Source organism: Scatophagus argus, chromosome 15 (assembly GCF_020382885.2).
Source record: "Scatophagus argus isolate fScaArg1 chromosome 15, fScaArg1.pri, whole genome shotgun sequence".
Lineage (NCBI taxonomy): Eukaryota > Metazoa > Chordata > Actinopteri > Scatophagidae > Scatophagus > Scatophagus argus.
Genome location: NC_058507.1, coordinates 15,807,425 through 15,933,654, shown reverse-complemented (window position 1 = coordinate 15,933,654; position 126,230 = coordinate 15,807,425). Strand labels below are relative to the sequence as shown.

Genomic DNA, 126,230 nt, shown 5'->3' with positions numbered 1-126,230 from the left:
GAAGCCGAGCCACAGTATTAAACACTTGAGATGCTACCTTGTGGGGTGGTCTGATTTCAGATGTCTCATGTGGTTAACCTGAAACACAATACCCACAATTCCTCATTTTTAAACTAATGCCACCTGTTGATGTACCATGAAAGGGCTTTCACTTCTAAATGCTTTTTTTTCTTCAAATTATTATCTTATTTTCTTTGTTAAAACTCTCCTGTATCTTTTCTCACCTTTTTTTTTTTTAAATCCTTTCTTTTCCTTCACTTCTATCCTTTCTTTCCTTCTGTGTGGCTGCTGCTGTGGCTGCATCAGGCCTTCTATGGGGGCAGTGTTGGCAGCACAACAAAGCCTCAGGACGCACACACGCGGCCTTGATACACACTGTATTCAATTAACTCACTCAAAGCATTTCCACACATGCACAAGAATCTCACACACACACACGATCCTCTGCTGACAGATCTCACACCAGTCTCCACCCAGACAGCCTGAGCTCCACTTCACAGTGTGAGCGTATGACAGATCTGCACCATCTTAAACATTCCCAACTATTTCCTCCAGGTCTCATCACAGAGTTGCTCTCTGTGACGCGCTTCGCTAACCCCCCCCCACCCCCCACCCACCGCTCAGGAAGCACAAAGAGAAGATGATAAGCTTTCAATTAGACTGGGCTCAGGGGAATTTTCCAGCTGTCTTCACATACTCTGTGAGACCCGACTCTCTCGTCCACATGTGGGGAGCAGAGGAGCTCTCATCTGGCTCTGTCTTTGTCATGGACGTACATGAGCTGAGCTGCTTTTTTCATCTCCTCCCTGTTCCCGCTATGCTGTTCTTCTTCCGAAAATTGTAACTCTCCAGGAAAGAGGGGAAACGTTTTCCTGGACGAGGCCGCTCGTCTGGATGTAATTGTAGTCAAAGGCATGATGAATTGGTTTATAAGACGACATAGAAAATTGCATTTTAAGTGGATGTAATATAAAGAGAACTGGAGGCACGATTATGAATGTCAAAGGGGAAAAAGGAATGAGAAAAGATGAGAAAATACTTTGTCAAGTCAATTATTTGTTCTGCAGCAGTGTCTTTTCTTGTAGCAAAACAGAGCCTTGTCCCTCACACAACTTTATCTTCAATTAATCAGAAAGATGAGAAAGATTAAGGCACTATTTATAAATTTAAATGAGAGGCAGACACAGAGAAAAACAGAGAGAGAGGGGGAGAGAGAGAGGGAGAGAGGGAGTGTTTTGGAAAGAACACAGAATCGTTAAAACCCTCTTATTTCTCATGAGCACAGTATCCTGTGTCGCCTCTGCGGTACCTGCATACGAAACCCATTATGGCCTCTTTTGCAGCCGCTGACCTCTCCTCCCCCAAACCCGTGAGAAGGAGCGGGCTAGAACCGGCTCGGTTTGGGTGCCTGGTACATGACCAGAAGTCTATTTTCTAACCAGACTGGTGGTGGGAACAGAGGCTGCTGTCCAAAATCAGGGTTCCCACAGATTGACCGAGAAACACAGGGGCCAGGGGCTAAGAAACCGCGAGAGCTGTGATGCAATCATTCTCACACTGACGACTAGCGCTGCCTCGCTGACAGGGAGCGGGATATGGAGGGAGAGATGAAGAAAGAGAAAGAGGGCTCTCCCAGTTCAGAGGGATCCCAGTGAAGGTAGTTTCTCATCCATGTTGGGTCTACAGAGACCACTCTGCTGTGATACGCCAGGCATCTCCCAGTTCCCACAGTGGAGCACCTCTCCATGGGGCTAGGACTCAGTTCCCACTTAGACCCAGAGGAACACTGAAAGCTTACAAGGACTCTTGCTGAAACAGCGTCACTATCAGGTCGATCTTTTGAGCTGCCCACCATTGTGGGCGAGTCAGAGTAACAACTACAAAACTGAAAGACTGCATGCGAGATGATCTGAAAAGGGCAACATTACCGAACATTAGGACTGTTTATTTCAACAGCGCTGCAAGATACACATCGTTAAAGGTTTCAAGATTAGTAGATTATTTCATTAATTAGTAATATCATTTTTCAAGAGAGATTAAAACAAAAAAAATCAAACTACAACAAAAAAATAATAATAATTGGTGATTATGAAGTGATTTTTTTTCTTTTAATCTCTCTATTTTGGAATGCTGTTTTTAGCTTGTAAGATGTTTTTGCAGTAACAGCAGCAGCCATTCAAGTAATGAACAAGGTAGCAGTCAAAGATACTTCCTGATAGCTAACAAGTAGGGCAACACTCACAGTCTTATGCTGAACTGAGTCATCCTTCCTTATTCATCTCGTCATCGGAAACCAAGACATGTAAATGAGTCAAAACCAGAAGAGGGCCTTTTTACATTTATTTGTGAAATCCAACAAACCACTGGTGGACCAGTGGTGCACACAATGGTTAGAGGGTATTCTGACTAAGACCACAGCAGCTAACTTTCATTTAGATGCCCTAATGCCTCAGATTTAGATTCTTATAATTGCATAATGACCGCAGCTTTCTGTGTCTAACCAATCTGGCCTTAATTTGATTAGTCGGTTAAGGAAACAAAGTAGAACATTTGATATGAGAGAACAATAACTCGTAGTGTTTTAGAATTTTGTGTTGGCTTTGATAAGGTATTGTATTTTGCACTTTACAAGTGGAGCAAGATGAGAGAGTAGGGCAGCTTTCCAGAAACAATGATAGTTTTTTTTTCCCATACAGATTCATGAGAATTGACACGCTCTTTTTTTCTCACAGAGAAAATCTGAACGATTTCTACATGCAAACACAGCTTCCTCTATAAAACAGGAAATTAACACACACACTAACTCATACACACACAACACAAACACCACACACTATAGCTCTCTGCCAGTCGCCCCCCCCCCCAATCGCGGTGGGGTCCTGAGTGGGGGAGCAAGATGGGGAAACAGGGATCCCTGTGGACCAGGTCTCCGTTCACTTCCTGCTCGAGCAGGGGAACACACTAAATTGCCAGTTCACATCCACACTTTCCATCTTTCTATCTCCCAAACATTTTTTATCTGTATACGCAAGTAGTCAGTAAAACGAGGATGATTGCTCAAGTCTGTTTTGGATCACGTGGGAACATGAACAGCCATTACAAGCTTGTGTCGTCCTGTCCTTTCTTGTTCCCACTATCTACTCTGAAAGCAGCAAATAGTAAATATCATTCTGGGACTGACCACCAAGCTAGACAACTAACACCCTTACACCAGCAGGGACTCATGTGGCTGTAAAGAAATCAGTAAACCACTGCACACACACACACCAAGTGTCAGTAAGCAGCTTCACAAAAATATGTCTATCGTCATTTTTCTTATACCACTGCTCTTTCTGCAACAGTCTGTTTTATTGTTGTTGCTATTTTGGCACTTTGATCGTGAACATCAAGACAATCAAAGGCGAGTCTGATGAAATCAGGCTGCTGCCAACACCCAATTAAGTGTCAGCTATTGTTATTGTTAGACAGGTGAGATGGCTAAAAGCCATTGCTTTGGTGTTTGTGCCTCCTGCCTGCAGTGTGTCTGTGTGTGTGTGTGTGAGAGTGTGTGTGGGTATTACACACCCCCGTGTCTGGCAGTGGCTGCCCCGCAGGCTTCTGCTAACCAGTTCCCATGGTTCCACTATAGTGACTGTGGACTTCCTCAGGGGACACCTCCCACTCGCTGGTTTGTTTTCATCCTTAATGGGAGATCAGCTTACACTCTTTATGGTCAGTGCATGTGAAGTAAACAGTTTGTGTGTGCAATTTCTGTGCATGCACCTGCGCAGACAAAGGCTTATCATCGGGTATGAGTGCGTATGTGTGCAGGTTTACACACATCCATGCAGAAAAGATCTGATCTACACACACCAGACACACTGATTTCACCTCCTTTTGTTTTTGCCAATGAGACAGAGGAGATGAAGGAAGAAATCTTTGGAGTGTCTGGAGACGTCTGTTATGGAGCATTCATATTTAGGAATAATTGCTTTTAAGTGCTGAAATATAACAACCAAATGGCCCATGGAACAAAGAGGGCCTGTGGGGGGATGGAAAATGAAGCATTTACGTTCAGGGCCTGGTAATGAGGGGGTTTTCCTGAGAGATGACAGCGAGGAGGAGGATCAGAGAGAGAGAGAGAGAGAGAGAGAGAGAGAGAGAGAGAGGTAAACCTGAGAGACTATATCAGATCAAGGGGTGGCAATTACGACACTGATCCTAGAGAAGCTTTTGGCTGTAAAGATGGTCTCAGACTCTGGGACTGTGCACACACACACACAAATTTGAAGCCTACAGGTGTTTGTGCTTTATGAGAAGCCCTATACTGTACCTCAGCAGGAGCTGCAGCAGTGGAGCGAGCCAAGGAGGATTTGGGTTCTGAGATGTCTTGGCGTATTCAGCCACGTTATGAGGTGCGGCCTTCTGGCAGGCCACTTGCAGCGGGGCACGGCAGACCCGAACATAAACACAGCCAGTCCTTAAAAACCATCCATCAAACAAGTCCACCAGGGAGCATAAGCCATCCATCTCACTCACTGAGAGAGACACAGAAACAGATTACTGAAGACACCAAAAGGACTTATAAAGCTTTTTTGGTGGACATTTAGTTGTTATACAACTGCCTCTAGGTGTGTTATTTAGAAAAATATGATATTTATTATTTATAGGCTAAATCAAACGAGAGACTTCCCCGTGTGTTTTCTGAGACATGCTCTTCTTCTCCACAGTCACTCTATATTTTGCCAAAGAGTGGCCCTGCAGTTTTCTTTTTGTGGTTTTTGGAAATGCCCCCACTTTTCCGGCCCTGCTCCAATTTTCTTTAAATACAACCGTAATTGGTTTGATTTCCTACCTCCGGCCTGGCGATGAGGGTTGGGGTGGCGGGGTGAGATGGGGGGGTGACAAGCAGTGGTGGGAGCTAGTGAGGGCCAGGCAAAGGGAACCCAGCCCACAGCAGGCGATCTGCACGCTTGGGTGGCAATACAGTTTGGACTTCAGAGCCAGCACTCCTATTCCCTCGTTTAAAGGCTGTTTATAGGCAGATCCTGGAAGGCCATCAGTGGAAACTGACATAAATCAGCAGAGAAAAGCACCCTAACACACTAAACCACACAATTTTCAAATATGTAGTTTCTGATACCTGAATGGGTCTGAATCATGCGCTTACACATATCATAACCCCCCTTGCCCATAAAAAAACCTTTCCCCTTTTGTCTCACACACATCTATCACACCCCTGCCAAAAAATCTTGCGACATTATCACAAAGGCATTCCAGCCTCCAAATCAAAACCAGTCTCCTACAAAAAGTCTTTTCTTTGTGATTTCTCTCACGGGCAGGCAGACAGAGAGGAGTGCGAGTGTGCCGCTCATCAGGCAGGCGTGAGTAATCAAAAAGGAAATAAAACGTAGCGTCTGGGAGAGGCAAAGCGAACCCCTACTGATCTGCAGCCAGCTCATTGTTCTGGCCTTCTATTGTTTCCTGCTTGGCTGGCAGACCAAGTAGCAGCCAGCCAATAAGGAGTCAGTCTAGATCCGTACTGGTCTTGGAGCTGCTTTAAAATATTCAGAAAGTGGCACTGATGGTGAAGGGGTAATCCTGGAAAAACACTGCCAACGAATGCAGAGGTATAACGACAGAATAAAGATGGAAGTAGCCAAGGTGACAAAACGTTATGACATTTAATTTATTGTTGTATAATGTCAAACTGGATCTGGTCTACAATGCAAGCTAGTGAGACTGAAACATACAGATTTCAAGTTAATTAAATGCTTGTGGTTTGAGGCCCTTGAAGGTGAGAGAGTTGAGCATTGCACACACACACACACACACACACACATATATATATATATACACCCCTCTGACTGAGCACACAAAGTACACATGGGGGAAACTGGATCTACACATTGAAAAGTCTTAGTCTGGAGTAGAGAAGGTGTTGATTTTTACTGTAACCAGCGGCAACCCAGAGCAGACTTGTGATGGTGAGTTCAGGGCCAAACACAGCCTGTTAATATAGGATGGGGAGACAGTAGAGGAGTTTGTCGTGTTTATGATGGCTGGGAAAAAAAACAGATATGTTTCCAACCAAAGCAAGATTCTGGGGTATGTGGTCCAGCCGCAGGAGAAACAGACCCGGGAGGCTTCCGTAGCTCGAGCGCTGGTGCAGAGAGAACACAGGGACGCTTCCAAAAATGGCACAAGTGTAAGCACGCACGTACACACAACGTGCAGTCTTCCCAGCAAGCGACAGTCAACCCGGTGGAAAAATATGGTAACTGATGCATTAAGGCCCAGGACTTTGAGGCCTTGCAGGGACACAGTGGCACTAAACACAGACAGACCGGGGGGAAACACATCACACAGTATCCAGAAAGCAGAGGAGTTTGTTGGGCAAAATGGGTCAGTCCAGCAGTATACACTGGCAGACTGGTGAAAAAGAATCAAACAAATGTGATTTGGACTCGTATGTGAAGTACAGCCAGTGTGTATGTGCATGTCTTTGGGCATATGTGTTAACCTATACATATATTAGAAATGTGCATCCTGTCTGCATATCGAAAAGCCAGTGTGTGCTGCATCAAAGCCAGATCTACCCAATAATTACAGCGATTTGAAACAGTGTAGGCCACAGCGCCTTTTTCCACAAAAGAGAGAGACCTTCCTCCTAATAAACAACTTTTATAAAAACAAGATGGCTTTAGAAGCAGAACCAGAAAACAGTTTAACAACAAAAAAAGTCGAGAATAAAAAAAAAAAACCCTCACAGACTCTGCCTTTCATGCCAGTTGAGGTCTGCGGCTCTGTTGCCAAACGATGCACTTCTAAACCCATTCCTATTGAACCCCTTTCTCAGTATTGAGCCATAGGTCTCTCCTCGTTAAATGAATTGTACAAATGTTCAAGACTCCTGGCACTTCTTCATGTTTGTCAGCGTGAGACTGGGACTTTTACTGCGCAGGAGCCCAGGGACACTGCAAGTTTACAGGGTGAGTGAGCCACAGCTTTCACAGCTCAATTGAACAAATTCCCCAAAGTCTGCAAACTAATCCGGCTAAGGGCTTACCAAAAACAGCGCAGCCAGAGAAATGCTCAAAATGACGACAGTAAACCACCCTTTTGGCTTTGTGATTTCGACTTGTGCATTTCTGAAGAGCTGACAGGCTGCAGAACTAACACTGACTGTCTTATTAATGCTTAAAGCGTTCTGACAGAGCCTTTTGTTACTTACTTAAACCAAGCTGCCTGCAACGACCTAATGGAAGTCTAAAAGCCATTAGGCTGGAGGGCTTAGCCAACACAAACCATGCACACAGGCTATGAAGGAGCAGCTAAGGGCAATCAATATATCTCCCCTCATTTTCTTCCTCCTCCAGTGTTAAACCTGAATGTCATAGCATCCTCTATGGCTTCTGGCGAGTAAAGGAGACACCTTGGTTTAGATCAGAGAGAAAACCAGGGACAGAGAGCCAGCACCTGCAGCGTGGGCAGATCAGATACATCAATTAATGTCGGCCGCAAGTTAATTGCCTTTTGCTTCTATGCTTCTCTGCTCAGTTGTTTCTACTGCACTCTGGGTTCTTGCATGTAGGCTGTGCACTTCAGTTGCTGTTTTGAGACAGCACAGGCGGAACAAAAGCCAAAATCAAAACAGAGAGGAGCTTTACTGTCAGTGGGGGCACGTTGACTGTTGTCATTTTACCATGACAACATGGCAGGGAGGAGCCAGTTGGGGCGTTTCTCTTTAACAGGCCTGGCCTCCGCAGCGGCTGGCATGAAAAGAAAGGCAGTGGGCCGGAGACGGATGGCAGAACCAACACTTCAAAGACCTCCTCTCACTCCTCCTAGATGTGCTATATGGCTCTGAAAGGGAACCTGCTAGTTCACTTTCACACAAAGACATTTGTGCACACCGTCTCCTGTGCACACACACACACCTGGGATTATGAGCAAACCCAACAGACGTTTCCTGATTCCTTTTAAAAAGGAACAACAAGAGTATGGTTCAGTTACGAGAATACATATAGACATGTAGTATGACACATGCACAAGCACAGCAGTTCTTCACCACATACCAGACAGATTTTCACCACAGGCTTTGACACACTAATGTAACATAAACTGCAAGGTAAATCTTCCTCTGTATGGAGCTAAGGTGTGGCTGCTGACAGAGCAAGTCTTTTATGTCTAATAGTTTTGTTTTTTTTTTCTTGTCAAAGACAAAATAAAACAGACCACATTGTAGTCTTATAAAGAGACTAAACAACCTGGACAAAGGCCCCTGCAGGCATGAAATACCTGACGTCACAAGGCGTCTTTCAAGTACACAGCTGACAAAGGCCCACAGTTGCCCTTTTTCTCTGTAAAACCACTTACATTAAGATCCACATCTCTCCTTATCCCTCCCACTCACACACACAGCCTCCCTCAGGCTTCCTGTGAAAAAGTGCTGACCGTGTAAAGGAGATAAGAACAAACCCCCTGGGAGCATAGTCAATGCCAGCTTCCAGTCCCCCCCCTCCTCTTTCAGCTCTCTGTGGCTGAGTACCCTCTAGTGGTAATAATGGTGAATGGCAGTTTTCCTACTTGAACGTGTATCCTTGAATCCTCACTGTGCCTCTTTACCAGCCAGCTGCCGCAGTTAACCGCAGCTCTGCCACAGGGTGTGACTGCGGGACCCAGATGGGGCGAGCGGCAAGCAGGGGAAGGGGGTGAGGCAGCTTTTTGTGGGCCGCCCAAGGGGGTCCACCACAGACCCCTATCTCCTCACCACAGTAGCCACCGAGCCCTGGAGAGAGAAAGCCACCCCACCACATTTTAATGAGGGCTAAAATAAACAATGCAAGCACACAAAACCCATCCTGACTGGTTGACTGCGGGCACTGGAGCGGGGCAGATAATCTGGGCTGTTTCTCAGTGGTCTGGGAGTTGACAGGGTGGCTGATGCCACAATGAACTCCACTATGAACTCATCGCGTATGGTACAGTTACACACTTAGAGTGTTCAAATAATCAGTGACCGTGAAGGATACATAGTGAAAGAGCAGCCTGTAGCCTTCCCTTTAATTGAAACTGAGGTCAGTTCACCCACATTACAAACTAACATATCCTCTCACTTACCTGTGGGGATATATCACTGTGCAGATGCTGTAGTATTGTTTTTCTTTGCCCAGGCTTTGAGACCTCCATCTGAGAGTTCAGCTTTTACCCAAATAGAAAGAAAGACAGTAAGACATTTTATTTTTTGCATGTTTTGTTTTTTCACCCTACTGTTGGGGTGAAAAAACTTACTGGCAACATTTTAATTGGAGCTACTTTCTCAAAGTAAATAATAATGATCATGAAATTTACCTTACAATTACCTAAAATTTAATGTAGTGTTATTTAACAAACTACCTAACAGTAAAGCAGTTTAGATTACTTCTACATGGACCAACTACAACAATAAAATGCTGCTGACACATTTTAGTATCAGTATTAAATACACACACACACACACACACACACACACACACACACACACAATAGGCCTGGCAGCCGACAACTCTCACAGGAGTCTGTGTCCCTCAATCACTACTCGCTTTTCAAATTCTGCTTTAGTATTAAATATTTGCTTAGTTTGAGCATTGAACTAAATGCAGGACTTTTGGATCAAATGCACTCAGAAAATGAACCTTGAAAGCTCACCTCTTAACCCGTGAACCATTCATTGTGGTCTTGACACCGGGTAAATTGCCCAACTACTGGGATTCATCGCATTTGGAACCCATTTGGACACGCCACATACAGCCTATAGGCCTGATATTCCTGAGTTTCATGCTTTCCTTCAGTTCGCCACTCTGTGTGGACCATATGGGCTTATTCATGATATGCCACCAGACAAAAAAAAACCGCGCTGATGCCAAAACGACATACAGAATGATGGGCCAATGACAGCCTGTACGACTCGAAGACGCTTGGCAAGACAAACACCTTGCTGGAGGGTCAACATACCCACGGCGCTCCCGCTAACTGGTCGCAGACGACGAGTATTTAGAAACGAGCTGATGCCAACATATTTTCTGAGTAAAGACCAACGTTGCTGAAGATGTAAGGGGCAGATAAAGGGCATGGAAAGCATTATAGAGACTGGGAGACCTTACAGGACCGTAGCCTGACTGAAATGTCTGAACTTCAACGGGCTCCAACACCAACAACAGCACGCCGCGTGGCCTGAGCCAAGCTCGCGACTGCAGTGTTTTTATTTCTGCTGCTTGCTTCTGATTGGCTCATTAGCTGTGGTTAAATACCCACCTGTGGCCACATAACAGGTAATTCTGAATGTTAAATGAAAGGAACCTGCTGCTCAGTGACAGTATCCAGTTATGACAGTGTCATATTAATTGTTTTAAAATCTTCTGTAGGCATTTTTGTCTCGTTATGGCAGAGAAAGCACAGGTGGAACTAATAACATTAATTATGGTTTGGTTCCATTAATGCGTGCCAGTATCCTGCCACTGAGCCGGCATGTACAATGCTAAAGCTCTTACCTGGCACACTGGAGTGGAATACAGCCATTATTAATGTTATTACTTCATTTACAAGTTACACAAGTGTACATTTTTACACTGTGTTTAGACAGCTCGGTGTTTTTGGCCAGCTGACATCAGATATTTGTTTCCTCATTTTAATTTCAATTGGCTGTAACAGAAAAAACAGGAAATGAACACTTCTATGACCACAGAATTATCATTATGGTAATCACCACATGTGCTCAGTGTCCTGTGACCTTTGGTTCCTAACCTGGGGGTGTGGACCCCACAAGTTGTCCCAAGATAAATCCCAGGATGATCACGAGGATAGAAGATTAGAAAAGAAATGTGCTTCACAAAAGTTTATTTGCTTTTTCAGATGTTTTCTTTGTGTTTTTTATGAATTAATGAATAAAATGATCTGTTGAGGTCTCTAAGTAGGGGAAAAATATCCTTTGATTCAGCTGGCCATACCACAGCATTCAGATGATTCTTTTAGCCCTCAAGAAACTTTTTTTCCTTGAAGAATATAACAAATTAAAAATTAAACATTTATGTATTTGCACACCTTGAAAATGTAGTTTGCAGCCTCCTGTGCAGCTCCTCGAAAACCACTATAAGGCCCAGCTTCAAGGCTCCTTGAGGCTTATATCTTAAATTGTTCATGGCAGGCCTTGCCTATCAGCCACAGTGAACTTTGAAAACCGGCAGTGAAAAAAGGATTTCTCCTTTCCTTTAATTTAATCCTGTCATAATCAAGGTTAGATAATATGCATGAATGGAATTTCATGGGCAAATTAAAAATGAAAAGATATTTCACAGCATTCTTCATTCTTTTCAAATTGGAACAACCACAATAATCATTCAGCCTTGAATTTTCTACATATAAGCCTGTGTGCTGTCAATCAGCAGGTTAAACCAAATACAAAGCGCCCTGTATGTAGCCACATCAAATATCAGGTGCACGGAGTCCATATGCAAAGGAGGTTTTTCACACATTGTAGGTCCAAAACCCAGCTGGGATATCACTGTGTACCCTTGAGCGAGCTACTTTACCAGAGTAAATATTTAGCCAGCTGTATAAATGGGTGTTGTGTAAAACCTGCAAACTGAACTGGCACTGCAGAGAAAGAGTCGATGCCAAACAGAAAAGACTCCACTGAGATATTTAGTAGTGAAAAACACACCGCTGATTGATTTAACCGTTAAAGTAGAAGAATGATGGCAAACGTGTAACAATTGTGAAGGCAGGACACACGATTTTTCTCATTCTAACAAAGAAACATCCGACTGTGGCTGTGCTCTGTATGTTCACAGCTGAGCTGAGTTGTTGGCTCCCTCTCATGTTATGTGATAGCTTGGTCTTTCACACACACACACACTCGGTCAACATGTTTGAGTAACAATACTCAGCCACTCTTGGCCTCACCTTCATTACCCAATTACACTAATACACTCACCCTGCTTGTAATGAGTGTGTGGTCTGAATGATAGCCAGCCTTGTTGTGTCTTCTCTTACCACACACACACGCACACACACACAGATACACATATATCTGTCTGTTTGTGTCTGGGTGGATTTCTTCGCTGTGAATTACAAGTGGAGACTGTGTCTGTTTTCCAAGAAAGGGAGTGGAGAATGTGTGGGGTTGAAACATGACACTTTAATGATCTGGAGATCACCCAAATACTGTACACCCCCCACACCTTTTTTTTTCTTCTCTTGCAAAACTTTGACTGCAACCAGCCCTGCAGAATAAACTTGTTTGTGCTTCAGAACAGTAGGGAACTGGCTGAAAAACATCATCAAGCTGACAGCCAGAGGGTGTCTTCAGGGGGAGGTGGAGCCCACAGTGTGGACACCCACATGAGACATTCCATGAGGAATGGAGCGCTGTAAACAAACATGATTTGCCCCAGGGGTTCGTTCCCAAACCAAAAGAGCAAGCAACTCAGTATGAGATGTTTTTAATGCAGATGATAGTACAGGAATGCAAAGCTTCCCAGAGACATTCCCCATATAATTTTTTTTTCTGTTGGGTGTATTAAAAGTTACATTTCCTCTCATTCTGTTTGCTGGGGAGCACATGGAGATCCCTCAAAATCTCTGCTCCGTGTACTGGCTGAAAACTATTCCAAGATAGTAAATACAATTATGCCGTTGTTACAATATTATTTTATTATATATTCAAGACTCAATTAAAAACAGATTTGAAATAAAGTTTTTTAAAAGCTGTGTTTTTAGAAAAGATAATCGCTGCATATCTTCACAAAGTAGCACATCACAATATGAAATGGGGGAAAACTACCTGTAATGTGTTTATTTCAGTCTTTAAAATAATATCTTTTCTACTTTCATTTACTTTTATTTTTGTACATTTTTATGTGTTATGTGTATTACTTTCCTGTGTCTCCTCTCTGGGATAGACTGTGTTTACACTGCATGTAAACACTGTCCTAAACATGCATTTTCCCCCATAATAATATATATATATATATATATATAACTTTTATGTCACTGCATGACATTTTGACATGTCACAGTAAGAAAAGCACAGGTTATGACTGGCTGAATTCCATTTAGCAGTCATGGTCGTGGCATTGTGTGTGCAGAGTCTCTATCACACACACCCATGGTTCAGTGGGACACTTAAATACAACAGAGCCATCATTCATATTGTTTGCAACACCAAATCTAAACGTCTGCTGTGAAAAAGGCCTGATGGGATGTTCAGTGGTTAACGACAGTCTGGGAATTTGCTGGGAAATGAACAGTGATCTATATGAGCAGCAGACAGAACTGAGAACCAGAGCTAAGACAGATGCATAACACTGGAGGTTTATTAAAAACACAAGTTAGAGTGCCAATAAGAATTTTATTTCAATTCAGTCAATCGTGTTAAAAAAAAAAAAAAAAGAAAAAAAAAGAAAGAAAGCCATGACATAGCTTGGATATTTTCTTTGTAAAACATCGCACTCATGTTGAAATGAAACGATCTCTGAAAAACCTTCCTGCAAAACATCTGCGGAGAAAACAAGTAAGGCAAAGAGGAGATGGTCTGTCTACAATTAGAATCCAAGCGGGTGAGTAACGGCCCATTTTCCTCAACCACCAGATGAAATGTATAAAATTTACACATTGAATTCTGAACAATCAAAACAAATATTTACAATTCCTTTTTCTAAATCAAGGTTTTTTTTTCCATAACAAAAGGTTTTGAGAAACATGGCAAACGGGAGAAAACAAAACTGGTTTTGCTTTATCCGCTCTAAAGCACTTTTGGAGCTACTGTATCATCATGTACATTCACTACCTTAGAGATCAATCTACATACTGAAGAGAAAGTGAAATTCAACCAGGATTTCATTTCACTGCTACTCTCCTCCAATGGATTTGTCATAAATATCTTTAGTGTCACCTTTTCTGGTGCCTGACTGTAAGTTAATGTCCTTCATTCCAGTGAGCTACGGTAAAGGAAACAGTGAGAGTTTGTGGTTTGTTTTTTTTTTTCTCTTTGACTTCACTAGTTTACAAAGTTGGAGTCATCCTATCCACAGTGAGATCAGAATAATATGCCTCTTTTTGGTCCGCCACGTGTAACGCAAACTACTGCTACAGTCAGCACGACCAAAGTGAAGACTTTCCTTCATGCTTCAGAAAAGAAAAGAGTCTGCGAGCCTGTGTGTGCTGCTCAGTGTCTAAATGAACACTTTATATGGCAATGTGGTGATAAACAGAAGGCCGGTCTACACTTCTTCTGTAAGCTACATATGGTTAAATATTTCTTACACCTCAGGTTGTATTTTTCCTGAGTTGTGCAGCTGGTACAGGAAATTCTCTACACTTCTACTGAGCCGAGCTACGAGGCGTTTGCCTAATTGAGGCAATGAGGAAACTAGAGCACGGATACCAGGTAGCTTTACCTGCACTTACAATTATCTTGAGTTATTTTAAAACAGCTCAAAGTTAAAAGAAAGCATCTCTCACTTCATATGTCGACCACTCGGGTTTGGAATAGCGTCGGCTTCTACTTCAACTTGTCAAATACTTGAGCCACTGAAGCTTCAACACTGTTTACAATGCCTCTTAGTAAGCCAAAAGACAGGAAAAATGCTTCTCAGTGTTCGTTTTATAGCATTTCTGCGAAGAGCTATTTCAATATTAAACAGAGGATTAACAAAAGCTTGTGACCTTCCCTGTGCATGCAGCAAGAAGGTCAGCTTGAAGGTCACTTATCAGGGAGTGCTTGACGAGGCTCCCAGCACTGATAAGCACTGATACACGTCTGGCTGCTTCTCCGACGCCTCACAATATTCATTGGAAAAAAAACAAAAAAAAAAAGCAATTTGTGATGAAAAATGGAACAATGGTGACCTTTTTGCTGAATCAACTAAAGAGGTCTCCTAAAAATCAGAGAATGGGAGGAGGGGGAGAGGGGGGGAATGATCGAGAAGGGTTCATGCATTGGGATTTGCCCTAGATGAGGAGAGAAGAAAAAGAAGTCCAGAGTTTTTTCTTTCTCGTGAATGAGCACATCAGTCCTGGTGCCTGGGACGGGGAGGAGTAAGGGGTGTGTAGAGGGGGAGGTTATGGGGAGAGGGATGTCAGGACAGGAGAGCTTATTTGACCAGCCTCTTGGCGACGTCTGCGTAGGCAATCTCGATCTCCTTGTCACTGGGGCAGGTGTTGGTGAACTCTTCGCGCGTGTAAGCATTGTTCAGGTACTTCCAGATGGCCGTCATCTCTTTGGGGATGTCAAAACCTCTGTACTTCTTGGCCACCACCTGGAGGAAGGCATCACAAATTTTAATTATTAATAGTTAACCAAACTGAGACACAAACTTTTCAGGGCATAGACAGGATAGGTCAAATATTCAGTCCTTGTGAAGAACTTTGATGTTCATATTGTCATTTCTCTTCATTATTTCAGAACTAATTTAATCAGACAAAAAAAAAAATCACTAATTTCTGGCCACATGAAATAATGACTGAACAGTTTTTTAGTGCCTTAAAATCAATGTACAGTGAGTACACTGTCTTGAGGAACTGACTAAAATGTGATCATGAAAGGCCATCACCACCCAAAGATCAATTTACATCATAATCATTTCAAACAATTTTAAAAGCTGAATTGTTGACTTGTTTAAGCCAATTATGGAAAGAAATGCTAAAAGATTCACTAGTTACAGTTCAGTTTTAATGCAAATAGTTGCTGCTTTTCTTTGTCATATTTGATGGTAAACTGAAAATCCTTGGGTCTTAGACTGTAAGTATGTATTTAATGTAATGTATTTGAAGGGATCAAATACATTACATTAATTTTTTTTTTAAATAATTATTAGTATAAACTAAGTGATTAATAAATTTTTTCTTTTTTCAATCTGTAATGGAAATCATTAGTTACACCCTACAGAGGTGTTTTAACACGTTTGCAACAACAGAAAATGTAGCTCATGGGCAAAGTGGGTAATTACAGTTTTTTAGAAACATAAGCACCCACAATTTGTTTGCAGTGATGGTTCAAATGGGTGTGTCCTGTTACACCAGGATACCACATCTAACAAGACAACTGAAAGAGCCTTTTATCCATTCGTTTGCTGTTATGCTTAGGTTGGTGTAATACACTTTTTTGTACACTGGGTGGCAGTTACCCATGATGGAACTGCACTTACACTGCAGGGCTAATGCAGGGTGTCTGCAAGACGTGGAACAGTGGCTCAAGTTTGGTTAAGTTTCAGAACTGGGTGGCAGATGACACTGTACCTGAATGCAAGAAGCTTTGTAGATATCTGTAAGCAACAAATGCAGCTGTAAAAAACAAAGTAAACGTCTGGACTTTGTACCTGGTTTGTATGTTACGTAACTACGTAGGCCTGCAGTATGTGTCAGGGGTTTTTTTTTTGTGTTTTTTTTGCAATGATTCTGATCAATGATTCTGTTTAAAATACCACCTTGCTCACCTTGACTATATGCAGCTTGGGCAGCAGGTTGCAGTCAGCCAGGGTCATTTCATCGCCATCTAAGAAGTTGCGTTTGGAAACCTTGACGTCCTCGATGCTGTTGTGGTCGATCTCATCGGGCAGTGGTGAGTGGAGGTACTCATCAAGTTTCTGCAGGGTCTTCAGAAGTCCGCGCTCCAGACCTGCAAAGACACACAAGAAGTCTTTAAGTTTTATTGTATATATATTTGGTATTAGCAGATAATCTACTTCTAACAGTGTTAAATAGTAACAGCTTTTCCAGGTGCCTCCTACTACAGCTGCAACACCCTTATGCTGATCAACCACATGGGGGCAGCATTTCATCAGTATACAAGCCCTTGTATAGATCTTAAATACACTGACTTTTAAAATAGCAGCATATGTGATACAGTTGGCTGCCACTGTAATACACATCATCTTTCAGAAGTCTGTTAACCACCACACATCTCAGTGGACAGCATCTGGTTGCACAGGTGTAATACTTCCTCACCGCATATCCTTCCATCTGGAGGTTATTCATTAATAATTAATTCTATTGTTGGAAAATATGATAGCAATGCTCAATACAGCAGTTCCACAGTAGATTTGATCCATTTCTTTGGTGAGCACTTATCACTGAACCATGAGATTCAGCCTCAAACTCTGTTGACACAGCCTTGGCTTTCACATCAAGCTCACTATGGTTCAATATTTTCACAGGGTGGAGAACAGCCAACTATAATATGATGCAAAATCTTGATATTTTGTGAATACCATACATCTTTCTAGGTAAACAATCCCACAGATGGTTTCACCCAGGATGCTAAAGGATCTCTGAGACAATGGGCTACATATTTTTCATATTATTCTGATAATCTTATCTGTTAAAATTTGTGATATGACGTCTCTATTACAACAGGAACTAAAAACAAGAGCAGGACAGATGTGATACTGAGCACTAATTTGTTCTCTGGATAGCTGCCCTGTGGTTTTAAAGAAAGCTCCACCAGGTGAGACAGGGAGCACAAAGACAGGAAGAGGCAACAGAACAAAAGCTCTGTGTTCCCGACTGAGGCTGGAATCCACCAATCAGGACAGGCCTTCCAATGTTGCCTACCAATCAGAGACATCACACTTACACAATTGGGAGGTTTCTGGATCTCTGCTATTGACCAGTATACTCGTGTAGCGCAGAGCGTGAATGTGCTTGAGTGTGTGCGGCAAGACAAAGAGTTAACTTACCCTCATTTGCATCTGGTTTGGAGTTCTTAATGTATGCTGAAAACTTGGCGAAGATGTCCATACCAGCTGTGTTTGACTCTGGGTGTCTTGCACCGAGCTTGATGTACCTGTACGCAGGTTAGCACAAATATGTATTGTTATTGGCTTAGTGTTTTTCTCTGTGCCATATAGCTACAAAAACTGAACTGTATAGATTTAATAGCACAAATGTATATTATTTAGCCTCTGACAACAGTGGCTGAAACAGATCCTAACTTTTTATGATAATTATGTATTTGTGATCCACTTTTTGTAGATCATGTCATTATTAGGAGCAAATGGGCACACACAGGGAGTCAGAAACTATCAAGAGATAGACTGACACATTATTGGGTTTTGTCTTTCATTTGTAGACAGCAAAAAAATATGGAAAAATTGCAAGCCTCATCTTTTAAGGGCAACCTTTGTCTCAATCCCAATCCATATAAAGCCACTACCCTTCATTACATGCTAGCGATGCATTTCAAAGCTCACTGTGTGCTCATGATGTGGCTGTGCACTCAGAGTTGAGGTGTGTAAAAGTGTTGCCACAAGGGTGAGAAAGCACTCACTTGGGTGGGCAGAGGACATCTTCAAGGAACTCCTCGATCTTGTTGACATCAGTTTTGACTTCGCCGTTGAAGGTGATGAAGGGCGGGTGTGTACCTGGGGCCAGGTTCTGGAGGTCTGCAGGCTTCCTGGAGGAGAAGTGGAGCAATTTTAGTGCACAGAAGCAAACAGAAACAAGCCATACAATCTATTAAAATGTTTTTACAGCGCACATTAGATCTAAACCAGTAAAAGTAGCCTTAATCCACCCATTTTTTAGAGCCATCCAGCCTTCCTTTTTCCCCAAACAACAGCTGCTCGGTGTGTGTGTGTGTTGTCTGTCTCCATGAGCATGTTTGTGTGTCCCCTTCTCCCTGTGGCCTTCAAACCAGCACATTTTGTACCAGATGTCTCTGGCAGGCAGATGACACTGACACACACACAAAAACAATAGCATGTATATATACACCATCTGAACTCTGAGTTCTGAGATCAGTTGCACCCATAAGCATATTTGTGTAAGCCAGCAGACTGCGCAAATCCTCTTTGATATAATGTAACTAATAGCAACATCCATCCACAGCAACTGTTAAATGGCCCAGCTTTTTTTGGTATGATGACATTCACAATGGTGGCTCAAGTTCTGGGATAAGCTACCCAAGGTAACCCCACCCCACCAAATTAAAAAAAAAAAAAAAAAAAAAAAGGAAATGACTTCAGTTCTTTGGCATGTGAAGGGGAAGTGGCACCCTTGCCCAATGATATCACTGAGGAGTGGGTAAGGAACTGTCTTGAGAGTCACAGGCATTCATCGCAGAAACAAATATTAATACAACAGCCTTGACCTGAGAGAGGACATAAATGCGGGGACTTATTGCAGGGACATGTGACATTCATTTCCACCGGGTCTAACAACATGCACTCTTCTTCCATTTAAATACTACAATAAAACAGCCATAAATGTGGTACACACGCACCTTCTTTTGCAACAGTCGATTCATGTTGACTCAGGATTACAGGCATTATAGCACAGAAAACAATACCAGCATCACCTGTTCCTCTAGAAAAAAATAAAAAATAAATAAATAAATAAATGAAAGCACCAAGCAGTGACTCCAGCTGAACAAAGAGTTGTTTGAGGAGTGAAGGGTAAATTGACACTGCTAAGTAGGCGGACATCCACCACTGCCATTTACAGGATATCGGCAAGCTTTTTTCTGCCAGGGAAAATATATGCAAATATAACTAAGCCTGTGCACTTGTCTTGAGCATGCGCGAAAAACAAATGACTAGTCCTACAGACACTGTTTTCCGCCTTTTAACTGCAGTAAAAAAAAAAAGGCAAAGTATTTATCACATTAATCTCCGTGGCTGTCAGCAAGCAGCAGTCTCCATGTCCCAGAGGAGAAGACGCCTGTCAGAAATGCAGAACCTCTGAGTCAAACACCATGATGAAGAAAGACCATATAAACCAGACGTCCATCTGACCTTGCTTGGAAATAATGTGGCACTTGCCTCTCCTGCCTTACAAAGTGGAAAAACATTTAGGGAGCATTTAGATGAATCATACACAGTGAAAACACCGTGGATTTGGTTAAGAGCTTCGGGTACTGGAATCCACATGTGAAAGTACAACCTCTTGCAGCTGGGAGGAAAAGTAAAATCACAGACAAAATTGCAGGGCATAACCGTTTTCTGATCCCAGCGGTGAAAAATAACATGTCGCCCATCAAAATCTAGCCAGGAAGTACGCAGAGTGAAGAACCTTAAATAGCCTCTACAGAGTCTGTATGTTTATTTTTCTCAGATTTTCTCCATCCTGGGAAAGGGTCATGGGAAAACCAAATAAGCAGTGGGGAAGCAGCAAGCGCGCTAGAGGTGGGGCTACATCAAAGAGCTACGAAACCGCCGAGGCCTTCGTGGAAACACCCAGAAAATCTGAGGGAGACTATCACGAGAAGAAAGAGACAGAGATGATTTTTTCCCTTGGTTTAACAGCCAACGAAAGGCGGACAACAACAACAAAAAAAGACGAGGACAGGACTCACCTCTTAAGGTCCACTGTGGTGACATTGAAGACGACTCCTTTGAGCCACAGGATCATGAAGAGCCTCTGAGAAAAGGGGCAGTTCCCAATGCTCTCTCCATCACTTCCCGCCTTAAATAAACAGACAGACAGGAATTTAGAATAAAACTACCATAGATTAACTATCAGGAGTATGTTGCAGGTACATTCCTGAAGACTGAGTACACAAATGATGGCACCTGTTTTTATCTTGAAGAGACCATTAAGGATAAGAGTGGAAAGGTCCCACACTGAGTGATTACAAGTATGAAACACGAGACATCATACAAAGATCCTAAAAACAACTGTAAAAGGTTTCCAACACTGACAGAACTTGGCTTATAGCTGACAACAAAACAGTAAAAAGTGCGAGATATCACATCCCAGTGCACTTACCCCGGGAGGGCCCATTTCACACAATGACTCTTTCACACAAATTACAGGCTGCCATTAAAAAAAGAAAAAAAAAGACTTAAGTAGGAGGAAAAGAGTGGCGAGTCGACCCCCTTGCCTTAAATGCTTCAGCACACTTCCCCTCCATTAATCTGCAGAACTACTCTCTAAGAGTAAGAAGAGACTTCTGGAGTGATCAGGACAGCCTCTTGTCTCTTTTTTTGCCAGACTGCACAAAGACAAGACTGAGCAGTGATGCCAGGAATGGCTTGATGGAAATGACACGTCCTCTAAATTAACGAGCTTAAGTACTGACCGAACTGATCAATTAACGGACGATGAGGAAAAATTAACAACAGCAATAATAACTCACAGCAATAAACACAAAGGTTATGGGAGGGTGCTGCATTGTCAGCGACATGTCCCATCTTCCCAACAGCCACTCATTTGCTACCACTCTGCTTTCCTTCTCCAACTTTCTAAATGATCTTTCACTTCAGCTCCATGTATGGAGTGAGGAGCGTGTAACAGAACAAATATGGTTTGGATTCTACATCAAAAGGCACAATGAGCATTTGGGCAGTATCTTAATGAAATCTGCAGTGCTGGCTGGCATGCACTACACTGCTCCAAGAAAACCGATTTAATTTCTAGTCATTTGTTCCTTTTTATTCATGGTGCATAAAAATGCAGTTTTACTACTTAAATACACCATCAGATATAAATCACAACTTATATCAAAGATTTTTAGCTCCTCAGTTCTGTGGATACAAAGCCTGTCATGCTATGCCACTCTCCAGGCAAGGCAGGGCAAAAATGAATGCACTGTATTCATCTATTCACAAGGACGAGCATGGAGGTCATTCAAGTATCGGCACTCTGGAATGCACCTCTTCATTCAGCAAACTACTGTAGCAAAGCCTCTGTGAAATGGCTGAATATCGTTTCGCATTTGTCCGCTTCTCATCATTCACTCCTCATTCTCCATTCAGTGCTGCTCTCGCCTCTGCATCTGTCCTGCAGAAGGTGAGAGGCAAAGTATGGCTGTATGTGACCAATACAAATCAAGTGCATTTTCACACAATTGCTGTTGCAAACAGATTTGTAAAAGGTGCTGTATAACATTAACATTCAAACTAGTGTTTAGCTCGACAACTGTCTTATAAAATATGTCTATTATCAGTTCTGCATCATCTTCAATAGTGGACTTTGTTCTGCAGTGTCCAGTCAGGCCAGCAGCTCTGTGCCGGTGTGGACAGGCTGGCCGCTGTTGTCCTCTGTGTGACGCCCAGTGGGATGGCTCTGTTTGATCTGCCTGCTGGCTCCCATTGTACTGCTGCTCCCCCCTCTGAATTCAATATGTGAAAAGCTCGGATTAGATCATTGCTTTTGTTCAGCAAATCAAAGTCCCCCTTTCACCTGACATGATTCAATGCCAAAATAAAGCTTTGGCCATTAAATGTTGAGGGTATCATGGTTCATGGCCATTACTTGGCTAGACTAGCATTAGCCAATTCTTAGTGAAGACACTAAGACATCAGTGGGATGATTACTCCATCTTCCCCACAGCGCCACACCTACAGAGAACCATTCACTACTGGATCAAGGGTGGCGATGCAGCACAGCAACTGTTCCCATGGCAATGGCCAGACACGTATGACACGCAAAGCAGAGCACACAGTGTGGAGAGGATTACCAATTCACAGGTGATCTGTCTGAGCTCTCTTTCTGCAGAGATAAAAATGCAAACCACACAATGCGATATATGAATCTAAAAGGTGTATACTGTATTTGAACAGTTGTACACAATGTGCTGCTTTTAAGCTGAGCTCATCTTCAAGGCCTGTGTCTCAAGTGGCCAGCAGCTGAGAGGGACATTTCACACTGCTCTTTCCCTCTCAGTCTGGTCTGGTCTGGTCTGTTCTGGAAGCCATGGCAGCGTTCCTAACCTCTGCAGTCTGCAGTAGAGTAGACTCTCTGCAGCTTTCTACAAGTGACACTGACACAGGGATCTGCTGCAGAGAAAGACAGACACCTCTGGAGGAAGATACAACAGGAAACAAGGAGGTAATTAGAGATCACAAGCAGTGCTAATGGACATGAAGGAAAACGGGAGGTAATAGATGCTTTAAGTGGGAGAAAGCTTCAGAGGCTGTGTGCTGTTTGGCACATTGCTTGTGTCTTCCTTTCTCTCTCCTTTATCCCTCTCCCCTTATCCTGGGCCCCTCTGTGGAGTCAGAAGAGAGGGGGGTTGGGCATTTGGGGAGGAGGGAGAAACTATTCCAGAAATGTGCCGTTACTCTCGCCGAAGAGGATGCTTTGTTTAGTTTAAGTGATGATGCTGGCTGAAGCTGCATTTCCGCATGTCTTTGACATATAAACCACTGCGCTGTGGAGGAACAGCTGCTCTACATTTCACTACATGAACCTGTGCGGTCTTCAGCAATAACATTTCAAAGCAGCACTTAAGAAGTGACCTCAGTGGATTGATAAAAAATAGAAGCAGATCTTTATGTGAAGTTTGGGGTGTAAAACAAGTTTGAAGATTAGGACACCCTTCCACCTACTACCACTTTCCAGAGTGCCACTGGTTTACTATGACATTCAGAAAGGGCTTTGGAGAACCTTCTATACAGCTGCAACACAAAGCACTTTTTGTTTATAGAACTTTAGGCACGTCACCAGGGGTGGGGTGAGGGGGTAACACCCCCATAAAAACACATAAGCAAGGCAAAAAATGATTTCAAACACAGCTTTTATAAAGGCAGGGCACATTGGTTGAAAAAGACATTTTCCATGAGGAAAACCAGCAATATGATTCCAACGTTGACAGGAACACTTAGTGCCGCCCAGTGTGTAGCCTACCATTTTGCCTCCTGTGTCAAAAATGACTCACATCTTGCACATGTTTACACTATCTTCCACAGAGACTCGAACAGAGATTTCCCCTGATGTGAAGGGCCTATAATAACGTCTGGACAACAGAAGCAGCAACAGCTGACTGCTGCCAACAGACTCTCAAGCTTTATTTAGGCTCCGCGGATGGGCCATGAGTCAACAGATGCCTGTTTACTTAATGCCAAGCACACACAGCTGCCTGGTGGAGGGTGTGAGTCATTCTCAAGTCGGATGTTATCTCAGAGTTGGTGTCCTGGACAGCACGGCCCCACAGCAGAACAATGAGACCTCAGTCGGCCAGGGGGCCAGTGGCGTCTTTAGAGCACTTTTTCTTCTCACACAAACACAAGGTGAGGTCATACCTCTTTATCACTCACCCTGTGACTGTGCTCATGTGGACACTGATGTAATGACCAACTATGACCAATGACTATTACTGAGATGTATCACTTAATATATGGCCATCTATGCACTTAAAAGGTATGCGAGTACTTTTAACAAGCAAAAAAGGTATCCTCTTCACAAGTCACAGTCCTGTAACATTTTATGAGCAGGCACATAAAACTCAAGAGCTGTTCAGCTCAGCCTCCACCTCTTTAACTCTCCTGCCTTCTCAATTGTTTACTAGAATTTCTGCCAATGTAAAGCATTTTGCTTGAGAGTTCTTCTGTCATTATTTAAGACAAATTTCCCTTTTCTAGGCATATGATGTTAGATCACTGTTTCAGCAGTCAACATTCAAGAACAATGGCTCCTGTTCAGACTGGGCTGGTCCTCCCAGTCTCTGCTCACAGCCTAATTTTAGTAACACAGAGGACTGAGCCTTCACCTCCCCAACTTCATATTCTAAATTGGGTGGGCTGCTCAGCAAGTTCAAGGCACACTTTGACCGAATAAGGAAACTGACGATGTAACAAGCACCAGAGCTTTCCTCCTCCTGCTCCGGCACACAGCAGGAATGTCCGTTTGAGAGCGGGCAGCCATGGTAACGTCATAGCAGCAACGCCTCTCCTTGTCTGCTGGGCAAGTATGCAGGAGGACTGTGGGAGGAACTATGACTGCACTGAGTGGCTGACCCTAAAAGCGGTTGGATAGTTAGCATGTGGTGGTCAATGTCCTGAACAAGGTTTTGAGTTATGCTTCTGACTCATATATAGTTTTTGTTCTATATCTAATTGAAAATGCTGATCAGAGGTAAAGGGCAGCTACGAAACAGCAGCCCTACACCTGGACTGATTTTACGCCTCGCTTAAGGATCCCAGTCTGAACCCAGGCCATCGGCAACAATAACAGATTACAACCATAACAGTAGTTTTAGACTCAAGTTGCAATATATTTTCAGTGTTTACTTGTCTGAAAAAAACAAGACAGAATTCTCTGACAGACAGAGAAAGCAGTCAGATAGATGAACTGCTTCAACATGTTAAAGTAAAGAGCTGAAATGACCATTTAATTTGAAGACAATATTTTTAAATATCTAATCAATAATCAATCACTTGTTTAAGTCAATAATAGACTGCGAAGAGGGGTCCCAAAAAGACAATGAGTGACTTTAAAAGGTTCGCTAGTCATTCACTATGAGGTATTAAACTGACTGACGTTGGACTGTTGGTGAGAGAAGGGACTTGATGACATGTCCTCTCGGGTTATTTCTAGGACTGACACCTAGATGGCTGATCGATATCTGATCAAATTCTCATTGGTCAAACAATAGCTGGTGTTAAGGAGAGTATGGTTTCTTGATCCAGTAATGTCTGTACATTCAGATTAATAGCAGATGGAGTTGGTGACATTGGGTGAAGCTTCTCCCCATTAAAAGAGAAGAAAAACAGCTTAATTTTGTTGTTATTATATTATTATTTACATAACATGTTTAACTATTTCCCTTTCCTAAGACCAATGTCGTAAATGCATAAGTTATTTATACAATTCATTTAGTGCAAGTAAAAAAATTAGAACTTCATTAATTATAGATCTATGTTAAAAAATGTTCTGTGACATTACTGCGCACAATGAAAGGTTTACACTTACTGAAGGCACTTTCTCTGTAAATCATTAAAGAAAATACTCATACATCAATACAACAAGCAAAGAAATCCCCTGTAATACATGGCTCCACATAATTTAGAAAGCGTTAAAGCCTACAGGGACCAGTATCCATACAGGTGCAAATCTATAAATCTGAGAAAATAATCTGTTGCATTGGGTAGAGGGTGGGTGATTTATGAGTAGGATTTTGTAGATTTCAGCCATGACCAACAAGGTACTGACTGGCCCAGTGTCTGACTGGCTGGAACGGGTGAGCAATGAGAGCCGAATCCCCCGGTCTGACCACAGACAGAGATATGAACGTACAGAGGAGTCAGATGCTGTCACAACATGGAAACGCCATCAGATCCTTGGTGTGGCTCTGACTCAGACCGACGTCACTCAGTGGAAACCTCAGGACGACTTCCAGTCAGACAGGCCTACAGTGCCGGAGCACTTGGGTGCTGTTTAAGAGCCACCAGATTCTGTGGAAAGTCAGAGGCTAACATCATAGAAGAGCTAACACAAACATCAAGTTCAGGTTTCTATAGGAATGCGATGGGTGTGTGATGAGTAAAAAGATCCAAAATGATGGAAAAACAGACAGACCGCCATGTGGGAAATCAGCATGAACCAATAATCACCCAATAACAACCACCTCCAACTCTACACCCACTTACACATTCAGACCTCAGGCAGTGACTAGGGCAGACTCATGCACTCACAGCCGCACACACACATACACAAAAACTCACGCCTTTTTCATCCTTCCTGTTTTCCCTCACATTTGCATAGGAAATAATGTGGAAAACTAGAATACACCTAATAAAATCAAATCTAAAACTTCTTCATTCATTTTCAGCCTAGATGAACCCTAGCAATCCCTTCAGAACAAATGTCTAGACAGCTGTGAACCACCCTTTGGCACCAGCACAGCAACCAAACGCCAGCATGCTGCTACCACACATGCATGGCAACAAACGCCTGCACCGTGGCACAAACATTGGCCTCATCAGTAATCCTGAGCAGACAGTGCGTCTCTTTCTCTCTCTTTTTCTGGCTGCTTGCATCCACACTGACCTGCAATTGAGCTGCGTCTCGGTACCAGCCTGGGACATGCTGCCTGGCTTTTCATATCATAAAAATCAAGCATGCAAAAACACCCGAGGAACAGCTCACGCACATCCATTTAAGTTTGCAGACTGTATATTTATGCATCACACTAACATTGTGGCATATCAAACCAGTATTGAAACATTTCCACTGGCATTTCTGCTGTAACTGAAAGAGTCCCAGTGTTAACACGGTAGACTATATGACACATTTCAATTATTTTAAAGAGTCCATCTGCAAGATTAATTTCATCCACAATCATTAAATACATCAATTTCAACCCTGAACAAAGAGCTGTGATTGGGGTGTTAATAATGACAAGTGAAGTGAGTCATTATTTTTAATTCTGTCACGGTTTCAAAGGCAGTTTAGAAGGACATTTAGGACACTTTGGTCAACCATGCACCTTGACGGTAATGCGGATGAGTGATGAAAGACGCTCCTGTCATTCTATCCCCACCATGTCCGAGAACTACACTCCGGGTTACGTACACCTCTGAAGGCTCTGCTATGAAGAGCACAGCACATGAAACACAAGCACACTGGATCACATTGAGACTGATTGAGTTACATGTGCAGCGAGCGGGACAGATTCTCCTCAGTTAAGGGGTCAAATACTTCTTCTACCAGTGAAGATGATGCGAACTGAAAGGCAGAGGTAGAGTCAAGGGCTCGCTTTTCCTCTGTATCCTGATCTGGTAGGTCTGAATTCCCGCAGCAGCCTGTGCAGCTCCATTAGTTAACAAGGAAAACACACTAGTCGATGAACTCACAAGACTCTGTTTAAGGGTCAAATTTTTAAAGTCTCTGCAGCTCTGGTGTGGCCTCACTTCCTGTTTCTGAGCTCACAGGAGAAATGCCTCATTAGCCATTGGCTTCCTGGTTGGGCAGCACAAATAAGACAAGCTCTTCCTTCTCCTAAGCTTTTTCACTGGATATACTGGCACAATGTGATTTTACACAGCGCGTGTTTAGTAAGGGTCCAGCCTGTATGCTGCCAAAAAGAACAAGAAATGGACTTGTGAACATGCCGTACCCTAAAAAAGACAAAGGTTCATCGGAAAGCTCCTCTTCAAAACTGGTGTAATAACAACCTGTCAGATCGACTTGGCCTGTGACCAGAGTCAGTCAACCAGACAGCAATAATGACTGAAACAGTGACCAGGGCAGGTGCTGCAAAAGCAAATTCACAGCTTACAGCACTCTACAAAGGACACAAGCCATTAATTCTTGCCCCCTAACTCATGATGCTGACAGCAGCATTGCTATACTCGCAAAACATTAACTGCTCTATTGATTTTACCATTAAAAACACACACACACAAAAAGAAAAAAAAAGTACTCAATCTAAAAAGCAACATGCCAGCAGTAAACAAATTATTGAAATGAAATTGTCTTGAATTATTAACACTATCTGTACACTAGTTAAGAAGAAAGTCACACTTGATCTTGCATGCAACTCCTGAAAATCTATCATTGTGTTTCCATAAAACAGAACATCACAAGGTACAAGTCTGACTGTCACATGTTAACTGATAGCACAATACGACATGAGCGGCTGTTCTCAAGGCTCTTTCAATAAATTCTGAAATAAGTAAAGATCAGTGTCAAGCTTAAGTTTATGGTGTAACGCACGTCCAGGGAAGAGACACTTAAACATGAGTGGGCATTATGTGCTTTGGTCCAACAATGCACACCCTGATCAGCCTTAAAGAAGTGCTGCTTTGTTGAGAGCTTGCTCACAACACAGTCCATCTCCATGGTTTCCCATGGGATTGTGCTGAGGAAAATACACAAACACAGACAGGCTCTTGTGCCATCCAGACCTAAAAGCACTTCTCCACCGTGTTTGCTGGCCCTGCTGCTACTGCTGGCAAGAGTGTGGAAGTCTGGAGGCAGCAGAAGGCTTTGCAACCAGTGGTGTGACCCTGGCACACTTGCAGCCAAGAGAAGCATACACATAGAGATAAAGCCAGTCTGTTCTTCTTGACTCATCTATATTTTGTTCATCTTACAGTCAGGTCATATGCTGGTGGAGAATGACTCACTGAAAAGCTTTAATTAATTGAAAGCTGTGAAGACCTGAATGAAAACATGCCAAAACTTAATGGTTTAATTATCAGTCTCAGAGTAGTAAGACAAGTTTAAGTGATGTACATTTTCAAGAAAAATCAAGAGTTCAACTCTGGTTTAATCAGGTAGTGCTGGAGTGAATAGACATGAAAGGACGGATCTCAAATTCGGTGGAGTTAAATACAATACCAGTACATCTGGACATCAGATTTAGGCATTTGTGTCACAACTTTATTCAGCGACCACCCTCACCCTGTACAACACACAAGCCGTCTACTAGCACTCATGTGTGCAAAACAATATCTAATCTGCTGTACTGTGATGAGGTCAAGGGTTGATCCTCCCTCTTACAAAGCCTTTATATGAAGCTCATTTGTAAGAGAGCCATATAAGCTGACAAGGCAAACCCATGAAAGATGAGCACAATGGAAAATGTTCCCATAGCAATATGACAACTGTTGCTGTAAACACTGCAGGCAGAAAAGTTGCAAGATCAAAGGATCTCTAAACTGGGACAGTCAGCTACTTTTAATGGGTAAACAGTGTTGTCACTGCTATACAGGTACAGTGTCATCCCGTGTTCAGAAACTGTAGTTAGACAGCCCAGACATGTGGCAGTGTGCCCTGCAGTTTGTGGAAAACACACACAATTTGTTATCAGCTGTTCCCAGCTAGACACGGTGCACCTATGGCAACCTGCATGTCTGCCATTGTCTCCTATGACTGTGTTTAACGCAGCACAACAAGAACAACAACATCAATTTTAGATGTGGACATGTCAGATGCTGGTAGATAACACAGAGCCATGCGAGGGGCCATAGAGACCAAAGGCCACAAGAGAAAAGACAGAGGGGAGGAAACTTCTTTACACAGTCCAAGGAGGGAGGAGCTGAGGGGGAGGAGATGGCCACATGTGTAAACCTTCCAGGCCTGGGGATGATGTAACCTCTCCTGTAGGCTGTGAGAGGTGGTTAAGAGAAATGGTGCTGGCCAGTTCATTTTCCATCAATTCTGCCTTTGCACTGAGGGGCCTGCTGCTAAACGTCAGCTGTGCCTTACTCTAAAGGACTTCTCTTTAAGGAGTCAGCAGTTAGAATGCAAGTCGGACAGAATAGTTTTTGGTCTGTATTTTTTTTAAAAAAATGTATTTCTGCTGAATCTGGAAACCTGGAAGACTGATAGTAGTCACCCTACTCCACAGCTGCCTCAACTAAAGACTACAACTGTTAGAGGCCTGAGCCCCAGAACCTTAGCCGAACAGTGGGTACACGGTTACAAAATCATTATTTATTATATCAAGTAGATTTGCATCTAATCCTCTCTTTCAAGTAATTACTCTCAAGTGTAGCATTTACATTTTTTTCCAAGGCTGCAAACACCCACCATCATCATTACTATAAAGTGTTTGCCGTTCTGGTCAGTGGCATCCCTCTACACCATCACCCACACTCTTTCCCAGTCTATTCAGGAACTGATGACTCCCTCCCAGTCCCCCTGTTCCAACCCCACACTCCCCCTTTTTCTTTCCCCTGCCATTTTCCCGCCCTGCAAAGCAGCAGGCTGAAGAAAGGAAAACGGCCATTCACCAGCTTCCACCATCACAACCATCACCACTGCAGAGGCGCCTGATGCGTGATGAAAGTTGTAAGGAAGGCAGATGCACTGTAAATCTGATATCATGAAAAATAAATATCTGAAGACCACCCTGATCAATCACCATATAGAACCATCACCACAGATCAATCGATCATCATATATGATGAATTGTGATTTCAAGAAAGCAATGTTGACAGTAATACAACATTAAATAACAGACAGATGGCTGTAACATACAGCAGTAATATCCCACAGTTCTCTTTCATACTGTTGCAAACTGAAAACTGCCTCAAAACAGTAACAGCAAACTCTTTCAGAGACCTCCGATTGCAGTCTGGGTGATGAAAATGTGACCCACACACCAAACTTGAATATTCAAGTGGCTGATTTTGAGTCTATTCCAGTATCCATGGAAAACTGAATGGAAAGAACGAATGCGCTTCCAACATAATCAGAGAGTTTCTTACAACCATGTAAATGGACCTGCAGCAAGTGAGCAAATAATTAGTGTTGAATCGGCTGATGTGGACCACAACTACGGAGTTTTTCGTTAACAAATTAGCTCCCAGTTTTTCAGCATGGCAGGCCCTTCTTTCCCCTGGGGAGGGGGCTGCATCCGCCCTGCCAGTGACACTGCAGGCTCCACATGGTCACAGCGGTACAGACGGTTACGGATCTCAAACCTAAAAATGAAACTTAGTGCGACAAGAAATCCTCTAGCGTTTCTATCAAATGTAGAAACCCCCCTCGAGTGAAATGTATAGCTTAAGTGGTCTTAGCCGTAAAAAACAACCCTATTTTTTTTTTTTTAGAAAGAATAGGTAACATTACATCCCCTTCCAAGGCAAAAATAAAGCATTCACCATCACAACGCACTGGGAGTGGGTTTATCCAAGGGTGAGTTACTCGAAATGAAAAACTTCTCCCATGCGACTTGTGCTGCGGTCTTACCTTGACAAACAGCTCGATAACGGGCTCGTTATCCGTCTTTACTCCGTTCTGCGGCACCGACAGTGACATTATGGGTGCTACTATTGGAAGTTTTGCTAACAAAAATTAGTTTTATTTTTCCTTGCTACCACGCCCGACTTAGCTCGGTCTTCTTCTCCAGCACTCTTCTTTTTTTTCCCGCACTGAAGCCCAGTAGGCGCTTTTTCTCCCCAAGGAGGAGGACCCGGAGCTGGCAGCACAAAATTCTGTTTAACAAAGAGGAGAAGGACGCAGCGGTGTCTGCCGGACAGAAGTGCTTCAACGTCGCTAACTAACTTACACCCAGCTAAGCTAACGTTACTAAAACATCGTCTGACCGTGAGGCTCTTTCTCCTGGACGAGTGGCGGTGATGATGACGGGTGGGAAGAAGCAACGGGAATATTTAAAGCCGTGATGTCATCTGAAGCGCAAAATGTGGGTGGGTTTCAGGAGGGGGAGCCTTCTTATTGGGAGATGGACGAGGACTCCTGAGATGGAGAAATAGTACTGAAAAATGCTTTTGAATAGTCGGATATGTTCAGCTTTTTGTATAGAAATCAAACCATTATGACTCACCACACAGCTCTGTCGCTTCCATTAATAAACCTGACGAAAACACCATTGTGGGTTTCCATTCGTTATTTTTTTATTCATACACTGATCTACGGTCATCCTTACTTCCACTAGTACTTCGGCTTTTTTTCTTCTGCTTACGCCTACTTACTATGTACAGTGCATTGTGGTTTGTATGGTTCTCCAGTTTTACCTGCTATTTATAATAAAAAATGAGACATAATGGGTTTTGTTTAGCTTCAGCGCACAACATCACCTGCAGCATGTTGTGTCAGAGTGGACTCTGCAGGTGAGTGGGTCACTTGGGCTACATCATATATTATACACGCCCAACTCATGATGTTGCTCTTCTCTTAACAGCAGACCAATGACTACCAACTGCTTTTATCCCTTAATGGCCCATTTTATTCACCTGAATTAAGTCCTGCGTTAGTTTTGAGGGTTCACATCCAAAATGAAATTACAAAAATCCTATTAAGGAAAACACACATCCTATAAAAAGGTTTTAATTCTGAAAGGATGACAGTATGACAAGAGCCAAGGGTACTAAATACAAATCATATAGCAGTCCCACAGAGATTAGCTTGGTGCAATGGTGTCAACGTAAAATTGCATATCAATCCTTTTGGAATAATTTAAAGCAAACTGTGTCATATCAGATTGTTTGAGTCTTGAGACACAAGAACATGTCTCAGTCAGAAGACAGCAGGTTAAACAATGCCAAACACCTCTACTCAGTCATAATATGGAACAAGACATTCTGTTACAACCTCTAACAGTTCACACAGCTGTTAAAGTGTTTCCACTAATAAAAGGCATTAGTAACAGTACAGTTCTGTGTGTTGGTTTTTCTCTGCACTCTATAAGGTCAGTGGCTCATGCACATTAGAGACAATCACTGCACATGCAATCATTTCTCAAAAAAATCTATTGTAGCCTGTGGAAAATATTATAAGCCTGCCCAACTCAAACCTCTGACACCTAACTGCTCTCCTGCTGAACATTTTAAAATTATGGACAACACAAGCTTCTTTACAGTTTAGATAATACACTAACTGACAAATCAAGTTCTTAATGAAACACACACTTGAGAATATACCAAACCAGTAAAAAGAAAACAAAAGACTCAGGATTTAACAATTTGTACATTCTAAAGCTGAACCAGGTTGATGACAAACATCAAGAGTGAGTGGAAAATTCAAAACGCCCTCATTTTCAGGACATCTGCGATGGAGACATCTGGGCCTTCCTCATGGAGCGCAGTGCCTTCTCTCTTAGGTGCTTCTCCAGGTCATCCAAGCTGTCCTCAACATCGCTGTCTGATTCCTAACACAAAAACAGCATAAAATATTAATTTCTCAACATGTTACAAGGCAGACAACTAACTAACACCCACTATCCCTTTTCAGCAGAAATCCTTGGTAGCTGAAAATCTCAGAAACAGATCTAACCTTTCTGGACTCCCCATCCTCCTCCACACCTTGGTTTTCCTGTCCATCTACAGTCGCAGTGCCACCACTCTTCTCCTTCTTATGCTTCTTGTGCTTCTTGTGTTTCTTCTCTTTCTTGTGTTTCTTTTCCTTCTTCTTTTTCTTCTTCTTTCCACCGCCGTCAACATCTGAATTCTGTGAAAAAAATGATTTTTATGGAGGACAGCATTAAAAAGTGTTAATAACAACAACAGGGAAAATAGGCATGCCTATTCCATGCCAATGACAGTTTGTATTAAGCGTTGAGACTTAAGTCATCAATCAGCATACATGTAACTGGCATCCATATTAGCAAAATATCGAACCTTGCTTGGGGACTGACTGCCAGAAGCACTGCTGGCCTTTTTGGGTGGTGGTGGAGACCCACTGGCTGAGCGAGATGGTGAGGGTGAAGCAGATGCAGGGGCTGGTCGTTTCTGAGTTGTGGGCTGAGGGGAAACTGATCTGGATCTGGAGGATGCTCTCCTCATAGGCTGGGGACTTGGAGACGGTCTGTGGAAAGGACAAAGGTGACATTCAAAAGGCTGATGGCACATGTACAAAACAGATGACTGCCTATTACATACACATAAACACAATGTTTACACACATACATATACACAAACACACACACACAAAGCTGCATTATTCTGCCATGCTAGCTGTCTTGATTACCTCTGGCTGTTTCGTGGCTCTGGGGTACGGGACACTCTGCGGATGGGTTTGCCACTGTGTAAAGGGGACTGCTGTCTCCGCTGGTTAGATGGAGATGTACTGGACGTTTCAAAGCGCCTATGAGGACTGGTGGATCCCCTAACAGCGCGACTGCGGTTTGCAGGGGACGGGGAGAGGCGGCTGGCTGCTGGACCAGGTGATCGCGCATCCCTGCTTGGCCTGACAGAAGGCAACATGGGGCTCCTCCTGTGTCTGGGTGGAGAAGCGGAGGATGGCGGGGTGCGTCTCCTTGGAGCAGGAGAGCTTCTGCGCTTGGGGGACCTGGAGGGGCGTCGCTTGGCCACTGGAGAAGAGCGTTTTGGGGGAGAACTGGACATCCTCCTCTTGTGTGGAGGCAGAGGTGAGGGGCTGTAACGACGCTGGATAGGAGGAGAATATCGTCTTGGGGATGGAGAACGACGACGGGGAGGTGGGGAAGGAGACCTGGGAAGCATCAAATTCAATGATCAGAATTTTTTTTTTTTCTTAAATTAAATAATGACCCAAGAGATAAGATGACCTTGTTTAGTGAAATTTCCCAGGCTGGGATTAATAAAGAATGTCTATCTATGTCTATACCTTCGTCGAGGAGGAGAGGGAGATCTGCGACGTCTTGGGGGAGAGGGGGTGCGACGTCTGCGTCCAGGAGATGGCGAACGCCTTTTCCTGAAGGGACATAAACACAAAAACTACGCATTACATCAGGTTGGACTTCAATCAAACATCAAATTATATAATCAAGATATAATGTGCATGTACTATGGGAAACGTCTAACCTTGGAGAGATATCCCTGTGTCGCCTTCGCGGGGAAGGGGTACGACTACGTCTCCTTCTCACTTCACCATTTCTGGCACCGGGCCCTGCTGTTGGCCTCTTGGGACCCTCATCTTCTGAGGAGGAAGATCCTGTATCTGCAACCAAAAAGACAAAGGCCATCATTAATTGTTTTTATTGTAGCCTTAACTGTATGCGGTGAGGGGGAAAAAAACACCAAGGTTGGGGTTAGGGCACAGCTTCAAAAGTCCATGAGACGATGAGTACAAGATGACATGGACAGAGACTTGGTTAAAGAGAGAGAGGGTTGGGTATGGGAGAGGACAGAACAGGGATTAAAAACGCTTTTAACCTGAAGACGACTGTCGATTCTGTCTGCGATACTGACGTCGCTGCTGCACCGAATCTGCTGTTGCCCCTTTCTCATTTTTATCCTCCTCTGAAATGTAGAGCATTGAGTGTCCCGTCAGTGTTAAGAGAACGAGTGAAACAGAGTGCCATGGATAAGGTACATGTAAAACAGAAAAAGACTTATATTTACGTGACGTGAGATTTCATCAGTCTATTTAAACTCCCATTTTGCCTTAAAGTGTGTTTTGACATGTTTTTCCCTCCACTGTTTGTAGTGATACCCTAACAGGTACCGTTACACAATTATCACACAGGTTTATCAACATAGACCCCATCTCCAATGGTTTTAGAAAAATGTTTGCAAAACTCTGGTACAAAGTCAAATCCTAAACGTTCATTACTGAGGTCTCAATTGTTACTGCACAGGTAGCCCTAGCTTCTACTGTGAGGCTAAAGCTAAGCTGCAATTAATCGACACAGGTGGCCCTTCGCTGAACACCAGGGCAAACCGACTGGACAAACAGTGGCCATTTCCGATGAGCAGAAGTGGCTAAGGACTCCCCACGACCAGTCGTCCCAAAGTCTGTTGTGAAAGGTCATTATAGTTCTTTAAACAGAGACAGTTTTACACTTACCCGACTCAGACCCTTCAGAAGGTCTGGGCTTGGCATTATCAGATGGAGAATCTCCCCTTCCTGGTTTTCGCTTTAAATCTGAAATTGATATTTTGGATAACAGCTTAGTCCTGAAACCATGCACACCATAAATGCATACTGATTTCTCTGCAACACCATAAGGATCACAAGATTTGAAATAATAAAATGTAATTTCTAAGATAAAGAAGAAGCCAACGAGCAGAATGTGTCATGTGGCTGTCAGAACAAGGTGTAGCAATTTCTGAGTGCAATAAAAGACGCAATGAAAAATTATAAACATCATACCAGATGATCTAGTTGGTGATGCAGAGCCTCTGCCCCGCCTGGCCCGTGGCGACGGTGATCGTCTGTTCTTGCCTGCGGGGCTCACAGAGGTGTCAGGATGAAGGGCCTTTTTTCGGGGTGGTGTGCTAGATATTCTTTTCATTGCTTTTTTAGGTGAGCGAGAGCCAGAGGAGCTGCTGCCAGAGGATGAAGCCGAGCGAGAGCGCCTCCTGCAGGAAGCAAACATAATAAGAGTTTATTTTCTCAAAGTAAAAAAGCTGGTCCCTCAGCTGTAAGGCCAGAATCTACTGTACACAGATTGTTTGGTGGCCAGTAAAATATTAAAATAATAGACATTAAGAAGAGGGTATACAGTGATTAAGCATGTAAGACTTCATTCCTCCTCTCCTCTATCCAGTGAGCTGCAGTCACTGACCTGCGGACAGGAGAGCGCCTATGTCTGTGTCTGGTGCTGGTTGGGCCACGTCGTGGGGGGCTCCTTCGACGAGGTGACATTCTCCTCCTTGGACTTTGTCTTCTACGAGGGGAGTAAGATCTGAAACACGGTAAAGAAGAAGAGCTTATTAAACTTTAAACCTTTTGTACATGTTTAGGAACTTTAAAGTTTTTAGTTTTACAAGAGATGATTGCCGCATAAAACCTCTGATGAACAAGACGACACCATAGTAAGTCATATTAACTTATTATCACGAATGCGAGAAATAACCTGGAACGAGAGCGACGTCTGCGAGAGCGGGAATGAGAACGAGAGCGGTGGTGAGGTCGTTCCCTCCTGCTTTCCTTCTCCCTTTCCCGGGACCTGGGCCTTTCCTCTTTCTTTTGAGTCTTCTCTGGTGAAGGTTCCTTTACTTCAGCTACTGAGTCTGCTTTCACCACCTCCACAACAGTATCACTATAGGACAGAGAAACAGTTTGAAATTCCAAATGTTACACATCAGATCATTTGTTTTTCATCCGAAAACAAAACTCTGATCCTATCCTATACTATTCTCTTGACAGCATCACAAACTAACCAAACGGCAATACAAAGGAACTAAAAATAATATACAAATAAAACACTTTCATACTAAAATCAGTGGATTCTCCAATAAAATTGGTCAAACAAATAACTACTGACTTGGAATACAAGACAAAACGTAAAATTTAACATGATGGAAATATTCCACAAACCAGGTGGCTTCTTGGATGACTGGTTCTGGCACCGTTCTTCCTGATATTTCTGGCTCCACAATCTGCTCCAAAGGTTTTGTGGGCAACTGCATCAGGGGTGGTGGGGGTGAACTGCCACCAGGTGGACTGGGTTTGCGTCTTGGGGAGTGTGACGCACTACGTTTCCTTTCCCGCTTCACAGGCGACCTTCGCCGTGGTGATGGAGACCTTGTCTTTCGTCTGGACAGAGAAGAAGTAAACAAAGAATGAGTTTTCATGTTTTGTAATGAATAAACAAATTCAACTTCAATATTGAAGATATTTTCTCTTACCTCCTTGGGCTCTTTGACTGAGCCCTCTCCTTCTTATTCTCATCAACCTTCTTCAGAGAAGCTAGTTTCTCCTGTTCAATCTATCGGGAATATAATAATGGGGGAGTAAACACATCAGTATCTGTTCGACTTTATTGTCTCTATATAGTGTTTCTAATAGAGGAGAGAGAGGAGACTTAAGTATTTGACAAAGAATCTTTACAAAAATATCTCTCCACCAAGATGTCAGACTTCTGCCGAGAAACTACAACTTCCATCAAGTTCCACTGATCCACAACCCTCCTATAACCAAGAGAATTTATCTCAGGAAGAAGCTCACCTGTCTCTGTTTAATTTCCTCTTTCTTCTGTTCCAGAAAAGCAGAGGGGATGCCAGCAATGTTCTCCTGGGCACTGAGCAGCAGGGGCCACAGATCCTTCATGAACTCCCGGGCATTCTTCCCATTCAGGAAACCCGTCAGGTTGATCTGCATCATCTTGCTATCCGGGTGCTGTAACACACACACGAAGGGGGGAGAGAAAAGACCATATGGCCATTGAAACAATGTAATGCAAATTATCAGTGGGAGGTTAAGATCCCACAAAAGGGACTGCCTACCTTCTAGTCTTCACTAAACTATACCTGCGACTATGTAGTTAACTGTAATCAAAACATGTAAGACTAGAATATTTAACATAGATAGGTCCAATACTTGACTAAAAAAAAAAAACTAATCAAAATGAAGTGACTGATTTAAAATCATACTCACAAACTCATCAAACTGAGAATGCGAGCTATCAGAGGGGAGACATATCTAGAGACTGCATGCAATACTGCTGTTATGCCCATTTCTGATAGCATTGCCCATATAAACAAGCAATTTATCAAAAATCTCCCATAACACAAAGTATGTCATTATTTGATTTCCTGAGTGCTACCCCCACTACTTTACACTTCTGTGTCCCTACCCACCCCTTGTTCTCCGGTCTCCCCACAGTCTACACTTCAGGAGTTAAACAAATAGCCACAATACAGAGTGCATTAAAACCCAACACTGCAAGTACAGTTCCGGTGTCTTCAGTGAGTCCCGTGGGATCAGTGGGCACGGAGCTCCCTTGGCTTGCTTCCGCCTCCCTACTGCTTGAGACTCAACCACCTTGAGCTTAATGTTATATCATTTATCTAAATTGCAAGAGACGAACAAGCAATAATGAGTACACAGTTACACAAAAAGGAGCTTTATTTCAACAACTGACAGAATTATTGTGAGATATCGTAATCTCGATTCAAGCACCCTTTCTTACCATTATGTAAAAGTACCCTTTAAACTTAGCTTTAACAGCCCACTACACCACCCCCTCCCCAAAATCTATGGCAAGAAAAAACTCAAATGAGAAAAAAATATATATATTTTATGTGCAGTGCTGGTGTCACATACATCAAACAAATAAATAGATGTGTGGTTTTAAGCATCTTTTGAAAATGAAGGTAATTTGTTATACGTACATATAGCATAACTTGCATTCAATAACACTTGGATGGGATTCTAATTATGGTCTAATGAAGGATAACGTAGACTCTCAGCATTCCAGACACTTAGCAGTAATAGTCCCATAAGAGACGAATGCATGGAAAAATAAGCTTAACCACATATCTACTGTCAGAACAATGGCCATATGGTCTCTTCAACGCATAGCAAAGTTTGAACGACATATTTTGGGCCAATCATTTGGGAGTGCCTATATTGGACAAAGTGGCCGTGTAAATAAGTGGATCCTTTCTAATGTCAAAATACTTGCAAAAAGCCACTCTATTCTGAGACCTTAAGAACATTTTTGTCTTGTCAACATTTTCATAGTGGAAGATATTGTTCTAAAACTGGTACACTGCAAATATGCATGTCACCACTATGTAGCAACCTACCAGAACAGCTCACCCCTCTGCTCTTTTATGAATGATCACTGGTGCACAATGGAAAGTCACTACGATTTTATTGTCCAGAATACCGGGATGTCCAGAATACCGTGAGTCTACGATCCTGCATGTTAATGTTTTTAAATAAATGTTTTTTTCCTATTCCAAAAGTAAACCAGCACAACAGAAATTACCCATTACTCAGATATCTCAAGTAGTCTGAAATATTAGTGATTGCGACTTAAAAAAAAAAAAAAAAAAGAAAAAAACTTAACAAACTAAATCAGTCAATAGCCTATGTGATGAAAAACATGCACAATTTAGTTTTCAAAAATGAAATGTATACCATCACTGGGGATCAGTGTTACAGCTCCACTGGCAAGAATGATTTCTTAAAAGGTCAAAAGCATGACTATCATGAATATTTCAATGACCTTACATTTTTTAAAGAGTAACTTAATGCCAAACTGAAAGAAGATTGTTATGGCCACACAACTGAGATGCTGATGTGGTTAAATGGACCTGTTACAGAATCAAGTTCAAGTTCAAAACTTTTATTGTCATATGCAAAGTAAAGAAACATGTTCCCTGCCCAATGAAATTCTTCCTTCGCTTTCTACTATGAATGCTGTTAGAGTTAGAGAATTGAAGAAGAAAAGAAAATTTAATTAATCTCAAAATGAGCTAAAAATCTTGTTTCGGCTGACCTGCAGTGGCTGAAGTTCTCAATGTGTTGCAGTGATGTGGAGTAGCAGGTCACTGTTAGGTGTGATCACAAGAGTTTCAACTAGAGTTGTCTCTTCCACTTCTTCTGACCACACCCAGAAGAGGTTCAAAAGACTTTACAGTTTCAGGCCAGAAAAGAAATGATGTCAACAATATTTTTCAGTTTGGTGTTAAAATACTCTTTAAGTTATTTGTTAAAGGATGTGAAGAAGAAGCTCTACTACTCTTAATAATAGGGATGGGCATGAGTACTAGATAATAATTAACGCAAGTACTTGAATATGGAAATTACTTAAAAAACAGACTGTAGCAAATTGTTGAAATCTCCCTCTTTTCAGCCTATCAATCCATTTATATCTAAAAGGGGATCTGGGCAGTTCAATGGTGCACTGCAAATACCTACGGAGAATATGATTATGGCATTGTTCAGGTGTGTCTTTCACTGACATGATATAGGTGAACCCTGCATAAAACTCACCTCAAACCACACACTGCATCATGAAGGGAGAGTTGGGCTCAGTGACTTTGGGCTCAGGAGAGAGCTAATTAGGTGTTGGTGCTATACTTCTGATGCAAGGTATAACATCCATATTGGTTCAGGCCTTTTAAATCATAAATCACATCATCATTAGAAGACTGCTGGATAAAGGCACTTTGTCACATAACAGCAAAACATGGTTATGTCATTATAAATCAGTTTTACACCAATTGTTACTTTACCCATTCAATTTCAATTTGACTAATTTGTGCAATCATTTTCTTATATCCCTTCTAACGGACTAAGCAATACCGTCAAATTTATGACAGTTCTGAAAGAAAAAATAACAAAAAATAAACACAAAGACATTACCTTCTCCTCAAGCTGGTTAAATATGAATTCTATGACGACGTCATCCTCGAACCCCAGAATCTCTGTCACTCGTTGAGTAATCCAAGGTTTGATGACTTCCAGGTTCACTTTGGTCATGTCCACCTAAAGGCAAAACACAGAACCAACAGTACCCAGTTAGTAAAGAACAAGACATGACATGCATGACATGAGGTTACACTGTCTACAGGGGGTGAGGGATTCAGTTATGCAATCAGAAAAATATCAAAAAAATTTAACTATGTTTTCAATGCAACAATTTGTTTGGAACAGAAATGAGTACCAACACTGTGCCAAACACATTGAAACTGTGGATGATGTTATACCTTCTTGTCCAGACATTCTGCAAATTTCAGCTGCTTCAGTAGTTTCTTCTGCTTGTTGCTGAACCGGTTGTCCTGCTCCGCACTAGTGCCCTAAAGAAACATCAATAATGAGATCAGATGACTTGTTCAAGTTGACAGCCACATATACACGTTGAAACACATCTCGGATAATTGGTCAGTTTGCGTTAACCTGTCGCACTCGCAAATACTGACGTCGAAATGAAAACAGAGTTAAAGCTAACAAGCATTATGCTACCTGTGCTAACATATGTCGTTACATTAAATGTTTACCCATTAGTCAACGGCAGTTCACTTGCCCACAGCACCACGTTGAATGTATACCGTCAACTGAGTCCTACAAGATAGCTGAGCTAAGTTAGCTTGGTTAATCTTCTAAGAGACAGGCTAATATTGGCAGTTTAGAGGCTATCTTGACCGAACTCAGTGACGCGGACATTAGATCGAAACTTAACGGTGAGACTGGTCTTGTTTTTCAACACTAACCTATGCCCACTTATCCTGGCTAACATTAGCATAGCAGCGGTCGTGACTACCTCACAGAGACAGAAACGATGAACCCCTCGGACGCCATCTTTAATCAAGGCTATAGCTAGCTAGCTAGGTGGGCAAATGTGACTAACTACTACTGAATAACGAAAGGTAGTGGTGTGTACGCAAAATAAACTTGCATAAAAATATAGGGTGGTAAACATTCATGTTGTAAAGACACGTAAAAATAGAAAAGAGTCTAGCTGATAAATGTCTAATGTTGAAATGCAATTTATTTGTCACCAGTTAATAGACGAAGCCCTAGCCATACCGTGTCTAACTGAATGGCCCTCCAACTAGTCCAACACATATTTCATATTAATCCTCTAATCAACGAATATAACTCAACACAACTCAGCAGCAGGACACAAAACAATGTGGAAATAAGTTCAAAAACTTACGCGGAAGAATCCCGCGTCCATTATCGCAGAAAATAGATGCTGAGAGGCGCTGTTCAGAAAGACGTGTGTAGCTCAAGGGAAATTAAGAGGATCGCCGTCGCAAGAAAGGTGCGCCCCTACTGGAACTAACAAAAAATGCATTCGCTGTAAGAGATATTTCGTTCTAGGGTGGCGAAGGCATGGCCCGCCCTGCTCTGTGTCTGATTGGCTAACCCGTGAGAGTCTTACGCTAAGCTTTAACCAGCTTTACTCCTCATGCTTAAGCCTAAGCAATCTAACCAATGAAGGCAATGTGCACTAGCCAATCAGAAGAAGAGTAGGAGGGCTTATTGCTTCGCCATCATAGGAAAAAATGGCTAAAATAAGAAATTAAAAAATAATAAAATAAGAGTGAAAAGTTCTGCAATGTAGTGGTTAAATTACTCATGATGCAGAAAACCATTCTGAGTGTTATAGTATTAGTCATATATCTTACATCATAGGTTTCTAATTATTGATGCATTAATGTTTGAGCAGCGTTTTAATGTGCTTGGTTGAGGTGGGGCCAGTTTTTCTACACTTCTGTATTTTTTAAATTGATGAGTTAAATCTACAGCAATGCATCATATTTGTTGATCATGTTTTGTATGTAATATCATAACTTGCAAAAAAAACTAGTATTATGGTGGTAAAATAAGTGTTATGGAGAAGGGATGCAACTAAATGATTCTAATCATAACCAATGAACTATTTGGTCTATAAAATGTCCTAAAATTGTGAAAAGGCTTGTTATAATTTTTCTTGAAAAATGACTGAAACAATAAACCAATTATCAAGAAAGTTGGCAATTTTTGATTCAGCTAATTAATTAATCAGTCAATCGTTGCAGCTCTAAAAATTGTGGAGGGAAGGATAAAATAACTGAGGTGTAATAGAGTAGAAATATTATTGGAATATGGAAATGCTGAAGTACAAGTACCTCAGAATTGTGCCTATAATTACCACTATAATCAATATAGCTGTCAGCATCATCATAATCATCATTGCCCACTCAGGAGGAAGTATTACATTACATATATTACATTACATCATTTAGAATACATGAAGTTCAAGAATCTACAATAATCAGTGCTGTTTGTTTTTATTATTCAAGGTCTAATTCAAAGTACACTACATTTTATACTTTGTTTTCAAAAGTACTACAGTAAATAAGGCTTTATTTGTTATTGATACTCGTTCACAACCAAAATCACACGGCTGGCAAAAAAATAAAATAAAGGCTTCCTATTAGATGCCACAGCAAGGGTAATAAGGTTGTATACAGTGTGTGATTTTCAGTTGATAAACTATATTATAAAAGACTGCCCTTTAAAACAGCCAGAATACATGATGAGTCATTACAATCCAGAGTTAACTGAGCCTGCGATTCCAGATGATCCTGAAATTAAAGTATAAACAGGTTTGTTACTTTCAATGTGTAACTGGTCCATATTGTATTAGACATTTTAATAGACATTGTAACAGACTGTTGTGTCCATGGATGCAATTAACATGACATGTGGAAATCTTAAAAGTATTTTTCCGTTCCATCTGAGGCAACATACCCATGTGTAAAGTGATGCTTGTACTATATGATAACAATTAAAAACAACAAAGATGAAGATAAGGTTTAACAGTGTGTGATTCCCTGAAAAAGACTGAAATGTGCGTGTTTGAGTGCATGCGTATGACATCTCACTGTCCACTGTATACTGAGAGGTTCTGACGGAGAATTTCTACTTTACAAACAGTCTCTGGCTCACTGTCGTAATGTTCCAGAGTAACGGAGGATAGTGGTTGACGACCTGTGAAAGTGAACTGAAAGGAAGCGTATTGGTGGTAAATGCAGGCTGAATAAAAAGTCAAGGGTAGGGCATTGGTCAGTCAGGTTTCGCTAGCTGACTGACAAACCCTCATTTGTCCTCATGTCTCGAATGGAGCGCAGCATGTCTGACACCAGCTCCTCAAGCCCGAAAGCTGGTGCCCAGCCCCAGTCTCTCCTGGCATTCGAGTCGTCAAACCTCACAGGCCAGCTGTCTGCTGCAAAGTGACAAGCAAGATCAACACATTACTCCATCACATCAGTTTTAATTGCAGACCAATCAATCCCATAAATATTTTTTAAATAAAACGAGATGAACTTCAGAAATGACTAAAAATTTCTTTCAGAACAACTAGCAAAACCATGAAACCTAAAAACAGGCCACCTTAATGTTTAATGTAATGTAAAGGATTTGTGTCATGTCAGTTGGACCCCCATTTTTCCAACTTCAGGAACAACTTAGCTTTTTTTTTTTTTTTTTTTTGTTAAACTGGATTAAGTCATACCGATGGTCTGTCGGACAGAGTCGGGATTGTAGGTGACCTTGAGGTGAGGGAGATGCTTGCGGATTTCTTGGGCCACCTCTTCCGGAGTGAAGCTCATGGCCGCGATGTTGTATGTACGCAGGGACAGCTGGCACTCTGGAGCCTGCATGAACTCTACTGTGGCTCGGTGGCAGTCAGAGATATGCATCATGGGAAGACGAGTGTTGGGACGCAGGTAGCATTCGTGGTGACCTGTGCTGAGAGCATCGTGGAAGATTTGAACTGCATAGTCTGTGAAGACAGAGGTCCGGAGTGCTTAGTCCATAACATGAAGCTCATTGTACTGAATCTATGCGATGTCAAAAGACATAATACCTGTTGTTCCTCCTCCAGGAGTTGTGTTGACTGAAATCACACCTGGGTAACGCAGGCAGCGAAAGTCCAGACCATATTTATGATGGAGATACTAAAGAAAAAGAGGCAAAGGACATTGAGACGTCAAAAAAATCATGCAAGCATATGTGGTGGAATAGTGGGTGCCTGTGTACATTGCATTTTCAGGTTGGCCCACCTCCCCCATCAGCTCTCCATGCACTTTGGACACGCCATAGATGGTTCGAGGCCTTTGGACACAGAGGTCAGGAGCCGGGTCACGTGGAGAAGAGGGACCAAACGCCCCGATGGTGCTGGGGACAAAGAGCCGTAGGCAGTTCTCTAGTGCCAAGTCCAGCACGTTATGAAGGCCTAGATGGACAGCAGAACCTCAAGTGGAGTTTAAACTTAATAAAAGAGTGGAACATGTAAATGGTGTGTGCATTCAGCAGACCTGTGATGTTGATCTTGCGTGCCAAAGCCACATTAGCCTCACCCACAGCACTAAGCAGAGCGCTGTAGTGGACCAGCCAAGTGATACGATTATTTACAATCAGTTCTCTGAGAAGTTTGTAGTCCAACACATCAGCATAAACAAATGGGCCTGAAGGAAAAACAGAGGAAGGTAAAGAGATCAATTAAAAGAAAAACAATGATTCATTAACGGCAAGGAAATAAGATGTGCATTCAAAGTAAAAAAATAAAAAGAAGCTGAATTTAGTTTTGCATACCACTGCTGTAAACATGAGGTGGAGGCTTCTTAATGTCTGACAGGATTACATTCTCTGTTCCATACTGTTTCCTAAACATAAATACAGATAAGATGACACTGAAGTTTAAAACATCTTGACTAACTTCAATGTCATGGGAATTTCTTCATATCTCACCTCAGTAACTGCGCAAGTCCCACACCTAACTGCCCAAGACCACCTGCATACAGAGACAAAGTTTAATATTTTATCAGTCCAGAGAAAACAGCAATGTTTGGAGTATGAAAATAAAATCCATGTTTTCGGTACACTATGCTTCAGCTTTTTGTTTGTTCCAAAGCTCTATCCTGGGACAAAAAGTGACAGCAGGGTATTATTCTGTCCTTCAGTCACTCATTGGTTCTTTTATGCCACCAGCACTGTCTGCACGCACTCTATTGTGATGAGTCAAAATGGGGTCCTGCTGTTGGTGCACAATGAAAACAGCTCGAAAAGAAAAAACAATAGCACATGTGTCTGTAGTATTCCACTCACGCCGTTGATGCCACAGTATGAATCCCTCCTAAGGACACTCATTTTATTGAATTTTTACATAGGGTCTGTTCAGAAGTCAATTACATTAATTCTCTCAGCTCCTTTGAAAGTTTCCCTTCAGCCAGGCACTCAACCCTTGTTGTAGCTTCTCTGTGGCCAACAGAACAAAACAGTGAGCACACAGTGAAAGTGGTAGAAAACAATGGCAGCTTCACAGGTTCAGTGGCAGGGTAGCTGTGGAAAAGTCCATCTTCCCCTCAATGTTTACATGTCAGGAGGAAGCAGCAATGACAGAAGAAGCTTTGTATTACCTGTGATGAGGACACGGGGGTTTTCCTGAGGAGGTGGGGGGCCGCAGGTCTCCTGGCTGCTCCACCTACTCATCTGCCTGGGAAAACAGCTAAAGCTGCGAACCGGAAAACCCGGCGCCCTGCTGAGACAACCTCGGCAAAGCAGGCCCAGCACAGTCGCAGTGGGCACACAGACCCTCACACCTGGTTGCATGTCCAGTAGCAGTCCTTAGAAAAGTTAAATTGAGCTTACCATACTGATAATAAAGAACTTAAACGTTTTGGTTATAGTCACTGGGACCTATACAAGTTATCATTAAAGGAACAAAGTGAACTTGGATAGGATACAGAAAATGTCTTACCTGTGTGCTGGCAAAATCAGAAATCCCAGACAGATGATTCTTGGTCCAAAACCAGCTGATGCAACTGTACCAAAGATAATAACAATAAAATTAAAAAAAAAACATAAAACAAAGCTATTCCTCAAAAGTAAATGATGTAAGAGCTGATGAAACAGTTTACGAGGCATTTGATATTAAAATTAATAGATTACCATCCAATCGGTCACCATTTCAGTTCATCCCGTAACCACTGGATAAATAAGCAGGCGTAGAAAGTCATTCTGGGCTATGTGGTTCTTGTCCACTTTGTATAATCACCAGGGCTTGTGGCTCTTGACTGAACAGGACTACAGTCTCCAGCTTGCAAAGCTCTGTGTGTGCAAACATGCTGACTTGCACAGGGATTTGTATTGTGAAGAGTGTTTAGCTGAGCTTAACAGGACTGAGAGGTGTGTCAGTCATACAGCCTTCCTCTATTGATCATATTTATGAGTGAATACATGTCAGAAAATAATTACCCTATTGAAATTATAATAATCTTTATTCATAGGGCACTTTTCTAAAACCACATTACAAAGTGCTTCACACCTGGCTAAAACAAGCAGATCGTAAAAACAAAAAAAAAAAAATGCAAAAAAATGGAAAAAGACTCATCAGGCAGCATACTAAAATACGGTATGAAAATACAGTGATTTAAACAGCTTCATATTACATTAACAGCAAAGCTTCTTTACAATTTTATGAAAGAGTAAAAATGACTGTACATTGAAATGCAGCAGACTGTCAAGACTTCATAAATAACAACTCCAGTGTCAAAGAGAATTTCACATTGGAAACTGTTCGAGACCAATAGCATCTTCATTTGTTCACATACTGAAAGGGCATCAGCTGAGTGTCAGCTTCCCCCATTCAATGACCATGTTCCTTATTTCCTCCTGAGCCTCTTCAAGGTGATGAGCCTGTGGGGTCCACCTCAGAAAAAAGCCTTAGGATCAGACATGGGTTTGAGTCAGTATTAACACTCCAATAAAATCTTACAAGACTAAATAATGAAAGTATTGTGATTACATTTAATCCTCCAACTGAAAGATCAAAAACATGATCAAGATTGAATACAGGTGCCAATCAGAGCTTACCTGTCCAAAGCTGCAGGGACTGAGGGTGGACTGAGGGCCAGATTGCAAGCTCAGTGGGCTCATACAGGGGGTTAGAGTAATAATCTCTCTCCCTGGGCCTCAACAGGGCCTGGAACAAACAGTGAGTGTTTTCCATCACTGCTAAAGCACACCTGAGAAGGAAGAGTGAGGTGGAAGGTAAGTTTAGCTCGAAAGAATGAAACGGTTGGGTTTTCTGTCAGCCATCCCCACGTTCAGTCACACTGAGAAGTACTCAGTGGAAGACTGACCTCTCCTGATGGCTGTTACACAGGAAGGTGCCATAGTTGGAGGCGTAAGCCTCTGTTGCCAGCCTCAGGAGCAGCGCCTCTGAGAAGCCCAGTGCCAGGGGGAACTGATGCCACAGCTGCCACACACAGTCCAGCAGCAGCAGGAAGACCGGGGACTCCTGCTGGAGACGGGCGTGGGAGTAGGCTGAGTGGGCGCAGCGCTGCCGGAAAGGGTGTCCTGCCTGGAGAGAAGAAAACAGACTCATATAAACATAAACCATTTTCTGCAGTTTTAATCTTCGATGTCTCATTTCCATTCCAGACACCGTCTTATACTATCAGGTAGGCTACTGTTATTAAAACGGGCTCATGCCAGGACACAGCTGAAACACTGCTCTTATTACTTACATTAGTGAACAATCAACTTGGCTACTCACTTCTGTATGATTTATTTTCTGTTTTAGTAAAAAACAAACAAACAAACAAACAAAAAACAGATATCAGTTAATTATTTGTTGTAATGATCTTTTTTAGGAAAGACTGCTTAAAGTAGCAGTTAAAAAGATTTACAAACAGTGATCACCAATACCAAAAACATTTTTGACTAGGACTTGTAATATCATTCAAAGACAATCAAGTTTTGTTAAATCTGTGACCTTTACGTGCAGCAGACTGAATATGATATTTTTTTTCTTTAGGCATTTCCTGTTAGGGAAACACTGCAGAGCAATTTCCTTTCAGAAAGATATTTGCTGCTTGTTAAACAGTGGACAGTTCTGCAAATATGCTTTCACTTTGGAGAAGTAGAATGCCTCCTACTGATTTAAACTCCTAACTTTACTACAAGCAGGAACCTAAACACTGTGCATTATTTAATATGATAAGCTTTTGTAGCCCAAAAATGAGCTAATCTTTCTGTATGACCCGCAGAATGTGCACGATTTATTGACACAAGTTGCAAATTAGCATTTTTTTATTTCATAATTTTCCATTCTCACTCACACACACACACCTGTACCCACTCCCTCTCCAGCAGAGCCAGGAAGCCCTCCATTGAGCGGCAGCGTGGGTCCATGATGAGCTGAGCCAGAGTGCTGACGAGCAAAGTGCTGTCTCTTCCTTCAGAGCCATGAACCAGAACCGAATGACCGTCCCTGGGCAAAAGCATCACATACTGTATATACTATGGGTTTTGTGTATATGCATGTATAAGAAAAGGAATACTAACATTTATCTATAAGCAAAGCAATTAATGAAGTCTTTCCATTGCTGCTGTCAACACATTCCACATATTCAGTTTTATTTTGTGATGCTATTCTCATATTTGCATGTCCAGCCTACACCTAAGTGGCATTTTACCCTTGACATAAAGTTTAATTATGCTTTTCTTAACTTATATATATATATTACTTTAAGAGGGAAAAGAGGTGATATGGCTGACACAAATTTTGGAACCTGATTCAATTATTATGATTAATATACTATTCACACATCATAACAGTGGATTTTCCTATCCTATATATGTAAAGTGACAAAAAAAACCTAAAAAAAGGATTACATATTATTATATTAAGTGCACACCACATGTAATCCCACCACAAATGTACACGGTGGGTGTAGCTCCTACCTCTCCACACACTCTGCCAACAGGCCAGCAGTTGACAGAGCAGTCTGGACGTGAGACAACCACTTTGAATTCTCCAGCTTACTGAGCCAGCGGTCCATATTGTGGGACTTGTCACCACAGGCCTCCACCAGTTTAGTTAAACTCTCCTGCAGTGCTTTGCCCCTGTACACACATACACAGCAACATTACTGTTCCTGTGTTAAGCAAAAGGGTTAAAATATAGAGTGACACTAATAAAAGAAGATTTAACTGTAAAGGAGTCAATCATGTAAGAGAGTTTGTGCCATTGGGTGGTATGTGTCATTGGGTGGTATTTGGGAGTCCTAATGAGTTATGAAAGTTAATTTTTGACTTTGCATAGAGTTATTTTAACACTGGATCTGAATGAATTGTTGAATTATTAACACTTTAGGAAGTGTTAAATTAACTGTGCAAAGACAAAAGAAACACCAGCACAGTGTTAGAACTGACTCTCTCTCAGAGGTGATTTAACACGATAAAGAAAGTGAAGTGAAGGAGTCTGATGGGATGAATCATAAAATACTGTATAGCATCCGCTCCCACACACACACACCTTTCCATCTGTCTGTGCAGTCTCTTCCAGTGACTATAGAACGATTTGGACTCAAACCCTCCGCCTGCCATCCGCGCCTGCTGTGCCTGCTGACTGGAGCGTGTGTCAATAATGTAACCTTTGTCTGAGCCGTCAATCACAGCCTGGAGGAGGTGTTCGTCTTCGCTGCAGCGCTTCCTATTGGCTCCTGTCAGCGGCTGACTGCTACGGATGATTACCTGGAAAGTTTAGCTTGATTAGAACTGTTTAGCTGCATGTATGCATTGTAGGCTAGTAGTGGAGATAAAGGCAGCTCACCATGCCATTCTTCCTGTGATAGTAGCAGAGGACAGGGAAGCGTCCTCCCTGTCTGAATTTGGCCACCTTCTTTAGCATGTCATCATCTATGTTCTTAGGGACGATGACAGCTGGAGGGTAAGACAAACAAACCGAGTAGTCTCTGTTCACAGTACTCAGTCGCCATCTGTCATGCTACAAGCAGAGGAGAGCAAAAAAAGATAACAAGGGACAGTCACGGTGCCAAAATTAGCTACTTTAATACAAACACACTATATAGTCAAAAATATTAGGACACCTGACCATTACATCAACAGGGACTTTAATGATATTCCATTCTAAATACATAGTTATTAATATGGAGTTGGTCCAACTCATTGCAGCTATAACAGCTTCCACTCTTCTGGGAAGGCTTTCCAAAGGATTTTGGAAAGTTTCTTTGGGAATTTTTACCCATTAATACAGTAGAGCATTTGTGAAGTCAGGCACTGATGTTGGACCAAAAGGCTTGGCTCACAATCTCTGTTCCAGTTCATCCCATCCCAGTTCTTCCACACCAAACTCATCCAACCATGTCTTTATGGACCCTGCTTTGTGCACTGGGGCACAACTGTTGCCACAAAGCTGAAAGCAGAGCATTGTCCAAAATGTCTTGATATGCTGATGCATTAAGGTTTCCCTTCACTGTTGTTCAGGGGCCGAGCCCAACCTCTGAAAAACAGCCCCATACCACACATGAATTCAATAATATAGAGATATGTCCAAATACTTTTGTCTATATAGTCTAAGTCATGCTAACCTATTTTTACCACCCTGCTTAGTGTGCAATGGCTGAACGTGAAAAGATATTTAAGTTACAGGAAACATCTCTGACGTGGTTGAGTCAAACTTCCTCTGCTGCAATTGCTCACTGCTTAACTGTTTACACTTTAAACCTTTAGAAATACACTTATGTTAAAAGGCAACAGACTGCAGGGACGTCGCTTAGCTTAGCATAAAGACAGGAAACAGAGGGAAACAGCTAACCTGGCTCTGCCCAAAAGTAACAAAATCTGACTACCACTAAAAACAAACACACACATGAACACGTGAGTAGTAGTAGTTTGTTTATTTCAAACACTAAACAGCAAATGAACGGTTGTTTTTGTTTGGATTCTCTGCTTGTTTTTTGGCTACTTCACAGTAACGACAAGACTCACTGCATTCCAAAAGATAGTCAACATAATAACTTCCTTCAAAACCAAAACTTGCTTTCACATGTTGGTTTTTGTGCTGATTAGAAAATGAGATAAAATGTGGATTTTTTTTTAAACCTCTGGACAAGGGCAGGATAGCTGTTTGGCCCCGTTTTAATTCTTTATGCTAAGCTAAGCCAACAGTCTCCTGTCTTCATACTTAGTAGAAAGAGTCTACGGTGGTATTACTCTTCCCATCTAGCTCTGTACAAGAAGACAAATAAGCGCATTTCCCAAAATTTCAAACTTCTCTGTGAAAACTCCATTTACATAAACAACCATTATGAAGCGGCAGTTTGGATGTGCAACAAGCTCCAACCAGTTCCTAACTGGCTGAAGGACAGTCACCAGGCTGGCCTGATGAAAACTACAGATATCCTTCAGATGTTCCTTAAAAACATTCACAACAGCTCTGTCTTCAGCTCACCGTAACAACATGCTACTCCCACAGGAAGGTGTCTGTCTATTAAACACGAATTCAGGCTGTGTGCAGCACATTCTGATGTTAGGGGAAAACAAAAGAAAGCTAAGCAATGGGGATATCCTGACTCCTGACCCCTACATTCAATTTCCCTGACACCTTCCTGTCACACACTCGATAAATTGTTGCATGCATGTGGGATTACACTCCTGCACAGCATAAACAAGTTTTTAAGAGTTTTACGTGCTACTTACGAGTTCCTTCATTTGACTGTAGTGCTTTTCAGGAGATGAGAGACCCCACTGGTTCTGCAGACTGACATCAGACGGTCTGTAAAAAAAAGGATACATCTCCGACACATTGTCCAGACAGGACAGGGTCTGGAGAAGGAAAGGCTTGAGTGAGACAAGTTATAAATGTTGTTAAATGTAAAGCATAGATGAGAGCAAGGAGGTGGGAGTGAGAAATGCTGTATTCGAATAAGAGACGTAAGACCCTGTTGTACAACAGAAAAATAAAAATACTGACTTCCTTATCCATTTAGCAATGTTTCAGGGTTTAGGTGGAAAATCAGATTAGTTTTTATACCTCAATAGAGTGTGCAATGTTGAGACACTGCTCCATGCCTGGGATGTCAAGCTGGAGCACACGCAGATCTTTACACTTAATGGTAATGGTTCCTGAAGATCCAGATATCCTACACACAGACACACACACACACACTTGACACCATTGGTTGATCTGTGCACATGTTCAATCTGTCCCCTAGGTTTTGACTGTAGCAGTGCAGAAACACGACTTGACCTGCAGCAGACAAGGAAGGCAAAACTTGCCATGTGGATGTGCGTGCGTGTGTGTGTGTGTGGGTGTGTGTGTGTGTGTGTGTGTGGGTGGGTGTGTGTGAGTGTGTGTGTGTGTTGGGGGGGGGGTTCTTGCTGACAAATGGGTGTGTAACCCTCAATCGCGTTTAGTGGCCAAAAACAGTCAAGTGGTTTCAGCAATGCATATGCTTTCATGACAAAGATGCTGTTAGAAACCTGTTAGTAGCAAGCAACACACAAAATGGTGTGTGTGTGTATGTGTGTGTGTGTGTGTGTGTAAGGTGATGAAAAAAACAGAGCTGCTGATTTGCTAATCTTCCTGGCAAATTTCCTATTTCAGCACTGTGGGCAATAAGAGCAGCACACAGCAGACACATGGCAACACAAATGATGTCCAACCTTTCACTTTGGCTTGCGTTAGAGAAGAGGCCCGAATAGGCCAAAAGGTTTTCCACACTGATTAAAAAAGAAGTGAGGAATAATTAGACATTAATTAGAACAGTGGAACAGTCACTGGCACAAGGGGAGACAGCTTTGGTGTTGATTAGTTCTGTTGATTAGTATGATTATTTGTTTCTAATTACAATCCTTTGAATACACAAGTGCTAATGTGGTCCATAAACTAATTATTAAATAATTAGGATTTTTAAACAATGAAACACATCATTAAGGCTATTGATCGAACTCTATTAAATCTAGTCATGTTTCTTTCGAAACAAATGGGAGTAAATGACTCTATACTACTGCTTTATGTTGTGTTTTTATGATGTAACGCTAAACCAAACTTCTAGACGACATGTTGCCGTGATGACCTCCCCTCCTTTCCAGGCCTCCTCCCTCACCTTTTCTCAATGGCATCGATGTTTCTGAGGAGCAGTAAAACCTGCCGAGAGCTGCCCTCCTCCCTGTCCGAGAAGAGCAGGTGGTGGCAGGTGATGCACAGGGTGCCTCTGCTCGGCGGGTACAGCGGCTGTCGGAGCACAACATCCTCCACGTTGGCGGTCTTGATGTGCTCAGAAAACTCCATCAGATGCCCGTTACAAACGTAAAAAAACCAGCCCCAACCCTCCAGCGCTGCTGAGCTTGTGCTGGGCACTTCAAATCACTTCCTTGCCTCTAGCTTCTGGAAAGAAAATGAAAGCAAACTCCCTCCTCTGTTCGTTTACATGCTTGGGTAGGACTGCAGCTGCGCTCTGTTTGTTTCACGATAAGGAGTCTATATATAGAGGGATTCTTTTCTGAACATAGTCAGGCTCGAGAGCAGCTACACGCGCACAGCTGTACAATGAGGCGACAGAAAACGGAAGTGCACATTTCCTGAGAGAGAGCAACACTGACATGTGTCACGCTGCAAGAAAAAGTTGTTGGACAGTGTGTGTGTGTGTGTGTGTGTGTGTGTGGGTTGGGGGGCAGCAGTGATGAGCTTTCTATATAAGAAATTACCACTAGATGGCAGCATAGTCAAAAGCAGAGAGCTGGTCGAGATCACGGCAAACTTTTTTTGACTTCATGCAGTTGTGAAAAATTGCTTAAGTATATTACTTAAGTAGAGGTAGTATTATCACAATGTATAAATATTCAATTACAAGTATAGGCTCTACATTTAATAGTTTAGTTAGTAACTGCATCCTAAAGGTACTAATATGCAGAATGCACACACACTTTCACAGTATTATGTTATTATTTATAGGCTATGTTATGTTATTAGTATGTAAGTGTGTAGTAGCAGTTTAATGTTTTAGCCTTCTTTAAAAAATATTAAAGTTTTTTAGACTGCTGGTGGTTTGTTGTCTTCAAAGTTAAACACTTTTGTATGCAACATTTATTTGCAAAATAACTACTAACAGAGTATTAAAAAAATATAGTCCTTGGACAAAATACAATATTTTCCTTTTTACAACGTTGCAATACAGTGGTGGAATGTAGCCAAGAAAAATATAAGATAATATACTTTTTATTCCACTATATTTATCTAAAGTTGTTTTTTGCGGATTTTACATTTAAAACACATGAGTGGCGTGAATGGAGGACTTGTAACAGAATATTCTACATTGTTCTAAAGTTACCTTTACCCAAATAATGAATTTGGGTAGAAGGGGAAGTAACACACATGTCAAGTGGGCCTTATCGTAAAATTGTATCGTGGGCCTAAGTTGTTTCTTAGTTACAAAATAATTTCCCAAAAAAAGAAATAAAAAGCAGACGTAATTGAGACAGAATAATCTGTGTAATCACCTGATTTAAAAATCTTAAAAGTACTTTAGGCTACTTTGAAACTCTGAATGCACAGTTAGGTTATAACTTTATTTTTTTCAATCAAAACGTGACCAAGCGATCATTTGCTTTGCTGGATCTCTCGCGTCCTTGCATAAAAACTGATCCAGCCTCTGTGTCCTCTGCGGGATGGGCGGTCACTGCTTCTTATCTCCCTATAAAGGAGGTGAGGACCTGTTGCGCTCCAATTCAGAAAGCGAACTCCCAAGGATCGCATTCATCACTGCGCCGATGGATTTTAAAGAGTTTGGAGATGAGTCCTCCGAGGGAGACACGGAGGATCTGGACAACGTGAAAGCACTTACAGAGAAGCTGAAGTTAGAGACTCGCAGACCGTCCTATCTGGAGTGGCAGGAGCGTGTGCAGAGCCGACCGTGGACTGGAGCTTATTCAGCAGACGGTCCGGACCCTGAAGAACAAGTCGTTTCCATGTCTGCAACTCAGAGAAATGAGAGCTCAGAAGTGGTCGTGCGTAACATCTGTGGCTTTGATACTATTGATGATGCTTTGGAGTTTCTCAGAAAAGAGCTGGTGAGTGGCTCCTGGGCATTTTGTTTTAGCTAGACAATTAATCTAATACTGAAAAAAGAGTGACTTTCACTGCTGATAATGTTGTAAACTTTCCACGCGTTGGAAAATGATTCCCAAAGTATCCCCCTTGCATGCGTGTGAAATAGAGCTATCTTCCTACTTCCCTTCTCAGGTAGATAATCACCTCTCCATGCGTCAGTGTTCTGCTTTGCATGATTGCCTGACTTAAATTAAGGGAAGCATTACAGACTTCATGCAGCTCTCACAGCCTAAATGTGAAACAAAATGATGTCTGTCTTTCTCACCCTGTCATGCTGCACCCTGTACATTACACACACCAGTGATTTACACACCTTGATACAAAGATAAAACTGTGACGCCAGCCCTCCAACTTCTTCCAAAACAGCTTCTGCATATTTTCTCATATCTAACTGATCACTTTCTCTTCCACGTCCCTTCTTCACCCCCCCGACCCTCTAACCCCTCATTCCTGCTTCCTCTTCAGAGAGAGATGCAGGTTCAGGACAACCGTCTGGCCCGTCAGCTGATCCGTCTGCGTGCGGAGATCCACCGGTTGAAGGTGGAGCAGGTGTGCGACCGTCACAAAGAGATGCTGGACGATGCAACGTACGAGTTGGAAGAGTGCGGTGAGGAGTCGGACCTGCTGTGTGACATCCCTATGAAGGCTGCCTTCGCTCTGTCCACCCCACTCAAACACCTGGGCCTCACCAAGATGAACATCAACTCCAGACGTTTCTCACTGTGTTAAAACCTCCACCTTTATTCATGTCAGGAGGATGTTTTCATTGCCTTCCCTGTGTTCGTGCCAATAGGGTTATTTCCTCTTCTGGATGTGTTTTGGTGATAACTTGAAGAGTGATTGCCAGTTAATGGGGCGATAGACAGAAATGAAAATGATTCCTTTGATGAGCACCTTGGCTTGACATGCATGGGGAAGCCTCAGTGTGTAATTTGTACGGGCACACACCCTTAACACTGACATACCTTCCTGGTAGATGAAGCATGGGCCGCTCCACTGTTGATTGTTCTAAAGATAGCACAGTGCTCATCAGAGCAGGTAAATGAAGCCTAAAAGCTAGACTGAAATGTGAAGGTAGGTATGGAAAGGGTATGATGTTCAGTAACTTTTACCCAGTGCTAAAAATGACAAAGACTACGTTTCACACAAAGGAGTACAAAACACTTACAGAGTAGTGCAGATTTACTCAAAGATTGTGATAGAAATAAGAAGGAGGTCACTTCATGATAGAAGGCCGTGTCTTGGGGAGTTTTTCAGACGGGTAGACAGGTCAAATTACTTATATTGGCGGTTCCCATACTAGGGGTCAGGACCCATACAAGAGACCGCAAGAAATATCTGAAAGGTCTTGAGGCATTCAGCAGGATAGGAATCGGGAAAAATCTAGTCTTTTACAAGCAAATTACTCAGTAACTTCAGCTCTGCAGCCCACCCCCTGGTTGAGCTGAGCATCGAGTGATGAAGGCTGAAGTGATGTTGATGAATGAAGTACATGTTGCTTCATTTTAAGAGGGCACAAGTCCAAAAAATTGGGAACTGCTGTTTTACATTACAAGTACCTTTTTTGTCAGATGACTGCAATAAATTTGAGGGTGACATGTCTGGTCCAGTCTGAACTGTTCTTATAAAGGAAATGTTCGGCACTTTGATACAGCAACTGATTGCATTCCCTCGTGGTTATTGTCCCTAACTGTATCCTCAAAGGAAGTTGGAGGTCACACAGCAGCATTTTTGCACCTCTTCTTCACAAACCAAAAATATCTCCAGAGCCTCACCACTGGAGCGACAGCACCCAGGAGGCTTTGCCTAATGCATTCTATTTTCCATGACCATGTCCAGATGCTGCACAGCACAGGATGGAAACTATATATGGCTGGACAGTGACCAAGCATATTTTGTTGCTTTGTGGGCATTTTAGAGCTAGTTACATGGTTTATTATCTTAGTAACAGGAAGTATGAAAAATAACATTTTTATTGGGTGATATTTGGCATTTATTGTAACCGTGTTAAATGTAAAAACAGAACAGCATTATCATTTTTTGTCACTCTGTTAAATGATGCTCCAGTAATATGAATGTATCTACGTGACAAGTGAGTACAAAAGCAAAATTTCTGTTGAATGTACAACACAATATTAAAGAGATTTTATCATATCTATATCATCTGTAAATATTATTGTATTTGCTTTTTAAATGATTACATGATTAGGAAAGGGCAAGTTCTTTGCCTCTGTTCATGCACAATTTGCTATCAGTCTTATGTAGGCTAAATGTCATCTCATGTTCCATCCAGTCCATGCCCAGCATCATCCATCCCTGGTCTTAAAGCCATCCTACACAATAGTCTCTTCTTTCCTTCCTCCAGACATTCATGGCCTGGTGTAGTATCCAAACATGTGAATGGGGCCTGGAGGGATGTGCAGAACCACAGACATTGTTGGACATAATTAGTCGAACAAGAAACCAAATATGCCTTTGCGGAGTGCGGACACTATGTGAAAGGAGAGCACAACTAGGACTGCTGAAATGAAGCATACTTCAGCACACGGATGACCTCATGCGTGACCTCAATTGTGGAAATGAATATCATATGGAAAATGCACAGAGGCCAAAGTATTGTGCCTCAAGGCCTTATCCCTGACTGAATGCTTTTATAGTAAAGTGCTGCTGACTTGTGTTTCTCATGCTACTAATCTCTGCCCTGGAGATAGTTTCCCTTGACCTTTTCCCCATATCTTACCGCATCACATTGTATGAACATAAACTGATATTTAAGCGTAAATAAAGCACACAGTGTTGTTTTAAGACATAAAAAAATCGAATGCATGCTATATGGTCTAAGTGCACATGAGAAAGCATCAGCAGCAGCAAAAAAAGAGCGATTCTCACTCACATGAAAGAGGCCAGCACCTGCATCGTGAAGGGGGCAGGGGGAGGGTTGGAAAACTTTCAGCATATTGATAGTATCTCTGTTTGATTGCGTAACAGAATGTGATTTCCAACCACATTTGGAAGTAGTGACAATTGCGGTTAAGGGGAAACTAGGAATACCCTTTAAAGTTCCGTAGATGGTGAGGATCTCTTGGGTATGTGCCGGATGAGCCACATTATTATTTCATCATATTAATGAAAAACAGGCACAGTATAACGGGCGTGCATGGACTTCTTTTTATTCTCTATTTGTCTTGCTGAAATCAGTTCAGTAAAAGTCTCTGTAACATACATCACCTCCATTGCCTACTTCACCCACCCTCCTGAATTTACACTTTCTCAGCTATGTGCTTTAACGGAAAAAGAGTGAGCTCAGGTGGTTTCATCGCAAGTGACACTAATATATTCTGTGGCAGTGTTCTAAGCACATATTTCTGTGCACTTCCTGTCATGTTTGGACTGACATCCTGTCAGTGCATGCTCTGTAGCAGCAGCAGCCGTTCACCACAAGAGAAGAGATGTGGCCAACAGCAGAGTTGTCTGAAGGGTAGAAAGCACAACAGCACAGGCTCAGAGTGGGTTAGGAATCTGTGTTGTTAATTCATTTACCCTCTCAGGCCTAAATGTGACCATGCTGTGGCTCTCAGCACTCAACCAAGAGCTTTGGTTGAGATAATGGTTTGTACTAAGGTCATTTACTGTTGGACATGTCTTTGTTGGTGTGAAGTTTTAATGACTAATGTGGCTAATTTTGTTTTTTTTCCCCACTGGATTTAAATACCAGGGCCAAAGTCTATTTTTAAATGGTTTGCTGGCCACAAACAGTACGCACACAAACCACATGCGTGATTGTTCTTTATTTGTCTTGAGGCTGATGCTTCAAACTGCTACACAAAAAACACAACTGTCTCAAATCAACAAAGTGTTTTTTGTGTGGTGTGATGAATTTTAATAAATTAGAATACTGCTAAGATAAATCTGAACTCATCTGAAATCCTCTGTCTTATCAATAACTTTCTTGCAGGGTAAGTTCTTTTGTATAACCCCAGACCACCAACTCAGACTGCCACTGATGGTGTTCGTCACTTAAAGGTCACACACTCACAGATGTTATACATAAAAGTAGCACAAAAATATCTAAATATAACCCCAGCATTGTCTCTCCTTGTCTAACTGTGTTGGAACATTCACATCTTGGCTTTGACTTTGGGAGGGATGCTGTCTTGACCCCCTTACCATGGAGTCTGTAACGTTCCCCCTGCTCACACACACAGCTGCATGGTAAAGCACCTGTTAGAAGCCTGCAGAGCAACCCTCAACCTTTCAACGACAGGAAACTCTCTGGGTTGCTCTCCTCCACTCCCCTAAAGTCTGTTTGCATGCGTGTGTATACAGACATCTATCAGCGTTCTTTGCGCTGAGTTAGTTACAATACGGGAAGCGGGTGAAAACATCTTCACACCCAAGCTCCTGTTGTGAAAATTCAAAAACTCTTTGAGAAAAGAAACTATTTAACAACAAAAAATCTTCATGGAGGCTCTTGAAATCTGATGGTGTTGGATACTTGAAGAGACATTTCACATTTCAAGAGGTAAGTTTCAAACTTGTGATTCTATCAGTGTCAAATAATAGAATACGGGGAAAGAAAAGACTGCGACCAAGGTACATAGCCAAACATTATCACGTTTCACATAAAATATACTGCGTAAGTCAGAGCTGTTTAGAGCTGATAAAAATGCCTGATCATTTGCCTTTTTTAGATACTGTACTTTAAAAACTGACGGATAGAGAACAATAATGTACATACCCAGAAATGGCCAGCTCGCTAAAATCCATATGGGTGTGTTTAATTTTCCACTTATGATTTAAAGTAAAAGCCAATAAGGCTTCTCATCATCACTGAGGATAAAAAAAAAAAAAAATACAATTAATATTACAAAAAAGCTGGGACCCCACAGAGCAATAATATTCTTTAGCTATTTAATGATGTATTTATCCATTTTCCAAGATAATTATTAAATTTGAATGAAAACTTCAATCATTTATACATTTAGAAAATCATAGTCGTACAAACATATTTGACAGATAATTGGTAGGTGATAATGACTGGATGTAAAGCACAGAACACACTTGAATGTGAAACATGAAATTGGTGCTATTAAATTCATATAACAGCATGAAAATTTCCATTAAAATGTATCATTTTTGTGTATAGATGTTGTTTCTTGGTTTATGGAGAAAATATCTCTATATAATAATAATTATAATATAAGATATAGTTTATTAGTCTAAAAGCTTCAGTCAGATTAAGCTAGATAACTTACAGACCTTGTTTACCATCTATATGGCCATAATACTTTATACAAACACAATACACAATACACACAATACAAACACTGTCAAACATCAGTATTTGTTTGCAAAGGCCTTCAGCTGCAGATCACAAAAAGAAGAGGGCAGCCCCTCAATGAAAAATGCTCACTTGGTTTATAGGACTCACTGAGTGCTGGCTAACAGGCGTAGGAGTACTGATCATTAAAAAGAAAGTGACTCGGGGTCTCAGTACAGTGGTGTGTTGTTATTGCCGGGTCAGTCCCCTCAAGATTTTTCTCATGGCTCTCAGCCCCTGGGACAGGCGGCTGCTGCGATTAGCCCACTGACCCTGTTCCATTGAGTGGTCCAATGGGAGCCAAGTGAGCTTGAGAAAGCCATTTCGTGCAGGGCACCGCCGTAAAACACAATACAGAACACGTGCAGTCCTTGGATTATACAAGATTAGCATTTGCAGACTTTTGCAGCACCTGCTATTCAAGTCTGCATTAGAATTGGGACGTGTGAAGGCCTGTGATTTGCAATGCTGAAAGTTGTAGAAACAATGTGTTTGTTTATCGCAGTTCTGGAGGAGACTGATGTGATTCCATGTGACTGTTATGTGTATGTCAGATGGTGTCAAAGGGTGTCGAAAAGTGGAAAAGTTTATTGGGTTCTTTGTTCCCAACTTGATTCACTGTAGAGCCTCCATTTTGAAGTGAGGCCCTCAGTCTCATCCGATTAAAGCAGTTTTTCAGAAATGAAAATATTTTCTGTTAGCGTTCTCCACCTACAAATCTTAAAATACAACCATGAAAAAGGTCCTTTCTGAAAAAGAAATTCATGTACGTATTGTGTTGTTCACAGCAGTTGATTTCTGTAATTCGAAATCTTGGATTTTTATGAGAGACTTTTGTCTGAGGACACCATAGCTGTCCAAGAAGCCATTAGAGAATCATTGCAATTAAAAAATAGCTAATAATTCTCTCATGACCACTTGCCCATACTACACCTTTTGATAAACACCTTGAAACTCTAAATTGCAGGAAAGATGGGATGTAACTGCAGTTCGGACTATTCAGACAGTGAATGGATCGAGAACTTGGATGAAATCTGTGAACACTGCAACTGTCCCATAGCGCCCCAGTCCTGCAACCCAGTGAGTGTCCATGTACATTTTTTTTATAATATTTATGCACATGTATACGTGACAGTAGATACACTGTAGTGCCTGTATGTGTGTAAGTGAGCCTGACATGAAAGGGCTTTGATGTTTGTGTGGTTGAATGTGATTGACCACTTGAAGGACGTACACATAAGCTGACTGTAGTGGTAGTGGCATGGGCTCCCACAATACATTTCTTGGAAAATTATTAATTATTAAGTACCATCTGCTCTGGTATAGTTAAGTTTCGAAATGTTTTATAACATACATAACTGCAAGGGAAGTTATCTTGCGTCTGTGTTTAAATGGGAGCATAATTATTTTCTCAATGTTGTTTGTTTCCTCTTCATGAGTCAGATGTGACATTAGCCCAGACATGAAGGAGAAAACCACCTGTGCTTTTGCCACAACACACTGACACATTTTATCTGTGAGAAAAACCAAAACTGTAGATGATCTATCAACCAGATTTGCACCATAAACCAAAAATGTACCTAACTTTTACCATGCATGTGACATGTGATATTGTTTCACTACATGAATCTTTTCTTGTTCTTCAAGAAGCTTAATTTAAAATACTAAACTTAAGATTGTTTTGTCTCTTCCCAGTACACAGACCAACTGATTCCCTTTCAACCGTCACAGCATTCACCTCCAACATCTCCTCTACCAGGTGACAAGATACGATAAATTCTACATGTTGAGTTCTGAGTTCTACATGAGTTCTACATGTTAAGTGGTGAAAAACAATATGGCATCCTGTTAATGGGGTAAACAGAAAATAGTCAAAATGCTTGTGCGGTACCAGTACCTCATTCCTAATCTTCCTGAGCAGTCGCTTCGATTGACTCTGCTTTGTAGATGGACTAACGTGCCACATTGCCCAATCATTGGACTTAGAATTATCAGATTGTTAATTACCGGTAAGAGAAAGCTGCGGAGGCTTCACATCCCACATCCCCCAGCAGCCCATGTCATCTCCCTGTTTGCTGTATTATATTTCAGTCTTGTAAATAATGTAGAAAGAGCAAATCACTGTAAGGTGGAATTCTTCGTAGCTCCTTGTGCGGTTGTATTTTCCTCTGAAACGAAATATGGTCCACTCACGTATTGAAAATAAAAGAAAACGATTTGAGACGCACCCCTTAGAAAGAAAAGTGCACTGGAAAATTCCACTTGCCTCACAAGGGAAATTTGGTGCGATGAATCACGTATTAATGGGTTAAGATTCTACACATTTTATCTTCAGCGACATTATCGATAATGGGCAGCCATAATAGATTCTCTCCATTCAGACTTAAGCTTCAGAATTACTTCTCAGAATGTCACTGTCACAGAAATTCAAACACTCAGCACACGTCATAAGCTTTCATTCCCATCTAACAGACACATCTGTAAGTGAAAACAGCCCTCAGCTTACTTCATGTATGCTTTATTTAACAAAAACTTACAATATTCCTCTTGCAGACAACCTTGTGTTGGCCATATACAGTTATGAACCCAACCATGACGGTGACCTGGGCTTTGAGAAGGGAGACAAACTCAAGATCATCAACAAGTAAGCTGCTGATTAACATATATTTAAGTTTAGTAAAGAAAAAATAAACATATCAGCCCCAGACAGCATTCTTACATGCCATCCACTCCTTTCACCTGAGACTTCTTTTGTGCTGAACTTACAAGACAACCCCTCCGCATCGTCACCAGCTGTGTTAACTATGATACACAAAAATCTAACCTGGACGATGACTGGCCGCCTCGTGGCCTAAAGCACACATCATGTGTCCCCGTTTCAACCAGGGGCTTGTTGCGTGTCATTGTCCCTTACTGTCATGTCTTGTTTCCTGTCTTTCTATGCCGTAAACTACTGAAAAAGGATAAAAATATCAAAACCCTTTAGTCACATGATTGCAAGGCATGTGTAAAAGAGGAAACCTGTAATGCAGGAAATAAAGGTATGAGTCGTGCTTACAGATGCAGTGCATTGGTTTAGCTATAAAATATGTCAAGTTATCTTTATTTTCTCCAAGGGATCAATTTGTTGTACAGCAGTTAACACAAAACAGACCAACAATAAACAAGCTATTAGAGAAGAAAAATGTATTTAATTTTTTGAGACATAAAAGATGATTATAAACATGAAAAGTTAAAGAGAACTGATTTACTTGGTTTTATTTGGTGGGCCCACAAACTCTAAGACTTTTTTTCAGGATCTTTATTCAGTCAGGGCAATGGTAATATGGTAATATCAGGTAGTTTGGGGGGCTTGTAATGATGTGACACATGTTTCATGGTTTTATTGTGGTGGATTGTAATTTTTTAGACATTTTATTGTTTTATTAAATTTAATACTACCATACTAATAACTACCCAGGTACCGACTAACCAACTACCCTCCACCATAATGAGGGAACTTGTAGTTCACAAAATGTAAATGAACAGTTAAATGAATATATATAAAATACATTTTTTTAAAAAATACTCAGAAAATGAGTACAGTTTGGTTGATGGATAAAGATTTATCAGGTGAGTGGTTTTCTTTGAACTGAATTTGAACTATTCCCTTTATAAACCTCAAATTTTTAACAAGCCGTGGTGAGTATTGTACTGAAGTGAGCATGTCTCTTCCCTCTGTAGTCTCTTCTCTCTCTTCTCTTCTCATATGTAAGACATTTCCCCGAGTGCTAAATGTGATGTGGTTCATTTCATTTACATTACAAGTTTCCTATTGCCTGTGGAAACTAATTGAAAGTGCTTTCTGGAGGTGTACCCATTCATCCCTGAAAGTCCAAACTGCTGTGACACATCATAAACTGACTGGTGTCACTGTTGTTGTCTCTGTTGACATCCAGGGATGATCCAGAGTGGTACTTGGCAGAGTCTCTCACGACAGGCCAGCAGGGCTACATCCCATACAACTTTGTTGCAATGACCACGGTGGAGACTGAACCGTAAGTCATACAGGAAACATAACGATACTGATCTCGCTACCATGTCACTCAACCTCAGCACCATCTCACATAATGCATGCTGTGTCCCTGAGGCAAGGGAAGTGGTTAGCTCAAAGCATGAAGCAAACTGTGTGTTTGTGCTGCAGGTGGTTCTTTAAGAACATTTCAAGATCAGAAGCTGTGAGGCTCCTCCTCGCTCCTGGGAATACGCAGGGCTCCTTCCTGATTCGAGAGAGTGAGACAACCCCAGGTGAAGTGATCATCATAGCACTTACTCAACTACAGTTTACACATAATAATCTATTTCACATGGTGAATATGGTCGGTTACATTTGCCTAAAGGTGCAGCACATAGCATTTTTAAATAATTATGCAAGTGAGAAAATGTATAAATTACTAGTATCCGCTGTTACTCAGTGTTGTTATTCCTGGCAGTGTTTAGTAAATATTACCCATTTCCCAAAACTCCCTTCCTGTTTCCCAACGGCATTCATCTGTTTAATTTCAGTTTTGTTTTCCTGCGAAAATGTTAAGGTTTGTGTAAAAGTCTCCTTCATGTCTCTGTTTCTGCAAGCCAAACATTTGGATTCTAACCCCATTAGATGTATCAGTATTCTTGGTACTGTAGCAGCAGTCAAGCAGACTAAAATCTGTTGAAGTGTATAGTAAAGTCAGTGTGCAGACCCATAGCTGTAATGAATTGAGAATTGAATAAATTATGTTGCCAAACATGTAATTGTCAGGCATTTCAGGTGAAATCCGCATGTTTTCACATTCCATTATGCTTCCTCTTTGTTCCAGGGTCTTACTCCTTATCAATCAGGGAGTTGGACCATAACACTGGTGAAGGAGTCAAGCACTACAGAATCCGCAACATGGACAACGGAGGTTTCTACATCACAGCCAAGATATCCTTTAACTCGCTGAAGGAGCTTGTCCAGCATCACTCACGTGCGTGGAGCCTCTTGATGGAATTAGTCAAAATTACCTTTGGGTCTTCATTTGAATCATTTTAAGCCTATGTCCCTTCTCTGTGCCATCCAGGTGATTCAGATGGGCTGTGCACAAAGCTGGTGAAGCCATGTCAGTCGAGGGCGCCGCAGAAGCCCTGGTGGCAGGATGAGTGGGAGATTCCTCGTGAGTCCCTGAAGCTGGAGCGCAGACTTGGAGCAGGACAGTTTGGAGAAGTCTGGATGGGTGAGTGACCGGCAGGAGGAAGGGCAGGTTATGGGTTTTGTAAAAGAAAATGGTGATATTATTAGTTTCTTTAGTTAAATTCAATCAATTAACTGTTTTTCCATTTTGCACATATGAAACATTTTCGAGTCTGAAACATTTTGCACAGATAGATCACATGTACAAAGCTCAGTTGCTCAATCAAGTTGTGGGTTTGATTGTGAGACAGCCTTTTGCCAGGGCTTTTCTGCAGTGTATGCAGAACAGTTTCCTCAGCACAGCCTTAATTGCAGGCTTGTATGAGCTGGTTAACTGGAGAATAATGTGAGGTATTATCCCTGTTACGCAACATCACTCAAACTACATGAATTTACCTCTGAGCCCATGAATTGGAAGAACTGTCTCTTTATAATACCTGTGTGTATATCTATTGTCATGTTGGAGTATTAAGTTAAACAAAAAGACAAAATGTTTTGATCATATGGGTATCGGTTGAAATAATCTGTGCCACAAACCCTTCACTATTTTCCAGCCACGTTTGCCAGCTCAATTCATCAGCCCAAACAAACCGCTGTGTTAGAGTTAACATTGGCAGCCATGGAACTTTTCACATTTCACAGCCACGTTCTAGTTACAGTAACTCCTAGCATGCAGTCTCTGCACTTTACTTGTTTCTTTACCCTAATCCAAACATGTGACATACTTGAATAATGGGAGTGACGCTCATCTGTTATGTAATGTTTAGGCTTTTTAGTTACTAAGAAAACATGCAATAGCCATCCTTTATAATAAGAAGATTATAACTGTAGATAAAAAATAAGGTGGAATACTTTAAACAGGAACTAAAATTTGTTCCCAGTATTGCTAAGCTTCCTGTATGGTGTGAAATGCTAGCAGTGTTATATGACTGAAGATAAATCTGGTCGGCAGTGGGTTTGGTTGACATGATTCAGGAGTGCTAGTGTCCCCAAGCTAGAACGAGATCCTGTTCGCGTGAGAGTCATGTGAAACTGTTGTTAGTTTAGCACATGTTTGATCACAGCTCAGGACATAACCTTTGTATTTATGACCCTAGAAGATAAGGTGAAGGCCCTCCTTGTTTACTTTTTATATGAATAATACTGTAGTAATTCATGTACACAAAATATTTTTAGTCATGCTAGCAGCACGACCGTAAGGAGGGTGATGTATGGCAATCGGCCAACTGCTTTGGTCTTGACCAAAATACCTCAACGGCTGGTGCATTTTGTCATGACAGGAGATGAAGCCTACTGACTGCCAATGCAACATAAAGTTGACACTTTTGATTTATCAGTGAAATAGCTCAAACAATTGTTGGATGAATTAATTATTAAAACCATTAAAATTGGTACAGATATTAGTGATGTCCAGAAGATGAATCTCAACAATTTAGGGTGTCCTCTGACTTTTCCTTTAGTGCCACCAGAAGGTCAAATGTTTAATTTATCCAGTGAAATATGTCAGTATATATTTGCTAAACAGGCACAAACTTTGGTACAGATATCCGTGGTTCCCACAATGAATCCTACTGACTTCAATGACCCCTGTTTTTTCTTCAAGAGGTTGACATTTGTGGTTTTGAGTTAAATCACTCAGCATCTTTAGACTTGTTTCACATCACTGTATGAATTTTTGAGATCCCTGAACTTTTCCCCTCACGCATCATCCGGTGAAAACTACACTTTTTTCAATTCTTCATGACTCAGAAGGTTTTAATTTGAGCATATTGACGTATATACATGCACAGGAGTACACATGCGCTTAGATCACACAATACTTTATGACTAAACACTTGTTAAATGATTGAGATTCCCATCAGCTGTAGGCCTAATTCGTGGTTAATGCTACTTGCATGTGCATGCTAAAATGCCAAATTACATGACAATATGGTAAACATTATACCATCAGCATGTTAGCATTGTAAAAGCTGCTACAGTTTTGTTTTAATCAATGCCTACTAGAAACCCAGTGATGTTTAAATGTCTATTTTCAGGTCTCTACAATAATGAGAGGAAGGTGGCAATTAAAAACCTGAAGATGGGCACAATGTCAGTGGAAGCTTTCCTGGCAGAGGCCAACATGATGAAGAACTTGCAGCATCCACGCCTTGTCCGCCTGTTCGCTGTTGTTACTCAGGAGCCAATCTATATAGTCACAGAGTACATGGAAAATGGTGGGTAGAAATACTCTATGTGTTACAGCTTGAAGCATTTTACTCATAACACCAAGCATCAAGAGGGAATTTCATATTTCACGCTCACATCAAAAGAAAAGGAAAACCTTGTCTCGGGGTGGTTTCGTGAAATGAATGCTCAGCTGACGATAAATGAATTAGAAGTTCTTCTGTGAACATATCGGCTCCATTCAGTTCAGTTTAGTCACCTAAAATATGTCTAAGCCTGTCTGAAACGATCATTTCCTTAATCTCCTGCTCTGTTACCCTGCACACCAAAGACGATGTCATTGGGGTGAGTTCAGTGCCTGGAGCAAAGACAAAGAAAGTGTTTTATATTCAGGATCAAACATGTTGACCTGTTATCGGACTCTGGGTGCCAGAGCACATGCTTGAACAAAAGACTGGGCTGCCCTGTGTCTTTCACTCTTTTCATGAGTCAGAGTGTTTTCAGACGTGTGCTCCACTCCAGTGACTCTGTTGAATTAACTTTTGGAACCACAGCTGTCTGCCTACTTATTTGTCTATGACAAATGATAAGATGCAGTCATTATATCGCAGCACAATCATCGCCCATGACTGTAAATGAATGTAGCTGTGTGAGCACAACTAAATAAGGGAGCTTAAGTCATGAGCCTCGCCTCCCAAAGCATGCTGCTCTACTGAAGTGGCCCGCCTTCTATTTTCAGCTTCTCCTCATGACCCTCCTTTATTCGCCGCTTTGTGTTAAAACATTTCAAAACAAACATGAACTTTCACTTCTTTTCCCAAGATCCTCCAGACAGGTTAATGCTGTTTACTCACAGGGGGGAAGTTTCTCCTGGCCGATGCGAGACGAGGTGGTGTTAAATAGGAGAGGGTGATTCACCAGATTATTGTTCAGCCCTGATGAGTCCTGGCTACTTTCCAGTAGCGGACACATGTACCCGCAGACATTCACATGCACAGACACATGTACACAAATACTGGAACAGTGTACAGTGTGTTCAGCATTTTGCCATTGGATCTTCCTCTTTTCCCGTTCATACAAAAAAAAGTTACATGTGAAATTACTATCACAAACACAAGTAATAAAATGTGGTCATGGTAACAGCTGCAAACAACTTTTCACGTTACAAACTCTATGCTGAGTTATGGTTAATTACACTCAAATGCAACAGTCACATGGAAGTGATCCGGTGTCTGTTTCATGTTAATCTCAAAAGTATTTGCAGTTCTTTCTCACTTGAAGAAACAATGACAAAATGCATAGAGAGATGTTGCGACAAACACAGCAGCTGCCTTACAGCTGAATTGAATGGAGTGTCTTTGTATAGTCTTGTATGTGTGGTCTGTAAACCACCAGCAGTGGCTTTACATGAAGCTGCCTCTTTGTCTGGGATCCACGTGTGGACAGGACACAATTGACGCCTCTGTTGTCCAGAGAAAGGATGGCTCGGAGTTCCCGTCTTTTCAGTTTGTCCCCTCTTTTTTATTACCAAAGACAACAAAGATGGAAAATAACAGGCGTGTCATCCCAGCTTCCCTTTGTGACCTTGACAAAGAGCGTTCTTCTGGCTCTCAGACTTCAAAAGCAGTCTTCCGGACTTAAGCAGAGGAGCAAAGGCCTCCTCTTTCCTGGCATGGTCATTCCCCTTAAAGTATTTCCTTTGGTTTGACTCAGTACGCTGGTGTGCAGAAGTATTGTTCTGTCCTAATCAAACTCAACACAAAGTCAGCTGTCAGAAACTATGCATCAACCTGACTGATGCTTGGTGTACTTCCTTGCAGTGTTATGTTCCCTGATTTGAACCGCTATTCTGGTCCAACATAGTCTATTTATGTCTGTGGGGAAACATGGTGTTTTTGACCAAGGAAAATGACATTAGCCTTCTGGATCATCAATTGCTTTCCACTTCATATCACATTTTTTTGTTGTGTAAGCTCCCGTACATAGCACCTTCAAAAACATGCGTATACATCTGTAATGTTCATGATGTTTTGTTGTGGTGACCCCATTTTTTAACTGCAGAAAGAAGTTACTGAAAGTCACTTGTTGCGGTTGACATGATTTTTTAAAAATAAATTCATATTGTTCACCTCAGTTAAATGAACCAAATAAATCAACAAATAACAAGGAAAAATGCTGTGCTGAAGTGTTATAACTTGAATGTCATTTTTACAGGTAGCCTAGTGGATTACCTGAAAACAACGGAGGGAAGCAGTTTGCCCATGAACACTCTCATAGACATGGCGTCTCAGGCAAGACACCTTTTCATTTATTCTTTCACTTCCTATTCTCTCAGCATTAGCCTTATTGACAGGAAAGTGGCCACTACTGTGATGAGGTTTATATTCAACACTACATTTTTTATGTGCTCACCAAGGTGCAGACTCAGCTGAATTTTCACAATCAGGGCACAATGACAAAACCTGAAACTGAATGTAAGATGGTGATTTTCCACTCAATTTCTCTTGGTGTGCCTTGCTGTCTTTTATCAACCTACAACAAGATGCTCAGTCACAGCTCTGCCACAAAGATTGTGCACCATCACCCATAAGAAAGTCCATGATGTGAATATACAATTTAAAATGGAATAAATTTGCTCAGATAAGCCTAATGATTGAACATATTTGACATTTTGGAAAGTTTGCTTATTTTCTCTCATGTTGAGAATTACATAAGAATAGTGTACCACTTTAAATATAAAGCTACATTCAGGAACTTAGCGTAGCTTAGCACAAAGACACCTGCCAGTAACACTAAAGCTTGCTAATTCACATGTTAACATCTGGATTGTTAAATCTGTCCTAAAGCGTAAAACAAAATGTTGTAGTTTTACGAGCGTTATGTGTTAGACTTGTTTTTTGGTTGCGAGCGGTGACTTCCTGGAGTCTTATTGTGAGACCGTGAGACAATGTTATTTGATGCTCTTTAGAGGTGCTGATACGCAAACAGAAACAAGCTAACTCTTTCCCGTTTTCCAGTTTTACGTTAAATTAACTAGCTAACCACTCCAGCTAATTTTTTTTTTTTTGATTGTTTTTACCATTTAGACACAAGAACTGTATCAATCTTCTTATCTAACTCGCAACAAAGTGAATGAGACTAAGTATAATCATACTCACATCTACTCGAAATGTTACATGTTAGCTGAGGAACTTGAGATACATATAGGTTGGGGTGGGTGCGGGAATGGAAAACACAACCACAGGAAGACATTCTGAAGTTTAGCAAGAGAAAAGATTCTTCATCGAGAGTAGGCAGATTTTGTGACGCCTTAGAGCTTAGAGCTGAGAGCTAGGGTTTATGAAGAGCTTTGTGGTGAACATATTTTACAGAAATGTGCTTTCAAGCCACTCGGCATGCGCTGATGAACATTTGCAGTAAAGGCGCTACTCAAGTAACTTATACTGTCATGTAATTAAACTTAAAAATTCAAGCAATTTTAGCTGTCCTGATTCTTATTCTTAAATGTTTTATGTTTAAATAGATTTTACTCAGATGAATGTGAGCTATAGGAGAGTGAAGCAGACACCAGATTTAATGAATGCAAAATACTGGTTTGACGTTTCAGATTTACAATGACATGATAGGAATGGAAAATAAAGAGGTGTTAAATTCCCTGAATAGGGAGCCATGACAATAGTAGAAGTTTATGACATGCACATCTCACACATACGTGATTCTCACATTTCTGACAAGACCCCAAGGGCTAGTCGGACCTACTTGATAGATTCTTATGTCTGAAATGTGCACAAACTGACCCAGCAAAACTGAGAAAGTTACACGTTTGAAGTCACAGACACAGACACACATACACATTAAGTGTAGGTGGTGAGTTCTGTGGAAATCATTGGCATTTACCAAAAATATCTTGCACAATGTGCCTCATACATGAAGTGTAGTATTGACTTCCCACTGCAGTCTGCCTATGAGAAAATGGCTCATGTAATATTTGATTGAATCATTGACACTCACTGGAGTAATCAGCCAGTCTGACAGTCAGGTGAAGGCAGGACTGCAGTTTTCAGTATCAGGAAGTAAAGCAGGCACAGCTGTTTACCTGGGTGGAGTACATGTGCGAAGTACGGAGGTAAAGGCTACAGAGAACTGACCTGGGGAAGTGGTTAACTCCCTGGCTTGGGAATCTTTCTGTTCATCTGTCCAACACACATAAATACCACACAATACCAAGTCATACACAGGTCTCTCACTCTGACGACTTTGCTTATGAAGTGCTGTCCCCTGCAGGTGGCTGATGGCATGGCCTTTATTGAGGCGAAAAATTACATCCATCGGGATCTGAGAGCAGCCAACATTCTGGTGTCTCATGAACTCATCTGCAAGATTGCTGACTTCGGACTGGCAAGACTGATTGAGAACAACGAATATACAGCAAGAGAGGGTAACAAGACATTGTAGAGATCACCGATATCAGTGTAGTGAAAGTGTAATGAAACTCTGTGCAGTAGCTCCACCAAGTTTACATGCTTATTTCCCCTCTCCTGGTTTTCACAGGTGCAAAGTTCCCTATCAAATGGACTGCCCCAGAGGCCATTAACTATGGCACCTTTTCCATAAAATCGGATGTGTGGTCATTTGGGATCCTCCTGACAGAAATAGTGACATATGGACGCATACCTTACCCTGGTAAAGACTTGTTCACTGTAGTCATACTCTTTCATCACAAAATCATTTTCTGATATTACTAAATTACATCTCTGGCATGGATTATAACTTCTTAAAACATCATGCCCTTTGTCTGCTCTTCCACATTTTACCTGTTGTTCAGGTATGTCCAACCCAGAGGTTATCCAGAACCTGGAGAGGAACTACAGGATGCCGAAGCCAGAAAACTGTCCAGAGGGGCTTTACAACATCATGTGTATGTGCTGGACGGAAAGCCCAGAAGACAGGCCCACCTTTGAGTATCTGAGGAGTGTTCTGGAAGATTTCTTCACTGCCACAGAGAGACAGTACCAGGAATAGCCCTGATGGTGCAGAAAGGCATACAGACATGCAATAAATATACTCAAACTAAAGGCAGAGCCTGTGAACGCCAGATTTTTTTTTTTTTTTTTTAGGAGTATATCTCTTTATATTCATAGGGTACAAACTGAGATTTTCCAATTAAGAGTACTTTGTTTCTGCATCTATCTTATTCTGAAGTGGCCTTTTATATACGATCCAGTCACAGATGGAACCTGAAACTGTTGTAACAGCTGGATCACTGCAGAACAAACAGCAGAAAGGAGAGTGATCACCATGCTGCTTTAATAATCTGGGAACTGTCTGATGTGGCTGAACAAGTAGTTGCTCTCCGTGGTGCTCATTATTGAGATGTAAATACTGTCAAACTGCTTTAGCTGTATTTTACCTCAAATGAATGTTTTCAAATTGTTTTCCAGTAAAAAGCTTTACATGGACGTTGTTTGATGTTGTGTAGAATAAAGCAAAATCCATCACAATCTATTTCACTTAAAATGAACCATGATCAGCCCAAATATACTGTGTGATATGTTTCATAACATACAAAAATGCTTAAAAGTTTTATTTGTGCATTTAGATAAATTAATCAAATTAAATCATGCTACCTTCTGGACAGTGCAGTTTTTTTTATCTTGTGTGCTGTTGGGTATGTGCAACATATTTTGCAGATATACCACAAATATTTATAACAGCCACTGAAAATATGTATTTGTGATCATGTACAAAGTGTCTGAATGACATTGAGCAGTAGTGAAATGTAACTGTACTGTTGTATTGCACTGAAGTACCATTTTGAGGTACCTGAGCAGTTCATGAGAACTTTCATTTTACTTTTCCATTCTATCTTATAATGGACCACATTTTAGAGGCACATTTATCTTGGCCATTGTTTTTTATTTAATGGCTAGAATTACTTACCAACTCTGAGATTTTATATTCAAAATGTATGAACTTAATTGTGATGGTTCACCACGGGTTGAACAACCAAGCACTATACAATGTAAAGAGCCCCTCCCTGATCAGCTGTATTATTAAAATGCCAATCCACTCATGCATCAATTATTAGAAGCTTAATATATCATATATGTAGTATATTATAGGAACGATCCGGCTGTGTAACGAATACTTTTACTATTGTAAAAGTGCATTTCGACAATGCTTCTGTTGCCTAGTTACATTTAAGTTTTGTTTTGAATGCAGGGCCTTCGTTTCTGATATTGTGGTACTGTGACATCACTTTTTAAAAAATAACGGATTTCCATAATGTAAAATATAACAACCATAACACAACATTCTAGTACTTTGTTGAGACCATTGACATAAACAGCACAAACAGCACTGTGTAAACACATTACACAGTTAGTGATTGGGACAGACTAACTCTGCCGCCTCCTGTCGACAGCAGCGGTCATTACATTCCATTGATTGGACGTGCTACAAACTATCCGCCTCTAGTCGCTGTTGTCTCCTTCGGCGTGTGGTGAAAGCCAGCCAAAGAACAGTAAAATGGCGCTTACTTCCCAAGGAACAAAGAAAAAAGTTTGCTACTACTATGATGGTGAGTATTTATATGCCTATACTTTAGACAGCGGACGCAGTAACCAATGAACTTCGCTACTTTGCACTAACAAAGGTTGCAGTTTATTTCATCTCTTGCAAACCTGGCTCGCTAGCTAACCTGGCTAGCTTGAGTAGCAGGAGGCTCTCTTCATCCGAGCAAACACACCGTCTCTTGGTCCGCACAGACTAATAATGTCCTAATACTGTTCGCTCAGTGTCTTCAAATGCACTGGTTTTCCTTAAAATACCACTGAGCGAGGTGTTTATTTGTCAGATATTGGTACTTTAAACTAGACTAGTTAACGTTACTAGCTAAAAAGCTAACAAAGGGGAGATGATTAACGTTACTTCATTGTTGCCGCAATTATCGTCAACAGTAAGCTAATATTAAAATGCTCGTCTTCCTAAATTCAAATGTCGAGTAGTCCTGCGAAAAATCAAGTTTTGATCGACATCTCAGCTGAGTAACAAGGCGCTACCTTGTAAGTGTGGCTGGGTAGTTTGCATAGTTTCATCGAGGCAACTTGATTTCCGTATTTCAGAGTGAGTGGTCGGGATCATAACATATCTATGGAGGGATTATTAAATTCCCTCACTACCTTTTTGATGCAAAGAACGTGTTCTGCACAGAAACTTGTGACGGTAGAGCGGTTGTTGATTATTTTATGTTAACATTTGTTCAGTCTGTGTGTAAAATAAAGAAATAATCCATTGTGTTTGGATTTCAGGTGATGTGGGAAATTACTACTATGGTCAGGGTCACCCCATGAAGCCCCACCGAATCCGCATGACTCACAACCTGTTGCTCAACTATGGCCTCTACAGAAAGATGGAGATATATGTATGTTTGATTACAATAACAGTGCTTCTGAGTCATATTACTGGTCCTCCTTAGCACCTCCTGTGTGTCTCAAGAAACTAATTTATGCTCTGTGTTTCAGCGTCCACACAAAGCCAGTGCAGAAGAGATGACCAAGTATCACAGTGACGATTACATCAAATTCCTGCGTTCAATTCGACCGGACAACATGTCAGAGTTCAGCAAACAAATGCAGAGATGTAAGTTTGATCAGAGAGGTGGTCTGTGTAGCTTAAGTGTGGTATGTGTGCTCATCTAACTGCCTGTCTAGACATGAAAAATAACAATATTGTGATATTTTTTTTCTCTGTTCTTTCTTTGCAGTCAATGTCGGAGAGGACTGTCCTGTGTTTGATGGTTTATTTGAGTTCTGCCAGCTCTCAGGAGGGGGCTCTATAGGTAAGTGTATGTCATACTTGCCTCAGTAATCTGTTAAATTCAGTATAAGCAGGCTGTTAAATCTCACCATGTCACTGTGCTCCAGCCGGTGCGGTCAAGTTGAACAAACAGCAGACAGACATTGCTATCAACTGGGCTGGAGGCCTGCATCACGCCAAGAAGTCTGAGGCCTCAGGGTTTTGCTACGTCAATGACATCGTGCTGGCTATTCTGGAGTTACTGAAGTGCGTATAAAAGCCCTATCACAGTTTATTTTTAATGAGTGGATGATACTCTGCACAGATGATCATTTGTCTTGTTGAATTGATGATGATTTTAGGATGCTTTCAGTGGAAATGGTAAATAAAGAGCTTTAGGATACTTTCAAACACTACATGATTTCTTTCTCAAAGGCTTGAGCAAAGGTTTTCCAACTAAAAGGCTCTTTCGTCTCTTTGCAGGTACCACCAGAGAGTTCTGTACATAGATATTGACATCCATCATGGGGACGGTGTGGAGGAGGCTTTCTACACCACAGACCGTGTTATGACCGTTTCCTTTCACAAGTATGGAGAGTACTTCCCTGGCACAGGCGACCTGAGGGTAAGCTTTGAAATAATTTGGCAAATAAAAGTCACGCCAGCGCAGCCAGGTAATGAGTTTGCTTTTTTTTCCCTGCAGGACATTGGTGCTGGAAAGGGTAAATACTATGCTGTGAATTACCCTCTGAGGGATGGGATTGATGATGAGTCATATGAAGCCATATTCAAACCTGTGAGTAAATAAGGACTTGTTTTTTTTTGTAATTGAGATCTGTCTTGATGCACAGAAGCATCTGACTGTGGATGTTGTTCTGTGTTTAGATAATGGCCAAGGTGATGGAGATGTACCAACCCAGTGCCGTGGTCCTCCAGTGTGGAGCTGATTCTCTGTCAGGAGACAGACTTGGTTGCTTTAACCTCACCATTAAGGGTTAGTTAACAAAACATCTCTCTGGTGGCACAACCGCAACTGTCTTGAATGAAGTTAAACTGAGAAACCAAATCATTGTCTCCCAGCTTAAATATTTTTTTTTCCATTGCGTGTGCTCAGGCCATGCCAAGTGTGTGGAGTACATGAAGAGTTTCAACCTGCCACTGCTAATGCTAGGCGGAGGAGGCTACACCATCCGTAATGTGGCACGCTGCTGGACGTATGAGACTGCTGTAGCCCTGGATACTTCCATCCCCAACGGTGAGGCTTCATGTCCATGTGGCACTGAATTAATCTGTTTGGGAAATTTGAAGACATCACTCTGGGCTATAGCTGCTTCTTTAATTTTTGTATCATGTTTTTAGACAAAGGATAACAACAGAGTTAAGTAGAAAAGTAAAGTAAAAGTACACTTACAAAGCCTCCTCAAGTCTTCTTGTAGGTGGTATCACATTTTCAAATCTGTTGTTTGCAGTTTTTAGTTTCCGAGCAAGTGAAAAGAGAGCAAAATTTGTAGCAGCCTCATACAGACAATGGAATGACTTCATTCTCATTAACTAATGATGCAACATGTAAAATGTTTACTTCTTCACTCAACTCAACAGAGCTCCCATACAACGACTACTTTGAGTACTTTGGACCAGACTTCAAGCTGCACATCAGCCCCTCCAACATGACTAATCAGAACACCAATGATTACCTGGAGAAGATCAAGTGAGTGCATTGTGATTAAAGTTGAGAACTCAACCATTTTATAGACACGTTCAAGACTCAGGTTGGTTGTTATTTTGTGTTTGTTAGTGGTCAGTATGTTCAAACTGCATTCTGTCTTTCAGGCAGCGCCTGTTCGAGAACCTGCGAATGCTGCCCCACGCCCCAGGAGTTCAGATGCAGGCCATCCCCGAGGATGCTATACAGGAGGACAGTGGAGATGAGGAAGAGGATGACCCCAACAAACGCATATCCAGTGAGACCCTCCCACACTCGCACTTATCTAACAATATGAAGTTAACCATGTGAAACAGTAGAATTGGTATGTTTAGTCACCATGTTTTTAATTTTCCCCTGTCCTCTGTCCATGTTCAGTACGTGCTCATGACAAGAGGATAGCGTGCGAGGAGGAGTTTTCTGACTCTGAAGATGAAGGCGAGGGAGGCCGCAGAAATGCAGCCAGCTTCAAGAAAGTCAAGAGAGCCAAAACTGAAGGAGAGAAAGAGGGAGAAGAAAAGGAGAAGAAAGGTGAGGAGGAAATAAAAGGTATCTATTCATTTTTTTTCCATTTTCATCTCCCCCCTACTCACATCATTTCATAACACAAAGAGATCTAAATAGTTAATATGCAAGGTCAGATCATTTTATTTAATTCAGAGGTTTGGAATTGTGATAGTCAGGAATTTGATTTTTTTTTCTTTTACAGAAGTAAAAGAAGAAGAGAAAGTGCCAGAGGAGGAGAAAATGGACACCTCAAAGTAAGAAAACACTGCACGAACTTAACAATGATGCCCAGGAAGTGGCTTGTTGGGAGCATTAATCTTTTCCTTTCCCCGGGTCCTTTAGGCCTAAAGAGGAGTCCAAAACACCTTGAGGTCCTCAGCAGCCAGTGATGCCAGTTCAGCTGATCGGGATGGAGGAAGATTTTTTGGGTAAATCATCTTTCCAGGCTGCTGCTGTGGAACTCGATGGACTATACCTTAGTAATGAGACCGCACTCCCTCCCTGGGACAGAGAGTTCTTAACATGATTTTCTAGGACACCTTTTCAACTTTGCTGTTTATGGACTGAAGTCAGTCAGTGTTTTTGAGTATTATTTTTTGTATGTTTTCTCTTGTTTGTTTTTTTTTTATCCTTAACCTTTTTATGCTATGGCATTTGCTTTTCCCCAACTCTGTAAAGTGGCCGAGTACATGTATGCTTTTATATATCTGATGGATTTAATTTATTTAAATCATAGATATTTTGGCTACTCTGGTTTGTCTCTCAGTTCCTCTTTTGTCCTGTGTCTTTGAATACATAGTTGATGCATGTTTATACAAAAAATACTTTTCTGTCATACATTTGTGTCATGGATTTTGTCTGACTGTCCACAAATGGTTAAGAGGGTTGTGTATATACCTAAATACTGTTTACATGTCATAGTGTAAGTACAACACAGTCTTATATTTTAGAATGTAATTTAGTATGTGCCCTTTACTGACACATCGACAACTTCTTTAGCAGATTTCCAGGACTCCACCGAAATTTGGACTTGAATGTCCACTAGTTTTCAGTTTAAAAATGGGAGGCAAGACAGATGCCAGCACTCATTTACTGTGTATATATTTGTATTCTGAAAGTGTTCTACAAGAAATCCTGCAAATGTCATTTAAATCTGACCGACCCCGGTGTGTGTTGACAACACCAATAAAAAATCTGCCCTAAAAAGTTACGGAGCTTTATTCTGTGAAATTTTGAGTTTTAACGTAATATAATATGTTACCTCTGGACTGATGAAATGATTTGACAAGATTTCCATAAAAAAAAAAAAATTATGTCAGGTGATTTTTCAGGTCTGTATTTTCAAGACAATACTACAAACAAATACATAAACAAAATGTATTAATCCCAAATCAACAGCAGTATAACAGTCAGTTATCAACAGTATAAAACAAAGAAAATTCCATAGCTGGTTTAAGTCCCACAAATGTCCTCTTCAGATATTAACTGTGTAACAGACACAATGAAGCAACTTCTCATGAAGTTGTGTTTTATCCGGTTAATCCCAGCAGTTTGCAGCCTGTCCCGTTCAAAGCCATTCACTCTGTTCCACTGCCGTGGTGCCGTCCAGCAGTTCATCGTGCTCTGCAGGCTCAGCTGTAGCATCAGCCTCGGGATCTTGTCCTGGAGACAACGATGAAGTTTCAACAGTTCTCTGGATACGCACCTGAAACATCACATCAAATGGAAGTTAATTTAAAATTAGGCTAACATAGTATTTGCAAATGTAATGAGAAAATATAGTTATTTATATATAGTCTCTATAGAAAACAACCTGCTAACGCTTCATTCTAATTTTAGCCACCAGGTAAAAAGCCTGTCTTATTGCAACATTCTTGATGGCCATATTTCATAGGCTGCTTTACTCCAATTGTATCACAACTTTATAAGAATAAAAAAAGACTTCTAAAGTGTAAAATGACGTATCAGTGCTGGGCTGCAGTTAATACTTGTGACATACAGGACAACGTATTTACAGTATTTAAGTATATATGTTTGAATTGCAGTGTGCTTATTTTACACATCGTAATATTTGAACAACTTGAAGGTTAAACGTTTGAACCAGAAAAGCTGCCTGTTTACTGCACAAAAGGTCATGTGTGCCAGTAATACGTGTCATTACAGACAACCATGTAATGAGGATTTTAATCTTACTGTAGCGTTGGTAACACGTATCAATTAATACACGAGGGCATTTGAATTTTTACATGCATTTGTGAGGACCAAGTGTTCATGAATCCAACGATGGCAAATAAACTGAGCCACTGTTGCTTTTTCAGTTTACTACTTTGACAACTTTGAAGATCAAGCCATGTGATCACGCACTGAGACAGCATGAGGCGTCACCACGCTGATCTGTTCAAATTTGTTTTGTCAGCACTTCTACACCACTGGTCTCTAATTCTCTGTATCAAGTATGGTATATTTTCTGCTTTGCTGTATGGATTTTCAGTTCCATTTTGTGAGGATTCAGAATTTCACTTCATTTTTTCCCCTTTGGGAAACCACATAAATCACTGCCCTGTTTGCATTTATGTCACAAATATTTTTTTGCATCAAAAAAAAAAAGAACTGACTGAAATTACTTACTATAAGTGAGATGATAAGGTGACATTACAGTGATCTTACCCTCTTAGCTTGGACAGGCCTCCTCCTGCATGGACAGAGGTAAAGGAATGAAGTACAGACAGCAAAGCAGCGGAAGGAGAACACCATTTCCACCACAGACATCAAGATAAGAGGCACCCACAGTATGATGGTGGTCCCCTGTGTGACAAGAAGACCACAGCACATAACCGATCAGTCAACATTTAGCTCATATTTACAGCAGTTCAAGTCACTATTCAGACTGCTGGTGGACAAATATTTTTATTAAACTTACAAAAATACGGGTGGGGTCAAATGGGCATTCGTCTGTGATGTTGTAAATGGAGCCGACGTCTTTATTACTGTCAGATATTTCGCAGAACTTTAGCAGGCTCCATCCTTTGTGCATAATGGCTTTCACCATAGAAACTGACAAGCCCAGGATGGAGGCCACTGCCAAAAGACCTGCCAAGAAGCTTAGGATCAACAGGATCCACTGCTGCATGGACAACATGACAAGAATATGTTGGTTAGTGAAAACACAACTCTTAAACTAGTATGTGAAAGGCATTTTTCCTCATGAAAGATGACAAGTGACAAGTGTAAGAGAGAAGTACTGTAGGAACATAGAAAACCCAGGTGAGCCCACGTGCTATTTGAATAAATTCTGTATTTGCATGTACGTATATGTTACCTATTCAAATAATTATCTTCCATCTCTCTCTCTCTCTCTCTCTCTCTCTCACACACACACACACACATGCAAGTTCTAACAGGAACCAGCAAATGACAGATGTGAGCACTGAATGAAGGAGGGAGAAGCTGTGATACAGAGAGGGGAGCAGTATTTACCAGGATCCTGTTTTTCTTGTTTTTGGACAGGACAATGGCCGTTATTCCACTGACAATTCCCTAAAGGGTACAACAAATTCAGTAAAAAAACAAAAAATTCATTCATCCACAGATAAGTGATACAATATTACCCTTCAAAATGGTTATGTTTAAGGATTAATGATTTACATGCATTGACGCTATTTACAAGTGCATACCGAGTTATGATCAGATATGGAGTTTCCAGCAGCAAACTAAGTTCAATTTGCTGAGGCAGAACCTAATTTAACAGTAAAGCTCTCATCTTCCCCACACGTACCAACAAGCCTGCCACAATTGCAATGACATTAGAGATAGCGTACTCCATGGTCCGAGCCTGAGTGTGCACTTTGATGTGTCTGAGCACAGCGCCGTGCACCAGGGCTCCCAGGAGAAAGTTGACATGGCCCACCAGCACCAGCCCCAGCCCCATCTTCATCAGGGCTTTGTTGTCCTTCAGGTTGGCACAGCATACTCCTAGAGCAAGAAGAAAGACGTTGCTTTGACCTCAGAACTTAGCACTGCGACCTCTGCTGAAACATAAACAACTAATAATTAGTCTCTAATGCCATGTTCAGAGTAAATCCCAGCTCTCAGTATGTGTTGCTGACATGAACCAGCATGGTATACAAGGAGAAATTCCTGCACTCTTTAGAGTTGATCAAATGTGATTTGAACTATAGAATGAGCTGTAAGTGCAGTGAGAACTTGTGTGAGAACTGACTAGACACTGCAGTCTTGTGTTTTGTGCAAAGCAACAAGGAAGTGGGTCGTGGTTAACACACTGAGAGAGCTCTTGATAAGAAGGCAGTAACCACAACTATCTGCGACCCCTGCAGAGACGGCTGTAGATCACTGCATGCTGCAAAATGCTGCAGCTATGGTGACAGATCAGAGGAAGGGTCTGTGGGCGATTGCGTCGCACAGTCCTGTTCCTTTCTCTGAGAAAAGGTGAAGCACCCACCCTCAAACCCAAATTCAAGTCCCTCCTGGACAACACAGGACAAAGCTTTGGGTGTGGCGTTCAAACATTCACCACCGCATGTTAGTGGCCTCAGGGGTCAGGTAGAAACAGATACCCGCGACCTGCCTCATTCAAGCCTTCAGCTGGGTGCTGTGGAAAAGCTCAACATGTTTTGGGTCACAATATTGTGAGTCCAACGTTTGCTGTCAGTCCAGCACACATAATCACACACTGCTACTGTAATGTACAGAGCCTAATGTTAACACTATGATAGAAGAATCTTAGTATTTACATATTCATACAGTGAATGTAGAGACATCAAACTTCATATCTCTCATATTATATGATACTGTCTGACAGAGACAACAAGTCTTTTTCCTTCCGTTTGGTGATACTTGATACTTTGATACTTTCTTAATGCTCGATAATAAGAATAATAATCCACAGTATGAGACCAAGAGGCTACTGTTCTACGAGTCTATATCTGATCCATCAACAACAGCTCACAATCATCAATCCTTGGCGAGCCTACCAACAACTACCCAACTTGTATTTAAGTAAAACTCCAAACAAAGAAGTAGTTCATTTTGATGGAAGGTTTAATAACTCAATGTAAGTGATACTAATCATCACGAAAAAAGCGACATTACATCAAGTTTGCTAAGGCAAACAGCGGGAAAATATTTGCTCCGTCTCTTCTCCTGCGTTCTCCGTTCACAAATGCAGACCACGCCTAAAAACTTTTAACACGCAACCTATTGTGTCACCTGAGTAAAGCAGACATGAGAGTCGACTTACCTAAGTTCACCATGGTGCGTTAAATATCCCCTGACATTATATTAGTGTACAAATTGTAGTAAAATCATTTCAATCACAGTTTTGTTTCTAACACTCCGCTGTTGGTGAGTCGTTGTCTTCCTTAACTAGCGCTCACCTGCGGACAAACAGGCTCCACCCCCCACCCGCCTACCTGTGCGGAATGAGAGGGGGAAAGTTATTTCGTCCTAGAAATGCATGCATCAGTCGTTATATCGGGACTGACTTTCTACACTTACAAGGATATTTCAAGATTATAAAAAGAAATCTGTGAGGAAATTCAGCAAGGGTTTCACTAAACAAATATCACATCATATTGTACGGGTTCTACAGGATTTCAAACTTTTTTTGGTGACTTGTAACCCATGATAAATCACTGGTAATGATGGTCTTATTTGCTTTTCTTATTTGTTTTATTTTATAAACTAGTATATAAGTAGTTCTTGTGCTATATGTCCATACAGTTAACCATACGTATCCTTCAGTTCTTTGACTATGTAAATGTGGCCTGCTTACCTTCACTGAAAAGATAAATATAAAAGATAAAGGTACTCTAAGTTAATTACTGACTTGGGCATCTATGGAGGCAGAGCATATGGATATAAAATTCTGATTTTTCTTCATCCATGACTGAAACTTAAATACCTCAGCTGTCAGGGTTTAAAGCTCTGAAGAAGAAGAATGAAGACCCAAAACAATCTGAAGTATTTGCGGTCAGGACTAACATGAACAAAAATTCCTTAACATTATTATTTTTTAATTATAGATGCTAAAAAATAAAAACAATAATAATAAAAAAACATTATTGGCTGCATATTTGACTGCTAGTCTCGTTAGTCTAATTGCCAACACCTGTCCTTCCTGCCACTGCACTTTACTAATAATCACACACCTGGCATAAGAGAGTAATCAGAGTGGTTGGCTCACTTTGAGGTTTGCAATGGGGGCAACAGAGATATTTCTCTGCCTTTTTGTTGGACATTTTATCGCTGTTCAGTCGCTAATAAACGAGCAGGATGACATATTTCCACGAGATTTTCCAGGATTTTTTGAAAACATCGTGCCTTTCCCGTTTAAAAGAAGCTATGATTTCACTCCGTATGACACCATCTTCAGCTCATGGCGGAGTCGCGTCCCTGACTTTCACATGCTTGCTGAGTTACCTCCCATCCCGAATGTTCCCAAAGTAATGGTGTTTTGCGATGAATATAAGCTAACTCTGCTGGTGAATAAGAGATCCAATGGAGTAACACTGACTGGAGAGGAGATACAGCTGGGTGATGGCTGCTATAGCAACAGAGAACTACCAAACCAATTTGCCTTTATTTACAGTTTGGATGAGTGTGGAACGACACGTGTGGTGAGTTGGTACATTCTTTACTTAATTTCAGCAGTTTTGTGAGGCTTTACTGACACTGGACACTTACAGATGCAGAGTGGCTTAGAGATGTTCACCAACTCTCTCTACTTGAATCTCAAGAACCCTCCCCCAAACTGGTGGCCAATGCCTTCCACAGTGCACATCTCCTGCATGCCAAAAAGGTGTACCTATGGAGTTATCAAAATAAACTTGTAAATGGTTGCAAAATAATCATACTAAAGAGCAATGTATGTCTTTTCAGGTCATATGCCAGTACCAAATTTGCCTCAATGGCACAACCTGAGAGTGGTGAGACCTTCAACATCAAAGCCATGAATCGTGAGTAATAACATCAAATATACCTTTTGGGCTGAGTTTGTTTTTATTTGTAGACATAAATGCGTTATCCCCCCCCCTGCGCAGCATCCTGGAGCAGCACTGCAGAGTCTAATATCTATAAAAGAGGCCAGGCTGTCAACCTCAAAGTTTCTGCCAAAATCAGGCCTGAGCAGCAGCTTTTCATCCAGTCCTGTTTTGTTTCTGCTTCCCCTGAGCCTCAGACTAGACCCAGGCATGCAATCATAATGAATAAAGGGTAAGTAGTCAGTTAGGAGATGACTAACACCATGGACAAACATTAAATCACCTGTGATACGTTTGCTCTGTTGCAGGTGTGCAGCCCCTTTGGGTTCTCCTCATGCTTTCGTACAGTTTGTGGCTCCTAACCAAGCAGATGTGGTTAATTTTGTTCTGAACACGTCTTATCTCATTTCTGAGGTGAGATTTTAATTTTATAAACTGGTTTTGTTGCTGCACATCTGCTGTTCAGTTGTATGACCTTGCAAACTCCCTTCTTCCCTCTCTGAAGCTGTTCATCCACTGTAGTGTCCTCCTCACAGACCAGGGTGTTACTTTTGGCTCTAAATCGTGCAACTACAATGTGTTCCAGTCAAGGTATTTGTATAAAAATAAAGCAATATTTTATTACCTTTTCATTACTTGATTTGAGTTTTGTTCCAGATGGGAGGATCTTGGTGGAAGTGCAAAGGTGTGCGAGTGCTGTAGCTCAAAGTGTAAAGGCCTGTCAGTCAAGCACTTTCCTGAAGGTCAGTGATTTGTGTTTTTTGTCAGAATACAACAATACGTGGACTTTGACTTTTTCTAACTCAACAATGACTCACTGTCTTGTCAGATACCAGGGCTATTGTCAGCACCGGCCCCTTAGTCATTGTGGACAAAGATGTAGAGACGACTCTTGAGCCTTCTGTCTCTGAACCGCAAGAAGCCTCCAGCACTCCTATTATCGACTCCATGCAGTCCGATGGTGTAGCGACTGAGGATACAATTGTTGCTGGTACCTCTATATCAAGAAGCAAGGTCTCCTCTCCTCCTCAGGGGGTAGTAGTTGTGAGTCAGGACCCAGTTGCCAGACTGACCATTTGGCTACCTGGACAGGTGCAAGATATAAAACGTAGTGAAATTGGTTCAGAGTCTGAAGACAATTTGACAGTTCAGTTACAGGCAAGTGAAATGATGTCAAATGACCTTCCTGAGAGGCAAATCTCCAGCAAAGAACAGGAGTCTCTTCTGAATACACCTGCAAACAAGATTGGAGATCATACTTTCAATGTTCTTCCATGGGTTGAGGGGATAATTCCTCCACAACTGGAAGAAGCAGCTACTGCAGAGGGCTCTCAGATAAAAATGTGTTTGGGCAGATTTGGACTGTTTGGCACAGAGTCTCCACAAGAAATTGGCATCCCTCTGCCAGATGAGATGACAGTAAATGTTTTAAACCAGGATGACTTCAACCAAGTGAGGCAAAGGCAGGTTGATGCAGCTTTGACACACCAAGAAGAAATGGCTGATTCTTCACCAGTAGTTCGCTCAAAAATTCAGTTTTCCAAAGGCACGGATGGATCGCAGACGTTGAGTTATGAGGAAGAGGTGGTGAAGCAACAGGGAGAAGGTGTGGTCAGAAGATTTGGGATGGGTGGAATTAAAAGAAAACAGCAGCCCACACAGAGGGGGTTGCGTTCAACTTTCTTGGATTTGTTGAGGTAATCTGGTTTCTTGTTTAATGTCCGTATGTGCCATGCATATGGAACTTATTTATATCTCTTACCCCCAGGAGGATGAACAAAGCAGAATAACTGTGACTTCAGAAGAATATTTCACAACTACACTGAATAAACATACTGAGCAATAATTAGTTGTTTTGTTTTTTTTAAATGTATGTATATACACACACACACCATTCCCCTTTTTGGTTTAAGAGCAACGCAGGATTTCATTTGAATCATAAGACACCAGCTGCCTTTTTTGTAAAAATAAAATCAAATTTTCTTTGAGGACATCACTTTTAAACCAGGAAAAAACCTTTCTCACACTGTTCACTGTGGAAGCCTTTTGTATTCCCACCCAGATGTCGCTGTGGGGAGCTGGGCTCTGTAGTTGGGGCGGTACAGTGTGCGCTCTCCCTTTTACGCCGCATGCTCAGTGTTTTTTCTAGCCCAAGTTTGACCCTGGCCACCGCCACTCTCTATAAAGTGCCCATGCTTTTCCTCACGCAGTCTCTTTCCCCGGCCACAAAACAACCGTGAGTGTCTAACTCACTGTTCTTGAAAAACTTAAAATAAAAATAATATAAAAATTATAAAATCCACAAAATCTTAATAAAAACAAGTACCGTAATACTTAAAGCAATACAAACGTTTAAAAAAAAATAGCAAAAAAAAACTAATAGTAAAAAAATACTATAAACAAGAGGCCTCGGGCTTAACCCGAAGTTGGCATCTTTGAGAAGACATACTTAAGAAGACATCGGCTTATGTGGTGATTTTTTTCAGGTTACATTTTAAAAACATACTCGACAAGAGAGCCAGCTGTCAGTGTCTTTCTTAGGCGAGAACTGAAGCGCAGTTTGGACCCGGGATACAGTTCATACCGGCATTTTTTTTCCCCTGGCGTTTTTTGAGAGAAGCTTTCTATTTACTTCTTTTGTCAAGTCCGAGACATGAACACAGCGACGGGGAGTTATCCGATGGCTTCTCTCTACGTCGGCGACCTGCACCCTGATATCACGGAGGCTATGCTGTATGAGAAATTCAGCCCTGCCGGACCGGTGCTCTCCATTCGGGTATGCAGAGACATGATCACCCGGCGATCCCTAGGCTATGCTTATGTGAACTTCTCCCAACCCGCTGACGGTAAGAAGTGACACATGTGAGGCGGTTTGAGTATGTTACTCGCACACGTGAGTGCACGGTGCTTTAACTAACAGGCAGAAAAAGCACGCATCCTTCAGATATTGGCAATGTCACCATATGCTTTCAATGTCAGTCCTGAAACTGTCCACAGTCAGAGGAGCCGCCATGCACGGGGCTTTCAATGAAATATGGTGGATGAAGTGATATTTTTGCAATCTAATCATCAGTCATGTCATTTGACCCATATAAGCATGTCCCAGTTCTTGTATATTCCTGGTCCTGTATGTCACTACCATGTTCAAAGCCCCAGCACACAGACACACCGAGTTTGGAAATGCTTAAAAGTTATCAGAAAAGTCATTTTATCTACGTTCAGGATAGAACTGTGTTACAGAATAAGTTCATTCTGCATATATCACTCATTCAGCCTAAATTGACCCATTTCTGCTCCTATTTAAAGGGCTACTGAGTGAAGCCAATTCCCATTGCCTTCTGCTGCTATTGCAGCACTGAAAGTGTGAAAAGGGCCAAGTGGAGCTGAGCAATGTTTGTGTATATGAGTAAGACTTGATCCTGTTTATATTTGGATTCAATCCCATCTTCATTTTGAAATTTAGGGATTAGATGGATCGTTTAAGATTACCCGAACCACTTGAAGTGCTTGTCAATTGTTAATCTATTACAACCTCATGCCTTAAGTGAACATGTGTGAAGTGCACGCATTGAGCTATAGTAGTGAGTGTTGTGGTTGTCTTCAGATGGCCTGGTGATGATGTTTACATTGTGTGGACTTTTTTGCTTCTTGTATAAACATTAAACACCTGTCACAGTATATCTGAGTTGGTCACCAAAAGCTGCAGTAATGATAGGTTACACCTGGCTCACTTCCAGGAAGGTAGTATCACTCACTTGAGTAAATGTAATAAGAGCCACAAGTGAGAAGACACCATTTGTTATTGGAGGTGTAGACATGGGGGATGGTAGCTGTTTGGTATTTACATGCAGTCCAAACACGTGCCTGTGGGGCAACAACTTAGTGCCTGTAAAATGCTATACAAAATATGCCTGTGCAGTACAACTAATTTCATGTGCAGTGTGTTAGGTTGCTTGCAATTGCAATGAATTGCTTGATGTCATAGCTGTATGTGTAAACATTCACTGACGTTGCTCATCTGAGCATTCTTGTTCAGTGTGTCCCTTCCCCATCAATGGTAGAGAATGCTCTACTCTCACTCCATGCCAGCACATACCTCTCAGGACCCCTCTCTAAATATAGAAGGTCTTTCTGAGCAGCCCAAAATTTGCCTGCCCGTAATAAAATTAAATTCTCAGCATGAGAGAAATGTTAACAATAACAAGTAATCCAACACCCTTGATATTTTACACTATTTCACTATCATTTTAAATGGCATCACATACCATATGAATGATTACCAGGTTTTATATAATCCTCTTTGGCCCTTTTTTTAAAACTAAGATTCCCTTTCTCACCCGTCCAGCAGTCCACATGTTTGACCACGACCATGCACCTTTTCTGAACAGACAGGCTGTGAAGTACAATTGCAAGCCAAACTGCTGATGCCAGCAGACGCAAGGCAGCTCCGTTTTGTTTACCAGACACTTTTAGCTGGAAAGCCTGGCCTGTGCGCGTGTGTCTGCTACTGTGGAGTGGCTGAACAAAAGGATGTTTGGCATGTGTGCCCACATGGACATTAGAGCCTATATGAGAGTTAAAGCAACAGATGGAGAGAGAAATGGTAGTAACTGAACCTTTGCGATTAAACTGGGTTTACAGAAGACACAATGATCGGATCAAATGAAAAATGGAACCTGTTACCTCTTAACACTGAAATTTAAGGCCGTCTGTGTTCTCTAAAGGCCCTCTGCACTGCAAGTGGCCTAGGTGGGACGCGGCCCAGCAGCATGTGGTGAGTCTGAGAAGGGGGCCATGTGCTCCAGGCTTGCCCAGTGCAGCTGCCCCACACACCTGTCCCAGCAGCTCATCAGCCACATGGTCTACTGCAGTATCATAACCTTGTTAATGCTCGCCAGCAAGGATTCTCCATTGTAACACTGCACACTGTACTTCATGTGTAACTTCACGTGATTTCTCTTCAAGTGTTATTAGGCTACTGCTGTGTTTGTAACAGGATGGTGATTTTAACATGTGGTGCTGTAGAAACAATAATTTATTGTATCACCATGATAGATGAAGACATGATGTATAGCATACATACTAGTGACTGAAAAGTTTGCAGCTCATGGCTCCATGTAAACAACAGCACATGACCTTTCCCTCCACCTCTCTGCTGCTCCTCCCTCCAGCTGAGAGAGCCCTGGACACCATGAACTTTGATGTGGTCAAAGGAAAGCCAATCAGAATCATGTGGTCCCAAAGAGATCCCTCCCTCAGGAAGTCTGGAGTGGGCAACGTGTTCATCAAGAACCTTGACAAGTCCATTGACAACAAAGCGCTGTATGACACCTTCTCTGCCTTTGGCAACATTCTTTCCTGCAAGGTACAATTGTCATAAATGACTGACTGAGGGGTTTTAAAACAGGAGTAATTTATTTTATGCTGAACATATTCCTACTTCAGGAAAAACTGTTTGTGCATGCTTAAAGCTTCATTAAAAATGTGGATGTTATGCGCATAAAATTTTCTCATGTGAACTTATAGACCATTCCAGTTCCAAAAAAATAAATAAATAAATAAAATTGTTACATTGTGGCAATAGCCTACTGACATATTTCGGGAAATACATTCATTCACTGTAATGCAGAAAGATGGATGATGAGCACAACACTCTTGTGTCTCGCAGTTAAATATGGAGCAACTTAGCTTTGCCTAATATTAAAATTGGGAACAGCTAACCTGGCTCTGTCCACAGGTAACAAAGTACATTTAGCAATTTGTCTAATGCTTGCTAATTAACAACCAAAAGAAAAAATGTCAATCTTAGAATTTTTGTTGATTTTTGAGGGTTTAACCACAAATAACCCTCTATAAAACCACAAGACATTGCTTTTACTTTCTGGTTTTGCACAGATTTAACAAACAAACCTAAGTGTGTTAAATTCAAAGGTGACAGGCTAACCATCCCTCTGGCCTTTATGCTAAGCTAGTTTAACAGACAGCAGTTTAATGTTTTGAGGATAGATTTGGGACCGATATTTATTCTCTCATTTAACCCTCTGCAAGGATGTGAATAATTCTTAAAATCTTGAAGTACCACTTTAAAGTTATGCATCTGCCTGCATGTGTTACGTTGCCTCTCATCTGGATGCATACCTACCCGTATGTCTTCCTCTTCTCCAGGTGGTGTGTGATGAAAATGGCTCCAAGGGCTACGCTTTTGTCCACTTTGAGACCCAGGACGCTGCTGATCGTGCCATTGAGAAGATGAACGGCATGCTTCTGAATGACCGCAAGGTGTGAGTGTCTGATCATCTAGGAACTGGGGACAAAGATGTATTCATTGTTGACAGCATTTTGTCAAGACTATTGAAGAATTGCTATTTTGATGGTATTTGAACATTATTGTGACATCATTGTGAAAGTCCTGATGTAGAAGGTGCGATACTTAATGGGTTTATGGTGAAAACAGTGACTGAAATGTGTAAACCTGACTTGTCTGTTCTGTACTTGTGTTGAGTGAACTATCTTCACATGCCCTTTTTCAGTTGGTGAATTTGTGTGTGAATAATCTGACTAATGAGCTCATCTCTCACTACCGCCAGTATGAAGATAACCAAAAAAACGGATAGATAACAAACTAAAAACTTTTACTTACTCTTATCTTTCCTACCAGACCCGCTTTCTGTTGCTTCATATGTTCACTGGTCACCGTCTTGGAGTGTTTGTATGTGTGTGTGACCACGCTTGTGTGTTTTAGTGATGGATCGAATGCAGGAATGCAATACTGGATGGCGGAAGGAGAGAGAGGTCATCCTAGCAAGGTATATAATATCACCTGGGCCTCTTCAGCTATCCTTTGTACTGTGAGACTCTCTTCCTCCACCCCTCTCCATCCACCTCCACATCAGTTTTGGACCAAGAATTAAGATGGCTGTCACTGTGTTGTCTAGCATGCTGACATATCTGCCTGCCTGTGGTAACAGCAGTTGAATGTTTTTTCATTGTTTACACCAGGAATGATGAGTCACATGATGAAATGAATTTGTTTGTGGTCGCTGTCCCTGTGTTTGCTAAAGAATGTACTCTCTTTTACTCACCGTGCTTGCGTGGCCAGGTCTTCCTCTGTCATTGTGGGACTTTCTGTATCCGGAAACCCGGATCGAGAGTGTTTTTGATCGGAAAAAGCAGGTCAAAAGAGATGGATCCTGGTCTGTTTTCTCATCTCTGTTGGGACTGTTTTAAGAGAGCGCATATTGCTTGTCTTCCTCTATCTTCAGGTTTGTGGGTCGTTTCAAGTCTCGCAAGGAACGGGAGGCTGAACTTGGCGCCAAAGCCAAGGAGTTTACCAATGTCTATATCAAGAATTTTGGGGACGATATGGATGATGAGCGTCTGAAGGAGCTTTTCGACAAATATGGTAAAATGAGACTAAATTTATGGGTATTACTCCAGTCTCTAATGCACTCTGCTGTTCTGCATCCGCTTATCTGACCCTGAACCTCTGCAGGCAAAACACTCAGCGTGAAAGTGATGACAGACCCCACTGGCAAATCCAGAGGCTTTGGATTTGTTAGTTATGAGAAACACGAGGACGCTAACAAGGTATTTTGGCCACATGGAAAAGTATCAAGTGAGTCTTTATTGGTCATTCCCTCTGATAGTAATGATTTCACCCAAAGGCTGTAGAGGACATGAATGGCACCGAACTCAATGGCAAAACTGTGTTTGTGGGCCGAGCTCAGAAAAAGATGGAGCGCCAGGCTGAACTGAAGAGGAAATTTGAGCTGCTGAAACAAGAAAGGATCAGTCGTTATCAGGTGTGTAGAAACTAAACTCCCAACAACCCCATAAAACTAATCAACCTTAAATTCCAATCCATTCAGGTCAAAGAAGATGTTACATATGTATCTTGACAGTCTGTTTTTGGTTTCAGGGTGTTAATCTTTACATTAAGAACCTGGATGACACCATAGACGATGAGAAACTGCGCAAGGAATTCTCTCCATTTGGGTCTATTACAAGCGCTAAGGTGAGAAGGCAATGCATTATCACCAGAGAAAAAACTGTGCATCACTGCAATAAGAATACAGCAACAGTGTAACAATGTTGTATCTCTGTAGTCACCTGTCTGTCCATATTTTAGGTGATGCTGGAGGAGGGTCGCTCCAAGGGCTTTGGCTTTGTCTGCTTCTCCTCCCCTGAAGAGGCCACCAAGGCTGTGACTGAGATGAACGGACGTATCGTTGGCTCCAAACCCCTCTATGTCGCTCTTGCTCAGCGCAAAGAGGAGCGCAAAGCCCACCTCACCAACCAGTACATGCAGCGTATTGCTGGCATGAGAGCCATGCCAGCTAACGCCATCATCAATCAGTTCCAGCCCACCAGTGGCTACTTCATGCCAGCTGTGCCACAGGTGTGACACAGCTGTCTGTTGAATGTATAAGTAATTGTGTGCGAACTAGATCACCATATCAACTTAAAATGTAACAGTAGTCAGTCTTGTGTTTACACCCTCAAGTGGCCAAAACATCTTTATATACAGATTAACATTCATTATTTAAATTAAGAATGTCAAGAAACACATTAATTGCCAACATTTCCAAGTTAGAGGTCACTTTTGATAGTTCTGTTATTTCAGTAGAAATGCCACAGATTCAAAATGTAGTCACATCAGTCGTTTCAGTAGGGCATGATTTTAACACCATAAAGTGACACATTTCACCTGTATCCACCAGGCCCAGAACAGGACGACATACTATGCACCCAATCAGCTGGCCCAAATGAGGCCCAACCCTCGATGGCAGCAGCAAGGTGGCAGAGGTCAAGGTGAGTGCTGTATGATGTGTTTCTGCTTTAAGCTACCTAACAAATTTAGTTACACTGTTATGAACCTATATATAAACTTTTTAATGGATTTTACCTTTTTATTGCATTTCATTGTTTTTGTCTGTGCTTCTGTCACTCCCAGCTGGTTTCCAAGGGATACCCAGCTCTCTGCGTCAGCCAGGACCCCGTGCTAACCTGAGACACATGACTCCTAATAGTGGCTCACAGGGTCCACGGGGTGTGTTCACCAAAATGATCACCATCAACTCACTGAGTCCAGATTTAGCATTTTATTAACACTGCATATTCAATAGAGGTGGTCAACACACTGTGTAAATTCTGCTCCATGTTTCCACCTCTCTGTTAGGTTCTGGCCAGGCCATGGCTCCTCGTCCCTCAATGGGAGTTCCCGGGCCCCGTGCCATGCCCCCTTACAAATATGCCACTGGTGTCCGTAACCCCAACCCCCAGGTGGTGCAACCTATTGCCTTACAGCAGGTAGGGGCTTGTGTTCCTGTCCCATCAAGGTCCCTAACCTATAAATAATTAAGTAATAAATACATAAAGTAATAAAAAAGTAATAAATAATAATTTAAAATAATAGTGTTCTTTATCTGTCCCTTCCAGGCTCAGCCAGCTGTGCATGTTCAGGGCCAGGAGCCTCTCACAGCCTCCATGCTGGCTGCAGCACCTCCTCAGGAGCAGAAACAAATGCTAGGTAAGAGTCCCATATCGCAATGAATGAACTGTAATGTTTTTCAGTTTGAAAAAGTTTTATTTATTCTCAGTTTTTCCAAACAGGGGAGCGCCTTTTCCCACTGATTCAGTCGATGCATGCCAACCTGGCAGGAAAGATCACTGGCATGCTGCTGGAGATTGACAACTCTGAACTGCTACATATGTTGGAGTCTCATGAATCACTGCGTTCAAAGGTTCTTGGATCCCTTTGCAATATTGTCGCATTGACATGTCTGTTATAAATTTACTACCCCGTGACAATATTCGTGATTGATGTAATGTTTGTACAGGTGGAAGAAGCCGTCGCCGTGTTACAAGCCCACCAGGCAAAGAAAGATGCCACTCAGAAAGTGGGTGGCATGACTACTACTGCTGCTACTGCCACATCCTGAAGACGGCATGCTGTATTAAACTGGTATGATAATACACAGACAAGCAAGCTATTTGTTTTTGTTGATTTGGTCATACATTACTGTTACTGTGGTTGTAATGAAAAGTCACTTTGTTGTTTCAGGGCACAGAGAAATGAGCAGAGATGAGGAGAGGCTCTCTACACCAGACTCCTCTTAACAATTATGCAAAAAAATGGAGAAAAAAAAAAGAAAATGTAATTTTAAAAATATACTTGAAAATTTTGAAAAATGTTCATAATTTTCTAGTTCTATAACACTTTTAAACTGCATACGAAAAGCAATAATGCAAATGCGTTTCGAAAGAGGCCCTTCACTTTGTGGCAAAGGAGAGAAACTTTTTTTTCTAAAAGGAAAATGAGCCTTGTTCTTTTTCTTTGCTTGAAAGTTATGTTTGGTTTGAAATGATAGACGCCTCCATCCTATCATGTTATCATGGGTGTGTGGTATTCTCAATAAAAGGATGATGATGTAAAGGTTACCAAGCTTGCGCTACTTTAATGCTTACATGTAACTTATTTTATTCAGTTTTAAGTCAGTGTTGCACAGTGAAAGCCAAAGCAGGATAAAGAGAGTACTGTAGAAGCAGCACAAATGATATAATGCTGAGTATCTTAACTTTTGTCTGGGTTAAACTGGTATAATTTTGGGTGTTCCCTCTTTGGACAGACGATTGATACTACAAACAGAAGACAGTTAAAGAAAACACTTAACTTGTCTTAAAAAAGCACTTTTGCCCCAAATATAGAAGACAGAGAAAGGTTTTTTCCTGTACCCAGTCATCAGTTAAAAATATGGTCACTGAGCCCATGAAATCCCAAAGGGTGGAGCAAACTCTCCACAGTAAGTCACAATTACAGGACCATCATTCAGTGCTTCAAATTTTGTAAGAACAATATAATGTCTCAATAAAATACAGCGTTGTTGGTGTCAGCTTTTTCATACAGGCATCAGTAACTTATGCTGTGTTGGGTAACATCGGATATATGTCGCACTTCTTGAAATTTTTCTGCACAGCAGGATCCCAGTGTTAACAATGAGGACGACGTAGAACTTGGTGATAGCAAAGAAAGGTGGGGGCTCTCATTAAGGTATTGATAATGGCTGACATATTTGGAATAATTTCACTGGAAAGTAAAGTGATTTTTTTTTCCCCTTGGTCTAAAATATGGTACAGAGATAGACATTTTTCACAGCCTGACCACCCAAAAGTTGTCTTTTGATCAGAAAGCAGTGCTAATTAATAACTAATGAACCATTAAGTACTATAGCTTATAGTTCATTTTTAAACCCTTTATAAAACCCTTAATAAAAGTTACTGCCAGAAATAATATTTTGCTGCACTCAAAATTACAGAGAAAATCACACAAAATTAGTGAAAGGAAGTAAAAGAAACATATATCCTCAAATACTGTCATTTGTCATCAGAAAAGGGTCTTTTTCAAAGCAGACATTTTGACGTGCCATGGTAGGATAAACATTGACAATGGCTCTGCACGTCATGACAGTGTGGCAGTGAGTCAGCACATTGACAGGCATCTTTTCACGTTTAACACGTCACGACAGAAAAACCACAGGTGTAAATTATATTGATGATGATGGCTGAATTTCATTTAGCTGCTTCAGATTTGGTCTCCTGCTACTGTGCATGCTGGCTGACTTGGAGACTCCCATCAATAAAGTTATTAGTAACAGCAGCACTGTTCATACAAACAAACACAGACCTACCACACTTTAACTCTCATTTTGTCTAAAACATCAACTCTTCGACTGAAAAGAAGAGATCTCTCGAAGAAGAAGAAGAGATCGAGCGTGTCGTGATAGTCTAAATGTACGTTTAGCAATATGGTATGAAAAGGTAACAGTTGAGCGATGAAGCTACAGAGGGATTCCTCCGACAGGTGGCGCTAGAGATAATTGGGTCTTGGGGAGGCGGGCTTCAGTCTCCCTCCACCAATGACAAGCTGCCGGGGTCAAAGTTGAAGAGTTAAATCCAATATGGCGGCTAACAAACGAGTGCTGTATGTTGGTAAGTTAGTGTTACTTTTTATAAAAATACGCTAAGTTTATATTGTTTCAGGCGTTCTAACAAACATATTAAAGATAATATGTTAGGAACCATGAAATTAGGCACAACTTTATATGTCTAAAGTACAAATAATATAAAGAAAACCTCAGATACGTAAAGATTTAGCCGGTAAAACATGAAAGCGTCATCTTAAAACATGGTAACTTCGCTGAATCTTAACACAATTTTCTCAAAGTCATGAGTAAAAAATACCATATCGGCTGCGTAACTTAATGAGCTCTGAATAGACACATAGATATTAAATAACAACAACAGAACAGCTTTAACCTCATAAAATGGCAACTCCGTTAGCTCTTCTTGTGTTTTGAATCCCGGATAACTTCATTGTCAAATTCGAACTTTTAGCTGTCAGCGGCATGTTTCTGTTGGTCTCAGTCTTAGTGCGGTGTGTTTGTATCAGGCGGCCTGGCAGAGGAGGTGGATGAGAAGGTGTTACATGCAGCTTTTATTCCGTTTGGAGACATCATAGACATCCAGATCCCATTAGACTATGAAACAGGTAAGATCAGTAGTTTTGCTATCAACATTGATTTTTTCAAAATCAACATTGCAAGAATGTTTTGGCATCTGGTGCAGCAGACATACACAAGAAAAGAAAAAAGAGTTCAAATGCACTGTTTCTATCTATCGTTAATCTATCATTAAACACTGCCAGTAAGAAAAATATCAAGCTTTGTTCATGTGTCCTTTGTTCCCTTTTCAGAGAAGCACAGAGGATTTGCATTCATTGAGTTTGAACTGGCAGAGGTATGTACTAGATAGTGTTGAGGTGCATACTGAAGGCTGCAATATTCTGATTTTAAACCACAACAGCTTGTACGATAATCTAAGTGAATCCTCGGGAGGTTGATTCCAGGTTTTGACCGTTGTATCTGCATCCTGTTTACGCAGTTTCATTGGAATGCTGTCTTTCAGCAGAATAAATTTCATGGTAGTCTGACTTGAGAATTCAGTGTAAACATGGTTGGACTTTTCATGGTGTTTATAATCTATTTCTGCTTATTTTCTTCTGTAGGATGCTGCAGCAGCTATTGATAACATGGTAAGTGGATCACATTTCTACACATTAATGTTAATGAGTTTTGATTTCTGTACCTGAGACCTAGTCATTGTGAATTTACTTTTTCCTCTTTTTCTCTGGTAGAATGAATCTGAGCTTTTTGGGCGGACTGTCCGTGTCAACATTGCCAAGCCCATGAGAATCAAAGAAGGCTCCTCTCGCCCAGGTGACTGTCTGGAAAAAAAACAAAAAAAACAAACTCTGTGTATAGTCTTTGCCTGGACAGCAATTTTAATCTGTGGTTCTGATTTTAACTTTAACTAATTTTAACTGCTTTTTCCTCAGTGTGGTCGGATGATGACTGGCTGAAAAAGTTCTCAGGTAAGACCACAGAGGAGGCTGAGGCGGAGGCAGCGGGTGGAGAAACAACCAACTCTGCAACACAGGAGGTGAGACAGCTTTCTTTCTAAAGTGTGTTGACGCCTCTGACTCTTAACTGTGTTAAGATAGTGCCATCAGAACAATTTGTTTTCGCAGGGTGAGCCTCCAGCTAAAAAGGGCAGAGTTAATCCTCAGGTTTACATGGACATCAAGATTGGAAACAAGCCAGCAGGGAGACTACGCTTTTTACTTCGGGCTGACATTGTTCCCATGACAGCAGGTACATATGCTGTGAGGCTTTCATCATCATATCTCATGTCAAAAATATATACTGCAGCTGCACAATGTTAAGTTTGCGTAAAGAATTAAAAATGACCCTACAATGAATTCTACAGGTGTTAAACAATAGTGTGTAGTCAAAGCATCCCTCTTTAGAAAAACAAAACAATCAGTTGGCAAATAGTGACATCTTTTTTTTTTTCTCTCTCTCTCTCCATATCTTCTATAGAGAATTTCCGCTGCTTGTGCACACATGAGAAGGGATTTGGCTTCAAGGGTAGCAGCTTTCATCGCATTATCCCTCAGTTTATGTGCCAAGGAGGTGACTTCACCAACCACAACGGCACCGGTGGCAAGTCCATCTATGGCCGGAAGTTTGACGATGAAAACTTTGTCCTCAAACACACCGCCCCAGGTAAGGAGTTTTTGCAAGAAGCTCTTGAGGAGTGTGGAGTCTTTGTTTACGTTTAGCAGCAGAACCAAACCTTGCGTGTCGTGCTCACAGGGCAGCTCTCAATGGCCAACTCTGGACCAAACACTAACGGCTCTCAGTTCTTCATCACCACTGACAAAACAGACTGGCTGGATGGCAAACATGTGGTGTTTGGAGAACTTGTGGAGGGGATGGATGTGGTCCGTGCAATGGAGGTAATAAGACTGCGAAATAACGTGTTATACAAATGCAGATTTTTATGCAAAATATTGTGCTAATTCAGCGGTAATAGAAAACTTGGCTATTCCCCAGTGCGTTCTTTAATTATATACATCGCTATGTCTGTTGGTATAGTAAAGGGAAAAGTAAAAATCCAAACAATCTTGATTTAAGTTGCAGAAATGAAAGATAAAATTTATGATCGTGCCGTTATCTGTACCCATAAACATAGAAATTCATATATCTCTGTGTGCTCAATGTTATTTTGATAATACTTGGTCTTAAAGGCTTGTAAAACAATCAGGCTGCATTATGGCATATAATTGCTGTGTCTTGCAAATGTGTTTTCTCTCCGCAGGCTCAGGGAACAAAAGACGGCAAGCCGAAGCAGAAAGTCATCATCTCTGACTGTGGAGAATATGTGTGAATGAAACAAAAGTGCGTGCTTGTCTGTATGTGCCTGTGGAGGCAGTGTATGTCTGAGAGCACGAGTGTGTTCAGTCTTTTGTACTCTGAACCCACATCATCTGCCCTGTAAATATTTAAATAAACACCCTTGTTTTTTTTAAAATAAAAAAGCTTGATGTCTGTTACTGTGTGCAAATCTGATCTGCCGAATGCTGTCTAACCAGTTTTCATGTTTGAATAACAACTTATTCAAGAGTTCTTTTTTATTTTCAATTATTTTTTGAAGTTGAAAAACAGTAACTTTATCTTGCCAAAAGATTTGCCAGAAAATATTTATGGACACGTTTCTTTTTATACATAAAATCCTAGTTGGTTTCAAGCTGCACATTGTATACAAATCACGTCTTCTAAATTATCTCATCTCTACAGTTTTATAAATATTTAACGGTTTCATGGATATGATAAAACGGTCACGTAGAATAGAAAATCACTAGTTTCCCCTTCTCACTTGATTGGACAAGCATATAGTCGGGGACGTGCGGCAGATACACCTGAGCAGGTTGGGTGGTGAGTGGAAATGGCAGGCGAACGGCTCCACCCCTCCACTCCCGTCCTCTGTTGAGAAATCTGTTGAGCTACACATCGGTGATTTTCATCCAGAGCCTGTTCCTCAGCTCCGACACGGACCCTCAGCAACAGCGCTTGGACTGTAAGTATACCAGTGGATACGTATGGTTGTGAATCGGATAATAATGCCAATTTGTCAGGATTTTGTTGGTTTTAGGAGTGGACGTTTGGGATATGCGTAATTGCGCTCGGAATGTAAACACTGAAATGTTTTTAGGGCAGGCGTCGCGGAGTGAGTTGTTGATTCGTCTCATATTTGTGTGACTGAACTTCAGCGACGAGCTGAAATGCTTCTGCTTACATAAAAGGAGACCAACTTGTCTTAAAGTTTTCTTTTCTATGTTAAAATGCTCACGTTTCTTTTGTTTATTTATTTATTTTTTTGCCTTAAAGATGTTAACGTGTACTTACATGTTAATGACCCAGTCGTCCCTCATTTCGTTTCTTTGCTGTCTTAGCCGCTTCCTGTAACAGTGATATAAGTGTGCTCTTTTTTTCCTTTTAGGGTGGTAGATACCTGAGTTTTGTTTGTGCCATTTCAGCTGGAAAGAACTTCCGCTGTCTTCCATCAGCAGGAAGAGACCGCAGATTGTGAGCACACCTCATCATGAACTGGGCATTCCTCCAGGGCCTCCTCAGTGGGGTGAACAAGTACTCCACAGCCTTCGGCCGAGTGTGGCTCTCCGTTGTTTTCGTCTTCAGAGTCATGGTGTTTGTGGTGGCAGCAGAGAAGGTATGGGGCGACGAACAGAAAGACTTCAAATGCAACACAGCTCAGCCCGGCTGCCACAATGTCTGCTATGACCACTTCTTCCCCGTGTCCCACGTCCGGCTGTGGGCCCTGCAGCTCATCTTCGTCACCTGCCCCTCTCTCCTGGTGGTGATGCATGTCGCCTACAGGGAGGACAGGGAACGGAAAAACCGCCTCAAGAATGGTGAAAACTGCCGCCGTCTGTATCAGAACACTGGCAAGAAGCGCGGAGGCCTGTGGTGGACCTACGTCCTCACGTTGGTCTTCAAAATAGGAGTGGACGCCACCTTCGTCTACCTGCTGTACCACATCTATGAGGGCTACGATTTCCCTTCGCTCGTTAAGTGCGAGCAGAAGCCCTGTCCCAACAAGGTGGACTGCTTCATCTCTCGGCCCACCGAGAAACGAATCTTCACCCTCTTCATGGTGGTCACCAGCCTGGTCTGCATCCTCCTCTCTGTTTTCGAAATCCTCTACCTGGTTGGCAAACGCTGCGCTGAGCTTTTCACCACAGTCCATCACTCTCACCACATCGTGACCAACACATTGTCCAGTGGGAGCAACTTGATGGAGTCAAACAGGCTAAAGCTGACAGGCAGCACCCCTGAAACTCCTGCTCCTTCATACAGCGTTGCTGTTGTGTCATGATAAACTGAAAATAAAGACTTGATGAAAAACAAGACAAGGCAAAGGAAAAATGCCTCTCCTCACTTACAGGCACTTCCTGAGCAGACTTGTCGGCGGACATTACTCTGCTCAGACACTGAACTACAGCTGAAGTAGTTCCATACTGTTTTGACTGTCAGAGAATTCGAAGTTCTTGGCCACAGGTCTTATGTGTCATTGATCTGGAATGTACTCACTTTTGTGGGTTTGGGTCACAGTATTTACAGAGATTTTTAGAAAGGAAATTCTGTAGATTGTATGCATCAAAAAAAGCAAGTTTCTAATGTGGTGTATTGTCAGATCTGGCCTTGATACCAGTGACATGAGTCACCGTGGTTTGGAGAGCATGGTTTTACAAACACATGTGGTGGTCTGTGTAAGATTTTCCCTCTGCTCTCTGCCCAACCTCCAAATGTTTAGTTCACACTGCTCTGCGTCTCTTCCCTTCACTCACACGTTCATGTGTGATTCTTTGTCAATATTTTACATCATTTATCATAAGGTTTGAAAGACTGTGCTGTTGTGCATCTTACTGTCTTAAACTGCTGTCTTGATAGAGTGCAGTGTCAGAAACACAGCAGTTGATGAGAATCAGAACATGCATATTTCTCTGCGTTGAAGTGCTGTGTGGCTGCCTAGTTGTTAATGTTATTCTTTTTTTTTCATTAAAGATCATGTTTATGTTTTGAAAATGTGAGTTTTGTTCATGTTATTAAGAAAACCATTTAGGGCGGTGCATACAGAGTAGCTCTGTACTGTACAGAAGTACTGTAAGGGTACTAAAGAACAGTATTAACCAGATAAAGGATTTGTTGATTCTGCTAACCTTTCTCTCTTCTCCAAACTTTTTCCATGTGTTTCATGAAGCTGCCCCTCCTCAACTGGCGCTCTGTTTCTAAAACCTCAACCTGGTTGACAAACGCTGCACTGAACCTCATTGTTTGGGTTGATTGGTACTTTTGAGAAGGGCAGAGGAGAAGTCTCCATTTCCTCAGCTGATTCATCCTTGCTGACGTGCGTGGATCCACCCAGCTCCGGAATTTGTTGGTTGTTTCTGCCTCTGAATGTGTTTTACCCAGTATTTACACTAGAACATCAGATAGGAGCAATGGAGTGAGAGTAAAAAAAAAACAGAGCCGTGCAAGTGTTTTTCAGATCTCTGCAGAGGTTATGAGATGTCTGCTTCCACCACAATACCATGAAAGAAAATTAAATATAGTCTGGACTGCTTAGAGCAATAAAGAATGACATTTTAAAAACTCAAACAAAGCAAAGTCTTTCAACAAAAAGTGAAAGGATCATCTGCAGGCACCACTGTGACCGTTAATGTCTGTTTCAGTGGACAGTTGTTCCGACAAAATCTATTAACAAGTGGGGTCTGTGGATTTTCAGAGTAACCAGTGCAGTGTTTCAGGAAAGATGACTCGCTGCTGGAAAGTCATTTTTCACCTCCACTGTATAGCATGTCAGCAGATGAATATCAGAACCCTCTGCAGATTAAAGCAAAAATATTTGTCAGCACAATGAGGAAGTGGATTTTTTTTTTCTTTTTGATTGTGATTTGAGACTGAAGACTCAACACGTCCATATACAAGTACACAGTGAGGTTGTTTCCTCTCTCTGGGAGTCAGTCGTGCAAGAATTAACTGGGTGAACTAAAGTCTGAGCTAGTCATCACGTTTTGTCTGTGCTAGTGGAAATATTGTCCAAACAGGATCTAAGCTCTCAAGTGTAATGTAAAAATATTATAAAATGGTGGTATTGACTGGCTCTGAAACAATAAGCAAGCTTCAGTATGTTCAGTACTCTTTCTGGCAGTCCAGCCTGACTGGGTGGTTTTGTAAATGAGCCAACATATACTCCCATTACAAGACCCTCCCAGTTCTTCTGGGATTGTGTTTGTCTTCTTCTCTCCGTCCTTGCTTTCTCTGTTCCCTGGTACACTTCCTTCCTTTCACAGTATCACCAGTGAAAAGTGATGTGTTTATCCTTTTGTGTTGGTCTGTCTTGTCGTGACTTGCAGCTGGCAGAAGTTGACTCACAGGCGGCATTCCTCCAGGTGTGTCCCAACAGACTGCCTGGACCAGTTCATCTGGAGCCAAGACACAACCCCAAACCCCCACTCGGTTCTTGTCTCGCTCAACTGAACTACCCTTAAGTACTCTTTTAACAACTAGAGTTGTTGTGTCCACATGCCTGGGCTTTATGTCATATCTGAATTTCCTGAAAAGCAGAGCTGGAGTTGATGCCTCTAACAATATCCTGAGAGTTTTAGTTCATAACTGCAAGACTTAGAGATGAAGTGTTTCATTTACAGAAACCAGCAATATAATATCTCTTCACAGCGTTACTTTTCACTGTAGGTGTGAGCCTTGCTTCTTATTTGAACAAAGGCTGAAAGTATATGACTGGTTTATTTATTATTATTTTTATTTGTGTTTTAGCCTGCCATCCATCAGACAATGGAACCACTGTCCGCATTTTGGTTTCACATCAATTTTTTTTTTCAGAAATGTTGACAAAGTGAAAATAAAATAGCAATTCAGCTTAATTATCAGGTGGCCTAAGTTTATAATCTGTGCATGTGGTGTCTCACACAATTACATCGCAAGCTTTTAAAATGGAGGCATAACATCTAGTATGCTGTGCTCAGAAAAGGTTATTGGGTAGTGCGTTCTTAACTTCTTGGAAATGGGATGGGAGCCGTTAGTGTTGTGAGCGTGAAACAAACCCATAGAGAATATGTACTGAGCAGTACAACCTGACTTGACTTGAGATTAGTGGTGTCTGAACAAGTCCTTTATCGTTGATTGTAACGCAGACACAGGATGTCAGTAGTTTGGCATCAGTCTGCAAGAACTGGCAAGCTCTGGTATATTTTTTACTGTGCTTATATTTGATATTCCCTTCAACACTGCTGATCATGGGCTGTTCTCCCCACAGAACGGAGACACAGTGATGCAGTCTGATTGGGAAGAGTAAGAAAACTGAAAAGTTTGGTTGGGAAAGTGTGTGGATGGTGGAGTGGAGACCCAGCTCATGATCTGATAGCGAGGATGAGCTTAGAAGCTCTGCGAGTTTGGAGAGTGTAACAGTGTCATCTGAGTCGAGCTTAGTTTTAAAAAGAATAAAGGAAACACAATACACCTGTTTGGGTGTTGCATAAAAAAAGCAGAAAAACATTAATAGTGTGGGAAATAAATGGAAGAAAGGAAGAATCAGGAAATGTAATAATGCTGAAGGCCTCCCCAACAGCCACTTCTCAGAAAATATGCTGCCTAGAACTTGTAATACCTGCAACAAAAGAAGCTGAGGACGTGCATAACAACAAAAAATGCATTCACCTCAGGGTGTGTCTCTTACATACTGTGTGAAGTAGTTAGAAACACGTTGGGACAGGGAGACACTTCTTCCTGGAATATGAAATATAAAAAAAAGCCTCTAAACACTGTCTAGATGTCTGTGTCTGTCTGTGGTGTGTCCTGGGACACTTTTTGAGTCCTTTCATTTATTGTGCAATTAAACTAAATTTTGTCTAGTTTTCTACAAAGACCCCTCTGTGGTCTCCATGTTGCCAAACTCAAATCACCAAGGCTGTGATTGGTTATCCGGCTCCGGACTTGTTGGATCATGCGTGGCTATCTCTCATTCCTATTCAAGTACCTGGAAATGGTTTCCATGACCTGTGATAACTGTTGTGCAAAAACATTTGATCTGATTTGCCACCTAACACTGGCATGAGTGTGTGTGTGTGTGTGTGAGAGAGAGAGAGAGAGAGAGAGGGAGGAAGGGAAAGAACAACATCTGGGGTAGCTCCAGTCTTCCCTCTTAAACCACACCCACAGACACATTTCTCAACACTGCGCTTCTCTACCTGTCGAAGAGAGCCAATTCTCTCTGTTAAAGGACTAAAACAATATTAAAGCAGCAAGAAATCCGTTGTAAATACATATAGTCGCGTGTCTTTTCAGCTTAAAATGGATTAACACTTCTTTGGTAAGTGGAAAACTCACTGTTATTAACTTATGATGTGACTAAGATGACTTAAGCTTCTTTTATTTTTTTAGTTCGCGTTTCAGCCCGCTGGAAAGGAGTGCTTTCATTTGTGTTACTTCGTTGGCTTTTATACGACAGCCTATGAAACGATAATTAATCACAGCCGGTTGTGGAAGAGTTATATGTCGTAAAAGAGTTAAAGCTCTGAAGAAAATATGCCCAAATAACGCATACAGCCTGTGCGTAAAGGCTGTTTTTTGTAAGACCAGGCATTCGAATAACTAAGGTCTGCACAACATATACATAACAAAAAGCTGAGTATTTACTTTGTTTCTTAAATAAATAACTGGATAAAAGTTTGTGAAGCAGACATGCTGTTTTTTTTTATATTTGAATACAAATATAATAATTAATAACGTTGGTCCAAATTGTTTCTTTCATGAACAAGTTTGCTTGAGGTCTACTCATAACTATGTTATTGTTAGTGGTTGTTCCTGGTAGGGCTGATAAATGAGACCATCGGGAGATGTTTTCACATTAAATCAACTTCGGAAGATAAACTGATTGAGTGAGTTAAAAAAAAGTCAGAGTAAAAGGTTTTTTGTTATTGTAGCCAACTGGGGTTAAGTGTGACACCGCTAACATGGATGTTCACAGCATCAAAGCAGAATATTCAGCAGACAATGAAAACCTGTTCACCCATTCTTCATTCTGCCACATCCAGGTCTGAAGATAAATTACTACCAGCAAGAGAGGAATCACAGAGAAGACATATTTGACTGCCAGCCAAGGACATGGACTGGAAGACCTTCCAAGGCCTCCTCAGTGGGGTGAACAAATACTCGACGGCATTTGGGAGGGTATGGCTGTCTGTGGTGTTCGTGTTCAGGGTGATGGTGTACGTGGTGGCGGCAGAGCGAGTGTGGGGAGATGAGCAGAAGGATTTTGACTGCAACACCAAGCAGCCTGGCTGCCCCAATGTCTGCTACGACCACTTCTTCCCCATCTCCCACATCCGACTGTGGGCCTTGCAGCTCATCTTTGTCACCTGCCCATCCTTAATGGTGGTCATGCACGTGGCATACCGTGATGACCGTGAGCGTAAGTACAAGGCCAAGCATGGTGACAACAATAAGCTGTACATCAACACAGGCAAGAAACATGGTGGTTTGTGGTGGACCTATCTGATCAGCCTTTTTGTAAAGACGGGCATCGAGATCTCCTTCCTGTACATCCTGCACCGTGTCTACGACAGCTTCTACCTTCCAAGATTAGTCAAATGTGAGGTGTCGCCTTGCCCCAACCAGGTAGACTGCTACATTGGCCACCCGACTGAGAAGAAGGTCTTCACCTACTTCATGGTTGGAGCTTCAGCACTCTGCATTGTCCTGAATATCTGCGAGATCATTTATCTCATCTCCAAGCGCATTGTACGCTGTGCAAATAAGATGAAGAGGCACAGTCGGAACGTGGTCATTCATCAAGACAACTGCAACGACAACCCCTTCAACAACTGCAATTCAGCCACATCAAACCCAGAATCGAAGGAAAAGCCTCTACCTGACAAGACTTTGTACAAGTCTGGATACAGACCGGCAGGACTCAAACTTGAAGAAAAGATTCGGGCCTCTGCCCCAAATCTGTCCTGGACTTGATAATTGAAAACAAAGACAAAATCAGGCAGAAGATCAAGTGATCAGTAGAGCTTGGGCTAGAACCCAACAGCAAACCTCAGAAAACAGACTCAGAACTATGAGCCAAACTACACTATGTGTCAGACCCTGGAAGTTGAGTCATCAGCACTGGATTCTTCCTGTGGGCCCCTGTGTCCACATCTAAGACTCTTTTTGAGTGCCTGAACTTTGGTTTCCAAGTCAACATCCACAATATTTACAAATCACTTACAACCAAATTGATTTGTTAATGATATGTGGGTTTCTTTTTTGAATACAATAAACTGTGTGCCTATTCAACTGAACCCCTTCACCCATATTAGAACATTCCAGTGAAGTTTGTCTGTCTTGATGTGATTGGAGTTTTGACACGGCAGGGCAAGGACCTGAAACACTGCACACAAGAAGGTAGGACACACCTGGCAGAGGTATTCACCCTCCCTGCCAGTGTCTACAGTGGTGTGTCAGGGTGTTCTGTTGTCACTGAGGCCCCCTGATGCACATTTCAGTGGTCTCTTTTATTATTTATAAGGTCTGGTGTCAGGGATCTAGTGGCCTCTAGTGGGGTGGTTGAACCAGCTGGACAGCCCCTGTTTCACCATCCACTATAGTGGCTGCTAAAAACACAAAAGGTCTTCTTCAGAGCCAGTGTTTGGTTTGTCCCTTCTGGGCTGCTGTAGAAACATATCGGTGGAACATGGCAAACTTCGTGGAAGAGGACCCCAGGCCCTCTACAGATATGAAAGATTTACTCTAAGTCGGTGAAGACACAGTGATTCTTAGCTTCAGGTGAATGTACAAATTTATGAGTATTATATTCAATTTCTGACCTTAAATCCTACATACTAGCCCTTTAAGTCAGTTGAACTCATACCTTCGTCACAATTTGCTGTACTGCTGACCTCAAGTCATCTGAGAAGGGTAAACAATTCTGCAGAATGTGGACACTCCAAAGTCACGAGTTATGAGTTAGTCAAGTTATGAATAAGTAATACTTGGTCCAAAATGAGTGTTTTAACTGCATTTATTTTCTCATATGAGATTCAATACTACAACATACTACATATATCATCGGTCTGTCTCTTTAACTAAAGCCCTGGCAGGCATATGCTTGGTCTCAGGTTTATGCTGCACAGCCACACGCTGCACATAGACTTCCTGTGTTTTAACATGCTTGTACACAAACTCACCTCATCCAAGGCCACTGTTGATTAAAATAAGGCAAAAGGAATGCTGCTGTTTAATTCTGTGTTGTCAGAGCTGAAGCACAGTGGAGGAGGTGGGAGAAAGTTTGGACCAAGAGATGGCTCATTAAAATATTAAGAATTTTTGAGTCCCTAATTGTCCACTGTGGACATCAGGTGGAAATGTCTTTTCTGCACTTGTTTGTATTGTGTAATTTTTTTTATACATTTAAATGTATTAAATCTATTAAAAAATGTGTTTCTGTTTAGTGTTTTAACAGTAAGAACTTCACATTGATGCAGTGTTAATTTCATTTCTGGCATGTGGTTTGTATTTGAGAAATTATTTCAGATTTATATACCGTTAAGTAATAATTGATACTGTGGGACAAACACTAGCTTTCTAAACAAACTTAAGTTGCTGCCTTAAGACAGTACAAACATTTTGTCCTCACATTCCCCTACTGTCTGATCATTATTATTATTAAAGTAGATTTTTTTCCATTGCTGTTGATGATGTTTCTTACTAACCATCACCAGGCCCCTTGACTTATATTAACAGTTTGACTTTGCTATGAGTCATCGTGACATGTTATTTTCCTGTCTTTGATACATAATGCATGTTTCTAAGTATTGCAAAGGCCTGCAGTAAGAATCTCAGTATGCCTGTCAGACTTGTCAGTCTGGTTTTTTTAAGGTGCGGCAAAGGAAAGAGTTTGTGTTTATTCTGAATCATTTCCACGGTGCAAACTCAAAAATAGCTATGGACTTTGTAAAAGATGAGCTGAATGAAGAATGGTGACTTGGTGACATGTTATTGAAGAAATAATGTTTATTTTAAAACTTTACAGTCTTTTTGGGTACATACAAGTTAAATCTGAAGACAAGCATTTAAAAATAAATACTTAAACATATAGTACAACTAAAACTTTAAATTTAAAAATCTATTTTAAAATCAGTGGAATACAGCACATCAACATTTTCCCCAAGCCAGTACAATGCCCAAGTTCATGAAGACTGATTTTCCATAGATGCTCCCTATACGTAATTCATTTGAAGACAGTGATCACTGCATACATCAGACGATAGAAGTCAAAACAACACTTCTGCCTGTGCTTGACATCAACAGTGAGTTTATCATTCCCTAGGACATTTTTACTGGTTAATTTATTATTCTAGACAAAGTCTGTGCTTCATGTTGGTGTAACCACTGTCCAGAAAGTAATGTAAGCACGCTATTAAAGAAACAGGTGAAGGCATGGCTTTTGATCAGTAGGATCTGAATGATTAGACTGACTTTACATAAGGCACCGTTCCAGCTATGCTATCATGTAGCAAGGATCTAATCAGAGATTTTCCTCTGAAACAAAAGGAGGGGTCTGCCCTGTCCAAATCTTTAAGCAATATTCTCATATCACCAGAGGATGAATCAAACCAAAATTGAAATGGGGTGAACAGAACACACAGAAGATGGCGATTCCATTTTACTTGATTATGTAGTGTATAGTCTGTAACAGAGCCCATAGTTAGACTTCTGTCTACAGTTTGCAAGTGGCCTGTGCCACTTTGGAGTTGGTCTTTCTGTTGAGGGCTCGACAGATGAAAGCGCCAGCATCCATCAGCCTTGAGAGGTCCACTCCCTAGGAAAAGGACAGAAAGTCAGAGGTTCAAACTTGAGAGTGCTCACATCATACACAGTATTTATGACTACATGCTAAATTATGACAGGGTAGAACATTATGCAAAGCGTGGTGCATTTCATTCATGAAAGAGCACTTTGTCCTCATAAGAAAAAATAGAAAGTATAAAAAAATAAACAATACTTCATACATACATACATACATACATACATACATACTCTTTCCTCCGATAAAAACCATCATAGATAAAAATAATAATATTAATTCTGACAGCAAAAATAGTATAGTATATGTGAAATGACCCCCCCCCCAAAAAAAATAAAAAAAATCGATATCCTCATATAGATTTTCTATATCCCTGTTATCTAGTTGAACCATTGTACAGCAGTTTGTTCGCTGTGTACAAAACTTCTAAATAATTACTTTTTAGCAAACAACATAAAAGCATGAAAGACCATTCAGAAACAAAGAGTGGTCCTCTCAACCATCTGACTGTTTACAATCAAGTTTCTGTGGTAGGCAAAACTTTTGAACAGTAATACGCAAGCAAGAGCAGCAGCTTGAATCGCTAATATAGACAAATTAAAAGACAAGGGAGGCAAAAGGGAAAGAAAACGTGTGACTTCTTACTGTCTGAATCCCAAGTCCGTGCAGCATATAGACTACATCTTCAGTAGCAACATTCCCAGAAGCCCCCTGGGCATAGGGACAGCCGCCCAGTCCGGCTACTGACGAGTCTACCACACTGATTCCCATCTGCAAAATAAAGGAGATGTTTACGTTGAAACTAATAGAGTTAACACTGTACTAACAATAGATCACCTTCATGCACACTCCACACCCTCTGCATTTTTCAAACATTGACCTGTAAGGCAACAAGGATGTTAGCCAGGGCCTGGCCGTAGGTATCGTGGCAGTGCACTGCCAAGGCACTGACTGGCACCTCCCTGCTCACCGCCTCCAGCATTTCACTCATGCTACCTGGAGTCCCCACTCCAATAGTGTCACCGAGGGAGATCTCATAGCAGCCCATGGAGTACAGACGCTTAGCTACCTGCAAGAGAAGAGACTAAGTTTGAGCTGGCTGCATGGGTGACACTGCTTATGTTGTATTTATGTGGTTGTTGAAGGATTATAAATTCATTTCTGCCAGTTTATGTAACATAAACAGGTATAAAGCGAGAACTCACATGTGCAACTTTTTCAGGTGCCACTTTACCTTCATAAGGACATCCAAGAACACATGACACATAACTGTGGTGACAAGAAACACAGATGAAAAATCAAACTCTATAATTCTGACGATTTACACATTTGTTGACAGTCAAGAGCAAGCCAGTAATCCTACCCCCTAACTAGCACACCAGCCTCTTTGGCTGCCTTCACAACCTCGTCGAAGCGCTGTAAACTCTCATCCACTGAGCAGTTTATGTTCTTTTTACTGAACAGCTCCGATGCAGCACCAAATATGGCTACCTCTGAGGCTCCTGCCTTCACCTGTATTAAATAAGAGCAAAGAAACAACATTTTGAGTGAAACATTTAGACACTGGATAAACAGCATGTCTACATAACTGCTGGGAAAGTTTGTTGGATTGGAATGCTTGACACCTACAGCAGCCTGGAAACCCTTGAGGTTGGGGGCGAGGACAGGGTAAGACACTCCAGGTCTCCTAGAGATCCCCTTCATCACCTCCACCTGGTCCGCCATCTAAAATTTGGACAAAAAAGGACAGAAACCAATTTATGCAGGAGAAAACGAGCCACTTCCTCTCCTATACGCTGCAGTTTCTGTACCGACCTCAGTGGGGCGTGTCAGTACTTTTCATATGAATTGTTTGTAGACAACAAACTCACCTGGGGAACCCATTTTGGAGATACAAAGCTGGTGGCCTCGATGACTGGCAGCCCAGATGCAGACAACATGTCAATCAGATGAATTTTTGTCTCTGTCGGCACTACAGTCTGGTAGGGGAAGCAATAATGTAACAAGATGAGAAACACAAAACGCTGACAAAAATGCATGGCTGCGATTGTTTTTCCTGGTGACGCAGCACATGAGCTATGCACCTGCCCAGGCTCAGCACAATACTGATGGTTAAAAACAGAGCGTTCTGAGCGGTGTTAACGTTAGGCTGAGGAATTTCCCAGTTATAAAAGCTGGTGTATAATTATGTCGTTATTGTTTTTACATAACTTTACCTTTTCATTCTGAAGGCCATCTCTGGGTCCCACCTCCACTATCTTCACCTTTTCTGGAAGTCTTTGGCCCCCTCTTACACCAGCCTACACACACACACACACACACACACATTTAACGAAGTAAAAGTAGCTGTAACGTTACATGTTCGTGTTAAATTACAAATAGCTGGCGCTCTAAGCCAGCAGTCAACAAGCAAACGTATTCAGCTTAGTCGTAGGGGATGCTAACTGCTAGCTGACTAGCAGGGATGTGCGGGCTACCAGCTAAAACTCGCACAATACAACCTACTGAAAGGTAACAGCACAAAGAAACTCACTGCTTGCACCTTTGATGCGGAGCTAAACGCCAGATACTGCTGACCCATTGAAGAACTTAAAGTGCTTCTGTTGACAAGCCTCATAACTGCCGCCATGTTGGTCCAGCCTCCAGAGTGACGTCACTTCTTCCGCAGCTGGGGAGGACAGGAGCGCTCACAGGATCTAAAAGCTCCTCAGGGGCGCCATCTGTACACCGGCAATCTGCACTGAAAGAATATCTCAGAATATTTCGAAAATTTAAGATACTAATACGGGTTAAGCTACCATTACCACAAAAGTCCTATGTACCCAAGAAAGTTTGAGAAATATGTTTTAAATTTTTCGTAATCTGTACCCTATTGATGTTCTCTGATGCTTCCTCTGATGCTACTTGACTGCAAAAAAGTTATTTTCAAGTTTAAAAGCATAATTTAAAGCTTTTTGAAAAAAAATGTCGTGAATGCAAAGACACCACAATTAATTTTAATGCATTTTTCAAATTTTATTGGAAATGTTCTTATACACAAATGTCATTTTTTAAAAAGATGAATACCTGTGTTACTGTTTCCCTTGAAGACATTACATAGTGGTATTTGGTAAACTCCAAAATTAATTGTAAACAAAGTACATATGCAGGCGGGCATTGCCCATGTACATAATTAAATGTTATAGCTGCCTTTTGACAACACAGACTGTCTTATTATTTTTCTCTCATTACTTTTGTTAATACAATTTCCTCTTACAAGACTTGATTCTAATTTCCACTTACACTGAAACAGACAACGAGTGAAAGACACAGACACCGGAATGTATAAAAATATCTTTAATGTGTCAAAAAGTAAAAAAAACAAAAACAAAACAACATAACAAATAAATAATAATTGGCTTCATATCATAGTGCATATCATAATCAAACGCAATCAGCATGAGCACTGCAGCTGTGAGACACTGATTCTGCTCTTAACTTTACCTACAGGAAGTAGGGAAAGAGCAGAGTCATTATTATGTCTTTGTCAACTCGTTTTACTCAAATGCAAGCTTTTATCAAAGTACACAGTCTCAAAAAGTAACAAAGATGTTCTTTCATGCATGAAAAAAGATATCTTTGAAAGAGCAGAATTGGAACAAAGGAAACACTGAATATGCATGCTTTGGATACTGCATATCTTTATGAGGGTTAACAAAAAGCATTCCATGTTGTCACAAAAGTCAACATTCCCATTGAAAGTAAAGATTAATCAGTCGCATTGAACTAATAGACAACTAATATATCATAAATGTGTGTATTTACATCAGTGGATCACATATATTATGCAGAAATACTCTCGCATGGCTTCAGCACACACACACACACACTTTGGTTCCATTTCACTGCAGCTCCTCGTCACTGTCATCCACTTGCTGGATGATGAGGTCGGCACCCGAGTCTTCAGCCAGGTCGTCGTCGTCGGTTACCATCCAGCTCCTCTTGGTGTCCCCTTCTTCCTCCCCATCCACTCCCAGTAACAGGGCCGGCACCTCATTGGTTCCTTCTAGACTGTCTATGGGGATATTGTCACAACCCACTTCCTGGATGCATGCAGTGCACATGCGGTAGCGTCGTGTGCCCTCACACACCACATGCCCAGTGTCCTCTGTCACCTGACACTTACACTTTCTGCACACCAGCTTCCTGGCCTGATGGATCTGTGGAGAAACAAGAAACATAAATGCCAAAAATAGGAATGTAAATATGTTTAGTACTGGTTAAGTTACTGCGTGGGGGTGTGTAGGTGGTTGTGAACACTGATCTACCTAACACAACAAAGCATCTTTTGTTTTTTCAATGGCGCAGCCTGAAAGCTTGATCACTATCTCTGTGTTTCTGAAGCTGGCTTGAAACTACCAATTATAAATGACAGAACTTGATGTTTAGGTTTAGGTTCGGTTTTAAACAAACCTACCGTTTCAAAATGACTCCGAAGATGCTCCAGACGAGTGAAGCGTTTATTGCAGGCCTGACAGGGGTACGGCCTCTCCCCAGTGTGACAGCGCAAGTGACGCTTCAGGTCTGCCTTCCTCTTCACTGTGTGAGTGCAAAAGGGGCACTTGAAGCGCATTATAGGGTTGGAGTCTGCAAAGAGGAAGAGAAACTGTTTCAGCTATTTTGCTTATATCCTGAATATCACTATTTTTGGCAACTGTTGATGGCTACAATCACGCCAGTCTGTTTATGATGAAGTATGTAATTTCTTTTCTCACTTCTCTAAAGATAAAAGAACTATTGATTTTCTATTCTCTCACATAAAGTCCAACTCGCCTTTATTAAAGTGTTCAATAACCCCCACAATAGATGGGAGAGTAGCATACAGCTCCTCTGCCTTCTCAGCCTTTTGTGTCCTCGCCTCCTGGATGTCCAAATCTTCGTGCTGGTTGGAGCGATTGCTGGGTGCTCTTCTCTTGGTTCCCCCTTTACCTCTCCGGCGCTCTGATCCGGGCAAGGTGTACAAAGGGTCGTGAGGGTCCTGCAGGTCCTCTGCCTCTGTGTTTAGCTCATTAGCAGGGCTGCTCGGGTTAGTGTTCAGGGCTGAGGCAGATGCGTCCTGGTCTGAGTCCTTCCCCATAAAGGCGGACTGGGATCTGGAGTTGTCCCGCGTCCAGAGTGCTGGCGGTGGGCTCACAGAGCTGGGGCCTTGCTGCTGCTGCTCTGCAGTCTCTTCTGCTGCTCCGCTGGTGAAACTGCAGGTCTCAGACAAGCTGAGGCATCGGTCGCTGTCTTCGTCTTTCACACTGATGTCCAAGGAGGATTTGATGAAGTTCTTGCAGTAGTTGATGACGTTGTTCATCTGCAAGTAGCTGGCTGCAGACATCACCTCAATCACATTGTGACTGGAGAGGTCCAGCTGGCCGGAGTAGATGAAATCCAGGATGACGGTGAACGTCTCTGGGCTGAAGACATCGAAGGTGGCGTTGACAGAATCAGACAGTCCCTCGGGACCCTGGGACAGCAGCATGCGGAAGTAGCCACTGCTGGCGAACAGGACATTGCGGTGGGCCCTGAAGAGCTGGCCCTCAACCAGCACGCTGCAGTCACAGAAAAGCTCCTGTCGGCGCTGTTGGTTGAGCTGCTTCAGCAGGTTGCTTTGGTGAGCCACTGTGATGTCAGCGGTGTTGAACCACCTCTGAGGCTGCCTGCAGGAGACAACATGACAGAACTCAGGCTGGCTGCGTACGCTGCATAGACCGACTTGTTCTGCGAGGAAATAGTAAAACACAGAGGCCTTGCAGACACTCATTACTGAAACTGAGACACTTTCATCATCATGATCCTGAATTAACAGTCTAAATGTATGAGCCTGTATGCATACCTAACGTATAATGTGACTTTTACATATTAAGGAAGAACACATGCACTCCTGAAGTATCATTCATGGGACATCTGATCTTATGACTGTCAGATTGCCTTAATAAATGTTTATGCTACAGACCCAGGATATTTACTGCGGGTCACACCAAAAGCACAGCAGTGACACTCCACTGATGTAGCTGTCAATTTCACCCTCTGTCTTTGTTTCTGCACTGGACCATCTCCAGCTCCGCAGGCGACCCGCCCACCCGGACTTCATTGAGCATTGTGATTGGCTGGACGAGCCTTCAATCAAAATCTTCTTCTAATGGGCTACACCCGACTCCAGTCAGAGAGCATCGGGTGACAAAACCCTGTAATCATGCCTGTGGGAAGCTTAAACGCGCATGAAATCTTGGATGTTACCAACACACCAGACTGATGGGAGGAGAAAATAAAACACTGTACCCGGACATGCCTTCCAAGGGGAGAAAAAAATGTCGCAACCTCATTTGCAGAATAGTTCTTCTTCTACCCTATTTACCATCCTCGTGTAGACTCTGAATTACACGCATTCATTTTTAATTATGTGATGCTTACTGACAGGCTCCACGGCGCCCGATAACCCACGGTGCAACGCCCGCCCGCAAGACTCTATAGTGCTCCTCATGTCACACGAAATCAAGTCTAATACCTTAGCAGAGCTATTCTCCGACAATTCAGACATCGGCCGACCTACAAAACGACACGAGAGTACTGCAGTCCTGCGAGGGAAAAGCGGGCAGCGGCGCACCAGAGCAGCCCAGTCTGTCCTGGAGCGACGCCCACTTCAGGCTCCAGCCAGCACACAATAGAAAAATAGACACAAACCTCCAGCAACTGAGCGTGCTGCGAGCTGATAAATAAACATGTGAGCATAGAGGGGATAAGACGCGCTAAAACGCCCGTTTTCCTCATGACCACCCCCACTTCTCGCCGGAGGTCCGGAGCGCAAGCGAGCAGCGGGGAGGATTTGCCTGCTGCCCAAACCCAGCGACTCTTTCCCAGGCGTGAGGTGTCGGCAGGACCCGCTTACGCCCTGCACCGTGATACCCCTGACAAAATCCATCGATACTCACTGGTGACTTGATTCACCCGGCGCCCGATAGAGTCTACTCGCCCCCAAGTCCGCCACCATATCCATTTTTTTTATTATTTTTGCCTTTTTCCCTTTGCTTCTCTTTTTTTCTCGTCCGGGGTCCACAGTCAGGCACTTCCTGCTCAGCCCTAAAGACCGAAACCCGGCTAGATCGACTGGAGCGCTGTGCTGACGTGGGTGTTTATTAACTGGGTGCCCGGGGGTTCAAGGAGCCATTTAAAGCCCTAGCGCCTCGTTTAAATGTACTGTTTGAGCAGGTTATTAACACCAAACACCGAAAATCCCAGCCATATGAAATCCAGCAACATTAATACAATAATTCCTTCATGCCCAAAACCCTCAACTGACCTTAACATATTTGTAGATTTCTTCCTTCTGTTTTGGCATCACTTGACATTCCTGAAGGCATTTGTAACGTTCCTCTGTGGTTCAGAGGTGACTTCACAGCAGGCTCATCATAATTACAGGTGAATGCATCTTTCCCTCCAATATTCATGAGGGTTTGTCTCTCAAAGATTGGATTTCGCAATGTAGTCAACTCTGTAACATCACAACCCATTTCACAATCATCTGAAACAGCTCAGTTTCACAATGGAGTTGAAATGAAGGCTTCATCTTCCTCAGTAAGAAAATTAATTTATTCTTTCATTGTTATGGCTTGCAGATCAATACATTAATAGATTAAATATCAATTGTGAATCTGAAATAACAACACACAGCACCCAAAAAGACATTTTTTATACATTTCTTCAAATCAGTTTGAGAATAAGATAACCATGAGTATATAACAAATAGAAAATTACAGGTGATAAAAAGTAAAACATTCAGCTCCCTTGAATGTTTTATCATTTGTTTATGTGATAAGCAAAAATGAGAAAGTTGTTGATTTGCTTTGGCCAGGTGATTTAGAAGACACAAAAGGCTGGAGTTGCATCAAGAGGTTGTGCCATTACAAAATCCTGTTGGATTCATGGACTGCCAGCGCCACAGATCCTCACCTGCACAGGTACAAGAAAAACATCAGCATATTATGGGGAAACATTTCACATCAAATACATGCTGAAGAGACTCGGATGATATTGAGAAATAATTTTCGTAGCACAGCAGTCCTTACACATTCTTTCCAGGTCAAAGTCGGCCTTCCAGGTCAGTTCGGTCTCAGCTAGACGAGGGTCAGCGAAGCATGACGCTATGTCTCCTTCCCTACGTGGGGCAATTTTGTACAGGATCTATGGAGAGGACAGATTAAGCAAACATTATTAAAAAATGATGGTGGATTAACCTGAAAAAATGTGGATCAGAGACTGGATACCATCATTGTCAGTTGAGGTTGGTGGGTTAGGGATGACATAATGTGGTCACTACTCCAAGTTACTTCAGTTACTCTCAGGTGACACAATGCAATCACACCACATGAAGACAATTTACTTGGCAGACAAAAGAGCTCTTCTGTCACTCACCTCCCTGCCTGATGCCTTCTCCATGGCTTTCACCATCTGCAGCACAGAGTAGCCTCTCCCTGTTCCCAGGTTGTAAACCTTACAGACACAATAATGCACACATGCCCAGCACTCCCATAAATATCTCAAAAATCTGAGCGCACACTGAAGCAGACTGACTGAAATGAATGACAGAATGACTGAAAACATGTTTCAAAGTGTGTTTTCTTCTCGTCTCATCCATACCTTGCACCCACAGTCGTCCTTCAGCTTCTTCAGAGCTGCTATGTGTCCCTTTGCCAGATCTACAACGTGGATATAATCTCGCACACCTTGAAAGAGTAAAATAAATTAAAATTTTAATAAAGACATGCTGTGGCGCTTTACTTGTCATTAAGAGAATTCTGCCCAAAAGAACCCAAAAAATTTAAACTGTGCACTGCAATTTACTTACCTGTCCCATCAAGTGTGTCATAGTCATTCCCAAACACACTGAGGTACTTTCTTCTCCCAATGGCAACCTAAGAGGGAGTTAAATTTAGCAAAGCAAATGACACACAGAGGAATAAACACTGCATGCTCTGATCTAGCTGTGTACTGGTCAGACAGTTCCTGTACCTGGGCGACATATGGCAGCAGGTTATTGGGAATCCCCTGAGGGTCCTCTCCTATCAGGCCAGAGGAATGAGCTCCAATTGGGTTGAAATAGCGCAGCAGCACTGCATTCCAGTTCTGATCATACCAAAGGCAACAATGAGATATCATGCATACTGCGTATGTGTGCATCTGTGAATGTCTTTCTGCCTCATCATCAGTACCTTCTCAGCTTTACAGTGGTCCTTGATCATCTCCTCGATAAAGAACTTGGTCTTGCCGTAGGGGTTGGTGCAGCCGCCCACGGGGTGCTGCTCGTTGATGGGAAGGTGCTGAGGGTCTCCGTACACCGTTGCTGAGCTGCTGAAGACCAGATTGTGCACCCTGTGAGCCTGCATCACCTGGTACACATGCAGATGCAAACAAACACGGCACACGCATACGGTCAGCGGCCAGTGAGGTAGCAATCTAAAGCAGCTCTCACACACACTTCAAGAATAAGCATAAACGCAGAGTTTAGGGCACAGTGAGATCCACAGATTAAAGGTTAGGATGGGTGCAGTGTTAGAAACAGCCAACTCAGTATCAAATGAACACACACTGTCATGCACTCAGCGAATAAAGATGAAGATTCATGCAAATATTGATCAGTTCAGAGGGATGGCTGGAATGAAGGCTGCAGATTTAATGGAGGACATGCTACATCACATCAAATGAAAACATAAAACTGACCTCAAGCAGGTTCATGGAAGCAGTGAGGTTGACTCTATAGTAGCGTAATGGCTGCTCCACTGACTCCCCAACAGCCTTCAGGCCTGCAAAGTGCATCACTGCACTGAAAGAATGCTGCAACACAGACAGGCATATAGTCCTGTGTAAGGGGTATGACTGATATGGAAAGACTTTCTATAACTAATATGCATAAACAGTCTGATAGCATTATATCATGCAACCTATTTTCAATGCTATCTGAGAATATACGGCGGCCAGCAAGGACATTTTTGGGTAAAAAACAAACAAAAACAGTCTATAAAAATGTGGGATTATTTTATTGGCAAAAAGTTTTTTTTTTATCTATCAAAGACCAGCATTTATTCAATAACATTTATTTTAGTCAATCAAATGCATTAACTTTCTGACCTTCTTGAAGAGTTTTTCCAGTCCAGGTTTGTCCAAAAGATCCAGTTCATGAAACTCAATGCTGGTGTCCAGGAGCTTCTCTATCCTACGTATGCTCTCTGGCATGCCACCTTCTCCTCCATTGACAATAGGAAGTGGCACCCACACACACACAGACACACACACACACACACCTGATATGAGCATCACTGCACTAAACACAATCATCCTGTGTTTCCAGTTGGATAGCTTACCTCTCACAGCGTTACTTAGGTTATCTACTACAACTGGCTGGTAACCTGCTTCGATGAGCTCCACCACACAGTGACTCCCAATGTAGCCCGCTCCACCTGTGACAAGCACCTTCTCTGCCATCCTCTGACCTGTCAAATGCAACACACAGTCTAGTACATGCAATCAAAATCCTCTCGTGGTTATTACATCAGAGTTGGCGTTCTGTGGTTGTCGCTGCGACAGAGGCAATGTGATTTGAGAACCACACTCAAGACGGGATCTTAAGAAACAGGATACACTTTTGTCTGAGCCCCTTTGAGCACACCTGAGAACTTTGTGAGCCAAGCTGACAGATTCATGACCTGCCCATATTGTCCCACGTCAGCAGATCCAAGCCTTAACCTGTCTGACCACATAAACAATTACAGTGCTGGCAGGATGAAGAAACTTCATGGCTATTTTTGTAAGATATGCTGAGGCTGTAGCTACTTGTACACAACATAATAAAGGTTTTATAATTTAATTCTATTCATATTCAAAATTATTGCCATGAACACACGTGAATGCTGCATGGAAATAGTTTGCTCATGTCACTACATGCCATCCAGCCTACATCCATAACACTCGTCTAATTTTCCCTTTGCTCTATTTTATTCTATGCATATTTTTTATTCTGGGCTTTTCAGACCAGACAATACAACACAAACAAACTGATTAATAAAGCTCTGTGTCTAACTTTAGCCGAAATCCAGTTTCTAGTTCCACTCAAGGCTAAATCAAAGTCTAACCCAGCGAGCAAAGGTATAACTTATTTGACAAACTGTCAAATGAAACCACATCGTACTGAATGACTGAGGTTGTCAATGAAAAAGACTTACTGTTTGCCGATATCAAAGTGAATTGTAGTAATTGTTGAGTGTCTTGATAAACCTGGTCAGGAGAAGCAGGAAAAGTGTGAGTGCGAAGAATGAACGAATGTTTAGCTGTTAGTTCATTTACTGAAGTTTCCCTTCTTTCCTTTAGACGTTTCTTTACTTCCTGTGAAACGTGGAACAGAGTTAAGTCAATTATTGGCGCATAACATCCTCTGTCTGTTATTTCAAAATAAAAGCGCAAGCGTGTATAACTTTGCGCCGTTCATCATTAAATTCACTTCCTTTTAAATTGTGATCCAAATCAACTGATCAATGGGTGATGTAATGCCTTGTATGATAGCTACAGCCGCCGATAAGCGTGTTTAAGTCTTGCCATAACTCAACGTTGATTTTTATTTTGAAGTACAAAACGAATTCACACTATACATTATCGCTGCCTTCACGGTCCTTCTAAAAGGTCTCTGCCGTAGTACGTGTGCGCCTCTCAGGCCATGACGTCAGACAACGCTCCAACAAAGCCACTCCTTTGACCATTCACACAGGGAGGTGACTGTGCTGTGCATCCACCTGTGGGCGCGATCTCAAACATACTGGATGCCAAATGGAAAAGTGCCACGTTACTTAGAAAGGAAATCCAGGCTGTAAAACTTTACACAGAAATGTAAGTCCGAGTTTAGTAAACTAACTGGGCCTGGCCAAACACAACAACTCAGCAATCAGCAATGAAAGCAGCACATATGTGTTTATATTATTAAATACATAAAGACAGGGACCAGATCTACACTGTAATACTGGTATCCATAAACATTTATCATTACATCATGAAGCATTTCACTGCACAATGTAGACATGTGCTTAGTATCTGGCAAATAAAATAAAATATGATGTAAATAAACCAACCAACATGCAATAAAACACTAACAACATGGCAATACAATATTTATGATATTAATTCCTTAATCTGTGAAGCTGCTGTATGAGGACCAAGCCTCAAAAGTTTCCTGATTGGCCCCATATATTCAGCAATGCAACATTCTGTATAAATAATATCTGGCGATGTAGGTTTCTAGAAAATAAGATCCTATATGGAAATCTATTTGCATAATTGCATTATTTATCAAGTGGTGTAAAAGTGACAATGTATTGTATAAGTACTTCAACACACACACACACACACACACACACACACACACACACACACACACACACACTAGCACAAACACTTTATACCTTATTTGGAGAAACGTTAATCTAATACCTAAGCCTATATATAATAGTTATATATATAGTTTTTCTTAAAATGAATTGCTTATTTTTCCCCACATTTTCACATATTTTCTATTTAGAGAGACAAATGCTCATAATAGAAATCATCATGAAATCATCAGAAAATGTTTCCAAACCCAGGAATGTCACACCACAGCATGAGATGGAGAGTTTCGAAAACAGAGCTGTATTTTCTGTTAACTTCAGATCCTTGTATGCTGAATAATGCATGTGAAATACATATTGGGATCATTATGTTCTTACCACAGGCAGTTGTTGGTTTCCCTTGCATTTCGATGAAGTGTAGTTTTAGCAGGATTTTTTTAAAATATCCTGTGCCATTTCTGAAGCCTATTTGCCTTTCCTGCCATGCCCAGAGATGCTGGCACATGAAGAAAGGCAGTAGAGTTTGGAGGGAGGAAGGATGAGACAGTCGAATACCTTAGAGATGGAGAGAGATGAGAGAAGTTTGCTTGCTTCATTCACTGCTATTGCTGTCTCTTTGTTAGAAAGGATCTGAAGCCGATAAAGAAATCTCAAGGGGGAAACCAAAATAGCAAAACAATTCATCAGGGCTATATAGTAATAATAATAACAAATACCAGACCAATTTCGAAAAGGACAAAGGAGAGTAGAAGAGAAGAGACAGAAGATAACATCTGGACCTCAGAGGAAGAGCAACATGTGACTATTTGGCTGTCAGAGAACAGCAGACAATTAGGTCTACTCCTGTCACAAAATTGCTTCACATTGTAAGCATTTTAGAGTTTCATTTTGTTTCTGTGTGTTTTCAAATTATTTGATCAGGCAGATATTTGTGTTTGACTTTGTGTGCTGATGCAGGTCAGCAGCATGACTCAGCTTTGCCTGTGTGTCTGTATATGCACGAGCATATGGCTCCATGCTTCCCTTGGGTTGCCTCGGCACCGTGGGTGGCTGCAGCTCTGGGAGGAGGGCGAGGGCTGCAGGGTGTGCAGCCAGGACCTCTGCCCCCCCCCCCCGACAGTCACAGACGAACATCCTGTGAGCCCCACGCTCAGAAGTTCTACAACTGCTGTGGAGAAGGTCTGATCTGCCAAAGGGAGGACACATGGCTGATCCAGTGCTAAGTGTGTGTCCTCTAGGGTCTTCTATGCGACTCAGAGGGGTGGACCTGCCCAAATGTGTGCCAGATGAGAGAGGCTGCCAGCCGCCGCAAACACAACCTTCTAGCACAATGGAAGAGGACTCTGTAACTGTGGTTACTGCACTCTTTTCTTACATATACAATCAGTTCAGGAAAGTTAATATTTTTAAGATTTCAGTGCATGTGTATAGTTGTCTTGATAGGGGTCTTTTCTTCTGCCTACCCTCCTCTGAACCTCAGTTAGAGGAAGACAGGGAGTGACACCTTCCTACCTGGAGATGATCCTCACATCTCTGTGCAGGTTCACTAAGAACTTCAGTTATTAGTTATAAAGATGTTTGTGATTAAAGGGGCATTCCCCTGATTTTACATATGAAGTTGATTCATCATGAGCAGTACTACTCACTACTAGGAGTCTGTGAAAATAGATGTAAAATATTTTCTCTGACTCTGGCATGAGCTTTCCCAAGTCAGAAAACAGAACCCCGAAGGTCTCATAAAAGACACAATAAAATACATTAAAATGATTTTGACCCCTCTGGTTTTAACCTGTCTTTTGTGTTTTAACATCTTTTGTATCTTTAATCTGTGTCTTAACATGAATCCAGGTGGTGGATGTTTTGGGGGTTTTTTTTGGTGTTGCATAGTTGAGATGAACATATACAGTGACTATTATTATCACAGTTTATGTTCAAAGACTGCAATAGTATCACAATGCAAAGACGATGTGATGTGTGATACGGGAACAACAAACAGGAGCCCAGAAAGTACAAATAGGTAAGTGATATATTTAATTACTCCCCAGCCGAGTGCTTCTTCTTTAACAGAGCTGTGTTCACAGCTGAGATAAAACAGATGTTTGTACTTTTTAACACCCACACAACAATATGTGTTCTTGTGATTGTCATTCATTTGTAGACAGATGTGCACTAGCTAAATGCTCAACTGGCAAGAAACAAAGCAGTTCAAGAGTTCCACGTGCCCACTGATAAAAATATTTAAAAAAGGGAGCCAATATGAGTACTAGAGGATCAATAATGCTCATAACAGAACAGTGATTTAGAATATTAAATCGCTTTCTCATACTCCCATTCGTTTTTTTTTTTTAATCTTTGATTAGATTTATATCATCTGTTCAGATTTAATGCCAGTATTTAGAATTCAGGCCCAAGGCAGACCCAGCACTTCACTGTCTCTAACTGGCTTCAGAGACAGGGCCTCCACATCTTTTATCTCCCACAATGCCTTGGGAGAAACATCTGCTTCAGCACAGCTCACAGTGCTGAGACAGGGTGAGTCTGAGCATCACACTGAAGCCTGCTCACTGCTCTAGTTTTTGTGCTAAACCTGATGCAAATTCACTTAGTTATTTACTCTTTTGAAATATACTGTATTTCTACTCAAAATTC

At 41.7% G+C, this 126,230-nt stretch overlaps 16 protein-coding genes, 1 long non-coding RNA gene and 1 pseudogene across 28 annotated transcripts; 9 read left to right on the top strand and 9 right to left on the bottom strand.

Annotated features, from left to right (window-relative positions):
- Positions 1 to 3,905: 3,905 nt before the first annotated feature.
- Positions 3,906 to 10,216, bottom strand: LOC124072512. Its single transcript, XR_006845519.1, has 5 exons — positions 9,670 to 10,216; positions 9,103 to 9,183; positions 4,835 to 8,770; positions 4,313 to 4,517; positions 3,906 to 4,080 (listed from the first exon to the last, which is right to left on the bottom strand). It is a non-coding gene; the product is annotated as an uncharacterized LOC124072512 (long non-coding RNA).
- Positions 10,217 to 13,944: 3,728 nt separating this feature from the next.
- clic4 (chloride intracellular channel 4) lies at positions 13,945 to 31,792 on the bottom strand. The gene is made up of 6 exons (XM_046412149.1): positions 31,381 to 31,792; positions 20,312 to 20,421; positions 18,287 to 18,412; positions 17,697 to 17,803; positions 16,455 to 16,636; positions 13,945 to 15,278 (listed from the first exon to the last, which is right to left on the bottom strand). Exons 1-6 carry the CDS (start codon positions 31,447 to 31,449, stop codon positions 15,114 to 15,116), a joined length of 759 nt encoding a protein of 252 aa, XP_046268105.1. The 5' UTR covers positions 31,450 to 31,792; the 3' UTR covers positions 13,945 to 15,113.
- A 670-nt stretch (positions 31,793 to 32,462) lies between these two features.
- Positions 32,463 to 42,621, bottom strand: srrm1 (serine/arginine repetitive matrix 1). 3 transcript variants are annotated; one of them, XM_046412145.1, is made up of 17 exons: positions 42,467 to 42,621; positions 41,517 to 41,606; positions 41,173 to 41,295; positions 38,023 to 38,193; positions 37,704 to 37,783; positions 37,393 to 37,611; positions 36,929 to 37,114; positions 36,638 to 36,757; positions 36,223 to 36,431; positions 35,917 to 35,994; positions 35,283 to 35,369; positions 34,932 to 35,067; positions 34,735 to 34,821; positions 34,117 to 34,599; positions 33,768 to 33,954; positions 33,424 to 33,597; positions 32,463 to 33,298 (listed from the first exon to the last, which is right to left on the bottom strand). In XM_046412145.1, the coding sequence occupies exons 1-17, from the start codon at positions 42,485 to 42,487 to the stop codon at positions 33,188 to 33,190; spliced, it is 2,562 nt and encodes an 853-aa protein (XP_046268101.1). In that variant the 5' UTR covers positions 42,488 to 42,621; the 3' UTR covers positions 32,463 to 33,187. The 3 variants fall into 3 exon arrangements, with proteins under 3 accessions (XP_046268101.1, XP_046268102.1, XP_046268103.1); XM_046412146.1 differs by having other exon boundaries at positions 33,453 to 33,597; XM_046412147.1 differs by lacking the exons at positions 41,173 to 41,295; positions 41,517 to 41,606; positions 42,467 to 42,621 and adding an exon at positions 40,801 to 40,929.
- Positions 42,622 to 43,207: 586 nt separating this feature from the next.
- On the bottom strand, positions 43,208 to 47,443 carry tdh2 (L-threonine dehydrogenase 2). Its single transcript, XM_046413135.1, has 10 exons — positions 47,251 to 47,443; positions 47,060 to 47,123; positions 46,719 to 46,925; positions 46,051 to 46,093; positions 45,895 to 45,965; positions 45,618 to 45,767; positions 45,363 to 45,535; positions 45,167 to 45,257; positions 44,813 to 45,082; positions 43,208 to 44,524 (listed from the first exon to the last, which is right to left on the bottom strand). Exons 3-10 carry the CDS (start codon positions 46,909 to 46,911, stop codon positions 44,379 to 44,381), a joined length of 1,137 nt encoding a protein of 378 aa, XP_046269091.1. The 5' UTR covers positions 46,912 to 46,925; positions 47,060 to 47,123; positions 47,251 to 47,443; the 3' UTR covers positions 43,208 to 44,378.
- Positions 47,444 to 47,560: 117 nt separating this feature from the next.
- On the bottom strand, positions 47,561 to 54,672 carry zgc:154055 (uncharacterized protein LOC556036 homolog). 5 transcript variants are annotated; one of them, XM_046413132.1, is made up of 11 exons: positions 54,219 to 54,672; positions 53,776 to 53,832; positions 53,144 to 53,252; positions 52,810 to 52,935; positions 50,921 to 51,094; positions 50,624 to 50,841; positions 50,050 to 50,211; positions 49,435 to 49,576; positions 48,444 to 48,664; positions 48,175 to 48,326; positions 47,561 to 48,023 (listed from the first exon to the last, which is right to left on the bottom strand). In XM_046413132.1, exons 1-11 carry the CDS (start codon positions 54,401 to 54,403, stop codon positions 47,923 to 47,925), a joined length of 1,647 nt encoding a protein of 548 aa, XP_046269088.1. In that variant the 5' UTR covers positions 54,404 to 54,672; the 3' UTR covers positions 47,561 to 47,922. The 5 variants fall into 5 exon arrangements, 3 of the variants coding, with proteins under 3 accessions (XP_046269088.1, XP_046269089.1, XP_046269090.1); XM_046413133.1 differs by lacking the exon at positions 53,776 to 53,832; XM_046413134.1 differs by lacking the exon at positions 47,561 to 48,023 and having other exon boundaries at positions 48,175 to 48,283.
- A 1,092-nt stretch (positions 54,673 to 55,764) lies between these two features.
- On the top strand, positions 55,765 to 57,736 carry fam167b (family with sequence similarity 167 member B). Its single transcript, XM_046413136.1, has 2 exons — positions 55,765 to 56,181; positions 56,687 to 57,736. The coding sequence occupies exons 1-2, from the start codon at positions 55,780 to 55,782 to the stop codon at positions 56,948 to 56,950; spliced, it is 666 nt and encodes a 221-aa protein (XP_046269092.1). The 5' UTR covers positions 55,765 to 55,779; the 3' UTR covers positions 56,951 to 57,736.
- A 2,793-nt stretch (positions 57,737 to 60,529) lies between these two features.
- On the top strand, positions 60,530 to 74,531 carry lck (LCK proto-oncogene, Src family tyrosine kinase). The gene is made up of 13 exons (XM_046412537.1): positions 60,530 to 60,743; positions 62,509 to 62,621; positions 63,237 to 63,300; positions 64,095 to 64,185; positions 65,480 to 65,578; positions 65,725 to 65,828; positions 66,380 to 66,529; positions 66,623 to 66,775; positions 68,769 to 68,948; positions 71,113 to 71,189; positions 73,183 to 73,336; positions 73,450 to 73,581; positions 73,724 to 74,531. Exons 2-13 carry the CDS (start codon positions 62,514 to 62,516, stop codon positions 73,918 to 73,920), a joined length of 1,509 nt encoding a protein of 502 aa, XP_046268493.1. The 5' UTR covers positions 60,530 to 60,743; positions 62,509 to 62,513; the 3' UTR covers positions 73,921 to 74,531.
- A 749-nt stretch (positions 74,532 to 75,280) lies between these two features.
- LOC124071720 (probable histone deacetylase 1-B) lies at positions 75,281 to 80,114 on the top strand. Of its 2 annotated transcripts, none has more exons than XM_046412523.1 (14): positions 75,281 to 75,478; positions 76,209 to 76,321; positions 76,422 to 76,539; positions 76,664 to 76,738; positions 76,824 to 76,962; positions 77,179 to 77,320; positions 77,399 to 77,491; positions 77,581 to 77,689; positions 77,810 to 77,950; positions 78,295 to 78,403; positions 78,526 to 78,656; positions 78,776 to 78,928; positions 79,107 to 79,158; positions 79,247 to 80,114. In XM_046412523.1, the coding sequence occupies exons 1-14, from the start codon at positions 75,427 to 75,429 to the stop codon at positions 79,272 to 79,274; spliced, it is 1,455 nt and encodes a 484-aa protein (XP_046268479.1). In that variant the 5' UTR covers positions 75,281 to 75,426; the 3' UTR covers positions 79,275 to 80,114. The 2 variants fall into 2 exon arrangements, with proteins under 2 accessions (XP_046268479.1, XP_046268478.1); XM_046412522.1 differs by having other exon boundaries at positions 78,776 to 78,946.
- A 110-nt stretch (positions 80,115 to 80,224) lies between these two features.
- tmem54a (transmembrane protein 54a) lies at positions 80,225 to 84,306 on the bottom strand. Its single transcript, XM_046412536.1, has 6 exons — positions 84,162 to 84,306; positions 82,680 to 82,876; positions 82,382 to 82,441; positions 81,825 to 82,028; positions 81,572 to 81,709; positions 80,225 to 80,609 (listed from the first exon to the last, which is right to left on the bottom strand). Exons 1-6 carry the CDS (start codon positions 84,172 to 84,174, stop codon positions 80,472 to 80,474), a joined length of 750 nt encoding a protein of 249 aa, XP_046268492.1. The 5' UTR covers positions 84,175 to 84,306; the 3' UTR covers positions 80,225 to 80,471.
- Positions 84,307 to 85,072: 766 nt separating this feature from the next.
- zpcx (zona pellucida protein C) lies at positions 85,073 to 87,748 on the top strand. Its single transcript, XM_046412520.1, has 9 exons — positions 85,073 to 85,539; positions 85,609 to 85,721; positions 85,802 to 85,878; positions 85,963 to 86,134; positions 86,211 to 86,316; positions 86,408 to 86,493; positions 86,560 to 86,645; positions 86,732 to 87,599; positions 87,671 to 87,748. Exons 1-9 carry the CDS (start codon positions 85,120 to 85,122, stop codon positions 87,690 to 87,692), a joined length of 1,950 nt encoding a protein of 649 aa, XP_046268476.1. The 5' UTR covers positions 85,073 to 85,119; the 3' UTR covers positions 87,693 to 87,748.
- A 354-nt stretch (positions 87,749 to 88,102) lies between these two features.
- pabpc4 (poly(A) binding protein, cytoplasmic 4 (inducible form)) lies at positions 88,103 to 96,342 on the top strand. Its single transcript, XM_046412521.1, has 15 exons — positions 88,103 to 88,748; positions 91,074 to 91,267; positions 92,068 to 92,183; positions 93,165 to 93,304; positions 93,395 to 93,489; positions 93,567 to 93,704; positions 93,821 to 93,916; positions 94,031 to 94,300; positions 94,623 to 94,713; positions 94,856 to 94,951; positions 95,081 to 95,211; positions 95,341 to 95,431; positions 95,515 to 95,645; positions 95,742 to 95,866; positions 95,966 to 96,342. Exons 1-14 carry the CDS (start codon positions 88,556 to 88,558, stop codon positions 95,841 to 95,843), a joined length of 1,884 nt encoding a protein of 627 aa, XP_046268477.1. The 5' UTR covers positions 88,103 to 88,555; the 3' UTR covers positions 95,844 to 95,866; positions 95,966 to 96,342.
- Positions 96,343 to 97,773: 1,431 nt separating this feature from the next.
- ppie (peptidylprolyl isomerase E (cyclophilin E)) lies at positions 97,774 to 100,840 on the top strand. The gene is made up of 10 exons (XM_046412531.1): positions 97,774 to 97,890; positions 98,351 to 98,449; positions 98,654 to 98,697; positions 98,966 to 98,992; positions 99,095 to 99,176; positions 99,296 to 99,399; positions 99,488 to 99,611; positions 99,840 to 100,025; positions 100,116 to 100,258; positions 100,621 to 100,840. The coding sequence occupies exons 1-10, from the start codon at positions 97,860 to 97,862 to the stop codon at positions 100,687 to 100,689; spliced, it is 909 nt and encodes a 302-aa protein (XP_046268487.1). The 5' UTR covers positions 97,774 to 97,859; the 3' UTR covers positions 100,690 to 100,840.
- Positions 100,841 to 101,224: 384 nt separating this feature from the next.
- LOC124071727 (gap junction beta-4 protein-like) lies at positions 101,225 to 103,828 on the top strand. 2 transcript variants are annotated; one of them, XM_046412534.1, is made up of 2 exons: positions 101,225 to 101,379; positions 101,803 to 103,828. In XM_046412534.1, the coding sequence occupies exon 2, from the start codon at positions 101,905 to 101,907 to the stop codon at positions 102,694 to 102,696; it is 792 nt and encodes a 263-aa protein (XP_046268490.1). In that variant the 5' UTR covers positions 101,225 to 101,379; positions 101,803 to 101,904; the 3' UTR covers positions 102,697 to 103,828. The 2 variants fall into 2 exon arrangements, with proteins under 2 accessions (XP_046268490.1, XP_046268491.1); XM_046412535.1 differs by having other exon boundaries at positions 101,239 to 101,379; positions 101,840 to 103,828.
- Positions 103,829 to 106,508: 2,680 nt separating this feature from the next.
- gjb3 (gap junction protein beta 3) lies at positions 106,509 to 110,073 on the top strand. Its single transcript, XM_046412532.1, has 2 exons — positions 106,509 to 106,710; positions 107,435 to 110,073. The coding sequence occupies exon 2, from the start codon at positions 107,505 to 107,507 to the stop codon at positions 108,363 to 108,365; it is 861 nt and encodes a 286-aa protein (XP_046268488.1). The 5' UTR covers positions 106,509 to 106,710; positions 107,435 to 107,504; the 3' UTR covers positions 108,366 to 110,073.
- A 306-nt stretch (positions 110,074 to 110,379) lies between these two features.
- Positions 110,380 to 113,893, bottom strand: hmgcl (3-hydroxy-3-methylglutaryl-CoA lyase). 2 transcript variants are annotated; one of them, XM_046412530.1, is made up of 9 exons: positions 113,735 to 113,893; positions 113,409 to 113,492; positions 113,064 to 113,171; positions 112,822 to 112,917; positions 112,556 to 112,704; positions 112,398 to 112,461; positions 112,073 to 112,261; positions 111,838 to 111,963; positions 110,380 to 111,207 (listed from the first exon to the last, which is right to left on the bottom strand). In XM_046412530.1, exons 1-9 carry the CDS (start codon positions 113,819 to 113,821, stop codon positions 111,106 to 111,108), a joined length of 1,005 nt encoding a protein of 334 aa, XP_046268486.1. In that variant the 5' UTR covers positions 113,822 to 113,893; the 3' UTR covers positions 110,380 to 111,105. The 2 variants fall into 2 exon arrangements, with proteins under 2 accessions (XP_046268486.1, XP_046268485.1); XM_046412529.1 differs by having other exon boundaries at positions 113,726 to 113,882.
- Positions 113,894 to 114,513: 620 nt separating this feature from the next.
- On the bottom strand, positions 114,514 to 118,675 carry zbtb8a (zinc finger and BTB domain containing 8A). 2 transcript variants are annotated; one of them, XM_046412525.1, is made up of 4 exons: positions 118,149 to 118,675; positions 116,005 to 116,876; positions 115,649 to 115,818; positions 114,514 to 115,391 (listed from the first exon to the last, which is right to left on the bottom strand). In XM_046412525.1, the coding sequence occupies exons 1-4, from the start codon at positions 118,211 to 118,213 to the stop codon at positions 115,074 to 115,076; spliced, it is 1,425 nt and encodes a 474-aa protein (XP_046268481.1). In that variant the 5' UTR covers positions 118,214 to 118,675; the 3' UTR covers positions 114,514 to 115,073. The 2 variants fall into 2 exon arrangements, with proteins under 2 accessions (XP_046268481.1, XP_046268482.1); XM_046412526.1 differs by lacking the exon at positions 118,149 to 118,675 and adding an exon at positions 117,725 to 118,126.
- A 112-nt stretch (positions 118,676 to 118,787) lies between these two features.
- gale (UDP-galactose-4-epimerase) lies at positions 118,788 to 122,612 on the bottom strand. Of its 2 annotated transcripts, none has more exons than XM_046412527.1 (11): positions 122,433 to 122,612; positions 121,575 to 121,703; positions 121,342 to 121,457; positions 120,934 to 121,047; positions 120,426 to 120,602; positions 120,226 to 120,339; positions 120,062 to 120,128; positions 119,854 to 119,939; positions 119,629 to 119,706; positions 119,283 to 119,397; positions 118,788 to 119,166 (listed from the first exon to the last, which is right to left on the bottom strand). In XM_046412527.1, exons 2-11 carry the CDS (start codon positions 121,693 to 121,695, stop codon positions 119,102 to 119,104), a joined length of 1,053 nt encoding a protein of 350 aa, XP_046268483.1. In that variant the 5' UTR covers positions 121,696 to 121,703; positions 122,433 to 122,612; the 3' UTR covers positions 118,788 to 119,101. The 2 variants fall into 2 exon arrangements, with proteins under 2 accessions (XP_046268483.1, XP_046268484.1); XM_046412528.1 differs by having other exon boundaries at positions 121,342 to 121,454; positions 122,433 to 122,611.
- A 1,935-nt stretch (positions 122,613 to 124,547) lies between these two features.
- LOC124072219 lies at positions 124,548 to 125,131 on the top strand (annotated as a pseudogene).
- The last annotated feature ends 1,099 nt before the right edge of the window (positions 125,132 to 126,230 follow it).

Excerpts from the sequence above, each read along its gene's own strand:
- gale (XM_046412527.1), bottom strand. The coding sequence starts at position 121,695 with ATGGCAGAGAAGGTGCTTGTCACAGGTGGAGCGGGCTACATTGGGAGT. Across the intron at positions 120,129-120,225 it reads TGCTGCCATATGTCGCCCAG|GTTGCCATTGGGAGAAGAAA; the intron begins GTACAGGAACTG and ends ACTCCCTCTTAG. Across the intron at positions 119,167-119,282 it reads CTTTGACCTGGAAAGAATGT|GTGAGGATCTGTGGCGCTGG; the intron begins GTAAGGACTGCT and ends GTACCTGTGCAG.
- ppie (XM_046412531.1), top strand. The coding sequence starts at position 97,860 with ATGGCGGCTAACAAACGAGTGCTGTATGTTG. Across the intron at positions 98,698-98,965 it reads TTGAGTTTGAACTGGCAGAG|GATGCTGCAGCAGCTATTGA; the intron begins GTATGTACTAGA and ends TTTCTTCTGTAG. Across the intron at positions 100,026-100,115 it reads CCTCAAACACACCGCCCCAG|GGCAGCTCTCAATGGCCAAC; the intron begins GTAAGGAGTTTT and ends TCGTGCTCACAG.
- tdh2 (XM_046413135.1), bottom strand. The coding sequence starts at position 46,911 with ATGCAACCAGGTGTGAGGGTCTGTGTGCCCACTGCGACTGTGCTGGGC. Across the intron at positions 45,258-45,362 it reads ATGGAGAGCTGATGGGGGAG|TATCTCCATCATAAATATGG; the intron begins GTGGGCCAACCT and ends CTTTTTCTTTAG. Across the intron at positions 44,525-44,812 it reads CTCTGTCCGACAGACCATCG|CAGACAGCTGGCCTGTGAGG; the intron begins GTATGACTTAAT and ends GTCACTTTGCAG.
- srrm1 (XM_046412145.1), bottom strand. The coding sequence starts at position 42,487 with ATGGACGCGGGATTCTTCCGC. Across the intron at positions 37,115-37,392 it reads GTCATCCAAGAAGCCACCTG|TGATACTGTTGTGGAGGTGG; the intron begins GTTTGTGGAATA and ends TCTGTCCTATAG. Across the intron at positions 33,955-34,116 it reads GAGCCACGAAACAGCCAGAG|ACCGTCTCCAAGTCCCCAGC; the intron begins GTAATCAAGACA and ends TCCTTTCCACAG.
- clic4 (XM_046412149.1), bottom strand. The coding sequence starts at position 31,449 with ATGTCACTGTCGGTGCCGCAGAACGGAGTAAAGACGGATAACGAGCCC. Across the intron at positions 17,804-18,286 it reads GATGTCCTCTGCCCACCCAA|GTACATCAAGCTCGGTGCAA; the intron begins GTGAGTGCTTTC and ends ACCTGCGTACAG. Across the intron at positions 16,637-17,696 it reads CAAACCAGATGCAAATGAGG|GTCTGGAGCGCGGACTTCTG; the intron begins GTAAGTTAACTC and ends GTGTCTTTGCAG.
- zgc:154055 (XM_046413132.1), bottom strand. The coding sequence starts at position 54,403 with ATGGAGTTTTCTGAGCACATCAAGACCGCCAACGTGGAGGATGTTGTG. Across the intron at positions 52,936-53,143 it reads ACATTGCACACTCTATTGAG|ACCCTGTCCTGTCTGGACAA; the intron begins GTATAAAAACTA and ends TTCCTTCTCCAG. Across the intron at positions 50,212-50,623 it reads CTGCACAGACAGATGGAAAG|GGGCAAAGCACTGCAGGAGA; the intron begins GTGTGTGTGTGT and ends ATGTGTGTACAG.
- fam167b (XM_046413136.1), top strand. The coding sequence starts at position 55,780 with ATGGGCGGTCACTGCTTCTTATCTCCCTATAAAGGAGGTGAGGACCTG. Across the intron at positions 56,182-56,686 it reads AGTTTCTCAGAAAAGAGCTG|AGAGAGATGCAGGTTCAGGA; the intron begins GTGAGTGGCTCC and ends CTTCCTCTTCAG.
- tmem54a (XM_046412536.1), bottom strand. Across the intron at positions 81,710-81,824 it reads TTGACCCCACCCGTATTTTT|GGGACCACCATCATACTGTG; the intron begins GTAAGTTTAATA and ends CTTGTCACACAG. Across the intron at positions 80,610-81,571 it reads GGCCTGTCCAAGCTAAGAGG|GTGCGTATCCAGAGAACTGT; the intron begins GTAAGATCACTG and ends GTGATGTTTCAG.
- pabpc4 (XM_046412521.1), top strand. The coding sequence starts at position 88,556 with ATGAACACAGCGACGGGGAGTTATCCGATGGCTTCTCTCTACGTCGGC. Across the intron at positions 94,952-95,080 it reads TGGCTCACAGGGTCCACGGG|GTTCTGGCCAGGCCATGGCT; the intron begins GTGTGTTCACCA and ends CCTCTCTGTTAG. Across the intron at positions 95,646-95,741 it reads ATGAATCACTGCGTTCAAAG|GTGGAAGAAGCCGTCGCCGT; the intron begins GTTCTTGGATCC and ends ATGTTTGTACAG.
- lck (XM_046412537.1), top strand. The coding sequence starts at position 62,514 with ATGGGATGTAACTGCAGTTCGGACTATTCAGACAGTGAATGGATCGAG. Across the intron at positions 63,301-64,094 it reads TCCAACATCTCCTCTACCAG|ACAACCTTGTGTTGGCCATA; the intron begins GTGACAAGATAC and ends TTCCTCTTGCAG. Across the intron at positions 68,949-71,112 it reads CACAGAGTACATGGAAAATG|GTAGCCTAGTGGATTACCTG; the intron begins GTGGGTAGAAAT and ends TCATTTTTACAG.
- hmgcl (XM_046412529.1), bottom strand. The coding sequence starts at position 113,821 with ATGGCGGCAGTTATGAGGCTTGTCAACAGAAGCACTTTAAGTTCTTCA. Across the intron at positions 112,918-113,063 it reads CTCCAAAATGGGTTCCCCAG|ATGGCGGACCAGGTGGAGGT; the intron begins GTGAGTTTGTTG and ends TCCAAATTTTAG. Across the intron at positions 112,705-112,821 it reads TCAAGGGTTTCCAGGCTGCT|GTGAAGGCAGGAGCCTCAGA; the intron begins GTAGGTGTCAAG and ends TATTTAATACAG.
- LOC124071720 (XM_046412522.1), top strand. The coding sequence starts at position 75,427 with ATGGCGCTTACTTCCCAAGGAACAAAGAAAAAAGTTTGCTACTACTAT. Across the intron at positions 76,739-76,823 it reads CTCAGGAGGGGGCTCTATAG|CCGGTGCGGTCAAGTTGAAC; the intron begins GTAAGTGTATGT and ends ACTGTGCTCCAG. Across the intron at positions 77,951-78,294 it reads GGATACTTCCATCCCCAACG|AGCTCCCATACAACGACTAC; the intron begins GTGAGGCTTCAT and ends TCAACTCAACAG.
- zpcx (XM_046412520.1), top strand. The coding sequence starts at position 85,120 with ATGGGGGCAACAGAGATATTTCTCTGCCTTTTTGTTGGACATTTTATC. Across the intron at positions 85,540-85,608 it reads AGTGTGGAACGACACGTGTG|ATGCAGAGTGGCTTAGAGAT; the intron begins GTGAGTTGGTAC and ends GGACACTTACAG. Across the intron at positions 85,722-85,801 it reads ATCTCCTGCATGCCAAAAAG|GTCATATGCCAGTACCAAAT; the intron begins GTGTACCTATGG and ends ATGTCTTTTCAG.
- LOC124071727 (XM_046412534.1), top strand. The coding sequence starts at position 101,905 with ATGAACTGGGCATTCCTCCAGGGCCTCCTCAGTGGGGTGAACAAGTAC.
- gjb3 (XM_046412532.1), top strand. The coding sequence starts at position 107,505 with ATGGACTGGAAGACCTTCCAAGGCCTCCTCAGTGGGGTGAACAAATAC.
- zbtb8a (XM_046412525.1), bottom strand. The coding sequence starts at position 118,213 with ATGGATATGGTGGCGGACTTGGGGGCGAGTAGACTCTATCGGGCGCCG. Across the intron at positions 115,819-116,004 it reads TATTGAACACTTTAATAAAG|ACTCCAACCCTATAATGCGC; the intron begins GCGAGTTGGACT and ends TCCTCTTTGCAG. Across the intron at positions 115,392-115,648 it reads TTCGGAGTCATTTTGAAACG|ATCCATCAGGCCAGGAAGCT; the intron begins GTAGGTTTGTTT and ends GTTTCTCCACAG.